Source organism: Grampus griseus, assembly GCF_964374135.1.
Source record: "Grampus griseus genome assembly, chromosome: 16".
In the NCBI taxonomy this organism is placed as follows: domain Eukaryota; kingdom Metazoa; phylum Chordata; class Mammalia; order Artiodactyla; family Delphinidae; genus Grampus; species Grampus griseus.
This window is the reverse complement of record NC_139010.1, coordinates 86087019-86223480: the sequence shown is the minus strand read 5'-3', so window position 1 is coordinate 86223480 and position 136462 is coordinate 86087019. Positions and strand designations below refer to the sequence as shown.

At 60.7% G+C, this 136462-nt stretch overlaps 6 protein-coding genes and 1 pseudogene across 11 annotated transcripts; 5 read left to right on the top strand and 2 right to left on the bottom strand.

Moving 5' to 3' along the window:
- Window positions 1-9101: 9101 nt before the first annotated feature.
- CALY (calcyon neuron specific vesicular protein) lies at window positions 9102-12801 on the top strand (the record flags this gene model as incomplete). The annotated part of the gene is made up of 5 exons (XM_082673074.1): window positions 9102-9224; window positions 10150-10266; window positions 10899-11012; window positions 12011-12376; window positions 12744-12801. The coding sequence occupies 4 exons, from the start codon at window positions 9102-9104 to the stop codon at window positions 12341-12343; spliced, it is 687 nt and encodes a 228-aa protein (XP_082529200.1). The 3' UTR covers window positions 12344-12376; window positions 12744-12801.
- Window positions 12802-47234: 34433 nt separating this feature from the next.
- Window positions 47235-48489, top strand: VENTX (VENT homeobox; the record flags this gene model as incomplete). Its single annotated transcript, XM_082673075.1, has 2 exons — window positions 47235-47448; window positions 48077-48489. The coding sequence occupies 2 exons, from the start codon at window positions 47235-47237 to the stop codon at window positions 48487-48489; spliced, it is 627 nt and encodes a 208-aa protein (XP_082529201.1).
- A 13083-nt stretch (window positions 48490-61572) lies between these two features.
- ZNF511 (zinc finger protein 511) lies at window positions 61573-65240 on the bottom strand. 3 transcript variants are annotated; one of them, XM_082673071.1, is made up of 7 exons: window positions 65049-65240; window positions 64740-64813; window positions 64244-64445; window positions 63968-64092; window positions 62695-62844; window positions 62246-62304; window positions 61573-61904 (listed from the first exon to the last, which is right to left on the bottom strand). In XM_082673071.1, the coding sequence occupies exons 1-7, from the start codon at window positions 65199-65201 to the stop codon at window positions 61720-61722; spliced, it is 948 nt and encodes a 315-aa protein (XP_082529197.1). In that variant the 5' UTR covers window positions 65202-65240; the 3' UTR covers window positions 61573-61719. The 3 variants fall into 3 exon arrangements, with proteins under 3 accessions (XP_082529197.1, XP_082529199.1, XP_082529198.1); XM_082673073.1 differs by lacking the exon at window positions 62246-62304 and having other exon boundaries at window positions 65049-65239; XM_082673072.1 differs by lacking the exon at window positions 62246-62304 and having other exon boundaries at window positions 61719-61875.
- Window positions 65241-65299: 59 nt separating this feature from the next.
- On the top strand, window positions 65300-84785 carry TUBGCP2 (tubulin gamma complex component 2). 3 transcript variants are annotated; one of them, XM_082673784.1, is made up of 18 exons: window positions 65300-65361; window positions 67941-68110; window positions 69050-69145; window positions 69836-69982; window positions 70859-71018; window positions 74338-74545; window positions 74727-74926; window positions 75177-75366; window positions 75944-76089; window positions 77534-77714; window positions 78101-78281; window positions 80506-80678; window positions 80828-80956; window positions 81229-81349; window positions 81861-82004; window positions 82124-82252; window positions 82912-83075; window positions 84539-84785. In XM_082673784.1, the coding sequence occupies exons 2-18, from the start codon at window positions 67961-67963 to the stop codon at window positions 84672-84674; spliced, it is 2655 nt and encodes an 884-aa protein (XP_082529910.1). In that variant the 5' UTR covers window positions 65300-65361; window positions 67941-67960; the 3' UTR covers window positions 84675-84785. The 3 variants fall into 3 exon arrangements, with proteins under 3 accessions (XP_082529910.1, XP_082529908.1, XP_082529909.1); XM_082673782.1 differs by having other exon boundaries at window positions 69017-69145; XM_082673783.1 differs by lacking the exon at window positions 65300-65361 and adding an exon at window positions 65696-65772 and having other exon boundaries at window positions 69017-69145.
- Window positions 84786-85414: 629 nt separating this feature from the next.
- Window positions 85415-99326, top strand: ADAM8 (ADAM metallopeptidase domain 8; the record flags this gene model as incomplete). Its single annotated transcript, XM_082673582.1, has 26 exons — window positions 85415-85710; window positions 86634-86699; window positions 87399-87493; window positions 88649-88752; window positions 89612-89688; window positions 89847-89925; window positions 90022-90098; window positions 90263-90446; window positions 90756-90818; window positions 90897-90965; window positions 91265-91434; window positions 91531-91612; window positions 91919-92067; window positions 92179-92356; window positions 92614-92703; window positions 92791-92980; window positions 93076-93157; window positions 93464-93626; window positions 94062-94139; window positions 94764-94848; window positions 95427-95643; window positions 96167-96353; window positions 96814-96879; window positions 97059-97112; window positions 98395-98472; window positions 98821-99326. 26 exons carry the CDS (start codon window positions 85415-85417, stop codon window positions 98869-98871), a joined length of 3030 nt encoding a protein of 1009 aa, XP_082529708.1. The 3' UTR covers window positions 98872-99326.
- A 258-nt stretch (window positions 99327-99584) lies between these two features.
- Window positions 99585-104467, top strand: LOC309834326 (sperm flagellar protein 1-like; annotated as a pseudogene). Its single transcript has 5 exons — window positions 99585-99723; window positions 100341-100457; window positions 101412-101525; window positions 102319-102470; window positions 104378-104467. The product of its transcript is annotated as a sperm flagellar protein 1-like (transcript).
- A 26719-nt stretch (window positions 104468-131186) lies between these two features.
- Window positions 131187-132342, bottom strand: UTF1 (undifferentiated embryonic cell transcription factor 1; the record flags this gene model as incomplete). Its single annotated transcript, XM_082673481.1, has 2 exons — window positions 131187-131674; window positions 131787-132342. The coding sequence occupies 2 exons, from the start codon at window positions 132340-132342 to the stop codon at window positions 131187-131189; spliced, it is 1044 nt and encodes a 347-aa protein (XP_082529607.1).
- Between the last annotated feature and the right edge of the window lie 4120 nt (window positions 132343-136462).

The window sequence follows — 136462 nt, the reverse complement described above, 5'->3', positions numbered from 1 at the left end:
GTGCCTAGAGCCCATGCTCCGCAGCGAAGAGTAGCCCCCGCTCGCTGCAACTAGAGAAAGCCCGCGCGCAGCAACAAAGACCCAATGCAGCCAATAATTAATTATTTATTTATTTTTTAAAGGCTTAAAAAAAAAAGGAAAAGGAGATTAGGACACAGATACACGCAGAGGAAAGGCCATCTGAAGACACAGGGAGAAGCGGGCCTCTATAAGGCAAGGAGAGAGGCCCAGAGGAAACCAACCCTGACGACACCTTGATGTCTGATTTCCAACCTCCAGAATCATAAGGAAATAATTCCTGTTGTTTAAGCCACCCGGTCTGTGGTACTTAGTTACGGCAGCCCTCGCGAGCGAATACAGACGGCTGCAGCAAAAAGGAGAGATGGTAACACGCGTCCGGGGTGGGGGTGAAGCCAAGCCCCTCTGCGCCGCTGATGGGAATATGAAATGCTGCAGCCACTTTGGAAAAAAGTTAAAACATTTTCTTTAAAAACTACATGTAAACTACCATACGACCCAGCAATTCCACTCCTAAGTACCTGCCCAAGAGAAATGAAAGCCCTGTGTCCACACAAACACTAGTCCAAGAACGCTGGCGGCAACGCTGTCAACAGTAGACACACCCGGGACGAACAGTCCAGAGCCTGGCGACTGAATAGATAAGACGGGACACATCCGCAACACGGGGCACTAGTCAACAGCAAAAAGGCATGACACAGCCGCGCCATCGCTCCTCGGCCAGCTGTGAGCCCAGGTGTGGAGCCCCGACCCTGCTGGGCTGAGCCCCGGGGTCCTGAGACCACGGCCCCCGCTCACCTGCTCACTCGGACAACGCGCCTGCGCGGCGGCTGCTCTATGCCTGGCGCTGTGCAGGCTCTGGGCCACAGCGGCTACCAGGAGCCACAGGCTTGCCCTCCGAAAGCGGACAGTCGGGGCTTTGGACGCCGAGCCGTGAGGAGGAGGCCCTCTGGGCCGGTGGGGGCCCAACCCAGCTGTGCCTGAACCAAGCGGACCAAAGGGGGCAAGACTGCGCGCCCGACAAAGTGGTGCCTGGGAGCCTGGACATCCCCAGGGTAGGATGCTGGCCAGGGTGTCTGTCCCCTCCCCGCCCCCCCTGCAGTGCGGTGGTGTGAGTGTGTGAGGTGTATGTATATGTGTGTGCAGCGTGTGAATGGTGTGTGTGTGAGATGTGTGCCGTGGGTGGATGCGGTGTGCGTGTCTAAGCCAGTGACAGGTTGGGGGGGCGTCACAGCTCCTACGGGCACGCGTGGGAGGGGGCGGCGCAGCTCCTACGGGCACGCGTGGGAGGCGGGGCGGCGGCGGCAGACGCACTGCTCGCCTCCTCCAGCCTGCATCTCCCTGGCAACAACGGCAGCCTCGGTCTGGGGCTCGGCCCCTCCCCCGCCGCGCCCCAGCTGAGAAGCGTCTGGAACCGCATCCTTCCTCCGCATCCTTGTCCTGCGACTGCATCCTGCTGCAGCTGCCCGTTGGAGCCGCCTGTGAGCCATTTGCACATTTGTCCTTGTGGAGCGGAGCTGGGGGGCGGGTGGGGGGCCGAGTGTGCTCACGAGTGTTGGGTGTGCGGGGGTCGCAGGTATACTGGTGTGTGTGCACGGATGTGCGAGGGGCGTGTGCAGGGGTGAGAGAGTGGCGGGGGGGGGGGGGGAACTGCGGCTGACCCGTTGGCAGCCGGCCGGGCAGGGGTCGGCCCAAGCGCAGGAGGTTGTCCTCAGGCCCCCCCGAGGATCCGGGGCCTCCGCGGGAAGAGTCCCTGCCTGGATGTTCCAGAAGGGCCGTGGGTGTCCAGCCTTGCGCAGACCCGACGTGCCTCCCAGATTCCCGTCCGCGGTAGAGCGGGGCAGCTCGGGTGGGGGTAGGACTGCTGGACATCAGCTCCCCCTGTCCCATGGAGACTGCAGCCCCCTCCCCGCGAGCCAGCTCCACCTCTGCAGGTCTGAGAGAGCCAGTGGGAGATGGGCGTCCCGAGGTGGAGAAGGGGTGCCAGTTCCAGCTCTACCTGAGGTTCAGCTCTACCTGAGGGGGTGGGGGAGGCAGAAGGGGCTTCCGACGGACCAGATCACGAAGCGCTGCCGGCAACGGCACGGTGGTGGCGGAGGTGAGGGAGGCTGCGTGGCAGGCGGGACGTGGCCAAGAAGCGGAGAGAGGGCGTTTGTCCAGAACCGCCTGCCGCGGGCGCTCGGTGCGGAGCCACAGGTGGCTGGTACTTGGGACGCTGAAGCCGGGGGCAGACCTGCACCTCCCCCCACCTGCCCCGCTCGCCTGGGCCTCTCAGGGCTGGGCTGGCGCCTGCAGTCCACCTGCCCTTGAACCGGCAGTCAAACCCACCATCGGCCTGCAGGGCAACGGGTGGGAGCGCACCTGGGTGGGCGTTGTGGCTGGGCCTGGAAGGGGCGGCGCGGGGGCGGGGGCCTTGCGGGTTCGGCAAAGCGCGCAGGCCCCCCGCGCTCCGTTGTCACACGCACGCCCAATGCACACAGGACGCTCGTGCCCGCCCGCACATGCAGGCGCCGGTGCATACCTCCGAGTGACGCAGCATCCCAGGGTGGCGTATGTGTGAAAGCGAGTCTGTGACGTGACCTGCAGCCAAGCTTCCTGAGGGCTTTCGGCTGAGGGTCCGTGCCCTCCCGTCCAGCCACCCATCGCAGCCTCAGCACAACCTCACTGCTCAACCTGTGCCCCCTCCCCAAGCCTCGTAGAGGAGACGTACACCGCCCCACATCCCAGCCCAGCAGCCTACGGCGAGCGGGGAGCAGCTGATCCGCTGTCGAAGGCACAATTACAGCGCAGCGTGGAGGGAGGGGGCCGGTGGGAGGAGTAGGGAAGACCCCTCCCATTCCACGGAGCTAAGTGTCTGTCGTGTGAATGAGCCCAGCCAGCCTGCCCAGAGGGTCTGCATGACTCAGGCAGGGAAAGGAATTTTGCGGGGGGGGTGCTTCCCAGATGCAGCCCAGCCCCTACCCCAGCATTCTGCCTGGAACAAGGCGCCTAGAGTCAGACGCAGAGGGTCCGTTGGGCCCCCAAGTCTTTTCTTCAAGAAGACGTGTCATTGCCTGCCTGTCTCTATTGCCATGGAAACCCAAGATGATGTAACGTGGACGTCATGCAGAGGCAGAGGAGTTGGAGCTTACGTTTGGCTTAAAGGGAACCCAGAGGCGGAGCTCCTATGGATAGGGGCCTCCTGAGGGAGAGGAGGGGGAGACCTCGGCCTTCCGCCTTCCAGGGGGCGTGGCCACCAAGCTGAGATTGACAGGTTTGCGGGGGTGGGGGCTGTGCCCCCTCTGCCCCTCCCGGCTCCTGTCTGTAAACCGCAGGTTGGGTTTGAGAGTCGCGGGGCGTCTGCTGCGTGAAGGCCCCCAGCCCCCTCCCCCTAGAGGGCACCCTCCCCAGCCCCTCGCCAAGCTCCCCTAAAGGCCGGGGCGCTTGCTGTCCCCACCTCGCACAGCCCTCCCCTGCAGTGCCCGGTCGTTCCCCCCCGCCCTCCTCCGCGGCCCCCTTTCGGCGGTTTTCATCTCTATTTCCTTCTTCGCACGGATCGCCCGACCTTCTTTTATTTATATGTTGATGGCTCCTTGTCCGTCTCTGCCTCGTGGAGCGTGGACGTCATATACGCGCGGTACGAGCGAAGAAGGACAGATGTCCCGCCCGCCTGGGGCAGGTGCCCAGGTGCCCGGACGTCATCCACAGGCCGAGGCCCGGCCAGGCCTCGACCCACCTCAGGAAGAGCACACCGCCTCAGCCTGGGGGGGGTGGGGAGTGGGGACGCTTTGCCGGTCTGTACGGCCCGGGCAAGGCGCGCACATCCGGGGAAGGGCGCCGGCTCAAGACCCTAAGAGAAGCCTCCTCCGCGGGCGCCTGGGGAGTGAGTCCACGATGCGGCGGCCCCTCTCCCAGCCTGGGCCGGGGGCTTCCTGCCCTCCCCACAGTGACCGCCCCGAGCCTCCCTGCCCAGTGCCTCCCACACGTCCTGCAGGTCTGTCTGACTCTGCCGCTGGCAGGGGCTCCCCCTCTGCGTTCCCACCTGGCCTGCCCGCACCGGCACCCACAGCAGGGCCTGGCTGCTGGGGTTTGAGTGAGGGCCTGGCAGGCACCTGCGGTGGTGGAGCTGATGCCCAGGAGGGTCGCTCAGGACAGAAGTTTGGGGGTTGCAGGGTGGATGCAGGCAGTGGCGAGGGAGGGGCCACATTCGGAGGCCAGGGCGGAAAGCTCAGCCCGAGGTCCTCGTTAGGAAGGGGACAGCCAGGGCACAGTTGTCAAAAGGCTGTTCAGTCCTGGGAGAGGGCGTGGCCTGGCTGTGCCTCTGCTACCTGCCCGCTGTCGTTTGGTTTTGTTTGTTTTTAACCTTTTTTGTTGTGAAATATAACGAACTCAGAAGAGGACACGAAGCAAACGTGCAGCCTAATGATTCGTCATAAGTGAACCCCAGGCGTCCAGCATCCAAGAGAAGACCGGAAACGCCCGCCCCGCCCCGAAGCCGCTCCCCTCCCCCAAGGGCACCACCGGGGACTCTGCAGACGCAGGAGCACTGGCCGCACCTCCGAGCTCCTGAACGCGGGATGGGGTGCTAAACAAGGCTGTTGTGTTTCTTTATTCTCGACCCTTCATGTGTGCCTGGCTTCTTCTGGCCGACGCTGGCTTTGTGATTCAGGGCTGTTCTTGCAGGTAGCGTGGTCCCTTCCCTTCCCTGCTCTGACGACCTCGCAGAAACGCCTCTATTCATGTGCTTGTTCCACTGTGGAGATGCCCCGTGGTGCGCGCGTCTGTGGGCAGTGCTGCTGTGCACGTGGGTGCACACCTGCCTTCCTGCGGGGTGTCTGGCCAGGAGTGAGTGAGGCCGTCACAGGTTCAACACCCTAGATAAAGCGGCCCCACCCCACCCTGTGGCGGCCTGTGTTCCTGCTCTCCCTGTCCTGGTGTTCGGCTTCCCCCCGCCCCGCTCCCCCACCACCACCCCCGCAATTTGTCTCTTCAAGGATAATGGAGTGAGCAGCATTTCAGTATTCATGGCCATTGGAAATCCTCTTCTGTCCATTTTTCTCTTGGGTGATCTGCCTGTCTTTCTTGGCCAGCTCGAGACGCTCTGTTTATACGGTAGATGGCTGACGCATCTTGGCTTCCACCATAGCTGGGTGGCCCCAGACAGCAGACGTTCGTTCTTGCGCAGCTCTGGAGGCAAGAGGCGGGACATCAAGGTGTTGCAAGGGCCGAGCTCCCCTGAGGCTCCAGGGGAGGCTCCTTCCTTCCTCTTCAGCTTCGGGGGCCCCAGGAGTCCCTTGGCTTGTGGCCACCTCCCTCTAGTATCCACCTCCATCTTCAACATGGCTTCCTTCCTGTGTGTGTCTGTGTCCAAATTTCTCCCTTCTTATAAGGACACCAGTCATTGGATCAGGGTCCACCCTAATCCAGTATGAGCTCATCTTAACTTGATTAGATCTGCAGAGACCCTATTCCCAAATAAGATCACGTTCACAGGTGCCCAGGTTAGGGCTTGGGCTCGTCTTGTTGTTGAACCCACAACAAGTCCTTTCTCATTTGCAGGTTGCAAATATTTTCTCCCAGTCTTGGTTTCTGTTTCCATTCTTTGAAGGCTATGTTTTGATGGGCAGAAGCTCTTAATTTTTTAATTGAACTGTAGTTAATTTACAGTGTTGTGTTAGTTTCAGGTGTACAGCAAAGTGATTCAGTTATACATATATAGCTATTCCTTTTTGGATTCTTTTCCATTATAGGTTAGTACAAGATACTGATTATAGTTCCCTGTGGTACACAGTAGGCTCTTGTTGTTTACCTATTTTATATATAATAGTGTGTATATGTTAATCCCAAACTCCTAATTTATCTCTCCCTACCCCTGCTATCCCCCTTGGTAACCATACGTTTGTTATAAGAAGCTGTTAATTTTAATGTAGTTCTTTTATCAATATTTTTTGTGGTAGCGCTTATTTGTGATACTGAAAAACTCTTCCCCTCCCTGAGACCAGGAAAATATTCTCCTGTATTATCTCCACGACGCTTTTCTATCTTGGCTTATCCACCGGGAGTAGATTTTTGTGTGGGGTGTGAGGTGGGGATTGGGTCCACTGTTTGCCATGTGGACGTTGGGTGGCCATCCCCAAGGTTTGCAGTGACATCTCCGTGGTCCGTGTGTATAGGGTGTGTCACATGGGTCTTTGTACATCACGCAGTGATACCACACGGCTATGTGACAAGCTAGACGCCTGGCAGACAAGTGCCCCCCTCGGTCTTTTCCAAGATGTTATGAGTATCCTTGTCCCTCTGCCTTCCATATAAAATTACAAAGCTTATCAAATTCACACAAAAAGGACTTCCCTGGTAGCGCAGTGGTTGGGAATCCGCCTGCCAATTCAGGGGACACGGGTTCGAGCCCTGGTCTGGGAAGATCACACATGCCACGGAGCAACTAAGCCCATGTGCCACAACTACTGAGTCCATGCGCCACAACTACTGAAGCCCGCGTGCCTAGAGCCTGTACTCCACAACAAGAGAAGCCACCGCAACGGGAAGCCCATGCACTGCAATGAGAGTAGCCCCCGCTCGCTGCAACTAGAGAAAGCCCACGCACAGCAACGAAGACCCAACACAGCCAAAAATAAATTAAATAAATTTATTTTAAAAATACATAACTATTGATATATTTTTTAAAAATTTCACCTTGGAATTTTGATTGGGATTTATTGATTCTATAGCTACACTTTGAGGGGAAATGATGTTTTTAAACATGGTAACTTCCAAAATCCATGACCATATATTTCCCCATTTATTTAAGGAATTTAGGAGTTATTTGGTCTCAGTCAATAATGTCTTTTTTAGGGGCTTCCCTGGTGGCGCAGTGGTTGAGAGTCCACCTGCCGATATAGGGGACACGGGTTTGTGCCCCGGTCTGGGTAGATCCCACATGCCGTGGAGCGGCTGAGCCCGTGAGCCATGGCCACTGAGCCTGCGCATCCGGAGCCTGTGCTCCGCAACGGGAGAGGCCACAACAGTGAGAGGCCCGCGTACCGCAAAAAATAAATTAATAATAATAATGTCTTTTTTTAAAAAAAAATTTATTTAGGCTGCACAGGGTCTTAGTTGTGGCATGCAGGCTTCTTATTTGTGGCAGACATGCAGGATCTAGTTCCCTAGCCAGGGATCGAACCTGGGCCCCCTGCATTGGGAGCATGGAGTCTTACCCACGGGACCACCTGGGAAGTCCCAGTCAATAGTGTCTTGACAGAGGTTTCTTCTGGTTTTCCACAGGGAGGTCCTTCTAATCTCTTGTTAGACCTGCTCCTGAGCATTCGATATCTCTGATACTGTTTAAGTGGAATCTTTCAACAAATTATGTTTTAATTTTTTGTCACTGATACACAGAAACAGAACTGATTTCTGAATACCTTAAGCCCATCAACTCTGCTGAACTCACTTTCCAACCTGTATAATTTATACGCAGATTCTTTTAGATTTTCTACACACAGAAGATGCTTTCTCTGTGAATAATGAGAGTCTTACCTAATCTCATCCAGGCTTTGTACCTCTTATTTCTTTTTCCTGCCATATGGCTTGGCTAGGACCTCTATAAATCACCATCATTTATAGAACTGATAATAAAGGGCCTTGTATCTCCCTTTCTTTTTTTTTTTTTTGGCTGTGCCGCGCAGCTTGTGGGATCTTAGTTCCCAGACCAGGGACTGAACTGGGCCCTCGACAGTGAAAGCATGAAGTCCTAACCACTGGACCACCAGGGAATTCCAATAGATTTTTTAAAATAGTAAACAAATGTTGAACCTTACCAGATACTTTTTCAGCTACTATTGAAATTGATGAGATCATTTTTCTTCTTTATTCTGTTCATATGGTGAAAATAATGATTGCTTTCAGATGTGAAATTTCCGGAATACACCCAGCCTTTTAATATCTTGCTGGATTCCACATGCTTGCATTTTATCTGGGGCCTTGGCACTGGTGTTGGTGGGTAGCATGGCCTGCGAGGTCTTCTGTCTCGTTGTCCTTGCCGAGTTCTGAGATAGAGGTCGTGCTGGCTTCACAAGCTGGGGTGTGCTCCCGTGTTCTTCCCTCTGGATGAGTTTTGTATGAAATTTGCATGATTTCCTCCTTAAATGATTGGTAGAATCCAGGGGTGATGCTGCCTGGGCCTGGAGTTCTTTGTTGGAAGATTTTAACAAGAGATTTAATTTCTTAGTGGACATGGGACCATTTCTTTCTCCTTTTGATTGACTGAGTATATTTTGTGTTTCTGTTTTTTCAGTTTCAAGTCATTTGCTGTGTTCCTTTTCTCTTATCAGTCAGCCTAGAAGTGAAACCATCTTGACCTCCCCCAGGAAGCTTTGTGCTCCTCCAAGCCATGCAGGTCCCTCCCACCTCCTGCCTGCCCCCCACTCCTGTTCTTGTCAGGGCGTTCCAGCTCCCCAGATGGTCCAGTCCATGTACACCATTACTGCCACGCTCTGTGCAGTTAGCTCTTGGATTCATTCACCAGCATCCTCTTTCTGTAGCTCTTTGTTACTTCCTGCATCTCCAGTAGGGTTGCCAGATAAAACATAGGACACCCAGTTAAATTTGAATTTCAGATAGACAATACTTTTTAGTATAAATATGTTCCTGTATTGCATATTACATGGATATATCATAAAAAGCAAAAGCACCCGTTGCTTATCTGAAAGTCAGATTTAACCTGGCGTACCGTACTGGCCACCCTACTCTCCAGGCTTCTATCTGGGATTGTTTTCTGTTGGTTGCTGCCCTTAGAATATCTCCTGGAGCAGGTGGGCCAGTGGAAGACTCTGCCAGGCAGTCACCAGTCAGAGGCACTCTCGCCTGCACGGCTGTGGGGGCCAAAGGGAGTCCAGGGGGCAGGAAGGGACTAGAATCCTGCGGCTGGACTCACCCGGCTTGTCCTGGGGAGGTTGGCCTGGCCACCCATGGCCCAACCCACCTCTGGCGTGAGGAGCATAAGGGCCAGCCTGGGGCCCTCTCACTCCAGAGCCAGCTGGTGTGGACATCTGTTATGTGGCCAGTGACCCTGTGTCTGCCTCTGGACAGGACGAGGACTGCCATCCACCATGGTGAAGCTGAACTGCAGCTTCTCGAGGAAGACAGGCTCCGGGGACGGGGCTACCATGGACAGCGTCCCTCTGATCAGTCCCCTGGATGTCAGCCAGCTACAGCCTGCGTTCTCCGACCAGGTGAGGGGCCTGGGCCAGCGTGGAGGCCTGTGTCATCCTGCCCTGGAAACACACGGGCGTTAGCAAGGTGGCTTTAGGTGTGGCCTCCTCTAAGGGGCAGCTGAGCAAGTGGAGGAAGGGCCAGGCTGAGCCTGCTGTGTGCCCCGATCAGCTCCCCCCGCCACCCAGAACTGCCCTTTCCTCATCTGCAAACCAGGGTAAACTGGCCACAGGTGGTGGTGAGGATTCACATGCTCTCACAGACAGCGCCCAGCTTGCCTGCGGTCCAGCAGGGGCTCAGCAGCAAAAACTCCCCCCGTCCTCTGCTGGGCGTGCTCCTTCTTGGATTGCAGCCTGAGATGAGGTCCTTGGGCAAGGGGTGGGTGGAGGGGGAGCTCTCAGAAGGGACCTGTAAGAAGCAGAGCTCAGCTCAGGCACAGCTCTCCCTGACCCCACCGGAGCTCTGGAGAGTGAATGGCACGCAGAGTTGTCCCAGCCTGAGGCCCCCGTCAGCCATTGGCGAGGGCAGGGGGCACGTCCCAGCATTGCTCCCATGAGCCGAGGGCATTTCTCCAGCGATCTGTGTGGGCTTCGACCATGCCTGCTACCGTTCTGGACCTGGTTCCCAAAGGGAAGGCTCAGTGGTGGGCTTCCTGGAGGAGGGGACCAAGCTGTGGTACCCTGGAAGAGGAAGCTTCTGGCAGGGACAGCTAGCGTCCTCAGAGCCGAAGGCAGCCAGCAGACGTAGGGGCTCTTTCCATCATCTGGCCAGGCCCTGGGCTGCCACGGCCCTGGCCGACTTCCAGTGTCCCCCTCCCTTGGTGTCAGCTGGTAGCCACTAGAGCCCTGCCACTAGCACCCACACCACTGCGGGCAGCTGCCCCCTGCCCCCTTTCCCTCCCAGCCCCCCTAGTTCAGGGTCCTCCTGCATCATTTCTTCCCACAGGTTGTCATTAAGACACAGACGGAATACCAGCTGTCCTCCGGGGACCAGCCGACAAAGTTCTCCGACCTAGAGGCCCAGAAGCTGGGCGGCGGCCACCCAGAGGATGCACGTAGCAGGGTAACCCAACCCTCCCCGCCAATTCCATGGGGAGTCAGGGCAGGGGAGGTGGAGAGGCAGCTGCAAGGTGTGGGAACCCAGGCTCTGGACTGGGTGGGCTGGGGGCCCTTGGTCGGGGCCCTGCTCTCAGTAGAGCTGGACAGGGAATCACCCCATCAGAGGTAGGGGTCGGGCCTGGGCAGCAGCAGGCTCTGCTGGCCTCCCTGCTGCTGTAACATGGGGTGCGGGCAGCCGCCGCCCTCGGAGGAGCCCCTGGCAGGAGACGCAGTGCCTGCTTGCGCCCTGCACCCTTTCCCAAGGGGGTCGTTTGTCTCTTCCTCGGTGACTCGCGGATTTCCCGTAGACGATGGAGACTCACTTTTCCTGCCGTGTCTCTGGCAAATGTGTTTTCCTTTCCTTTTCTAGCTCTTCAGCTTACTAATGGTGGCTTTTTTATAACTTTTAGGGTACCATTTCTAAAGCCTTTCATTTCTCAGTAGTAACTCTGCCCCTTTCCCCTTTCCCCATCCTTTCTGAGAGGCCGGTGAGCCCTGGGCTGTGTGCGCGATGGGCGCCGGCCCTGAGGTTTGCGGCCCGGGCCCTGCACAGCCTCACCACCCCACCTCTCCTCTCCGCACCTGCCCACCCCCCAGATGCCCACAGGGCGGATGATCGCCTTCACCATGGCGCTCATGGGCTGCCTCCTGATCATGTATAAGGCCATCTGGTATGACCAGTTCAGCTGCCCCGACGGCTTCCTGCTTCGGGTAAGGCCGGTGGACAGGGCACCGGGGCTGGGAAGGGCAGTCGCGCCCTGCAGGCAGAGTGCCAGGGAGGGTCCCAGGGGGGTGTCCTGTGGAAGGACGGGGTGCCTCCCCTCCTCTCCCCCAAGCTACCCCCAGGAGGGCTGGTCTGGGGTGTTCCCAGCTCTATGGGAACGTGGCCTGCAAAGGCCCTCAAGCCGCGTCACCTTCCAGGTATATTCAAGTCCTATCTTTAGAAAAACTAAAAGAAAAGGTGTTTTAGCGGGAGGTTTTCTCTTCTTGTAATTTAAAAAGTAAAGCATAAGGAGGGAGGTCCAGGTGGAGGGAAGCCTCCCTCACTTGTATGTGGTGTGTTTCTATGTCACAGGATGTTGACGTTTTCTGTATGCTTGGAAAGTGTTCCCCCATCCTTGTTTCTTTTCTCTCAGCTTTGCTTATGGTGACTTTTACCATTTTCAGTGTATTTTTTCAAGACTCTAAGTTTTCAGTAGATAAATCGTCCCCCTTTCCCCGTGATTTCCCAGAGGGGAGCGCTCCCCCCACAGAGGCCACGAGCCCCCACTGTACTTCCAGGGGTGCACCGGGCTGCTAACGGCCCTCACTCACTGGGATTCCCTCGGGGGCCCGCGGGGTGGGGGCGGGCCGCGGGGCACTCGCCGAGCCCCCTCCCCTTCACTCAGGAGGAGGCCATGGCCACCGGCCACCGGTGCGTTCGGAGAAGGGCTGGCTCTCTGCGGAGCCTCCAGGTCTGAATTGCAGGCCTACCGCTGATGGCTTGAAATTACGGCAGAAATCAGTGTATTTAGGGGCACTGTCTACAGTATGACCGAACTGCTCAAAAGCAGAGGTGACCGCCCGCCCGCGGGTGGCCCACGGACGTGGCTCCCGCATCGCGGCTGATGCCACTGAGAAAAAATGCACCCCGTTTTGCACACCCGAGCCCAGGGGCGCGGCCGCCACACCTCCCCCCACCCCCGCCCCTGACCGGCCCCCTTCCGCAGCACAAGATCTGCACCCCGCTGACCCTGGAGATGTACTACACCGAGCTGGACCCTGAGCACCACCGCAGCCTCCTGGCGGCCATCGGGGCCTACCCAGTGGGCCGCAAGCACGGCACGGAGACCCCGTGGTTGTCCGCGAGCTACCACGCCTTCAAGGAGGCGCCCAAGGCGCACAAGGCGCCCGCCCGCGCGGCCATGGCGGCGGTCACCGAGCCCTCGAGGAAACCCTCGGGGAAGCCCTTGGGGAAGCCCTCGGGGGAGGCCTCGGCGCCAGGAGAGAAGGAGGCGGCGCAGAAGGTGGAGGGGAGCGCGCCGCCCCCAGCCCCCCAGTGATGGCCTCTGGCCTCCGGGTCGCAGCCCGTCCGGGTAGGTGGGACCCTCCTCCCTATCCGCCCCACCACCCCCGGGAGGGGCAGGGCGCCGGCCCGGTCGGCCGGAGGCTCATTCAGGGGTGCTGTCCGCCCTGGCGACCCCTGTGACCGCGTGAGGGTCTCGGGCAGGGAGCAGGCACGAGGGCGTGGGCAGGGCAGGATGGGGGATGGGGGGCGTGGGCAAGGCGCGGGGGTCGGGGACCGGAGTGTGGGGGGGCGGGGTCAGTGGGGGGGCGGGATCAGGCGAACTGGAGGCGGGAGGGCGGAGTTCAGCCTCATTTCTTCGCACGCAGGTGGGCGGTGTGGTCGTGCGCCCGCCCCAACTTGCCGGGCCTCACCCCTCCTCCTCTCTGTCTTCGCAGCGTCCCACGCCGGCACCTGTGACCGCCCTCGCCCGACGCTCGCCGCTCTGTGGTCGCTGTGGTCGCCGTGGTCGTGCCCCTGCTCCCAGGCCCCCTCGCTGACGCCCCCCGCCCCGTGAGCCTCTAGCTCTGTCGCTTTTCTCTGAGTAAAGATTCACCTCCACCTGGATCTCGCGCTTCTCCTGAGCATCCTCGGCTCTCCGGCCTTTTTCCTGACCCCCCAACCCCGTTCGGGCGAGGGCCCGAATTCTGTCCCCCGTTGCCCAGCTTTTCTCAAGCTTTAAAGCTCAATTTAAAAGCATTTATTAACCTAGTAACCTTTGTATATGTCTTCACTTATTCTTTAATTAATACGCCATTAATTTATACATTTAATCTCTCTAAACTGTTAAAGACATTTCCCAGAAGTGACAACTTCATTAATTAGATTCCCTGTGGCTCTCATACCCCAGGAGCCCTCTGAGCATCTAACAGCGCGGACCCCACCCGCCTGACACCGCGAGGTCGGAGTCAGATCTTAAACTGAAATTCTCTCACCTCCTGGAACTAAAACCCAGGATTGCTGAGATGAAATTTAAGCCATTTCAAATTAAAACGAGTTGCCTGTGCCGCATCCTCTTAAGACTTCCCCTGGTTTTCAGTAGCGAACAGCAGGAACTGATGCTGCTGGTACCACTTCTGGGCGAACCTAAGCCTAGACGGGCAGTAGGAGCAGGGCTCCACCCTCCCCGCGCCGTGTGCGGGGTCCCGCGGACCACCTCGCCGCACCAGGACAGGCTCCTGGGACGGACCCAGGCCAAGAGGGCCGTGGCTTCTGGCCAGTGTCAGGGTGTGGGCTGGGGCTCGGCTCTGGGTGGCCTGCCCGGCCCCCTGCGGTAGCCCCGGCCCCGCAGCGTGACCCACAGTGCAGACCCTGCAGTAGAACACGCGAGCAAAGACTCTTTCCCCCGCCCTGCGGCCTGCGATGTGGTGACCCTTCCAGGGTTCCCTCTGCACACAGGTGCACACACGTGCACACATACGGTCGTGCCTCGGTACCACGGGGATTGGTTCCAGGACACCCCACAGATATCCAAGTCTGTGGATACCAAAATCCAGGGGTGCTCGAGTCCCTTATATAAAATGGTGTAATATTTGCACATAACCTACGTACATCCTCCCGTGTACGATAAATCATCTCTAGATTACTTAGAATACCTAATACCATGTAAATGCTGTGTAAAAAGTTTCTGGCTTGGCAAATTCAACTTTTGCTCTTTGGAAAGTTCTGGAATTTTTTTTTTTAATATTTCTGATTGGCAATTGGTTGAATCCTCGTATGCGGAGCCTGAGGGTACACAGTCACGTGTACACAGGCACACACACACATGCCAACACACGCGTGCACACATACTCCCACCACCCCCCTCCCAGGTGTCTGGTGATGCAGCCCCCTCCCCACACACGCGTGCACACACATGTTCTTCTGGGGTGAAGACCCTTCCCCAGCTGGGGCGGTGGGCAGAGGCCCGCAGAGGTAGCGGCTGTCCTGGGGTGTTGGACTGGGATGGGGACTCCTGGCTTGTGTTTTGAGTGGACTCCCCTCAGAAGCGGCCTCCACCCGCCTGGCTGTGGCTGTGTCCCCAGATGGGACGCCCCGCCTCAGGGTTCCTGCCATTCACCTAGGAGCTGGGAATCGGAGGGCGGGGGACCTAGGCCAGAGAAGAGAGTCAGCCGCGGTCCTACCACGGGGGGCTGCGCAGTCTCTTGGGACCAGACCCCTGAAAACTCAGTTTCCTCGTCTGTAAAATGGGGACCCAGGCAAGCTGGCGCCTGTGGGGTTGCTGGGACAGGGCCGCTCTCACGAATGTGGGTTCCCTCGCTCCGGAACAAGGCTCTCTGTGCCCCTGGGGTCACCCAGGCTCCGCTGGGCAGCGCCAACATCAACCCGCTCCCAGGGTGCCTTCTGCAACCCGCCCCACCAAGGGCATCCTGCTGAGGGACCCCTCACCCCACTGCTGCCACCTTCATGGCAACCCCGTCACCTGCGTGGGCCCCTTACAGCAACACGCAGCTCCGCCGTCTCCTTGGCCAAAGAGACTCTCAACTACACTGGACCCCAAGACCTCTGGAGATGCTTCTCAGCAAGGCGGTTGGGACCTGCCCTCACACTCCGTCCCAGCTGGGCCTGGTGCCCCCCGGCTCCGCCCACGTCTCCCCTCTAGGGAGGACCTCTGGGGAGAGCGCCTGGCTCATGGCCTCGACCCAGTGCTCAGGACGCCCAGCGCAGGTACAGGACGGCCCTCTGCTGACCTGGGCGCTGCACCCCCACCCTGTCCCCTTGGGGGAGGATCCTGGAGAGGGCAGCTCTGGCCCAGCCCCACCGTCCATGGTAAGGCTCACCTGACCCGCAGGGCAGAGCCCAGCCAGGTGGAGGGTCAGTGGAGGGGCCTAGGAAGTCCTGGGGATGTCGGGGGGTCCTAAAAGGCCCTGGAGGGTCGTATGGGGCCCTGGGGACAGTCCATTCAGAGCTTCAGGTCACCCCTGCTGAATCCAGGCCTGAGCTGGGACGGGGGTCACCAGGGTGTGGCAGCCTCATCCTGGAGGCCTTCCTCTCCTGTCTCATGGGAAACTGCGGGGCTGAAATGGGGGCTGCTGCAGAGGCCCCGTGGGGTGGCTACCAGCGGGTGGCGCGCCAGGATGCAGGGTCGGCCTCGGACAGCTGACGGAGCATCTGGTGACCAGCAGCCTTGTGAGGGGCTCTCAGCACTGGTTAGAGCCTCAGCCCCTCCCTGGGGTTCACAGGCCCCAGCCTGCCTGAGGCCACCCCACTGAGAACCAGTCCAGGACCCAGCAGAGGAGCTTCCTGGGGCGTCTACAGGGCGTGGAGCTCCCAGGTCCACGGAGCCTGCACCTGCATCCTCAGCTGTCCGGGGTGGTGAGTTGGGGTTCTGTCCTGGGGCAGACAGCGGAGGTTGCGCACTCAGGGGCCTCTCCTCCTGCCCCCGCCGTGAAAGCCCTGGGTGCCTCCCAACCACCGACCACTGGAGCGGGTGGCAAGGCTGAGGGGTCAGAGCAAGCAGTGTGACCCTGGGCAGCCCTGAGTCCAGGCTGCGGGGAGGTGGGCAGGCGTCCTGGCATTCTGGAGCGGCAGGCCTGGGTCCCACGGCCCTGGAGTGGGTGCTGGGGGCTGGCCAGCCTGGGGCGCCCCAGACCCTGGTCCCCGGCGGGCACTCTGGGGAGACCACTTCTCCAGGTCTAGCGCCGCCACTGCCTGGAGCTGCCCGGCCCCAGCGGGGGGATCTGTGCCGTACTGGGGGTGGCCGGGCCCCGAGAACTGGAGCAGGGCTGTCTGAGGCAGGGCCTGCCTGCCGCGGGCACAGTGCAAAAGAGCCGTGGATTTCCCACAGCCTACGCTACAGATAACGGTCCCGTAGAAAGGCTCGTTTAAACGTCTCCCCTTTCTCGTTGCACAAATGTGCTATTTCATGACAAAAAGTCCAGCCTTTTGAAGTGACAGACTGCCCTTCTTTTTGTCCCTCTCCCCATCTCTCGGCTGCACGGCTCGGTGCTACTGGGCAGGAATGCCAACGTCATCAGCGGTGTGCCCGAGCCAAGGGGCCGTGCGTGTGCATGTGTGTGGATGTGTGTGTGCGTGTGGATACGTGTGGGTGTGTGCATACGTGTGGGCGCGTGCTGATACATGTGGGTGTGTGTGGGCCTACATGTGGGCGTGTGCAGGTTACATGTGGGTACGTGTGCATACGTGTGGGCATGTGCGGATACATGTGAGTGCGTGCACACAGGTAGGCCTCTGCCCCCGGACCCAGGCACTGCCTCCCAGGGCTCCCTGTGCTGCCCCCAGGAGTCTGATCCCTAAAGGCTGACCAGTGCCCAGCTCTGTGCCCAGGGCTCCTGTGCTCTCTGGCACAGATGCATTCTGGGCACTGAGTGGACCCTCGGCCTGGACAGGCGTGGCCAGTGTGGCCTGGGGTCGGCCTCTCTGTAACTGTGGTACCACCTGTGCGGTCCGAGAGGCAGTTTTGGCCTGGAGCAGGGGTGGGTGGACCCATGCTGAGACTCTGCTGGGGATGGAGGACCCAGTGAGGTCTGAGAGGGGGGCCGCTGGAAGGCAGCAGGAGCCCCCACTGTTCCGAGGCTCCTTCTCCATGTGAGACCCAGATGGTGCCCTTCCTTGGGCATCTCAGAGGCCAGGTGCTGGGACCCTCGGGTGGCTCTTGCTGCTAAGCACTGTGCCCTAAAACGTTCCGGCGCCCAAGCCACCCAGCAGGCTTTGGGGCTCACAGGACACTTCCCCCTTTGGCTGTGCCCGTCACCACGTCCTGGCCATGCTGCTTCCCCATCAGCCCCCAACCCTTAAATTTGCAGGGGGCCCGGCCCCACGGGCATGGAGAGGCTGTGTCAGGGCCCGTCTCTGGGGCCCCCGAGGTCCGGGGCCTGCCTGGCGCCTTTGCTCACGCTGCGCCCTACCCAGAGCCTCCTCTTCTCTGTCTCTCACTCTGCAGGTCAGTCTCCTCTGGAGGGGGAGCCTCTCTGTGCGATCCTGGCCCCAGGGCGGAGGCGACCAGTACAGCCTCTGTGCCAGCCTCCAGCAAGACACTCGTGTTATGATTTCGTTCAATTAACCCTTGTTAAGCGGAGCACAGGGTGCTGGATGGTGAGCCGGGTTCAACAACAGACCACAAGAGCCAATGAAACAGGCGAGTTTATTACTCGCAGGGGAGGTCAGGCCGGCAGGCAGCGCGAGCTTGCATCGGGGCCCACGGGGGCAGTGCTTTGGGGCCCCTGGGCTGGGCCGGATTGGTCAATTCAAACCACAAGAGTGGGGTTTCGGTCCACCCTGGGGGTCTCATCTCAGGGGCACCAGGGGAAGGCAGGCCAGGGAGGGAGGGCGCTGTGGCTCACTGGGCTGCTGGGAAGGCCCCTCAGGAGGCTGCACCGGCCTGTGACTCTGGGGCTGCTGTCCGCGGCCTGCACTTGCTGACTGCAAGGCTGCCGGCCAAATGAAGTGTCTGCGGGGCCACTATACCACACAGGGGCTTAGCTAAGCTCTCGCCAGCACAGCACCTGGCCGCGGGCCGGGGGCTCCCCGAGGAGGGCCAGGAACTTCTGCCAGCTGCTCATCTACAGATCGGTAAACTGAGGCCCAGGACAGAGCCCCTGTGCACCTCCAACGTCCTGCCCTGGTGCGTAGGGACCTCTGGGGACACCGGCCAGAGTCCTGCTCCCCTGGGGGCACAGAGCGATGGGAGCCACACCGCTCAGCCAGGACTCTCAGGTGGCCCGGCTATCCCCGCACCCAGAACCAGTTCGCGCTCCAAGGCTGCTCTCTTGGGGATGAACAGTGTCAGCAGAAGCGGAGCCAGCTTTCAGGGGCAGCGCTGGTGGATGGACCCCACCTGCTCCAGGGAGCGTCGCTGCAGCCCCAGGCACGCCCTCCGCCCGAAGGGGAAGGAGAAGCCACCAGGTCTGCAGTTCAGGAGCTGGGGCGGAGCCGGAGGGGAGGCCACGAGCAGAAAGGGCACCTGGTCTGCAGTCAGTCCTGCTCTGGCCTGGCAGGACGCAGGGGCCTGAGGCCGCCACGCTCAGCACAGGGAACCAAGGGGAGAGGCCTGTGCACACCAGCCAGGGCTCAGCGCAGCCCCGTCCGCAGGGCCCGCCCAGGGGTGACTGGACATGCAGCAAGAGGCCCGGCCCCTGCCCTCCAGCCGTCACACGGGTTTAACCCCGAGCCCCCCGACTCTCTTCAGCTACAGAGAGATGAACTGGCAGAAGCACAGGCCCAGCTCCACGTGGCCCGGGGCCCCCGCGGCATCCTCGCGGTGGGGGCGGCATGCGTGGGCCAGGCAGCAGGTGTAACCGGACGAGAACTGCAGTGGGGCCTCCTGCAACAGGGCCTCGCCCTCGGGGGCACCCAGGAGGGCACGCCTGCAGTCCCCAAGCAGCGCATACACAAAGCAGAGTCTGTTTCTGGTCTCCTAGCCCATCAGCGCCGAATGCGGCGCCAGCAGCAGGCTGGCCTCCCCAGCTCTGCTGACCAGCTCCCGCATCTTCCTCTTAGAAAACTTTCGGAACCAGCACAGGGTGTTAGCACTTAAGACCATGAGGAAGGGGCCGGAAAATGCATTGGCGGTGATCAGGAGGAACCGCTGAGCTGGGTGGTGTTCCCTGAGCCCTAAAAGCAAGGGGAGGAACAGTGATGCCAAGGAGAGAAGAGTCAGGACGATGCCAAGTGTGATCCTGCAGCCCCAGTACCGCAGGCAGGACCCGGGCGACGGAGCACCGTTCACGATGCCCACGGCACGCTTGTACACCTCGGGGTCCTCCAGCACCCAGGGTGCTGAAGGTGCCCACCTTCCACGAGGGCAGGTTGCCCCTGTTGACGCAGTCCAGGGTCAGCAGGGTCTCCCCGCTGTAGAGGGTGGGGGCCGAGCGCAGGGCCGGGGCGCGCCACACAGTGGCTGGGGAGGCACTGGAGCTGCGCCACCTTCGGGTAGAAGCGGCTGTCTGCAGCCTCCAGGTAGGTCAGGCCGACGTGCAGCGGGACCCGGCAGGCCCTCAGTAGGACCGGGATGACCGGCTTCCCCTCCAGGCAGGAGCCCAAGAGGGACAGTCGGCCTCCAGCAGCCACCGCCGGCTTTGCACGAAGCCCCGGCTCTGCTGGATGCAGTCTGCCACGTTCTCCAGCGCGTTCCTGCCCGGTGTGAAGTCCCGCTCGTGCAGGCAGACCCTCAGCCCCGCGTGGTCCGCCTCCAAGGGACTGAAGAGCCCGTGGGTCCACGTGGCGTCCACACCGCTGTAACTCACAAACAGGTGGGACTTCTCGCTTGGCCTCAGTGGGGGTATGGCCAGGGCCACGCCTTCCTCCCTGGGACTGGAACCCACAGGCGCTGCCCTGAATCTGCCTCTGGTCCCTGTGGAGAAAACTGCCCTTAGGCTGAAAGAGATGAAGACAGACAGGCTGACTGTGCAGATGGACTACGGCCAACCATCTATAGAGGTGGAGCCGCAGTCACGACCAGCTGCTACCAGCCCCGGAAGCCGCAAACCACCCAAACCCACCAGGACGCGGCCAACGACTGTCACTCTTCCCCCTTCCAACTCGGGACCCACCAGAGAGAGTCACAACGCTCCCCTAACTAACCTCCAGGACCCAGCCTCCCGGGGGGCAGCCTGAGCCCCCTTCCCACTAGGAAGCCTCCTACTGCCCGGCCTGCCAAACCCCAGTGACCTGGACCCCACTCCAGCGCGCCCTGGGCAACCAGCCTCTGCTGTGCCCACCCGGGGGTCTCCGGTGACGTCCACAGGACATCTAGCTCCAAAAGGGTTGGGGCTTACAGTGGCCACACCTTCTAGTCACCTGTGGCTCATGTGTCAGTGGTCATGGGAGGTTGAATGTCTATGTCCCCCCCAGACTTCTTGTGTTGAGATCCTAACCCCCAAGGTGATGGTCTAAGGAGGCGGGGCCTTTGGGAAGTGACGAGGTCACCAGGTGGAACCCCCATGATGGGGTCAGTGTCCTTATAAAAAAGACCCCAGAGAGCTCCCCCAGCCCACGTGAGGACCCAGTGTCCAGGAGCCAGCAAGCGGGCCTCAGGGAACCACACCACGCAGCCCCTGGTCTGCGGGGCCTCCAGCCTCTGGAGCGGTGGGACGTGACCGTGTGTTGTGTAAGCACCTCCTGCGGTGTGGTGCGGTGCAGCTGAGTGGACCGGGCCGGGTCCCACCCCACAGCATGCCCAGGAAGGGCAGCCACGCTGTCCAGGGCACTAGACCTCCTCTGCTCTGCACACACCCTCCCATCGAGATGCCGCTGCTCCAATTCAGTGAGCGGAGGGCTGAGCTTGAACTGCCTTTACTTGGGTCTGTCTGCTTGTCTCTAAGAGCGCCACCTCCCCAAGGCTCAATCGTGGGAGCTTTCTCACGTGCCCACGGCCAGCCATGGTGACCCCAGCAAGCGGCCCTCCCGCTGGAGCCCTGCAAACCCGCAGGCGCGAGGTGGGTTGTGACCTCCCTGCAGCCGGGGGCCCCCAGCTGAGACCCCTTCCCACTTGGGTGGGCAGGGTGGGGTCACGAGGGCTAGGCCAGCCCTGCAAGGCCTGTGCGGTCTAGCCAGCAGCTCCGGGAAACTGTCTCCCCACTCTCCCCTTCCACAGGGACCCCTGACACCGCCTGCCCTGCGGCAGGAAGACACCACACCTTCCTGGCTAGCAAGCCCTTGTGCCGCAGCCGTCCCCTCCTGGAGGTGGCAGCTGAGCGTCAGGGCAGGAGGCTCTGAGGGACACGGTGGGAGAGCCTGGCGCTCAGGGTCGTGTCCCCCGCCCGCCCCCCGGATCCTCTCACCTGCACTTCCAAGCGGGGAAGGGCGCTCCTTCCATAGCGTCCAGGCGTCCAGGAGGCGGAGGCCACTGCTGTGCTGTCCTGGGCACCAGCGGTCTGAATATTGCACTCACGCTGCCCACTTCCTCACCTCAGTCCTCCGAGGAGGCCTGGGGGCAGTCGGGGATGCTCCCCCAGACAGAAGGAAGTCTTCAGCCAACACTTTCTGAAGGCATCTCTGCTAAAACTAACAAACAGCGAGAAAATGAAAGAAGGAAGCAGGTTGAGGAAGGAGGGGTTGAGGCGCTGGGAAAAGGCATGGGCTGGACCCCGGACGGCGGGGAGGCAGGATGGCCAGGGTGCTCTCGAAATCCGTCTGATGGTGGTGCCAGGTGACCAGGGCGCCCTGGCGGAGCCCCGTGCTTTCCCGGGGCTTGGTCAGCCCCTCCGGCTGGAAGCAGCGACATGAAGGGCTGGGGTGACCGGTTTCAGAGGGGCAGGCCTGGAGGGGTTCAGGGCTGGGAGTGCACCCTCGGTGCCCTGGGGCTGACTGCTCCTCCAAGGGAAGATCCCAGCTGCTGGGTGACCCTCCGCAAACAGCCACACTCTCCTCCAGTAACTTCCCCGGCCCCTGGGGCCCAGGGGAGGGGGCAGCCGCACCCTCCTGTGGCTTCCGGAAGCCCACCTGGCCCCTTAGCAGTTCTGCTAAGTAACCCGGGGAGTGGCCATTGCTGTCACTTGGGGCCCTGCCCCTTGATGATTCCTTCCCACCTGGGGAAGGTGGCCCTCAAAGGCTCCCATCAGGCCCATGTGATCACTTAAAAAATAGCTATTCAACCTCATACCTGACGAAGAAACACGTTAAATCAGTGTGGTACTCACTCTTTTATTCCCATAAAACCGCCAAACCCAGAACTGATGAAGTAGCCCAGCGCCGGTCAGCTGCGGTGGCCAGACTTGTCCCTTCTGGTTTGGAACAGAACCGGTACTGTGATCCCGGAGGCCTGGAAAGAGGGCTCTGCCTTTTGAAGGCCAAATCCTGCAGGTGCTGTAACTGCGGCTGACTCGACTCTGTGCCTGGACTATGGGATCTCAAGGGACCTACGTTTCCAGCGTCGCCACCTTTCGAAGGATGAAAACGACTTTCACTACTCGTCCCTTCCTGGGGGTCCTGCTCCGTCCGCCGACTCAGGTGGACTCTTCCAGAGCAAGCGGGACAGGCCACCTGAGGCACCTGCACCCAAGGCGGGGAGGGGTCAGTTTCCTCGTCAGCTGGCTAGCAGGCCAGAAGGAGAGGGCAGCGGTGGGGACTCAGCCGCTCTGTTACCTGTGCAGAGGGTGGGGTCCCCGGGGCAGAACTCCCAGGCGCCCGGGGCGGGGGCAGTGTCATTGGCCGGGGCAGTCCTCCAGGAAAGGTTGTGTGGGAGCCCCCTGATGCCCCAACACCCACAGCTTTGGGGGCACCCAAGCCCCGGGGTCTGCGTGGGTCAATCCGCCAACCAGAGCCCTCCTGGCTGCACAGCCCCACCAGGCTCTGGGTTGAAGCACGTGGGAACCCCAGCTTCCTCCAGCCCCCCACCCCTGTATACCTCCCCACCTCCCCAAACCTCCCACATCTCTGTCCGGCTTTCACACTCACCAGGTCCACGGGGGTGGGGGTAGGGGTGAAGGATAGAGTGAGGGTTGGGGAGTGGGGACGGGGTGAGCAGAGCGGGGCCGGAAGCTGACCGCCGCCCCCCCCCTTGTCTTAACTCTGCTTGGCAGGTCACTGACCTCCGACTTCCAGTTTGGGGCTGGGTGGGGAGCATGGTCAGAGTACGGTGTAACCTGAAAAGAAACATCCACGCGACAGTTAAGGCCTGTAACAGCGAGGTCACCCTGTGGCGGCCCCAGGGTTTGGGAGCCAGGCCGCTTGTCCCTGGCGCCCTCGTCCACCTGGGACTGGCTCTGGAATCCGGGGGGCTCGCCTGGAACTCACAGCAGCATCCTAAGCCCAGCGCCCTCAGCCCACTCACAGCGCCCCCAGCCCGACAGGCCTCCCGTGGCCACCCAGGAAGTGTCCGGTGGTCCTCAGGAGCTTCCTGGTGGGACTCTGTGCTCCCCCAGCGCCCGCTTTGCCTCCGGCCTTTGGTGGGTTCCCTCAGGGGCCCAGGAGGGGCAACACCTCTGGGCCCCATGATGCAGGGGGTGGGGCTGGAGCTCCGGGGTCCCCAGGCTCTCCCCAGCTCAGGTGCCCCCACCTCCGTGGCTCATTTTTAACTGTGTTCGTTGAAAACCTGCCTCTCAATAGCTTCAGTGCCACGAATACAAATTTTGTTTTCTTTTAAAAAACAGCTGCATGTGGGTCTCAGGGCCCATGTCCCACTGGAGACACGTCCAACTGCTAATGGCCTTGGAGAGAAGACCCCCTCCCCAACAGTGCAGCGGAAGGTTCCAGGGAGGGAGGAAACCCACAGGCCTGGGAGGTGCCTGGAGTGGAAGTAAGGCAAAATTCATCGTGTACTCACGGCCGAAACCGGCACCAGGCTCGGTCACAGGAGAAAAGGCCTCCAGGACCCAGAGCTGCCCGCTGGGCTTACTGGTTGGCTGGACTTAGGCCTGGGCGGCCGCCTCGGGCTCTTTTTCCCTGAGAAGAGCAGAAGGCGCTTCAGAGGAAGAGAAAGGAAGTGGCCCAGGGGGCCCATCTGCTCTGAATGAAGGCGAGGGTCCAGGGCTGGGTGGGGGCTGGTGGGACACGGCGGGTGGGGGGGAACATGCGCCCACCCTGTCCAAGTCAGCCCCCCCCCGCCCCCGACAGCTGCACCTGCCTGCCGGCCCGCTCTCACCCAGAGGGAGGGCACCCCACTCTCTGCCCCTCCCCGCCTCTGGGGCCCCGCCTCTGGCGCTTTCTTGCTGCAGGGCATTAGCAAGCACTGCTCAGCTGGCTGGAAGGCCTCCTTCCAGGCGGCACAGGGGCAGGCCGTTCAGGGCCTCTTGCCCTCCCAGCCAGGCCTGGCTCTGGGCCTCCCAAGAGGACTCCCAGGGCCACCAGCTTTGTGTGCCCTGACCCCTGTGCCATCCCTTTGGGGCCGCAGCCTCTCCCAGCCGGGCAGGTGGTCAGGCCCAGTGCCCAGCTGTGGACTGCTTCTCAGCAAGGCCCAGGGCTGCAGGTGAGACAAGCTGGGACCTGGGACCGTTTGCAGCAGTGCTGCAGCGCCTGCACCTGGACACACATCTCCTGGAGCAACAAAATACAAAAAAACTGTGTGGGACTAAAAAGAACTGCGTGCATGGCAGTTGGGACAAATTCTGGACAAAAGATACAGAGAAACCAAAAAACCCAACTGCCACTTTTGAAGAGCCTGGAGCAAAAGCTGAGTACTGCACATGCCCCCTGCACACACCACCACCTAGGGGTGGGCAAACCACCTAAGCCACACCTCCGGCCCCACCCCTGGACACGCCCCTACCCTCACCCCATATAAGGAGGGAGCTCGCCCCCTCTCTTCCCCGCCCCCGCCAGGGAGCAAGCAAGCAAGAGAGCCTGTTGTTTGTTCTCACTGCCCCCTGCTGCAGCAGGGGCCCCAGTACAGCCTTGCCTGAATTTCTTTTTTTTTTTAAATTATTTCTATTTCTTTTAATTGATTTATTTTATTTATTTGTTTTTGGGTGCATTGAGTCTTCGTGGACACGGCAGGCATCTCTGTGTCCAGGCTGCCAGGCAGCAGACGTATTTGGGAAGAGAGGGAGGGAGGGAGGGAGAACCGAGCTCCACCCATGTCACTCCACACATGACGGGCCCCTCTGCCATGGGTCAGCTGTGTCCACACCTGGACCACGCCCACCCCCAGGTGCAGCTCCAGGCTCAGGGATCGCCCCTGGCCAGGGCCTGCCCCACGACCCCAGAAGGGGTTCTGGGCTTCAAAGGCCTCGAGGTGGGACGGCAGGCTTTCTCTAGTTGTGGCGAGCGGGGGTTACTTTTCGTTACGGTGCGTGGGCTTCTCATTGCTGTGGCTTCTCTTGTCGCAGAGCACGGGCTCTGGGTGTGTGGGCTTCAGTAGTTGTGGCACACGGGCTCAGTAGTTGTGGCTCGCGGGCTGTAGAACGCAGGCTCAGTAGTTGTGGTACATGGGCTTAGTTGCTCTGCGGCATGTGGGATTTTCCCAGACCAGGGCTCAAACCTGTGTCCCCTGCATTGGCAGGCGGATTCTTAACCACTGCGCCACCAGGGAAGCCCCGGCAGGCAGATTCTTAACCACTGTTCCAGAATTAGATCATTGTAATGGCTGCATAACTTTGTGAATACAATGAAAACCACTAAAGTGTATACTTTAAAATGGAAGACTTTGTGGTATGTGTATTATATCTCCATTTAAAAAACCAAGATGGCATATGGGCAAGATAGAGTTAAAGGAAGCTCACTGGTAACCAGAGCACTCAGAACACAGGAACGGGGCCTGCAAGCTCTGGACTCCCTTGGACGGCCCCAGCGGCAGTTCCACGTGACCACGGCTGTGACAAAAAGATGCTGACCATGCAGGGAGGAGCTGCTTCCTGCCGGAGCCCAGTGCGCTGGTGCCTGTGGGGCTTGGCGTGTTTCCTTAGAGCAGAGCCCAGAGGGCTCCCGCCTCAACTGGGCTGGGTTCATTTTCTGCTGTTACCCCAAGCCCTTGATGTGGAAAAACAGGGAGTGAGCTGACACCCCCATCCCCACTCCTGCTCTATCCTGTCCTCGCGCCCTGCTTGACCACACCCCCTGAGGCTGGTCTTTGCTCTCCTGGGACGCGGGAGGGCTGCCCGCCTCTTCCCTCGCATCAAGGCTGGACTGGATGACCTCGGCCCGCTGCTGTCTGAGCCTCTGAACGGTGTCTGGAGAGCCATGGGTACTGCCTGGGGGGAGTGGGGCCTGCTGGCCTACGGGGTCCCCAGATCTGCTGTCCCCGAGCTCCCTTGGCCCCTTACCCTCCAAGCCCCTCAGTCCTAGCGCTCCGGCCACACCAAGCCTCCGTCCCCTCTGCCAGTCACGCCTTCCCTCTTTGCTTCCAGACCTCAGGTGGCACCTCTGAGTCAGGCCCCCACGGACTCGCACCCCTCCCCAGCAGCCCCCAGCACAGGCGCTGCGTCTGGACTCACTGGTCCTGCCTGGCAGGGCTCCATGAGGTGGACACGGCGGGCATCTCTGTGTCCGGGCTGCCAGGCAGCAGACGTATTGGGGAAGGGAGGGAGGGAGGGAGGGAGGGAGAACCGAGCTCCACCCATGTCACTCCACACATGACGGGCCCCTCTGCCACGGGTCAGCTGTGTCCACACCTGGACCACGCCCAGCCCCAGGTGCAGCTCCAGGCTCAGGGACAGCCCCCGGCCAGGGCCTGCCCCACGACCCCAGAAGGGGTTCTGGGCTTCAAAGTCCTTGAGGTAGGATGGCAGGAGAGCCCTGGGCCCTGCGAAGCCCACGCCAGGCGAGGGCAGGTGGAGAGGGGCCCCTGACCAGGGTCGGAGATGGTGCTGGGGGCCCGGCTTCCTGCTGAGCTGTGCCTGGAGCGCAGGCCGGGCCCCTCCCAGACCCCAGAGGCAGGGAAGGCCCCCAACTGCGCACAGCAGGCTGCAGGGGGGCACGTGCCCCCACAGGAGGAGCCCTACTCCCACGTTCCAGACCCTGAGAGCCCTCGCTGCGGGCAGGCGGGCAGCCAGGGACTCACTTCTTCTCTGTTTTCAAGGCCACAGCAGGACGCTGGCCTAACCCCTCACCCATCTAGCATTTCCTATTGGGCAGCCAGTGGCCACTTCTCATGGTGTCAGCTTTCTACCAAGGCGGTGTGCTGAGGTCCTTTGGCACCTCGGGCGGGTGACCGGGCAGGAACACCACAGGTCAAGTGGAGTCTGAATGCGATTTTAGAAAAGCCAAAGACAAAGGGCTAAGGACCCGGTAGCCCTGTCTGGACCGAGCTGCTGGGGGCCGCAGCTCCTCTTGGGCAGAGCAGTTACACGGAGGTGTCCACTGCAGACAGACTGTGAGGCCCAGTGTCCACTGCCCTGTGGTGGACCTGCCCTTCCCCAACGCCACCCACAGGGGACACATCCACTTTCTACGCAGCTGAACTCAGCCTGAGGCAGCACCGCCTTCCCCGGGACAGAACCCCTCAGGGACAGCGCCCCCCCCAGGGACAGTCCCCTCCAGGAACAGCCCCCCTCAGGACAGCCCCCCTCAGGGACAGCCCCCCCAGGGACAGACCCCCCCAGGGACAGCACCCCCCAGGGACAACACCCCTCAGGGACAGCATGCCCTCAAGGACAGCCCCCCACAGGGACAGCACCCCCAGGGACAGCCCCCCCACAGGGACAGCTCCCCTCAGGGACAGCCTCCCCAGGGACAGACCCCCCCCAGGGACAGCACCCCCCAGGGACAACACCCCTCAGGGACAGCACCCCCTCAGGGACAGCCTCCCTCAGGGACAACACTCCCCCCAGGGACAACAGCCCCCAGAGACAGCCTCCCCCCAGGGACAACACCCCCAGGGACAGCACTCCCCAGGGACAGCCACCCCCTCAGGGACAGCACTCCCCAGGGACAGCCCCCCCCCCCAGGGACAGCCCTCCCCAGGGACAGCACTCTCCAGGGACAGCCCCCCCCAGGGACAGTACTCCCCAGGGACAGCACCCCCTCAGGGACAGCACCCCCAGGGACAGCACCCCCAGGGACAGCCTCCTCAACTCCTCAACCACCCTGCAGAGTTCCACCACACCAGGCCACTGCCTGGCACCCCAGCCCATGTCTGGTCTGACCCCCACCATGTACCTCACTGTAAAGGTTGGGGCAACTCTGAACTCTGGGGAAGCTGGGCCCTATCCCCACTCTGACTCAGCTGGCCGGCCATGTCCCCACAGGTCAGTGTCCCCAGAAGGGGGCGAGACCCCCAACTCCTGACCTGCAGCAAGACTGAGACCCCCCAGCTGCGTGCCCGCCGTCCCGGCAAGAAAGGGACTGAGCGCGGTGGCCCCTGGACAGCCCAGAGCCGGAGGACCTGCCCCCGGCAGCAGGGTGTGTGGCCTTCCGACGGGGGCAGGATTTGCAGGGGCGCGTCTGTGCACAGACAGGGCTGACCCCAAGCCTGGGGTGGACTCCGAGAGTCCAGCCACGCTGTGCTGTAGGCACTCAGCATTGTAAGCCTCGCGGCCTTTGTAACGTTATTAATGTAACAGGCTATTGCCACAGATATTTTAAATAGATGTGCAGTAAATTGACTCTCACTTGAGCGAACGTGGACATTACAGGGTTGTCCACGTGGGCCGGTTGAGGCTGCGTCTACAGGGACATCTGGTAGCACTGGAGTGACCACCAGGCGTTGGGTGATGCCCCCACCCCCAGGCAGGCTCTGCTAGACAGGCATCACTGCACCTTCAGCCCCTCCCAGCACGCTCTGGAGCCTGGGAGGCTCCCCTAAAATAGCATGTCCAGTCTCTGAGCAGGGCAGGTCTCAGGGCCTGGGCAAGGCACCACAGAGCCCCCAGACCAGCCCTTCCAGGGGCCACTGCCAGCAGAGCCCCCAGTGGGGGAGCGACCTGACCCAGGACCCCAGGAGCCCCTGAGCCCTCCCCGTCTGAGGTCATGAGGCCTCAGTGATGGTCTGCTGCACTCCAGACCCTGGGCCTGGTGGGAGCAGGCCAGGCCTGGTCACAAAGCCCCCCCCACCCCACTGCTGCCCGGCCCTAACCTGGGGGAGGGGAGACTCCATGGAAGGAAGGGCCTCATGGGGTGGGTCCGGCGGCCGTCAGCGTCAGGAGCATATGGTGAGAAGCCGCCGGGGTGGCCAGGCAGCTGCCACGTGGCCCCCGAGGGAGGACAGAAGAGGGGTGGCGGGGTTGGCCCCCCACCGTACCCATGAGCACCCACGGAGACAGCTGTCAACCGCCCACCAGCCCAGTGACCACCACAGCGGGCTGGGAGGGGCACGGGGTGTGAAGGGGCTCGGAGCAGGCCACCCCAAAATACGCCAAGGTGGCATATTGACTATTTTGAATTAAAGTTACTTGAGAAACAGTCAGTACGCAAAGGACATTCTGACTCTCCTTTGTCTCCCTGAAAGCAGGAAACAAACTCCCACGAGAAGCATCCCCACAGGCAGGGGGATGGAGGGCATCCTCTGGGCCGGAGGCAGGGAACTCAAGGCCAAGTTGCTGCATAATCAAACTTTGTTACTCCTTCATTCATTTGCCACCCCAAGCAAAATCCCTTTGTTGTGTCAAATCTTCACGAAGAATTGATTCTTTGTCTAAAAAGATATACAAACAGTCTGTTTTGATCACAGACTTAGGCCCACATGGAGCCTCGCACGTACAAAATCAGATTTGTTTGTTTTCTCCTGTTTGTCTGCCTTATGCCTGTTTGATCAGTAGACCAGCCAGAAGAACCGAGAAGGGCAGAGGAACGCTCCTCTGCCCCAACAGGGGGCAGTGCCCGGGCAGCCACCACCTCCAAGAGCGGCTGGGGCGGGGGTGTCCCTGGGGACGGGCACCTGCGTCCTCTACCCCGTGGCTTCCCAGGGGTCTGGACGGGGAGCCCGCACCCAAGCCCAGCCTGCTCTGGGCGCCCTCGGCCTACAACAAATTCCACAAATTCGTTCACCAACAGATGTTCACGGAGCACTTTCCAGATCCATGTACAGGACTCCCGCTGAGCACAGGAATGTCCCCTGTGGTAGGGCGGTGCGGAAAAGGAGAGGCATCATACCACGAGTGGTCTTACGGGCTGGGAAGGGCGGGTGTGGCCACCAGGGCTGGTGGTCCGGGGAGGCCTCGCTGGGAAGGGGACATGGGGCAGGCCGTGCCCATGACAGGGCCCAGGAGGTATTGTGAGGGCTGTAGGGGACAGGAGAGCCCCTGCTTCTGGGTGTGGGCCTGGCATGTGAGGCAGAGGTGGTCCTGCTTCCCAGGGGTGCTGCCACGGAGGTGGGGGAGCCGGGAACCTGAGAACCACCGTCCCAGCTGAGGGGGGCAAGCACCCGTGGGGGGCAAGGGGGACGGTCGGCACTCGGTCTGGCCACGGCTGTCCCGCGCCTTCATCTGGTCAGCCTGAGGTTCAGCCACGGAGGCCTGTGGCCAGATAATGTCTCTGCATTCATGGTCCCAGATTTAGAAGAAGCCCCTCCTGGTCCGGTGCCCGGGACCCCTCACAAGGTAGAGGCTGCCACGCGACCCAAGGGCCACATCCTGAGAGGCACCTCCTGGGAGTCCTGTATGGGGGCCATCAGGCTGAGAGCTCCTACCCTGCACTGCAGGGTCCTTGGGCTCTGGGAGCTGCAGGTGTGCGGGGGGCTCTATATGTATCTGTGCGTGTGTTTCTCTGTGTGCACGAGGTGTGTGGAGGGGAAGCCATGCCCAAGAGGCCTCCCAGTGACCTGAAACGGTGTCCTGTGACGCTCGGCTGAAGGAGAGGGAGAAGAAGTAGCAAGGCCCGGGGCAGACGGGAGGTGGGAGATGGCGCTCCTGCAGGAGGGGACCGAGGCTTGTGTGTGGGCACCATGGCAGGCGCCAGGACGGGGAGAGGGCTCCACCCTGCAGGGCACCTCAGAAGCCCCCCGCCCCCTGCCCAGCTCTGGGAGGAAGGAGCAGGGGTAGCTTGGCCCGGGGCTCAGAGGCTGCAGGGAGGAGAGCAGGAAAGTGGGCAGGGGCGAGGCAGGCAGGGATTCTGGCTGGCCTGGGGGCACCCTCATTCTCTGAGCTGACAACAGGTGGCCATCCCCTGGCCACCCCCCGCAGGGCCACACAGCCTGGATGTGCTCCTGGGCAAGGGACCTGGCCAGCAAGGACAGCATCCCCTGTGCCTCTCTGTGGTCGCCCTGCCCAGGGGAAGGGGAGCAAGGTGGCAGGTGAGGATGGGGCCTCACTAGGCTGAGGCCTGAGTCTGACCCTACCATCCTCTTCTCGCAGCCACACCTGTTAAGTCCTGCCCCACACCTGGGAGCCTCCAGGGACAGCCAGACCAGGCCTGCAGCCATCTCTGCCGGCGGCAGTTCCCACCCCTCCCCTACCTTGAGCCACCAGCCGGCTCCTGTGACAAGCAGGACCCTTGCTCCCTGAGGCCTCAGGGCAGCGGGACCCCTCAGGGTCACCTCCCATCTTGACCCATCTCCTCCCTGCAGGGAAGCCAAACTTCCAGAGTATGAACAAATACGTTTATCTTTACATGCAACCTTCGCAGGTGTGGGGTGTAGGGGAATCCAGGGAACCCTCTAAAACACCTTTGCAATATCCTGTGTATCTAAAACTACCCCCCAAATAAACGGTTTGTAGAAACATCACACTTTGCAGTTTACCAACAAACCAGTGCCACGTTTTGCCTGATGCGGGAAGCTCAGGGGATGCACTTCAGACAAGGGGCCGCTGGGCTTCGCCTGCCTTCTGAACCGCCCACTCAGGCCTCGACCCGGGCCCGGAGGTGTCCAGTCCCGGGACAGTGGCGCCCGACCTCCAAGAGCCCCCGGGAACTAACTCCCAATCCCACACCCCAAGGCCTGAAAACCCCGTATGCAGTCTGGGGCTGGGGGCGTGGCCTACGCTGGGGTCAGGGCCCCAAAGGGGTCTTCTCCAGAGTCACTTCCTGCTTCCCAAGGGCCAAGGACGAGTCGGTCCCTCCCAGGGCTGCATTCCAGGGCCCGGCCACACCCGGCAGAAGCCCCGCTGGTGTTTGTTCAGTGAACGGATGAGTGAATAAATGCAGTGATATTACACCACACGTTCTGCGCCCCTGCATGAAGAGCTGATCTGTTCTAGGCGGAGCACAGACTTCCCAGGAACGCGCACAAACAACAGGCGCCCCCCTCCAAGTCCCCACCCCCCATGTCTGCTGGCCAGGCCCTCACCCCTGAGGGCAGAGCTGGGGCTGGGGGGAACAGGGGCTGAACCCCAAGGACACCGCCTCCCAGCTCGAGCTCCCAGGGGCAGGACCGATGGGGTCCTTCGCACCCACCCGCTCCAGGTAGGCCCAGCACAGTCTCTGAGGCCTGAGGTCCCATGCAGGACGATTGGGGTGGGGGGCTTGGCGGCACTGTGCCCAAAATTCTCCGAATTTTCTCTCCTTCCCCGTCTCATTCTTTCAAACAACACTAAAAGCAAAACAACCAGGAGGACCAGAGTCCTGGGAGAGTCCCTGGTCACCTTGGGGCCCCAGGACGGCTGGCCACGCAAGGCCCGGCAGAAGCAAGCTGGGCCCCGCCCCGACGCGCTGGCCCCGAGAGGCGGGGCGGGGTTCCCCCACCCCACCCCACCCCCGAGAGCGTAGGCCCCGCCCCCCGCGGCCACGGCCCCGCCCCCACGCGCCGGCCGCCCCGCTGGTTTTAATAAAGTTGAAAAGGAAAGGATGAAAAGAAGCTGAAACCTAGCGGCCGGACGGCAGCTCCGCGCGCGGGGTGGGAGCGCTCAGGGCGCCGCGACGCCGGCGGGGGCTTCAAAGGAGCAATTACCCCGGGCTGGCGGCGGGAAGCCGGGTAGGGGGAGGCGGGGAGGGGGGAAGAGAGGCCGGAGGCGGGGAGGATGGAGCCCCGAGAGGCTGGGCGGCGAGATGGGGAGGGGGCACAGAGCGTGGAGGGGAGGCCAGCGGGAAAACGGGGAGTCTGGGAAGGGGGCGGGAAGGGGGAGAGCGCCGGAGGACTGGGGGCCCGGCGCCCTCCACCCGGGACTGCCCGGCCTCCCCACGGAAGCGCACGGGCGGGGCGCGCTGAGTGGCGCGGCCTTTGTGCGGGCGCTGCGAGCGCGACCCGCCCCGAGCCCGCTCCGCGGTGACGTCTCAAAGAGCCTTTGACGGGAGCCCCTGGCAGGAGGGCTCACCTGCAGAGACGCTCTATAGCGCCTTTGAAAGCGCAGCAGCTGCCGGGGGCTGTCGGCCGGGCACCTAGGGGGACAAAGAATGGCGGACCGGGCCCTTTGAATGGGAGGCCACTGGGAAACAGCAGGCATGTGCCAAGCCCGCAGACTGGGAAACAAAGTGCTCTTCATCGGTGACTCCGTGTTGATGGGGACCCTTACTCAGCCTCGGCACCCTCATGTGCATGACAAAGGGGCCGCGGGCCGCGAGGCCGACTGTCCCTGAGGGCGGCGCGCACTCGAGTGTGGCTGGTCCGACCCGGCCCCGACTCCTGGGCGCTTCTGCCGGGAAGCCAGGGGTCGTGGTTCCAGCCCTCCCTTTGGAAACCTGCCACCGACCAGTCCCCTGCCCGGTGCCTGCCCTGGGCTCACCACCCCGGTGTTTGCCGAAGCCAGAACTGCCTGTTCCGGAGTCAGGAAGGAGAATTTGAGGCGGGGGTGCCCTCGTGGCCACAGCATCCCTGAGTCAGGGAGCCTGGTTTTCCTTGGCCACTGCAGGAACCAGGGACGAGCAGCCAACCCCAGAGGCCAAAGGGAAGAATTCCCGCTGGTCTGCAACCTGGGGATCCGAGAGGGGCCCCGGGTCACTGCCTCCTCCTCCGGCAAGCTGACAGACTCAGGCGCAGGACCTTCGAGGACCTCCTCCGTCTGACGACAGCTCAGCGCTGGGTCCCTCCAGCCCCCATCTGGTGCAGGAGGAGCAGGACTGCTGTGGGGGGCCCTCTGGGGAGAGGCAGGGCGGTGAAAATGCTTCTCGCCACAGCGCCCTCACTGGGGATACCGGAGAGCGCCTCGGGCAGGAGCACGAGCGCCTCGGGCAGGAGCACAAGCTCCACACCCAGGGACCTGGGAGCCAGCCTCGGCGGGCTGCCTGAGCCTGGCTCTGCCCCTCCTGGTCTGGTGGGCGCTCTTCAGGGTCCTGCGGACGTGGTGGTGCAGAAGGCGTGGCTGCCTGCTTACTGGGGCTCAGCCCACCTCACCGCCAAGAACCTGGGAAGCATTATCCTTCCTTGGGTCATGGGTGCGCACAGGCTGCCCAGCCCTGACCTGGCAGGGTGAGGAGGGCATGCTCGTCTTGGGTGACTGAGGGTCGCATGGCAGCGAGGGCCTGGGCCCTACGAGCCTTCAGGCCTGGGACATCCCGCAGCTTTGCCTCAGCCCCTTCTGAGCCCCGGCTGAGGGTCCTGCTGCTGCTCCAGACCCCCAGCAAGTCTCCCCACCCCTCAGAGCACAGGGAGCCCTCAGCCCTGCACGGCTCCCCGGCGACCTGGGCTCCTTGCTGCCGGCTCTGGGCTGGGCGAGCGCCTCCAGGATTTCACACGTGCCCCAGAGAAGGTCCAGTGCAGGGCTGAGGGGTGACAGCTTAATAGGCGCACACAGGATGGGAACCGCGCTCGGGCTTCGCAACCAAGGGAGTAAAGAACCATCCAGGTGCTAGTTCCGGTTAAGGCCCCGTCCTCGGCTGGCCCGACACACAGGCCCCGCGACAGCCAGGCACAAGTTGCGTGCAGGTCACACGTGTGAGTCGGGGTCTGAGACCAGGATGGCGGCCTGGGGCCTGGGGCCTGCGCCATCCCAGGGAAGGTGCTGCCCTTCATGCCAGCCTGGCAGTAGAGTGAGCTTCCCCCACAGTGAGCCTGTCATCTGTCCCATCTGGAGTCTGGGAGCACCACGGTGTGCCCGACCCTCATTCCCCCCTGACTGAAGCCCAGGGCCTCGACAGCCGCAGTCCTCCAGAGCCCGGCAGTCAGACCCACTGCCGAAGGGGTCACTCAGCTGCTCAGTCTTACATGAGCTTTCAGAGCAGGATTAAATTAGATACGCGATTGTTATTTACCCTCTATAGGCTGTTTTCAAACATAACAAGCCTCGGGCCATGAATCCTCCGCAAATGCACACAGTTCACACTGCCAGCCCTCTCTGATCAGGAGGAGGAATTCCACTGGCTCCCGTCAGGCCCTCATTGCCTGCCCACCCACCCTGCTGGAGGAATCTGTTAGGCGGGAATAGAGAGCTGCTGTGGCCCCTCTGACCTGAGCCTCTGAAGCTTCATGCCTGCCCCTGCCCCCTACCACCATGTTGAGAACCAAACCCGGAGTCCCCACCACAGGTTTGACGACCCAGGGTCCTCGTTCCCTCTCCCGCAGTGCGGGCTCTCGGCCTCGCCTCTGTCCCCACGGCGCTCCTGGCCTGAGTCTCCTCTCAGATCTCACTCTGGGTTTCCTTGACCAGGCCACCTAATCGTCCCTCTCCTGTGTCATGTGGCATCGTGGCTGTAGGGCTGTAGGAGGACGCATTAAGAGTGCCCTGTGTGACCTCCCGGCCCTTCGCTGCCCCTTATTCCCTCCGTCTCCCTGGAGAGGTCCAGGCGCTGCCCAGTGGCCACTGGAGGGTGGACAGGGCCCAAGTGGTCTGAGGCCCCCCTTCCCCTTGAGCGGGCACAGCTGGGGCAGTGGGGGGCATGCTGGGGGGATGCCCTTTCTGGGGCTGGCCCCTTTGGTCCTCACCACAAGTTGGCCTCCAACTTGGCCATTTTCAGGAATGGAGGCCATCAGCTCAGAGAAGACTTGCCAAGGCATGTACTTCCCGAGCCAGGGTCCACGTTCAGTGCGAACAAAAACGCCAGAGCACCCTTAAAGGTCCCCAGTAGCTCCCATCCAAGGTGCTGGGGAGGCCCCGGCTCTGGTTTACTTTGGCCCTGGACCTGGACCGGGCTAGTTGCCTCTGCCTTCTGTGCGTGGCCTCGCCCAGGCCGAGGGGAGGCCACAGAGAGGCAGGCGAGGCCGGCACCTCCGCCTTTCAGCTTCTAACCTGTGCACACAGGTCCTGGACCCAGAACCCGAGGGGAGGGTCTCAGGGCCGGAGGGGGCCACTCCCCCAGCCTGTCCCCAGGACCAGGATCTGCCGAGGCCACTGTGTGTGGCCTTCCTTCTGCCCGCAGGGATCTGAAGCAGGATTAGGTGGGATTACAACCCCAGAAGCCTCCCGCGGAGGCTCAGAGGATGAGCGGCCCACCCATCCTGGTTGGGAGTGGTCCCTGCTGCACGGGGGTTGGGGAGGGCGGAGGGCATTTTGTCAGGACCCCCACTTCAGTGGACAGCCAGGGGCACCCTCCCACCTCAAGGCCCCGGGCATCTGGAGCGGGCCCCATCAGCCCTGAGGGCCCAGGACAGGACGGCCCCCCTTCCCTCCCCTGAGCAGCAGAACTCAGTAGCCCCTGCTTCTTCCGAAGGACCTGCTGCCCTCTGTTGCTGGTGACCTGCCCTTCCCCAGTGCCTCTGTGCCTGGCTGACCAGAGGGGCTATAAGGGCAGTGGGTAGGGGCTTTGATGACCATGACTGAGGGAATTCTTTGTAAGTCTGCTTCAGCATATGTGGGGGAGACCGAACAGGAAACTGAGGCCCAGAGAGGTTAAGACACCAGGTCAGTGGCACGGCCCTTCAGCAGAGCCAAGACTAGAACCGGGCATGCGACTCCCAGCGCCCCTTCACCTCCCCGACCCCCCTTCCCACCCCCTGCAAGGCCCACCTGTAACTGGCACTCAGTACACGCCCCTTGTCCTCTGCCATGAGTGCCAGGAGCGTGGGGTGACCGGTGACGGCGCAGCACGGGGCCTGCAGGGTGGAGCTCAGGATGGGTAGGGGTCTGAGATGTGGGCACTGTCTCCAACTCACGCCCACAGGCCTTGGCAGCTAGAACATTCCACCTAGCCCAAGTGCAAGGGGCTCGGCAGGCAGGTGGGTGGGTGGGCAGCTCTGAGCAGGGCCCCCAGGCCCCGTCCCCAACTCCAGGCTTCTTGCCGCATGTGACAACACTGCTATCGCTCATTACTGGAGACAAAGGAGAACTTCCCTTGCTATGGAGGGAGAAGGAAACAGAAACCCTCTAAGGAAAGGAAACGTGCCCAAGTTAGGGCTGCTCTTGTCTTGGAACCACCTGGTTTTGGAAGCCCACGTACGAGCAGGAGACGTCTCAGTCCCGGGCTGAGGGGTTTCTTTTCTCCCCATTTTGAGGGGTTGCACTCTGGTCCACGTGTCTCACTACACAGGCCCACCCTGCTGACACCGGCGCCCCTCAACACCCCTCACTGTCCTGAGACAGCCCCTCCCCCCGGGATTTGCAGGCCTTCCTCAAACCACTTCCAGCTTCTCTGGGCTTCTGGAAACCACGGAATCAGGGTCTTGGCTCTGAATTCCAGGCCCAAGTAGAAAATGACCCACAGGTCCTCGACCCGCGTGAAGATCCGAGTCGACTGCTCTTGGTGGCCCGTCTGTGGCGTGGCCCAGCGTCTGGTCGCCCTGCAGCAGAGGGAGGGGTACCCCTGAGCACAGCCCGCCACCCACCAGGGCTCAGCCCGGCCCCCCGAGGCCTGCAGCCCCACCCGCGTCATGAGGATAGAACATGGTCTTTCAAGGCGTCCACAGAAGCTGGCCTTCAACAACTTCATAAAGATCTAAAGCTGAACACTGGGTCAGCCTGAAAGACGGGAGAAAACGTCACAAAACGTCGGGCGCTCTCGGCAGAGGCTCAGAAATCGGTTACACGTTCGTGACCCTGCATCTCAGAGATGATTCAGATCTTCCCTGCAGTGCCCCCCGACATGCCCGCTGTGCCTGGACGTTCAGCCGTGAACGCAGAGCTGGCCAAGAGACAGGCAGCGTCGAGAGTGATCACGGGGGGCCTCTCGGGCAGGGCTGGCCCTGCTGACCTCCTCTGGAAGGAGTGGGGGTGGGGTGGTGTCCGGAGCCCAGTCCCAAGCCCCCAGCATCGTCCTCCTGGCGTGGCGCCCGCTGTGGGGAGGGGTCTGGTACTCAGTCCAAAAGCAGGGGAGGGCTCTGGAAATTGGGGGAGACAGGAGAAAGGCGTCTGCTGTTTTGTTTTTCAAGCCTTCTCATTCCTGGGGTCCCCAGCTGTATTCAGAGCCCCTCTGAGGCCTGGGCTGCTTGGGGTCTTCTCGGGAGGAGGCCCAGACCCGGCCCGTGGCCTCTGCCGGGATGCACTGGGCCCTCCTGACAAAGGAAATCAGTTCTGGGTTCTCCCAGCAGTAAGTTGACTCCGCCGCCCCTGAAGCGATTTTCACAGCCGGGGAGGTGCAACTGTGTTTTCCAGCTCATTAACCCGCGGTGGCTATGGCACAAAGCACGCCGGCTGCACAGAGCAGAGCGCGGCAGCCGGAGGATTCCACAGGTCCCTGCCGCCTGGAGACTGGAGACCAAGCCGCCCGTTGTCCCCCAAATGCCCCACCTGTTTACTCAGGCCCTTTGAACACTCTTCCGCCTGGGGAGAGCCCAGCCTGGCTGGACGGTGCCAGGCCGTGATTAAAGGGGCCTGGCCAGGCGTTCAGGGCCGGGCAGGGAGAAGGCCTTTGGGAGGGGAGCACGTGGCCCAGCTGAACAGGACCCTCTCTAACTTCCCGGGGGTGGGGCCGGGCCCAGGAGGATCCCTCTGTCTCTCCCTAGGATGGGGTTCGGGTTGGCGGCCTTCCCCACCCATGCTACGAGCTGGCGCCCCTCACCAGCACTTCTGTCCACAGTGCCCACGGCTCGTGAGAGGCCCCTTCCACAGTGGGATGGCTCATGGCGGGAAGAGCAAAAGGCTGCCTAGGGTGGGCCTGGGCAGCCCCCCACCCACCCGCATCACTCCATCCCCACCCAGACCCGGGACCACCTGTCACCCGGGAGAGCAGCGTACGGAGGGGAGGGGCCCCGAGCCAGTTCTTCCTGCAGCACCAAGAAAAGTAGTGAGGCCTCAAACCGGCAGGGCTCGCCGTTTGCTTCCCTCCCCTTCCCAGGGGTGGGGGCTGCCTTGGGGGTTCCAGGCTGTCACCATCCCTCGGCCCAGGTGCCACATGAACTTTTCCGTGGACTTCCCAGAGTCCTCGCAGTAGGCGGGCAGGTGACACAGAGACGACATGGGCCCCAGGGTGCCCGTCCCTCCATGCTTCCCGAGTAGGGCCCTGACCCCAGCCACACCCCAGCCCCAGAACCTGCCCTCTCGTCCCAGCGCCCACTTTCCCCTTACTCCCTGCACTCGAGCCACACAGGGCCTCCAGCTGCTCAGGGGCCTTTGCCTTTCCACCAGCCCCTCCTCGGTCAGAGGGTCCTGACAAAGGGTTCTCCCCCCAGAGACTCTGGGTGGGCCGTTTAACTCCCAGGAGAAGCAGTTGCAGACCCACTGCGGTTTCACTGCTCTGAACCCTGGGGCGCCTCCCTCATGAGTCCCACGGCCTCTCAGGCCCCATGGGTCCTGGAGCCCCTCCTCTGAGCGCTGTGGCCCTGGCCTCTGCCCCCAATGTCTCTCTCTGTTCCAGCTTCCCCTTCCCTCCTCCCAAGTCAAGGCCTGTACAAGGCTGCCCACGATGCTTGACCCCCCAGGATGGACCCTCCGCCTGCACACAGGTGGGAGGGAGCATGTGCCTGGCTGGCCTCTGAGTGGTGCAGGTGAGAGCCAGATGCGGTCCCACCCAAGGAACTCAGCGCACGCACCCCAGGGTGGAGTTTCCCATGACCTCCAGTGACTCTGCGAAGCGGAGATGTTTGTAATAAATCCTTGTACCAAAAACATGACACACCAATCAAAACAAACATGAAATTACATCAAGGCCCGTTATAGCCAAATTGCTCAAAACCAATGATAAAGGCAATGTCTTCTTTCAGAGAGAGAAGACATCTTGGGTGCACAGGAGCAAAGATGAGGACGATAGCAGAGCTCTCGTTGGGAACAGTGCACATGAGAAGACAGAGGAGCAATGTCTTCAAATACTAAAACCTGCTAACTTATAGTTGCACTATAAGAAATATTTTTAAAAGTCCTTACACAGTAGGAAAGTGATACCAGATGGAAATATGAATGTACCAAAAAAATGAAGAGCACCAATAACAGTAACTACATGGAGGAATAGAAAAGGCTTTTTCTTATTATTTAAATCTCCTTAAAAGGTAACTGACCATTTAATCAGAATGTAGTGTGAGGCTTATAACACGTAGTGGTAAAACGTATGACAACCATAGCATAAGAGTCAGAAGGGAGAAATGGAGATACCAGACACTACTGTAAAGTTCTTATACTGTACACAAAGCAGGATGATATCACTAGAGGTACGTTGCGGTAAACTGAAGATGTATACTGTCAACCCTAGAGTAGCAAAAAAAATAATAATAATAATAAAAGTTATAGCTAGGGCTTCCCTGGTGGCACAGTGGTTGAGAGTCCACCTGCCGATGCAGGGGACACGGGTCCGTGCCCCAGTCCGGAAAGATACCACATGCCGCGGAGCGGCTGGGCCCGTGAGCCGTGGCCGCTGGGCCTGCGCATCCGGAGCCTGTGCTCCGCAACAGGAGAGGCCACAACAGTGAGAGGCCTGTGTACTGCAAAAAAAAAAAAAAGTTATAGCTAATAAGCCAACAAAGGAGATATGCTGGAATACTTTTTAAAATATTCAATTGATCAAAAAAAGAAACAGAACAAAGAACAGATGGGAAGTTATAAAATAATTAGTAAGATAATAGATTTAAACCTAACCTACCAGGACTTCCCTGGTGGTGCAGTGGTTAAGAATACGCCTGACAATGCAGGGGACATGCGTTCAATCCTTAGTCTGGGAAGATCCCACATGCCGTGGACCAACTAACCCTGCGTGCCACAGCTACTGAGCCTGCGCTCTAGAGCCCGCGAGCCACAACTACTGAGCCTATGTGCTGCAGCTACTGAAGCCCATGTGCCTAGAACCCATGCTCCGCAACAGGAGAAGCTACCGTGATGAGAAGCCCACGCACCACAACAAAGAGTATCCCGTGCTCGCCACAACTAGAGAAAAGCCCGCATGCAGCAATGAAGACCCAAAACAGCCCCCCCACAAAAATGTAATTAAGCTATAAAAAAAATTAAAAATAAACCTAACCTATCAATAAGTACACCAAATGTAATTGGTCTAAATATCAAATTAAGAGTCAGAGGCTGTCAATGTGGATAAAAGAGCCAGACCCACATGCACAGAGCCTACACAAAGCACTCTTTAAAGATAAATACACAACTATGTTGAAAGTAAAAGCATGGAAAAGTGAAAAACATGCTAACACTAGTCAAAATAAACCTGGAGTCTCCACGCTAACATTAGACAAAGTTGACTTTAGAGCCAAGAAATTACAGAAATGAAGATCATTTCAAATTGATAAAAGCATCAATTTGTCAAAGGCATGTAACAATCTTAAACATTTGTGGACCTAACAAGACAGCTTCAAAATAGGTGAAAACTGATAGAATCACAAAGAGAAATAGACAAACTCACAATTACCATTGAAGTTTTCGATATCCCTTTCTCTATAATTGACCAAACAAGTAGGCAGAAAATGAGCCTATAACCCTACAGTACCAAACAATAAGTACAGTCGGTAGGTGCTTATCAACCAATTGACTCAATTGATATTTACTGACCACCCCACCCAGCAACAGAAGAATTCATATTCTTTTCAGGGACAACAGAAAATATTGACCAAGATAGACCATATTTGGGGCTGTAACACAAGTCTCAATAAATATAGAAGGACACATGTCAAAGTGTGTTCTACCACACGAATGTAAAATGAAACCAATACAGAAACATCCCTAAAAAATCCTGAAATACTTGGAAACTCAGTAACACGCTGAGTGACCCTGGGTCAAAGAAGAAATCAAAAGGGAATTATTATTTTGAACTAAGATTGAAAACATATCAAAATTGCAGGATGCACCAAAGCAGTACTTAGAGGAAAATTCATAGCACTGAGGGCTATATTAGAAAAGAAGAAAGGTTTAAAAAAATCAATGACAGCTTCTACATTAAGAAACCTGAAAAAGTAGACCAAAGACAACCCAAACTAAGTAGAAGAAAGGAAACAATGAAGATCACAGTAGAAATCAATGAAATAGAAACCAGGAAACAATAAAGGCAATGAATCTGAGAGCTGGTTGCTAGATATCAGGGGCAGTGGTAAGCCTCAGGCTGCCCAAAGAGCTGGCACCAGGGGACTCTTGTGGGCTTCTTAGTTCACTTCCGAGCCATGGTCCTACCCTGTCCAGCCTGCCCTAGAGCAGAGGCCAGAAGCCCTGGGTCTAATTACTGTCCCGTCTGGGGCCTTGTAGCTGAGGGGCGTGAAGCTTGGAGTGGCTGCTTGGTTCCTCCTGTTTCTAAAACCATCCTACACTCATTCCCGTCTTCTCCTGCATGGTGTCGTTTCTCCCCCCATCCCCCGCCTGTTTTTCAAGCATCTCCAAAGAAAAGTTGTTAACCCTCAAAATAAAACAAATATTTACAACTCAATAATTCCAAAATAGCATCATCTCTGCGGAGCTTCATGGATTCTTCCAGCTGTCCTACACTCGGGCCCGCACCTGGGGCTGCACGGTGAGCCCTTCCTTAGGGCCCCACTGTTTCTGCACACGGTGGCTTCACTGGCCCACTGCTGTCCTGTGCCCACCGAGGCCCCCAGCTCTGCCTGTTCTCTGCAGTCAGATGCCCAACGGCCAGTTCCCCCAGGAGAGAGCGACACCCCCACCGCACACAGGCAGTCTGACTCTCAGCTCTGCCAGCAGAGGCGACTTGAGCACATCCCACCTGGGGGCTTGGAGATGGGCTGGGCAGGCAGAGCGAGGGAGGCAGCAAGGAGGCTTTAGGATGTGCCGGAGGGCCTGGGCTCTGGGAGAGCTGGTGCCAGAGCAAAGGTCCCAGGTGCCATGGAGCCCTGGCTCCCTGCTGCCTCTGACCCATGGAGAGCGCTAGGCCCACCACCCTAGGCAGAGCACGGACTTGAGAGTCACTCAGGGCTGGGTCCACCCTGCCTGACCCCCACTGCCAAGTCGTCTGTCTCTCTGAGCCTATTTCCTCTCCCACCAAAGCTGGGGTGATAAGAGGTGCCTCAGAGGGGAGACCAGCTCCCTACTGTTGCCGTAACAACTGACTGTACACAGCCCAGATTTACTGCTGCACAGTTCTGGGGCCAGAAGCCCAAGTGGGTCTCCCTGGGCCAAATCAAGTGTCAGCGGCCTGGGCTGGTCCTGCTGGAGGCTCTGGGGGACCCCAGGCCTTAGAGGCCGCCCACCAAAGCCAGCTATGGCTAGCTCATTCCTTCCCACGCTGCCATGTCTCTGGGCCCTCGAGGACCCCGGTGATTAGATTGGGTCTACCTGGATGCGCCAGGATGGTCCATCCCAAGGGCAGTTGATGAACAATCTCAATCCTGCCTTTGCCACGTACACATTGCCAGGTCCCAGGGACTAGGCTGCAGACGTCCTGGGGGGGTGGGTCATTCTGTACCGGACAAAACTACATGCACCTATTGCTCTGGACAGAGAGGTCACTCAGTAAAGATGGGCTTCTCCTCTGATTTCCCCCATCAGGAGGTTTGGCAAAGTTTCAAAGCCCTGGATGTAAAGAGTAAATGTGAAAGTAAATTGGCAGAGAAGATAGAGGTGAACAGGAGAAAAGAAGTGATGTGGGGAGGGACTTCCCTGGCTGTCCAGTGGTTAAGACTCCACACTTCCACTGCAGGTGGCACGGGTTCAATCCCTTGTCAGGGAAATAAGATCCCACATGCTGCGAGGTACGGCCAAAAAAAAGATGTGGGGAGACACTATGAAGTGATGGGGTCGCAGGATGAGTCCCAGGGCCTTCTCTCCTCAGCTCCCACTTTCATCTGAGCCTTCCCCATCTCATGGGCCTCATCTGACTGGGAGCAGGTCCTCTCCTGAGCGACGCCAAAGCATCCACCTGGGGAGGTAGACCTCACGTCCCACCTGGGGGACCTCACGTCCCACCTGGGGGACCTCACGTCCCACCTGCCTCTCTTTTAGCACACCCACTAGCTGCTGGAGCTCATGTCACCTAGTCCCCCTCTGGCCAGAGTCATGGGTAAAGTACCACTTGTGTTTGGAGCAATTTTCCAATAAGTTGAGAAGGAAAATTTCAAAGGCTCCAACACAGATGCCTTTGAGGAGGGGAGTGGCCCCAGCCTTTCAGGATGAATAGGAGGCTCTCTGGGGCCTCAGCAATGACAGCAATGACATAGAGGATGAGGCATAAGTCGATGGTTTCTAACATGGTTCCCCTGGAGATTACACTGTCTGGGAAGTGCGGCCCTTTGGAAGGAGCCCTGAGGAGTGGGTGGTCCCGCCCTGGAGCAAGACCCAGGAGATGGGCCCGTCATGGTCCCTGGTGTGCAAACTGTGCTACCGCCCTGTAAACGGCATCCAGGACGGGATGCCCACCATCCCCATACAAAAGGGGACCATCGCTTTCTTCAGTCACTAACGTGGTATCACCTTCAATCCTGCGGCACCGTCTGGCGTGAGCTCTACGTGACCTCTCCGCCGCAGCATCAAACCCTCCCCTCCACCAGGTTTTAAGAGGAGGGAGAGCACTTCTGTTTGAGTCCTGCCCAGTACCAAACTTGCCCGGATAAATCCCACAAAACAAAATCCATTCTCAAGAATCATCTCGCTACACTGACTCCACTGAGGAGGCCCCTCAGGGCTTCCAATCCCCCCGTGTCTGTACTCGTCACTCATTTCTGGAAGCTAAGGATGTGTTCATTCCCCATGAATTCAGCACCAAAAAGAGGCACAGGAACTGTACTCGGCACTCATTTCTGGAAGCTAAGGATGTGTTCATTCCCCATGAATTCAGCACCAAAAGGAGGCAGAGAAACACAGGAAATGAAAGTGTCTGGGCCTTCGCTTGACCTCCTGTCCCCACACAGCTCAGAGCAAAGTGCAGGGACAATGCCACTCGAACTGGGGGGACAGTGTCTGCCCCAGGGTGGATTGAGTGGGGCATTCTTTGGGGCTTTGCCGTCATTTCAGGGGCTCACCTGGGATGGGAAGGGTGCTCCTGTCCACACAACATGCCTGGCTGGCCTGCTCCTGGGCCGCTGGGAAGCCGGGTCCCTGCAGGTGTCTTCATCCCTCCTGGTGGCCAGAGACGGTGCCCAGGCTCCCCTACACACGGGGTCCAGGGTTCTGCACCCAAAGCCCCCACGTTGACAGAAGTGGGATCCCTTCCTTCTCACCGCCACCATCCCCTGCCCCATCTCCCATCCCAGGGCCCAGCGGGGCTGGAGCTGACACTGTGCTGGAGGCCTGGTTGTGCTCAGTGTTGGGGTCTGGGTTTTGATATCCAAGCCCAGGGGCTCTCCCCCAGCCCCACATCCTCCCTCCCTCCTTCCTCTATGCCCCTGCTGGAGCCAGTGCCAGTCAGGGGCCTGGTCAGCACTGGCCCAGCCTTGCTGGGAACTAGAGACACCAGTCCAACACCCTCAGGGAGCCGGTCCTGAAGGTCGGCCCCTGCGCCTGGCCCCATGGCCCCATCCCACCCCCGGGCTAGCCAGGCCGCAGCCAGGCCCCCACGTCATCCACCCAGAGGCCACCTCCGGAGTGTCCTGAGTGGACATGGGGCAGGCGGAGGCAGCTGGCTGTCATCCTCATTAAAATTCTTTTTCAAACGCTCCTGTGAGTGGCCTGCTAAAGATAAGCTATCAGGAGAGAGGCCTTCAAAGAAAGTGCTCTAATGGTACAATTATCTTCAATCAACTCAGAACATCTTTATTACATTAGAAAGGGGCAATCCATCTTGGAACGCAGAAAGAACTGATCTAGCCACAGATGCAGGCCTGGCCTGGAGGGGTCTGAGGGCCCCTTTCAGTCATGCTTCTAAGTTTGCATGAAGAGAAACTTTCTAATTGAATTTTTCTAGCTGAACTGGATAAAGTGTCACCCAAAGCTAGATTTCATTAAACAACTTTGAGGGTTTCCCTGGTGGCGCAGTGGTTGAGAGTCCGCCTGCCGATGTAGGGGACGTGGGTTCGTGTCCCGGTCCAAGAAGATCCCACATGCCGTGGAGCGGCTGGGCCCGTGAGCCATGGCCGCTGAGCCTGCGCGTCCGGAGCCTGTGCTCCGCAACGGGAGAGGCCACAGCAGTGAGAGGCCTGAGTACCGCAAAAAAAAAAAAAAAAAACACTTTGGTTTTTCAAAAATAAACATGTACGGATTTAGGTTGCTGTTTCCGTGTTCTGGGATATTAATCGGACATAAAGGTGTTACCTGCAAAATAATCTCATGATTTATTCTAAAACACAGTCGGGGTTTCTTTCGTTCCGCGAGAGGCTGCAGAGCGGTGCCTCGTCTGCAGCACCCCAGAAGGTTTTTAAACCAAAGATTGGTTCAGTTTTGGAAAAATAATCCGAGTGAAGCGTAAATCTCTGTCGGGCCTTGGCTCCACCTTCTACGAGCCGTGTCGGGGATCCCTCTCCGCCTGATCCGCGGGGTCCCCGTTGACAGCCCGGCCCCGTCTGGCCGGGTCAGTCGGAGGCCCGCGCCGCGGGGCTTTTCCCAGGTCCCAGGTCCCGCGACTCCGGACGATTCGGCCAAGCAAGTGAGGAGCGGGAGAGGCTGACGGTGAATCCAACACCCAGCGACTGACCTCGCGCCCCAGCGGCCCGAGGCGCCCTGCCTGTGCCCCAAGCCCTGCGTCGCAGGCGGATGAGAGGTCGGCCCCTCGGCCTTCTCCGCGGCTCCGGGCCCTGCCCGGGGACCTTCGACGTGCCCCGCCGGCCGTTCCTGGAGCCAGGCCGTGGGACGCCACGGAGAGCGTTCGGCAGCTACGGGTGCCTAAAAAGCCATTCAGGGTCAGGGCACCTGAGGCCCGACTACAAGGCGACAGAAGCAGGGTCCTCGGTCCGGGCGCAGGTTCAGTCAAAAGCAGCCCCCAGGGTTCGGAGGGAACGCCTGGGCCACAGCAGGCACGCGCCGAAGGCTCAGGCTCCGGACTGGGCGCAGCGGGAAGAGCAGCCGGCGAGCGACAGAGGGACAACACTACGGGAGGCGCCGGCGCCGCCTCTCTGACGGCGCCGAGCTCTCCGCGTCTCAGGATCCGCGCGCGGTCCCGACCTGTGCCCGGACCGCGGCTCAACCAGGTCGCGCCCACTGTGGGCTCCTGCGCGTGGGGAGGCTGGGGCCAGCGCCTCGTGCTCCCCGGGTGTACCAGCCACCTCCCAGCCGGGCCGCAGCGCTCCGGGAGAGGACAGCCAGGCTCTGGGAAGTCCACAGGGGTGCGCCAGGCAGGCCGGGGCTGGGGCGCTAGAGTCCCAGTCGGCCGTCCCGCCCTCCCGGGTCAGCGAAACCAATGGACGCCTGGGTCCACGCGGCAGCGACAGCGGCGATTGGAGAGCTGGGCATGAAAGGGGCGCCGCCTTTTTATAGGGCTCTGAGGGCGGGGGCGCAGTGGAGCCCCCGGCAGTGTCGCGGCGCGCTGGCCCCACGTCGCGCCTGCTGAGCCCCGCCAGCCCCGCGCCCGCCGGCCAGCGCATGGCCCCGGCGTCGCTCGGCATGAACCCTGTTGGGCTCAGGACGTGCAGCAGGGACCGTGCGGGGTCCGGCCCGTTGCCCTTCAGCGTCAAGTCGCTGCTGCAGGCAGAGCACTGGCTGGGCGCGGAGCCCGCGGAGCCCCGGGAGGAGAGGCCGCGGGGCGCCGCGGAACCCCGGGCCTGGGTCCCGGCGGCCGCCCCCTTGTCCTCCCCACGTAAGTGCCCTGTCGCACGGTTCTGGGCTGCGAGAGGAGCCCGCCCGGCCCGGGCTCGGAGGACTAGGGCGGGAAGGACGCTGTCTCTCGTAACTTTGGAAAGTAACCAGCCACTAACGCGCCGGCCCGGGCGCAGAGAAAGAAACCAGCCCACGCGAGCCCACGCGACCACTCCCGCGCGCGCGCGAACCCCACGGCGGCTCCCCGGCCCCACGCCAAACAGGCTTCTGCTCTACCCTGGGGCGGAGCCCGCAACCCAAGACCCGGGGCTTCTTGTCTCGGAGTCTCTCTGGCCGAGCACCCCTTTTGCTGCCGTCACTCCCCGCGATGGTTGACTTCTGCTTGGCCTCTGCGCTTCCCGCCCAAGTTTTTCGCTTTTCCAAGTGGGCAGAGTTCCCCTCCTCCCGAGGGACGCAAGGCCACCGATCTGGGGAGCAGAACCCGAGTCCACAACGGCCCCCCTCTCCGCGCGCCGTCTCCCCGGTGCCTCGCTTCTATTACCCCGGAGGTTTGGGGGTATCTTGTCTCAACTGAGGTCCGCGGTCTCGGCCGGGACACGCATCCGGAACCGTCCTTGGCGCGCACTGCTGGCGTTTGAGCGTCCGCTTTGTGCTCTCTTTCCCCCTAGGCGCCCCCAGCCCTCCACCCTGCACCCTCAGGAAACACAAGAACAACCGCAAGCCGCGGACGCCCTTCACCACCGCGCAGCTGCTGGCGCTGGAGGGCAAGTTCCGCCAGAAGCAGTACCTGTCCATCGCGGAGCGCGCCGAGTTCTCCAGCAGCCTGAGCCTCTCCGAGACGCAGGTCAAGATCTGGTTTCAGAACCGCCGGGCCAAGGCCAAGCGACTGCAGGAGGCCGAGCTGGAGAAGCTGAAGCTGGCGGCCAAGCCGCTGCTGCCCTCGTTCGCCCTGCCCTTCCCGCTGGGCGTCCACCTTCACGGCTCCCCGGCCGTGTACGGCAGCGCGGCGGGCTCCCTGCCGCAGGTGCCGGGACTCCTCGCCGCGCCCGTGGCCGCCTACGGCATGTATTACCTGTCCTAGGGCTGCAAGGCCGTGGGCCCTGGGGGCCCGCTGGGGAGGAAGGGCACGCGCGCAGGGGGTGTAGGGGGCGGGGTGTTGTCTTCCGCCACCGGGGCCACCCCTTCCCAGGTCCGGAGACGGGTCCCCGCGGGCGAGCGGCGCCCCGGCCGGTTCCTTGCTCCTGGTGCGCAGCGGGCGTCTCGGAGTTCTCTTCTTGTCTCGTTTTTCAGGTTTTTGTTTTTGTTGTTGTTAATACTGTGTTAAACTGGATGCCGCAAGACTATCTGTGGGTATCTTACGGTTATTTTAAAAAAATGTTTTTATAAAGTTATGTTAGTGCAAACTTTCCTGAAAGGCAGTGAACATAGTTTTATATTGTCCTCGAAATGGACAAAATAGGACTTTCCAATGTATACAAAGCAGCCAATAAAGTATTCTGAGGTTTCCTCTGTGGACCTGTCTCGGTAACCGCGGCGGCTCGGAAGAACTTAGTAGATTGTTTCTGGCTGCAGCGGCAGGAAACTGATTCGGAACAAAGAAACGACAGGAACAGTTTGGTGCCGGAATTGCTAAAGAGAAACTTACCAACTACTTTCGCTAACTAGGTTTCTCAGCGTTGTGTGCGAGTGGAGACTTTCACGCTTGTTTTAGGAATTTTTCCCGCGTTCATTTATGTATTTATGTATTTTACTAGAGAACGTCCGGGAGCCTGAGGCGAAGTGCTGTCTCTGTGGGATCATGTGCGTGAGGGTGCGTGCGGTGAGTGTGCGCGGGGCATCCACGCGTGGGCCCGGCGGCCTCGGAACCTCGGACTCGTGGAGCGCGGACCGCACCGCGGGCTGGCGCGGTCGCTTGGCTTCCGCGGGGACGGAGCTGGAGCGGGACAGCGGTCGGCGTTGTCCGGCGGAAAGAGAAGGAATGGCCGCGCGCCCGCAGCGGGACCGGCGGCGCCAGCGGCCAGCTGCGTCCTGCCGACTCGCCAGGGTGGCCGGTGGCCGGGGACCTGCTGCGCATCCTTCTGCTGCCTCTTGACAACATGCTGACATAACTTAGGAACCGGGCGCCCAGGCGCCAAGCAAGAGGACGGTCCGACCCTCTCCCCTGTCCGAGCGTCTGCCCTGCCGCCCCCAATGCTCCGACTCAGGGCTGGGGCCGTGGCGGGCGATCTTGGGGTTAGCTCACCTCCCCTCCCTCACCCGCCGGGCCGGAGGGGGCACCTGGGCGGCAGACCGCCTCTGCCGCGTGGGCGTAGGGACACGCAGTGACCACGCGAGAGGCCAATTCCAGGCCCGTCTCTCCCTGTAATGACTGCAGGGCTGGGGTCCTGCCGCCTGCGAAGGCGAAGCACTGACTTTTACTGGGCAGGCAGCGGAGGTGCCGCTCCACGGGAAGCAAGGATAATACTGCATTAATTTACATGTCGTAGCCATCATTCTCCCTCGGTTTCCTGGAAAAATGCAAACTCAGGATGAATTTGAAAGAGAAACTAACGCAGTTCTTGAAGTGCAGCTGCTAAGAATGAAGGCCTGGTGATGGGAAGGGGGAGGAGGCCAGATGCGTCCAGTCCCTCCTGGGGTGTGGGCCAGCGAGTCCTGAACCTGTGCTGCTTAAGCTCAGAACCCAGCTCCAGTCACGATTTGCGAGGGGCCAGACCCGTCCGTGGTCTGGAAAGTGCCAGAGAAGGCAGGTGGGGGCCGCTGCACCAAGGGAGCTGGACGAGGGGCCCAGGGGCCCTGAGAGCGACCACCCGCCTTCTGTGTGCCCAGGCACCTGCAGGACCACATCTGCGGCTTTTTAAGGCCCGTCAATACTTTGATCCTCTTCTCCACACCCCAGAGCGCTGGGCAGCCCGGGGCTGGCAGAGGGATCGGCTGCATCAATTTGCTACGGGTCTGCATGACCGGTTCTGACCAAGACACCTCCCCAGGGAGCCTCTCCTCTCAGGACCCCACGGAGCAGCTCGACCATCCTTTGTCTGACTCAGGGCTTGGCACCCAGACCACTGGAGGGTGAGCGAGGCTCTGTGGAGGCCCAGAGCCCACCAGCTGGGTGCCCTTGCTGGGAAAGGCTGAAGCAAACTTATCAAGACCAAGACTTTCCCATTGTTTTAGACCAGGCTCCCGCCCAGGGCAGAGCACTGTGGACTTCTACTGCCTGTCCACCGTCTCATGGACAACTCGGGCCCCTGAATGCCCTGGGCCAGGTCCTGGGGCCAGGGGACACTGCCGGCCATCTCCTCAGCCACTGTGTCTCCAAGGCCTTGAGGCTGCCCAGCTGGCCGGAGCCAACGCGGGAGGACTCACCCATCAGGACCCTGCACGGAGGGGTCCGAGCTCCAGAGTCCGGCTTCCCCCCCAGCCCCGCTGGTTCCCAGTCACCTGCCTCATGCCCGGCTGCTGGATTTGGAGACAGCAGCCCTGCCCTTGGGAGACCACCTGGACAGGGGGACAGGAGAGCAGTTCAGGGCAGAGCACGCCTCTCTGGAGGTGCAGGGGCCACCTGATCTGGGGACAAGGAGTGGGCCAAGTTATGCAAAGGTGTGGACTGCGGTGACCCCGGTAGTGCCAGAGTGGGGAAGATGGGACCAGGGAGGACGCTAAACAGTGACCCACCCAGCATGCCTGGGTCTCAGGGTCTCAGGAAGACTGCCCTGAGGCTCCCACGTCAGGGTCGCCTCTGGTTCCTGGGTGGGGACCAGGGTCCCTTCCTGGCATCCAGTCAGCTCTATGGTCCCTGCTGGCCCCCGAGCCAACCTGGCCTACTCTGTGCCAGGCGTGGACCCCAGGCCGCAGGTCTTGCGCCTGTGGACCACTCAGAGGGTTGGGCCAGGTCAGTTCTGCTTCAGCACTTCTGGGGGAGGGACTCCCGCAATCTGACCATAGGTCTTGAACGATCATAAAGAAGCAGTGCCGGGAGGGTAGAGGCCCTCTCATGGGACTCCTAAAAGTAAACACTGGGTACTTCTTAAGCTGGGTTGTGGGGCTGTGGTATCTACTGTCCTTGCCAGGACGTGTGATTTTATTTTTTATTTTTATAAATGTATGTATTTATTTATTTATTATTTTTGGCTGCATTGGGTCCTCGTTGCTGCGCGTGGCTGTCTCTAGTTGTGGCGAGCAGGGGCTACTCTTCGTTGCAGTGCGCAGGCTTCTCATTGCGGTGGCTTCTCTTGTTGTGGAGCACGGGCTCTAGGCGCGCAGGCTTCAGTAGTTGTGGCTCGCGGGCTCAGTAGCTGTGGCTTGCGGGCTCTAGAGCACAGGCTCTGTAGTTGTGGCGCACGGGCTTGGTTGCTCCGCGGCATGTGGGATCTTCCCGGACCAGGGCTCGAACCCGTGTCCCCTGCATTGGCAGGCGGATTCTTAACCACTGCGCCACCAGGGAAGCCCAGACGTGTGATTTTACATTTGCTTTTGTGCGTTTAAAACATTTCATAACAAGAAAACACTACTTAGGCAGTACTTCCTCCCAACAGACTGTAAAGACCTTGCCATGATTGGCATGTTAAGAAAAATGCCATTTCTGCATCGCCAGAGATGCCATGCTTCATGGACACAGCCAGGGGCAGGCAAAGGGCAGGGTTCTCTGCTGGCCTCGCTGGTCCCAAATCTGTGCACGCCCTCAGGAAGTATTTCTGAATCACTGTACTTCACCGTGTCCCTGGTGTGATAACGCATAACGCTATCCAGATGGCCTAAAGCTCTGGTACTTTCATTTGACTTTTAAAAAAGTGTTGCCTCATTAGCTAAACATACACAGTTCTTGCTATTTCTGATATTCCATACATTACGCTGTGTTTCCATTGATTAGACCATTAAGAAAAATACCCATATAGCAAATTAACCAACATGGCCATGATGATAAGATGCTAAATTTCAGAGGCAGTAAAATGTGGGCAGGAAATGTCTCAGCATGTTAAGAAGCACGTGTTTTTAAAAACCACGCCAAACAGCTGCATTGTCCTGTGCGCAGCCAAGGGGTGTTACCGTTCTTCCAGGTTGACTTTGAAAATCTGCAGAACGAGGAACCATGTGCTCACCCCTACCCTCGGCGAGCCCGTTTCCACAACTTGGCGTGGTGAGCGCTGCGCTCAGAGGCCCAGAGGCAGCGCCCCTGGACCCTGCAGGAGGCTGGGGAGGCCTCAGGGGCCAGAGAGGATTGCGTTCCTACCCGTGTAAGCAATTGTTTGGGTTTTCTGTTAAATGGAACTGAAACAAAGCACAGTGGTACCCATCTCTTACCTCTTTCTCCTGTCTTACTGGGCCGGCTAGAGCCTGCAGTGTGAGTGTGGCTAGAAGTTTCCAGAAGGGGCATTTTGTCTTATTCTTGCTTTTTAAAGGAAATACTTTTAACATTTCACCATAAGCATGATATGTGCAGGGGGGGTTTCAAAATACCTTTTCCAGGTGACCTACATTTCCTTCTGCAACTAGTTAATAGGACGTTTTATCATCAGTGAGTGTTGTACTTTATCAAATGCTTTTGCTGCGTATATTGAGATGATCAGTTGATTCCCCCATTCAATCTGTTAATGTGGTAAATTATAGTGGAAAGTTCGATTTCTCCATATTCTTTCCAACACTTGCTATTATCTGGTATTTTGATTCCAGCCAGCCTAGTGGGTGTGAAGTCTCAGGCTTTAATCTGTGTTTCCCCGATGGCTAGAGATACTGACTGTCTTCTCATGTGCTCATTGGCTATTTATGTATCTTCTTCAGAGAAACATCTATTTAAGTCCTTTGCCCATTTTTTAGCTGGGTTGTCTTTTGTGTTGAGTTGTAGGAGTTCTTTATACATTCAGGATATTAAATCCTCATCAGATACAGGATTTGCAAATATTTTCTTCCATTATGTGGGTTGTCTTTCCACTTTCTTGATTGTGTCATTTGAAGCACAAACTATTTTAATTTTGATGAAATACAATTTATCTATTTTCAATTTTGTCGCTCATGCTTTTGGTGTCATACCTAAGAACCCTTTGCCAAATTCAAGATCATTAAGATTCACTCTGTGCTTTTTTCCGAAGTGTTTTATAGTTTCGTCTCGTACATTTAGGTCTTTGATGCATTTTGAGATAATTTTTGAATATTTTGTGAGGTAAGGGTCCAACTTGATTCTTCCCCGCGTGGTTATCCAGTTATCCCACACCATTTGTTGAAAAGACTACTCTCTCCCCATTGGATGGTCTTCGTGTGCTGTCAAATATCACTCGACCATAGGGGTATGGGTTTATTTCTGGGCCCTCAGTTCTATTCCATTGGTCAATATATCTATCCTCCTGCCAGTACCACAGTGTCTTGACTACTGTTGCTTTGTAGTAAGTTTTGAAACCTTCTTTTGTTCTTCTTTCAAGAATGTTTTGGCTCTTCTGGGTTCCTTGCAGTTCCATATTAGAATTAGGTTGTCAGTTTCCACAAAGACGTCCACTGGGATTCTGACAGAGATTTTGCATCGAATCTGTAGATTAGGGACTGTTTCGGGAAATATTGACATTTTAACAATGTTAAGTCTTCCAGTCACGAGCGTGAGATGTTTTTCCAATTATTTAGATCCTCTTTAATTTCTTTGAACAATGTTCTGTAGCTTTCAGGGTATAAGTTTTGCATTTTTTTGGTTAAATTTATTCCTAAGCATTTTATTCTTTTTGATACTATTGCAGTTGGAATTGTTTTCTTAAGTGTATTTTTGGATTGTTCATTGCAAGGGTATAGAGAGATAACTGATTTTGTACACTGATCTTCTATCCTGCCACCCTGCTGAGTTCTTTTATCCGTTCTCATCATTTTTCAGTGAGCTCCTTAGGATTGTCTACATACAACATCATGTCATCTGTGAACAGAACTAGTTTTACTTCTTCCTTTACAATCTGGATGCTCTTCCTTTCTTTCTTTCTTTCCTTTCTTTCATTCTTTTCTTTTTCTTTTTTGCCTAATTGCTCTGGCCAGAACCTCCAGTACAATGTTGGATAGAAGTGACCAGACAGGTATCCTTGCCTTGTTCCTGAAAGCATCCAGTCTTTCACCATTGAGTATGATGTGAGCTGTGGGGTTACCGTAGATGCCATTATCAGATTAAAGAAGTTCCCTTTTATCCTTAGTTGGATTTTGTCAAATGACTTTTCTGCATCAATTGAGATGATCGTGTGGTTTTTGTTTTTGCGGTACGCGGGCCTCTCACTGCCGTGGCCTCTCCCGCCGCGGAGCACAGGCTCCGGACGCGTAGGCTCAGCGGCCACGGCTAACGGACGCAGCCGCTCCGCGGCACGTGGGATCCTCCCGGACCGGGGCACGAACCCGTGCCCCCCGCATCGGCAGGCAGACCCCCAACCACTGTGCCACCAGGGAAGCCCTGTTTTTTATTCCATTGATATGATGTATTACACTAAATGTTTTTCTGATGTTAAACCAACCTAGCATTCCTGGGATAAATCCCACTTAGTCATGGTGTATAATTCTTTTCTTTTTTTAATATTTATTTATTTATTTGGTTGCACCGGGTCTTAGTTGCAGCAGGTGGGCTCCTCTTAGTTGCGGCTCACAGGCTCCTTAGTTTCGGCAAGTGGGCTCCTTAGTTGTGGCATGTGAACTCTTAGTTGCGGCATGTGGGATCTAGTTCCCTGACCAGGGATCGAACCTGGGCTCCTGCATTGGGAGCATGGAGTCTTAACCACTGCACCACCAGGGAAGTCCCATGGTGTATAATTCTTTTTATATGTTGCTGGATTTGGTTTGTTAAAGTTTGTTGAGGATTTTTGCATCATAGTCACAAGAGATATTGGACTATGCCCTCCTTGTGATGTCTTTGGTTCTGGTAACATACTAATCCTGGACTATAAAAGGAGTTGGAAAGTGTTCCCTCCTCTTCTGTTTTTAGGAAGTTTTTGAAAATTTTGTATTAATTCTTCTTTAACTATTTGGTAGAACTCGTGAACCTATCTGGTCCTAAACTTTTCTTTAGGGGTAGTTTTGTGTGTGTGTGTATGTGCGTGTGTGTGTGTGTGTTTTAACTAATTTAATGTTTTCAGCTGTTATAGGTCTATTCAGATTGTCTGTTTCTTCTCGAGTCAGTTTTATGACTCTGTGTCTTTCTAGAAATGTGCCCATTTCATCTAAGTTATCTAATTTGTTGGGATACAATTGTTTCATAATATTGCTTCATAGTCTTTTTTATATCTGTATGGTACGTGGTGATGCCTCCACTTTCATTCTGATTACTGGATGTAGGATTCTTGACAATTTTTTTTTTTTGGCTGCGCCTCAAGGCACGTGGGACCTTAGTTCCCCCACCAGGGGTGACCCATGCTCCCTGCATTGGAAGTGTGGAGTCTTAACCACAGAACTGCCAGGGAAGTCCCCTTGACAGTTTTTTAATAGCATAAGAGCACTTTGAATATGTTATCTCACTTCTTTCTGGCGTTTGTTATTTCTGATGAGAAGTCAGCTGCTACTTTTATTGTCTCTGGACTCCCTTTGCATTTATCCTACTTGGAATTCATTGAGATTCCTGGATGTATAGGTTATTTGTTTTTCAATAAATTTGGGAAGCTTTCAGCCATTATTTCTTCAAGTTTTTTTGCTCTTTTCTCTGTCTTCTCCCCCTGGTACTCCCATCACATGCATGTTGGTGTTCTTAATGGTATCTCAAGTTTCACTGAGGCTCTCTTCATTATTTTTTCTCGATGTTTTTTGGCTTACATAATCTCAATCAATCTTCAAGCTCATTATTCTTTCTTCTGCTAGTTCAGCTCTACTGTTGGGTTCCTCTAGTGAGTTTTTAGAATTTTTCAGTGTTTGTACTTTTCAACTCCAGAATTTCCATTTTGTTCTCTTTAAAAAAATAATTTCTATCTCTTTATCGATAGTCTCTATTAGATGAGACATTGTCATCGACCCTTCTTTTCATTCTTTAATCATAGTTTCCTTTAGTCCTGTGAACATGTTTATAACATGCTTATAATGGCTACCTTGGAGTCTTTTCTGGTAGATCTGACATCCTGTAATGCTCACAGGCAGTCTCTGTTGCTTTGCTTTTGCAGATATAAGGGTTATACATTCCTGTTTCTTTGCATGCCTCATAATTTTTTGTTGGAGATTGGACATTATAGATAGTATGTTGTAGCAACTCTGGGTACTGGTCCCTCTCCTCTGGGGCTTATTATTATTTGCTTGTGCATTGTTTTTGTGACCGGCTGGGTTATTTCCGTGAAGAGTATCTGCTGCCCCACGCCCACACCGAGTGTTAAGCCTCTGATGCCCTGAGGGAGATGCGCCTCTGGGTACATGCACAGTCACCTGGGACCACACCCAGCTGTTAAACTCCAGTAATTGCCTGATGATTGCTCTACAGTTTTCAACGAGCCCGTGGGCATAAATTCCTCGACAAAGTAATCCAGTCAAGGTCTCTGACACGGTCTTTTCCAAGTCGGGCCTTTCCTGTTTGTTTCCACCCCAGTTTTCTTATCACTTGCTTCCCTCCTGTGAACCAGCTTCCAACTTAGCCTGTACTCGACACTCCTCCTGAGTGCCCCCCACCACCTCACTGTTCCTGAGAACTTGGGCTTCAACTTCTCCACAGTCTGTTGCAAACAGAGTCAGCTCCTTTGGGAAGAAATTAGGAGAGATCTGTTTTCCCGACTTGCTCATCACCCCCCCCATCCCCCCAATCTCTGAGCCATGGCTCTGGAACTGGGGTGACGACAAGGGCAGACTTCTCTCTGTGTGACGCCCCTGCTCCAGGAGCTCCACGGGAGGGGCACTAGCCTGGTGTCCTCTCAGCCGCCTCTCCTGGTGAGAACCACTGCCCCACAGCCAGGGAAGGTGCCCAGGGCCTCAGCACCACTCAGTGGTGCCAAGGTAGAGCCTCCACTCCAAGAGCTGGGCTGGGCAGGAGGGAGGCCCTGCTCTCAACCAGCCTCACCCACACTTGCCTCAGCAGCAGGCACTGGGCAGGTACGAACACCTAGGCCTGCAGCTCAGGGAAGGAAGCCCTTCCACGCGGAGCCGGGGGACAGGAAGTCTTCTGTTCTCAACTGCAGCCTCTGGCGCAGGGTCCCTGCGTCCCCGAGCTGAGTGGGGAGGAGGGAGTGGTCTTGGGTCAGATACCCCACTCTCCTTTCTTACCAAATTTTCATAGATTTTCTTGGATGGATGCTTCTCTATTTGCTGCTTGCCTGCAGGACCATTCCCAGAGGTTGTAGGTATTGTTGTCTTTTTGTTTTTGCTGTTATAGTTCTCACCAGTTTCACTGGGAATGGGTTGTGGAGCGCCTCACACTGCCTTCATGTAAGTTACCCCGCAGGTAGTCTTGGTTTGGTTTTTTCAGTTTATTTGAACCTGGATCTCACTAAGGTCCACACACTGCCGTTGATTGCTGTGTGTCTTAGGGATTTGGTGTCTGGGTCTTGCTCCCTGCGTCCTGGGTGTGGTTCACGTGTTCTGTGTCTGGAAGCTTGACCAGGGCCCCGGTGCCTCTGTGCCCGCCTCACATCTCTCAGGCTACCTGAGAAATGAGCAACAACTCCTCCCGAGATGCCTGGGCCTGCCGGCAGCATCTCCCACCGGCCGCTCCGAGGCTCCCCGCCCTGCGGCTTCTCTGACCACACTGACCCTTCACACCGCAGACTTGGAAGCGTGAGGGAGTGAGTTCATGCCCGTGGGGACGCCGGTGGACAAATCCTCTGCTCTCGGGTCTCCAGTGGGACGGAGCCTCAATTGCCCACAGTGGGGACCACTCCAATAACGCCCCCCTAGGGTGGGCTTTCCCTCTTCCCTTGTTTCACGCTCCCAGCCCCCCACTCCTGTCCCTTAGGATCATCTCTCAAAATAAACCACCTCCATGCAACCCCTTACCTCAGGCTCTGCCTTGATGTTTTGGCAAGACTATGTAATAGGTTGTGTGGTGAACGTCTATCAGGAAACAGCCAGTGTCTGGTTCACCCTTTTTGTCATGTCTGCAGACGCTGACATCAACACCTCGTTACCCAGAGGTGTAGTTCTTTCAGGAAAGGTAGGAGAAGTCCTTGACTTCCCCTTGATTTACCAGTTTTCAGAAGATGTCAATTACTGACATCCTCCCAACGTAGTCAATGAGGTTTTATTTTTAAAGAATGCTATGAGCTCATGGATTTAAGTGTATTTCATGCACTTCCTTCAATTGTAGTTCTTGTTCTCGGAGCCACTCAAGCGGTCCTGTTCTTGGCCAGCAGGACCTTCTTGAGGTGGCTCGTGACTCCCAGCTTGGCATTCCTCAGTAACTTCCTTGATTTCAAAAAACTAGTCCAGGCTTTCAGTAAAGTTATTGATTTAATAAATATGGTATGTACATTATGGGTTTATAGCAATACTTCTAATTCAAATTCAGGACTATGGGGTTTTAATTAACTTCAGTGATCCTAAACCTGTATCTTCTTTTTCCCAAGCCAAAAATTTTCAGTTCTCAACACTACTCAGATCATTTGGTACTTGGGACATTTGAGCTGTTCTCAGTAATTGGCTATTAAAAATTTCACTGAATAGTGAAATACCGTTAGGGTATTTTGAATTTTTGCCAATGTGAGTTCAGGATATATCCCCAGAAGTAGGACTGCTAGGTCAAAGGGTAACTGCAGAAGTGATCTTGTTAGGCATTGGTAAACTCCACTTCGTAGGTGGCTGCAGCGTTCAGCACCCCACTTATAACGTGTGAGAGCGTAAGCTGCGTGTCCCCCACCCCCTGCAACAGGCTGTGCCGTCAAACCTTTGGGCTTTTGTCAACTGCACGTGTAAGAAAGGGTCTGTGCATTTTTTTTTTTTTTTTTTTTTTTTGCGGTACGCGGGCCTCTCACTGTTGTGGCCTCTCCTGTTGCGGAGCACAGGCTCCGGACGCGCAGGCTCAGCGGCCATGGCTCACGGGCCCAGCCGCTCCGCGGCATGTGGGATCTTCCCGGACCGGGACACGAACCTGTGTCCCCTGCATCGGCAGACGGACTCTCAACCACTGCGCCACCAGGGAAGCCGGGTCTGTGTATATTTATTTCTACTTCTCTGGCTATAAGTGAAATGAGGGGTCTGTTTCTGTTACTCAGATGTTCTGCTTTGGCTAAGGTTGTGTCAAGGCAACACAGAAAAGGCATTTGCAGAAAAGTGAACTGGGGGTGAAAACTCATACCTAATAATTTTTTATTTTTATAAATTTATTTTATTTACTTATTTTTGGCTGCATTGGGTCTTCATTGTTGTGCGTGGGTTTCCTCTAGTTGCAGCGAGTGGGGGCTACTGTGTGTTGCGGTGCGCGGGCTTCTCATTGCGGTGGCTTCTCTTGTTGCGGAGCACGGGCTCTAGGCATGTGGGCTTCAGTAGTTGTGGCACACGGGCTCAGTAGCTGTGGCTCCCGGGCTCTAGAGCGCAGGCTCAGTAGTTGTGGCGCATGGGCTTAGCTGCACCGTGGCATGTGGGATCTTCCCAGGCCAGGGCTTGAACCCGTGTCTCCTGCATTGGCAGGCAGATTCTTAACCACTGTGCCACCAGGGAAGCCCATTTTTTGATTTTAAATTTTATTTTATTTTTTGGCTGTGTCGGGTCTTAGCTGCGGCATTTGGGGTCTTCACTGAGGCACGTGGGACCTTTCCGTTGAGGTGCAGAGGCTCTTCGTTGTGATGCGCAGGCTTTTCTCTGGTTGTAGTGTGGGGGTTGTTTTTCCTCTCTACTTAAGGCACATGGGCTCCAGGGCGTGTGGGCTCCGTGGTTTGTGGTGCACAAGCTCAGTAGTTGTGGCATGTGGGCTTAGTTGCCCCGCAGCATGTGGGATCCTAGTTCCCCGACCAGGGATTGAACCCACATCCCCTGCATTGGAAGGCGGATTCTTTACCACTGGACCACTAGGGAAGTCCCTCTTTTTTTCCTAATAATTTATTTTAAAGTTAAAGTGGTCCTAGATCATAGCTCCCCAGTCACATGACAGAAGCAAATACTAATTTTTTCAGGAAGAACCCAGACATGTTATAGAAACTCCAGAGGTAAAATTCCAAGAAATACAAACTCACAGCCAAAAATCACAGAATTCATCAGGAAACAAGGCACCATGAGTGAGTCAACAGAAAAAATTGACAGAAAAATCAGACCCACAGAGTCTTCAAACATTGATATTAGCAATCAGAGAACGTACAATAAGTTTAACATGTTAAAAAAGAAAAGAATGAGTTGAAAACGTGATAAACAGAAGTTATAAAGTCCAGCAAATTAGAAAAACAACATAGAACTTAAAGAATTGAAAATTGTAACTATGGAAATTAAACACTGAATGAGTTCAACAGCACATTTGATACAGCTGATCAGAAAATTAGTGAACTGAAAAGTGGATCTTAAGAAATTATCCAGAATGTAGCAAAGACAGATAAGGAACGGGAAATACGGAAGGGCTGTTAGAAGACGGAGGGCGTCTGACGTACATTTGGTTGGGGTTTTAGAAGGAGAAGGGACAGAGATTGGAGTAAAGACAATATTGGAAAGATAAAATCCAGATTCAAAACATTCAACAATGAGCAGTAGGGCGATGAGTACCTTCCCCTGACATCTTAGTGGAACCACAACAGACAAAGAGGAGACAAATAATCTTCCAAAGAACAACTTCGTACTGACACCCACCAGCCCCGACCCGTGTCTGCAGAGCTGTGCGCAGGGCTTGGCGGGGGCGGTCGCAGGCCGGCAACCGCTGCCGCCACCAGACTGGAGCCCAGAGTGGGAGCAGCCGGGCGAGATGGGCCGAGCGGGGCCTCGGGCGGGCACGGCAGCACCGGGCACCGCAGGGGGACAGCTGGCTGGTGCGTCCCCACTCCCCAGGTCCAGCCCGGGGGGCCCTGATGTCATCAAATCGGAGCTAAGCCAGCTGCCGGCCTAGGTCTGCGCTCCGCCCTCCCCGGCCCGGGTCCCTCCCAGCTCCCCAGCCCCACCCGAGGCTTCTGCTCACCTTGCCAAGCGCGGGAGCGAGGACCACAGGCGTCTCCCTTGAAGCCCTGATGAGCTGCGCAAGCCAGTCACCCCCTCTGAGAAGCGGCCGCTGGAAACAAAGTCCTCACCAGTAACTGCTGCTATCTCCCTCCCCCCAAAACAGAACGTCGACCAGAGACCGTTAATGATAACCATTTACTCCACGTGTTTCACAAGGACGTTGGGGGGCGGGGGCTGCTCCCCACACCCCAGTCACCGCACGAGGGGGCCCTTCCCGGAATCCGCGGCTCCCCCACAGCTTCCCACATAGCCACCGGCCTCGTTCAGTCGGTCACAGGCCCGCGACATGGAGGGTGGCACGGGCCAGGGTCCTGGGGCCCCCGTGGCGGGGAGGAAAAGTCCGGCAACACCGCCACAGGGCCGCAGAGGAACCGCCGTTACTGGTGCTTATTTCTCTTCTTGGCCCTTTTAAATCCTCGTGAGGCACCTTGACCAAAACAGATGGTAGATGGTATCCTGAAATGAAAGACACCTTCACGCTAAACTGCTACGCTTTTGCTCACAAACAACCCAATTCATGCTGGCAGTCTCATGGGCTCGCGGGGGTCTGATTCTTGCTCTGGACACTCCCTCTTCCCCCGTGAACCGTGCAGGGTGTCCGCTGGCTCTCACCCGGACTCTCCCCTCCCCGGCTGCAGCAGGCCAGCTGCTCCAAACCTGCTTCCGGTGGGAGACGCTCCCCGCCACTGACTACCTGCCGCCGACCACCTACTGCCAACCACCCACCCCGGAGAATGTGTCCGGGCTCCAGCTCAGGCTCCCTGTGACCCGCCCTCCAGGTGGCACCTGGGACTCACTCTCAGGCCAAATTCTGGGCAACTGTGCGAGGGCAGCTGAAGGACACGAGTTCATCTCCCTGTCGGTTTGAATTTATGGGCGATTTCTTCCATTTCTCCAACATTTACCCCCAAATTAGATTTGAAATCAACTTTATCCCCTACAAAAGCACAGTTAACACTAGAAACACAGCCTCGTAGGTTGTAACTCGAGCAATTACACCCTGGGTCTCTCCATCCCAGCTTAGGCCGTGGTCAAAGGGGCCAGTGCTTTGCAGTCCTGTGCTGCTGGGGCCCCAGGTCGTCCGAGGGCAGCAGGATGGTTGGCTTTCACCTCCCGCTGAAGCCAACGCTCCAACCCAGGGGCGGTTTCTCTCAGCGGGAACTGGGCCGGCCCAGAGTCAAACCCAGAATTCTCCAGGAGAAGCACAGATTCAGAACCTGCTTCAGAAAGGTGCCCGGGTACCGACCTGTGGCTGTAGGCCCGCCTCTCTCCCGCGGGTGCTGGTGGGGGCTCCACGTGTTCAGAGCAGACTTCCATGGCGTCGCCTTCCGACGGCACCCCGTCATCCCCCAGGTCTTCTGCCAACACCTGCTCAGCGGCACCGGGCATGACTGGGCTGGGGAAGACAGGTGGTGAGGACGCTCCCGGGTGTCAGTGCCTGCAGCCCCCGCTTCCCCCAGGACTGAATTCGCAAAGCTATTTTATGACTGTTTTATCAGAGAGTAATTTTCAGGCTACCAGAATGTGGAGAAGTGAATGTTCATATGACGTAAGCCATATTCTATGAATTTAGGGATGATGGTCACACTCCGTCTTTTAAAAATAGTATTTTTATGGTGTCACACGGTAAATGACTACCAACGGTACCAAACGTCTCTCCATTACAATTACTGAGAAATTTACTAAAAGCAACCATACAATACTGAGCGTCTCCTTCTTAACACCAGTGTCTCAATCCAGCATCGTAGGGTTTTTCTCCTTCAAACGATTCCTTGGAAAGGAAGGAGCTACCTTATACTCAAGGCCTTATAAAAATCTCCCATATTGAAGTCAGTTCTCCAGATTATTCTACTGTCAAAAGTAAAGTTCTGTCTGGGGACAACAATTTAGTCTGAAACGACTTCAATCAATGCAACTTTTAGATGGTGATGAAGCTTCACCTGAGGAAATCAGTTAATGAAAAGGCAAAGTAACGTAACACGCACTTACGGGCTACTCCCAGAGGTACTTCCCACAGTGCATTCTGAACAGTCACATGTAACACGTGGCTGTGCCGTCAAGTTTGTAAACACATACTGACGGGAAAAGGGAAAAACCGACGGCCCCACGTGAGGTGAGGGGCTCACGGCCTGGGACAAATTCCCCAAGGCCCACATGAGGCTGGAAGGGAGGTGATGAGCGGTGTGGAGATGAAACGTGAATGTAGAGGGGCGTGGTGGTGTTCGTGCACGCCCGGCAGACCCCAAGATGGTACCCCAGCCACTCCCAGCACAGGCCCGGGGAAGGCAGGCTCTCCCCTTCCCGTCCTCCCTGCAGCCGGCGGGGCCACACACAGAACCACCCCATCTGCTTAACCCCTCTCGGTTAAGGACTCCCGATTTGTCAGGGCTTCTGTAACCTGCAGCTAAATGTAACGTTAGCGGCAGGGATGCTGAACGAGGGCATCTGCACCCTCAAAGTCTATGCACGCAAAGGCTTTCTAGGTTCGGGAGGCGGCTCCGCGGCGCACCGCCACGCACCCTCTGCTTTTCCTTGGTTTATCGAAGCGGAAGTCCGCAGGGTAGAGATGACGCATCACCAGGTGCTCCTTCCGGTCTCTGCTGGTTCTGAACTTCTCTGTGCAGCCCTCCACCAGGCACTGATACTGAAATGGAAACAGCATCACCCCACCCTGACCCCAGGGCTGCCCATCTCACCGCACTCTGACCCCAGGCTCTGGCACCACGAGGCACACGGCTCAGGGACGAGCCCCCGTGATGCCTGCCCTTGGCCTCAGCGGGCGAGCCGTCACCCACCATGTCCTGCCGCTCGGCCAGAATCTGGAAGAGGGAGTCGTGCCACTCCAAGATGTGGGTGTCCAGCAGGTGTCCAGAAGGGAAGGCCCGCTTGCAGAAGGAGCAGACGTTTCTGTGCAGAGTGTGGTAGTGGTGCTCGTAATCCTCCAGGGCGTCGAACACCTGGCAGCAGCCGGCCACCTGACACGTGAACTCGGGTACCCTGGCAGAGGAACGCCTGGTGGGGATGCCATTCCACAGCGGACAGAACGTCGGGCTCCCTGTCACCACTCCCCTTTAAGTGGACTGATAAAGCTTCGGATTTTCTCTTGCAAGCCCAAATCCTACTTTCACAACAATTACATTTTTACAGACAAGCTAGGCGGTGGTGAGGCCAGACACGCAGGCTTCCGTGGTGGTACAGGCAGAGTAGCGGGGCGGGCACCAGGGGCGGGGCGGGCAGAGGGAGGGGCCCGGAGAGGGCAAGAAGGGCCCCTTGCTGGGCCACAGCACTAACCTGGGCCTCTCGGGCGCCCCGCCCACCTGCGTGAGCACATCCTGGAGGTAGAGGTGCCGCTGCACGTCCCCTTCCTGCGGGAGACAGCGTCCTGGGTTCTGACCCGGCTCCACCCCGGGCCCCGCCCCTAGGACCCCGGCCCCACCCAGAGCCTCAGCCCCGCCCACCGGGAGTCTGCCCCCGCCCCACCCAGGCCCGGCCCACCCAGGCCCCGCCCCAAGCATTTCCCCCGCCCCATCCAAGCCCTGCCCCCAGGGCGCCGGCTCCGCCCCCACCCACAACCGCTCTCTCCTTCCTCGGGTCACGCACCTCAAAGAAGTCGTGCTCCCGTGGGAAGCGCACCGGGCGCGGCGCGAAGCGGAAGGGCGCGGTCCTGGCCGCGGGGTCCCGCTCCACGGGTAGAGGCTCGGCCGACCCGGGTGCCCCCGCCAGGCGTGCGTGCAGCGCGGGTGGCAGCTGCATCGCCCTGAGCGCCGGCGGCGCCACGGCCTGTCGGCCACCGTCCGCCAGCCGGCCGGCCGGGGCGGGGCCGGACGTGACGTAGAGCGCCACTTCCGCCGCCGGCGGGGCTGCCCTGCGGGCTTGACGGGCTTGGCGGGCTCGGGCCGGGCGCGCCCCTGCGGTGAGTCCCGGGGCGGCTTCTATGCGGAGCTGGCCTCGCGCGTCCAGCCGATGGTTCGGGTCCCTTTCCCGGCCCCGAGCAGCACAGGCTCCTGGCTGTAGAGGCTCCCTCCCTCCCTCCTCCCTCCCGTCCTCGTTGCGATCACCCTCGGCCCCCCTCCCACACCCCCCCGCCTTGTCTCCCACCTGAAGGGCTACCGCGGCCTCTGGACCATCCTTGTCTCCAGACCAGTCCGCAGACTGGAGCCCGAGTGGTCTTTGGGAAATTCGCGATTTGTTTTGCCGGTCCCGCGGCCCCACGGCAGCTCACCCTCAATCACCGGGGTCTGTGGGCCCGTTGGTGGCGACCAGTAGGGTGAAGCCCAAGGGAGCATTAAAAAGATCAGCTGAGCTGGGGAGGTGCTACCTGCAGGTGAGAGCCACAGATCTTGCAGGAATGGTTCCCCACATCCGCGTGGAACAGCAGGCTCCTTGTAGTATTAATACTTGTGATGTGGAATGTCTGCACTTGTTTCTACCACAGATGTCAAGGTTCACGAAGATAGTTTCTAAATAAGCATTTACTTAAGTGATCCTTCTGAAGAGCCCTGTCCACCCACTTGTGACTGGTGGAGAGATGGCAAATGCAGTGTCCATGCCGCCTAGGTGGCCAAAGTGGTCCTCAGTCCAGCTGTTAGAGAACACCCCGCGGTCCTTGGAAACCTCGTAGAATGTGGGGAAAAGCAGTTGCCCTTGGAATGGAAGAGGCCATCAGTGGGAGAGCTCCGTGCTGTCTTTTCTGTTTGTAGTTCGCAGTGCCTCATTCAGCCGCTCTGTGACTAATTAGAAGGTGATAGTTGAGGATGCTGGCAGTGGTTCAGTTCCAGTTTTCCATTTCTCGGGTAACAGCGGGTGTTTCCAGGTGGTTGGCCACGTGTAGCAATAGCAAAGTTTGTTTCTGCTTTTCTGATAACAGTGCAGGCCCTTAGGTGCTATATTTAATCTCCACAACAGCTTCGTGGGCAGGGTCTAGTACTCGCCCCTTTTCAGAGAAAGCTTACAGAGGACAGGCTCCTTGTCCAGGGCCCTACAGCCTGGAAGCACCAAGTCAGGGCTCAGGCTGCCTGGGATCCCGCAGCCCAGGCCCCGTGCCCATGACTGTGGTCACCGTGAGCGCCTCCTGGTGTAAAATGTGTGCATGCTGGCGAGTTCCACACCAGCTCACACTTAACTGTTCTGCTTTCGTGTTTGGAGACACCCTGCCTCTGGCCGCTATTTAACGTTTACGTAGGTGACTGTGATATTTGTATGTGGGGAACTTGTTTTCCATCACTCAGGATTAGAGTCTCTGGATGTAGAGGTACAAATTAATATCCACGTTGTGGGCGTGTGTGTCGAGCCTTCCCCACCTGCTGTTAACTCATGGCTTGTCTTCACTGGAGCTGTTGACACAGCCGTTCTAACCTTTTTAGGGTCACAGCCTTTGAGAATCTGTTGAAAGACCCTTTCCTCAGAAAAATCACATACAGAAATGACTTTGCCTGTAATTTCCAAGTCTTTTGTTGTTCATGATCCCAAATTATGAACCCTGCGTAGCCGCATTGAAACGTTTATGTGAAGCGTGTAAAGTTTGCTCGTGTTTATTTGTTGAATCTATGCCTAATTGCCCATGTTTGTCTGTCTTACTCTTAATAATAATGGCTAATTGGACCAGTCATCAGTGGGAGAACAGAAGTCCCCCTGCAGGCCACTACTGTCCCTTTGGGGACATCTGCATAGAGGTCCCCTTGCAGGCTACCACTGTCTTCTTGATGGGATCTCATTTATGGTTTTGACCATAAATGAGATCCAGTGGGGAGACCCTAGAACATCTGATGGACAGGGCAGATTGAGCTGAAGGGGAAGCCCACCCAGCTCAAGTACATAGGAGATGTGTAGCAGTCTTAGCAAAGCCCAGCCTGGGCGAGAAAAGGCAGCATCCTGGTTACCAGAGTGCACAGAGAACACACAGCTGGAGGCAGCTGGAGCTGTAGGTGTGGACCTCACAGGGGGAGCCGCGAGGGGCGGTGGCTTAGGCCTGTGCAGAGCTCCCCGTATAGATCGGGGTCCCTGGAGGGCTGGGATCACTGTATCTGCACAGCTGGGACTAGAAAGTGCTGTCCGCCACCTGAGGGGAGCAGCTCCCTGCTGGCCCAGGGCCACGTGTGGTTGGGGTCACCCAGGAGGAATGGGGGCCCGGGCCTTAGGGCCACGTCCACTCTGTGTGCACGTGCCAGCCCCCCTGAGCTGAGGAGTGAGCCTGGAACCTGGCTGGAGCTGCTGGGGCTCAGCACTGATTCCCATGGGAGCTGCCCACTGAGACAGCGCCCAGTGAGAATGACAGACCCCAGCAGCGGGCGAGGAGGGCGAGTCTCCCCAGGAAGGGGCCCCACATGCTGGTCGGAGCAGGCTGTGGTGGTGTCTTCATGGGGAACCTTCAGGCCAGGATGGGCTCTGTGACAATTTGGCTTCTCAAAGACCTGACATTGGCCAATTCAATTGCTTTAAAACTTTTTAACTTATAGCCTCTTGATTTATAAATGGCTCTCCTCTTACCTTTAGGAGAACACAGAGCCAAAATCATGAGTGAATTTCGAATTCACCACGACGTCAATGAGCTGCTCAGCCTGCTGCGAGTGCACGGAGGGGACGGGGCCGAGGTCTACATCGACCTGCTGCAGAAGAATAGGACCCCGTATGTCACAACCACTGTGTCTGCACACAGCGCCAAAGTGAGTGCCTGTCCCCGGTGCTGCACTGGGCACAAAGTTCACCTTCTGACGAGCAGCCACAGCGGTGCCGGTACGCTGGCAGACAACACTGTCAAATGCTTTTCATGGGCCACGTTCTCTGCTCCGCTCTGCTTCCGTTGGTTTCTCCCCATCACCCGTTGCACAGATGAGTAAATGAAGGCTCGGGGAGAGTGTTGGACTGGCAGCCTGACCTGGGAACCCAGACTCCCAGCCACGCCCTCCCTGTGCCCCATAAGGAGGGAGGCCCAGATGGTCCTGATTTCTGTTCACATCGTGACACAGATTCTCCTATGGGTGAAAAAGGAAGCTCCTGGCATTAGCCACAGTGAAATCCCTTCAAAGTGGATTTTTAAAAATTCAAATAATGTAAAATTCAAAGTTATAGGTTTTCAGTAAAAAACAATTTAGCAGTCTATTTTAAAAACACATTATGAGGCTTCATTTATTTTAACAGCTTAATGGTGGCACAAGGATAATTCAGAAAACTTACTGAGCAGAATAGAGAGTTTAGGATACGTAGTTATGTCCAATTTATTTTAAGGGGAGCATTTTAATCAGTGAGAAAACGTAGCCCCTGAACGTGTGTGTAATAATGATTCCAGAGGAAAAAGAGTTAAGTGCATGGAAAGAATGCATATACACTATTAGGAAAAACATAGGTGGTTATGGTCTGACCTAAGGCTTAGGAAGTATAACGTGGAAGAAACCACAGAAGAGAATATGGGTGAGTTTAACAAAGCATCCTGATGAGTTTTCTTCGTTTTAGGTTAGAGACACGTGACTATTCCATCTGCCTAACTTCACTCTTCTTTTGGGTTTAGTTTTTGCAAGGCTTTTTAAAGTTCCTAGTTATCGTCTCTAAATCATTCTGTCTGTGGTTTTGAGGTTAAAATAGCAGAATTTTCTCGTACTCCTGAGGACTTTCTGAAGAAATATGATGAGCTGAAATCTAAGAACACGAGGAACCTTGACCCCCTGGTGTACCTGCTGTCGAAGCTCACAGAGGACAGGGAGGTGGGTGCCGGGCTCGGGGGTGGCTGTGTGAGGAGGAGAGCCTCTCTGCGTCTGCGGGGATGATGGACGGCTGTCCCGCCTGGCGGCCCCCCGTTAACCGCCCCGGCCTCACACCTGTAGCACTGAGGTGCGCGCCCCCGAACGGAAGCAACGTGGTGGAGATGAGCACAGCGCTAGCAGCGGCCTCTGGGGCAGAGGGCCTTTGACCTTCGTTGTCCAGGCCGTGCTCTTGTCTGTGCTAAACTGAGCCTGTGTTACCTGTGATACTGAGGGAAGTGCGTGCCATCTGAGGAGCCCCGGCCCAGGGCATCCAGGGCTGGTTGGCGCTTCCTTTCGCATCACGAGGCCCAGGGTCCGTTCAGCAGGGAAGCATGTGGCCGGGCGCGTGGTGGCCACCGCGCCGGGACAGATAAAGGGGCGTGGTCTCGAGCAGCAAGGGAGGCCGGTCTCGTGGAGAAAAGCCTGAGCCACTGGGAACAGGGTCTGGGATCCCGACCTGCCGTGATCTGGGGGCATGGCGCCTCGTGGCGGGCAGCGTCGGGAGAGCAGGCTGCCGCTCCAGGACGAGCGGGGCCCCTGCTCTCGGCCTCCGCGTGGAGGCTGCAGCTGGGGTCAGTGGGGCGGGGCGGCAGTGCCCGGCGGAGGGCCCGAGCGTGAGGCCCGCGTGACGCCGGGGCCGTGTGCTTCCAGACCCTGCAGTATTTACAGCAGAACGCCAAGGACAGAGCGGAGCTCGTGGCCGGCGCCCCCGCCGCAGCCTCCAGGATCTCTGTGCAGGAGCTGGAGGAGCTGAGGAAGCAGCTGGGCAGCGTGGCCACGGGCCCCACGTGGCAGCAGGTACCGTGTGGCAGAGGCGTCTGGGTGTGGATTCTGGCCCGGCAGGGGCCTGGCTCTGGGACACGAGCTCCGGGCCCTGGGCGGGGGGTTCTGACTCACCGGGGGTCAGCTCGTGCTGCCCGCCCATTCTGTAGGCTTGGCCGGTGCAGGTCCCGGCTCCCCTCATCGACGCCGGGCAATTGGTTTGAGGTGATGCTTTATCTCCCTCACCTGCCGCTCTTCTTGCCTTTGACTTTGTGTCCAGCCCTGGTCTCCTGCCGTCCTTTTGTGTTCCCACGGTCTTGCCTCTGGCTCTCGAGCCACTCAGAGCTGCCTCCTGAGGTCTGAGCTGCAGGCCGGTGTGGGTTGGGCATGTCCTGTGTCCCCACCTCATGTGGTCCTCCCACCACTGCCCCCTCCTCGACGCCCCCTCGCCCCCTGCCAGTGCTCTGAAAGCTGGGCACCCGTGGGGACCACGGCTCCCTGCCCGAGCCAGAGTGGCCATCTCCCTCTGTCCCTCAGCCCCGAGGGGCTCGGGTAGGGGCGCCCCTTATCCGGCCAACTCTCACTGGGCCTTCCTTTCACCTGGCAGCTCGGGCCTAGACCTCGTGCCACCGGGAAAAGCGGTGAGCTGTGCCCGGAGGTCCCGGGAGTGGGCCTGCTCCGTGCGAGAGCGCCAGCTTTACCTGTGGGCCCCGTGCAGTCCAGACCCTGATGAGGGGCTGGGCCCCGTCTGCCTTGTCCCCGGCCCCTTGCACTGCGATGGGCTCAGACACGTGTGTTTCCGTTCACACGTGTGCTCAGGGATCTGCTTTTTCGTACCGCGGATGTGTCGGTTTTAAGTGTTTGTACTGAAGGCGTATCTTTCTTTTCTGTTTCTAAAAACCTCCCCACCAGTCTCTGGAACTCACGAGAAAGATGCTTCGAGACAAGCAGAACAAAAAAAACTTGGGCCAGCGCCTCCCTGTCTTCCCAGCGTGGGTGTATGAGAGGCCCATGCTGCTCGGGGACTTCCTGACGGGCTCAGGCGCGAGCATGGACGCGGCTGTGCCCATCGGTAGGTGACGCACCGACTTCTGACCGCAGGGGCCTCGCCGCGGCAGGGAGGGCTGAGCCCTGTGGAGACGGCGGGCCGGTGTTGTGCCATCACCCGGGCCCTCTGCTGCCCTTGGCCACGCGGCAAGGAGCAGTGCCCGCCGGACACCGTCCTTCATGTTCCCACCCCCGGTCAGCAGTGGGTGGTGGTGTGCCAATGTCTGGGCTGGCTCTTGCCCGGCTTTCAGGAGCGCCTGCGTCCCGGGGCTCGGGCAGCCCTGGGACGGCAGGATCACCGGGTCGGCCTTCCCAACAGTGAGTCATGCCGCTGTAGATTCTGCTACACGGGTGACACGGCCTTGGCCACACCGGCCTATGTGTGTCGCATTCAGATGGACTGTGGGGCATCTGGGGACGTGGGTTTGACCACCGTCTTGCCTTCTGGCTCCCGGGGCACACGGGAAGCAGGGGCAGCAGGGAACACTCGGTGCTCACAGAGAGGCACCCGCAGAGCCCGCCTGGGGAGGGGAGTGTGGCCGCGCCCGCTCTGTGGCCATCAGAGGAGCTTGGGCCCCGGGGCCACGTCCAAGGGCGAGAAGCAGGGCAGGCGGGGGCCCCGGTGCTGCAGGCCTGGGGCCTGGCATTCCCAGGGTCTGGCTGGGCAGGCAGATGAGACGCCTTGGGCTCCGCTGCACATGCGGCAGAATCTGGAGGACTTTGGAGTCTGTTCCCCGCGGTCGTGGCGTCTCCGTGTTGCGCGTGCAGGCTTGGACCAGTTAGAAGCCACGGAGGCTCCAGGCCCGCATGAGGCGCCTTCGGGAGAGGCTCGGCCAGAGCGGAGGCGGCCAGGCGCTGGCTCTCCAGGGCAGGACGCGCTTACGGTTTGGACGTGCAAGGTTTCCCGTGTAGGTTTCCTGTGTGGCTGCTCGCACACAGCAGCCACGGCGGGCGGGCCTCGCATGGGGGTGGCTCCGAGGCTGCCTTGAGTGACACCATTCCCGGGGAGAACTCTGTACGGATGGGCAGCCTGGCCCATGTCCCTTCTGCAGCCGCACCCCGTGGGCTCCGGAGGCGGGATTGACGCCCATCCCACAGGCCTCTTGTCACCCTACTGCCCTCTGTCACCCCCTGGCCCAGTGCCTCAGGCCCTGATGCAGCCTCCACGGCCCCCTGGCCCCGTCTATGCTCAGGTGCCTTGGCCTCCCCCTGGCAGAGCCTCACCCAGGAGGGACCTGCCTCCTCAGGTGATGTGCAGCGGCCCTGTGGGACACCCCCACCACCCGTGCGGTGTCCCCCCCACCAGCCGTCCCTAGTCGTCTTGCCGTCTGAGTCCCTGTTGAGGCAGGTCCCCCTCAACCCACTTGCCCGCCACCCACCCACAGCCGGGCTGACCCTCCTCGCGCCGGCCTGCAGCTCCGTGTGCGTGGCGCCTCCCGCCCTCACGGGTCCTGCCCTGACCCAGGGCCTCGTCCCCAAGGTCACGAGCGCGGGCGTCTTCTAACCGCGCGTGCAGCTCCCGTGCACCAGCCTCTGATGGGGCCCCGAGCCTCGGGCTCAGGTCTTGCGGACGCAGTCGCTTTTCTGGACGTTTGGGCAGCACAGGTGCTGTCCTGCGCCACAGACCCCCGGCCCCCAGGGACCCCTCCCCCCACCTCGTCTCGCATCCTCAGGCCGTGCTCCTGGCTCTCGCCAAATGTCCCCTTCCCGGGTGACCACATCAGTTTGAAAGAATCCGGCGTCCCCAGTGTGACCCCAGCTCTGTCCCTGGCGCCGCTCTCCTGAAGTCCGGGACAATCTGTGTGTTGAGCGTGTCTACAACGGGCTCCAACCTTCCCCAGCGTCTCTTGCTCGCTGTGTGGTGTTTGCGTCCCTCCCGCTGCGCCAGCCTGGCCCCAGCCCCACCTCCACCTGCCCTTTCAGCCCGAGGGCATTTGTCCATTCCCAACAGCTGGGGTCTCAGCACGTCCCACAGAACTTTCTGTCTCGTCCAGTGCATATACCGGCCACATGCAGCTGGTGGGCATTGGATGGCTGGCGTGGCTGAGAATTGAATTTTTGGTTTTCTTTAACTTGACCTTGGTGGCTAGTGGCCCTACACGAGGGTACAGACCTGAGCCCTGCCCTGCCCGGCCCCAGTGCTCGTCTCCGTGGTCCCAGAGCCGGCTTCGCGTGTCCGGCCTGTGCCCTGCACCCCAGTGAGTTGCGGAGACCCTGGCGGCTTGTGCGGCCTCCCATCCCAGCCCCTGCACTGTGTCCCTCAGAGCTAGGCCTCAAGCTGGCCGTGCCTCCCGAAGGTCCTGTACATAGTCTCTTGGTCCGGCTCACAATAACGCAGCCTGCGACACTCTGCTCTACCCGCTGGCGGGGAGAGGGGTTGGGGCCTGGGTGGCGTCTGGCCCCGGGGCCTGCAGCCCGAGAGCCTCAGCCGGGCCTTGGCCAGGGAGATGCCAAGGTTGGCGGTAAGCAGTGCAGAGGTCAGCAGCCCTGCACTTGGGGGTCAGGCAGCCGGACCTGCCTCCCTCAGGGGTCCTGAGGTCGTAGTCGGACCTGCCAGAGCCGTGGAGGAAAACCACCTGAAGTTCAGGGGCGGCTCTGAGTCCAGAGTGATCCGTGTGCCTGGACAGGGGGCCACTGGCTCAGACCCATCCTGCTTCCACCGGCAGGTGTGCACCCGCGGATGTGCAAGGCCAGCGGGGCTTCTGTAAGCGTGGGCGTGTGGTGCGCCCCATCCCAAGCTTCCAGGCCCCGGTTCTGGGTGCCCTGGGGCTGACACAGGCGCCCAGAGGGCGCCAGCGGTCTCTTGGACGCCTCTTTCCCGGTTCTGCCTCTGGCCTAGCAGTGTCGGGAGGGTGCCGAGGGCCATCTGGGCTGAGAACCAAGAAGTGGGGAGCCGCTGGGGCTGTGAGGCATTTGGGGGGCAGCCCTGGTCCGTGGCCTGTGACTGTCCTGAGCCCATCGGGGTCAAAGGGAACCATCTCTCACTGTGAGAGAGAAATCTTCAGCGTTTTAGAGCTTCAGAGGAAACCTTTTTCTCCCTGAGTGATGCAGGCTCACCCGGCTGTAGTGAGTGTCACGAGCGCGACACGTGTCAGAAGCTCTGTCGTTCCCGACTTCATCCTTTTGAGTGCACGCGGGTTATTTCCGTGTGGAGGGTTTTACTTGCTTTAAGGCTCCAATAGGCCCGTCCGGGCTGTGTAATCTCAGCCTGTGGTGCCCCGACGGGATCAGCTAAGCCGAGGGATCACCTTGGCTTTCAGGTCCACCAGCGCTGGAGGGAGTCACCCAGGGGCGGCGGAGGGGGGTCTGGGGGAGGCGAGGCCAGCTGGCGTCTGTGCCCACAGGCACACTGCCCCTGGCCGCCCAGGAGGCAGCCGTCGTGGAGGACCTGCTGTACGTGCTGGTGGGTGTGGACGGCAGGTACGTCACCGCCCAGCCCCTCACGGGGAGGCAGAGCCGCACCTTCCTCGTGGACCCCAGCCTGGACCTGTCCATCCGGGAGCTGGTGAGCAGGGTCCTCCCGGCAGCCTCCAGCTACTCCACCGTGACCAGGTAGGCACCCAGCAAAGCGCACTCAGCCCCTTGCGGGGACAGTTGCAGCCTCACTCCTGGGCCTGGAAGAGGGAGGGAGGCGTTGCCCACGGTGCCCTCTGGGGTTGGGGAAGAGGCTCCGACCATCCCTTCTGAGACACAGCTCTCACCCGCCCGGTGCTCTGGGCTGCTTTCCTTGCAGGTTCGTCGAGGAAAAGTCCTCCTTCGAGTACGGGCAGGTGAACCACGCCTTGGCGGCCGCCATGAGAACACTGGTAAAAGAGTACCTGATCCTGGTCACGCAGCTGGAGCAGCTGCAGAGGCAGGGCCTCCTGTCCCTGCAGAAGCTCTGGTTCCACATCCAGCCGGCCATGCGTACCGTGGACATCCTGGCTTCCCTGGGTGCGCGGGCCTGGCGGGAGGGACACCCTGGGCCAGGGCACTCGTCCTCCGATTCTTACTTTGTGAGGCGAAAGCCGCGCAGCTTTGTGTTTTATTAGTTTGTGGGAGGAAGACTCCGGGAGCTTCCAAAAACCACAGCTTTATAGTTGGAGTTTATCCCAAAAGGAAGGCCTGTCCCCTGAGGAGGGGCTCTAGCCTGTGGTGGCCCAGTGGCCCTCTCAGCACTGAGCGCCGTCCTCTCCCCCGGCAGCCACCTCGGTGGACAAAGGCGAGTGTGTCGGGGGGTCGACCCTGAGCCTCCTGCACGACCGCAGCTTCAGCTACACGGGCGACAGCCAGGCTCAGGAGCTGTGTCTGTACCTCACCACGGCCGCCAGCGTGCCCTACTTCGAGATCCTGGAGAAGTGGATCTACAGGGGCATCATCGACGACCCATACAGGTAGGGGCCGCGGAGGCAGCGGGGTGAGGTGGGGGCCTGCGGGCCCTTCTCAGCTGGCGCCACGCTCAGCGCACAACGTGAAGCGCGTCAGCTCACGGAGGGTTCTATGCTGACGTGTATCTGTTGTACACGTCGGAACATTAAAAAAACGAGCCTGTTGTCTAGACATAATTTACTAACGACCCAGATGACAAAATCTAGCATGAGGGCCTGGCAAGGAAGCCCTTCCACGGTAAGCGTAGGTGGCGTCAGGGTGTCTGGCTCTGCTGGTGACAGGAACATGGGCCCCGATGGGAGTGTCGTCTTGTTGCCTGCGTTCGAGATGAAAGAACACGCGAGGTTCCCATGGGGGGGGCGGGTGGAGTAAAGTGGAGTCAGCGTCCTGTCCAACTCTGCAGACCTCAGTCCCCTCTGCGCCCGGTAATGAGCACCTCGCCCCATGGGCGTCGGTGGGTGTATCTTCACTCGCGGCTGAGAATGAAGGGCGGCGAGGCTGTCCGTGGCCCCCGTGGACTCCCGTTGTTTGCGGCGGCCTGTGTGGCGAGATCTGCCCGTCACCGGCGCCCATGCCTTTCAGCGAGTTCATGGTGGAGGAGCGAGAGCTGCGCAAGGAGAAGATCCAGGAGGACTACAACGACAGGTACTGGGAGCAGCGCTACACCGTGGTGCAGCGGCAGATCCCGTCCTTCCTGCAGAAGATGGCGGGCAAGGTGCTCAGCACAGGTGACCGTGGGGGCGGGGCCTGGCGGGCTGTCTCGTGTCCCCACCTGCCCAGGTTAGGCGCCCGCAGTGCCGGCGGCGCCCGGTGGACTCACTCTGTCCCCCACCCGAGCTGGACTTGCCGTCCTTTTGTGATTCTTAAAGCTCTGTGGCCACTGAAAGGAAGACTGTTTTCTGCTCCCAGCACTTCTGACTGCACGTGTGCGGGTTTCCGCACAACAGCCAGTTCTCCGCTCCCTGTGGACACCAGCTGGGTGTTCCCCCACTTAACTCAGTTCTGGCACTATGTGCCATGGTCAGTGCAGGCCCCACAGGGTCAGGGCTCCGTCCCTCGAGGCTGCCCCCACCAGGCGCCGGTCACAAGTGTCGGGTCCCCAGGCCACTGCACTCCATGCAGTGTGGCCATGAATCGGGTTCCCACCACCCCCTCCTCAGGTTCGATGTTTGCCGTGACAGCTCCCAGACTCAGGAAAACGCTTGACTTAACTAGATCGCTGGTCTGTTACAGAGGATGTTGTAAAGGATGCAGATGAGCAGCCCGATGAGGGGGTCCATGGGGCAGGTGTGGAAGGGTCCCGAGCACGGGAGAGTCTGTCCCCGTGGAGCTGGGGTGTGCCGGGCACCACCCTCCTGGCAGGTGGACACGTTCACCAGCCCAGAAGCTCTCCAAACCCCTTCCCGCAGGGTTTCCCTGCAGGTTCTGGGACAGGGCACGGCTGATCGGCTCGCGGGCTGTTGGGAATTAACTCAGCCTCCAGCCCCTCCCCCCGCCCCAGATGTCAGGACGGGGCTGAGGGTTTCACTCTCCCATCATGTGGTTGGTTCCTCCGACCGCCAGCCCCCATCCTGAAGCTCTGTAGGGATGGCCAGGAGTCACCTTGCGAGTAAAACTCAGGTGTGGGTGAAAGGGGCTTGTGAACCACCAAATCCCAAGGGTTGTAGGAGCTCAGTGCCAGGAACCAAGAACAAAGACCAGAGGTATGTGTCTTATTTCTCAGTATCACAGGCTAGCACAGGAAAAGCAGTAAAGGACACGTGCCCCGCTGGGCTGGCAGGGTTTTTAGTCATCTCCTTGCGGTCAGGAACGTGACTGAGAGACACATGTGGGATGAGTTACCTGGAGACATGCTCCAGCCAGGGCCTCACACTTTGGTTCTGAGATCGGGGCTGGGAGGTGGTGCAGCGTCTGGTTCCCGTGAGGCTCTCTGAGGTTATTCCTGTGCCCTTGATGAGGCAAGTGCAGGTATGAAGTCACAGGAGGTTGCAGCCCTTTGTGGCGACAGCTGTGCTGCTCTGCTCTGGGCGAGGGGGTAGGGACTGTGCTCAGCTGGTTGGTTCTCTTGCCTGCCTCTGGCCGGCACTGGGGCTGCGATGTCTGGGGTTCAGGCCTGTGAGTTATCACGTATACAGCAAGCATGGTAATCTGACGGTTTCCATCCCTTTCCAGGAAAATATCTGAATGTGGTCAGAGAATGTGGCCGTGACGTCACCTGCCCTGTGGCCAAAGAGGTCATCTACACGCTGAAGGAGCGCGCGTACGTGGAGCAGATCGAGAAGGCCTTCAGCTACGCCAGCAAGGTGCTGCTGGACTTCCTCACGGAGGAGAAGGAGCTCGTGGCCCGCCTGAGGTGCGCCCGCCCCCAGGGGCCGACAGAGGGCCGTGTGTGCCCATGTCCCCCCGTCTGCAGTGGCGCAGCTCCCTCCTTGCGGCCGCCAGCCCCCCTCCTTGGCCCCCTGCCCTCCCAGGGACCTGTCTGCAGTCCCCAGTGCCTTTCTGGCAGCATGTCCTGCACAGTGCTGTGACCCCACTGTTCATTTCAGCACATTTGGAGATGACCCCTGCTCCCCCCGTAAATGTATTTCTTGGCGTGGGCACCCGTGGACTCGGGGCACCTGTGGGCGTGGGAACCTCCTCCCAGTCTCCGCCCAGCTCCCCCCATCACCCCTCGTAGGGAGCACTCTGCGGGTCTGGGCCATCCTCGTGTCCACGGCCTCTCACCTCTCCTGCCCGCAGGTCCATCAAGCGCTACTTCCTGATGGACCAGGGCGACTTTTTCGTGCACTTCATGGACCTCACGGAGGAGGAGCTGAAGAAGCCAGTGGACGACATCACGCCCACCCGTCTGGAGGCGCTGCTGGAACTGGCCCTGCGCATGAGCACCGCCAACACCGACCCCTTCAAAGACGACCTCAAGGTGAGCAGGCACCCCCCAGGGACCTTGGAGAGAGAAACAGCAGAAGCCAGCCCTTGAGGAGTGCTTTTCCTGCCTCGGTTGAAATGCTCACAGGGTTTTCCTTGGCTCTGTTAGGGACACGTCTCGGGGTCGTGGTATGTGAGCCTCTCCATGGGCTGCTGAACTGGGGGGTCGGGGTCTCTGGGGGACTCTGCATCCGTTTCTGGCAGGGATGTTGGCTTTAGTCTTCTGTAGCATCTCTGGCCTCGTACACTGATCTGGAAGGGTTCCCTCTTCCGGATTTCTGGAAGAGTTTCGAGAGGGTTGGTATCAGCTCTTCCTGGAGTGTTTGGTAGAATTCACCAGTGAAGCTTTCTTTGTTGTGAAGGTTCGTTGTTTCTTCCATCTCCTCTCCGGTTACAGGTCTGTTCCAATTTTCTGTTTCTTCTTGAGTCAGTTTTGGTAGTTTGTGTGTGCTTAGGAATTTGTGTAGGAATTAGTTCTCATAATCCTGTTTATTTCTGTAAGGTTGACGGTAACGTCCCCACTTCCATTTCTGATTTTAGTAATATGAGTCTCCTCTCTTTTTTTTAGTTAAACATAACTAAAAGCTTATCAAGTTTGCTGATCTTTCAGAGAGCTAACTTGGTTTCATCCGTTTTCTCTGTTGTTTCTCTGTTCTGTGTTTTGTTTATTTCTTCTCTAATCTTCATTATCTTCCTCTTTCTGCTGACTTCGGGTTTAGTTTTCTGTTTTTCTAGTTTCTTAAGTTGTAAAGTTAGGTTGTTGACTTGAGATTGTTCTTTTTTTTTTGCGGTGCGCGGGCCTCCCACTGCTGCGGCCTCTCCCGTTGCAGAGCACAGGCTCCGGACGCGCAGGCTCAGCGGCCACGGCTCACGGGCCCAGCCGCTCCGCAGCATGTGGGATCTTCCCAGACCGGGGCACGAACCCGTGTCCCCTGCCTCGGCAGGCGGACTCTCAACCACTGCGCCACCAGGGAAGCCCTAGATTGTTCTTTTTTAACGTGGGCATCTGCTGCTGTGAGTTTCTCTCTGAGCTCTGCTTTTACTGCATCCCATCAGTTTTGGTTATAGTGTTTTCATTTCCCTTGGTATCAAGATGTTTTTGAATTTCTCTTGTGATTCTTCCTTGACCCATTTGTTTTTAAGAGCATATTTTATTTTCACTATTTGTGAATTTTCTCACTTTATCCTCTTACTGATTTCTAACTTCATCCTGTTGTAATCAGAGGGCGTGGCATGATATCAGTGTTGTTAACCTTACTAAGTCTTGCTTTGTGGCCTCACATGTGGTCTGTCCTGGGGAGTGTTCTGTGTGCACTAGCTGCTTGGGGCCGTGTCCCATGGGGGGCAGTCAGCTCACTGTGCTCACGTCCAGTCTCTGACCTGCCTGGTTGTCTCTGTTGCTGACAGCAGGGTGTCAGGCCTCCCACTGTCATCGTAGACCCTTCTCAGTTCTGGCAGCTCGCTCTTCGTGTGTTTTGGGGTCTCTTGTGAGGTATAGGAGTGTTCTTGTAGGATAAGATCCGGGAAGTCAGATTCTTGGGTCAAAGCACACGGCCAGCGCTCCACTGGACTGACATCTCTGATGCTCAGTCCCCGGGCCTGGGCTGCCCGCTGAGTCGGCCGCGGCCCTGGTGGGAGGGAGCACAGCCATTCAGGGTCCACTTCTGCAGCAGGTGACGTGAGTTCTCATCTGTGGATTCCTGTTCATTCCTTCATCCTTCCTTGTTTGTCTTTCATTGTGGTTCTGTCATTCTCTATCCTCCCAGTTTCTTATCAGTTTACAGGAATTGTCCCACGTCTCTGGCACATAGGTGGCACCGTGTAAGGGTGTGAATGAGGCAGTGTGTGGACCACATTCCCTGCCCAGAACCGCTGTGCCGTCCTCACCATGTGCTCCCTCCGCCTGGCCTGTGCAGGTGGTGGAGAAGGGCTGAGTCTCGCGGGATTCAGGGTTTCTCACTTGCCCTTGTTTCTCCTTGATACCATCAGGGATGCTTTTAAAGTAATTTCTCTGTACCCTTCTTTTTCTGTTTTGACTCAAAGCAGTTTTGTTTTTTAATTAAGGTGTATCAGTAGATGTTTGGTGTTTTAAGCCAGCCTCCCAGACTTAGAATCCATGTCTGGAGGAGATTCCTCGGCCCTGGACTCGCTTTTCCATTTCGTGATGTAGGGGCGGGGTGGGGTTGGGACCTGATGCTTTTTTGTTTCTCTTTCCCCAGATCGACCTGATGCCTCACGACCTCATCACCCAGCTTCTGCGTGTCCTCGCCATCGAGACCAAGCAGGAGAAGGCGATGGTCCACGCTGACCCCACCGAACTCACGCTGAGCGGCCTGGAGGCCTTCTCCTTCGACTACGTGGTGAAGTGGCCCCTGTCTCTGATCATTAACAGGTAAGCATCAGGCTCTCGCGCCTGCTTAGGCCACTGGGGGTTACTGGCTGCTCAGGTCACGCTCCACCCCGTGAGCCTCGCCTTTGACGTCTGGTGCCGGCAACAACCCCCAGGCGTCCGTCGGAATCCGCTTTGTTCCTTCTTCGCAGGAAAGCCCTGACCCGCTATCAGATGCTCTTCAGACACATGTTCTACTGCAAGCACGTGGAACGGCAGCTCTGCAACGTCTGGATCAGCAACAAGACTGCCAAGCAGTACTCCCTGCACTCGGCCAAGTGGTACGTCCTCCGGGGCTCCTGTGCAGCAGGGTGGTTCCTCTCCACACCCCGAAAACGGAGACCCAGGAGCTGGCCTGTGCAGCCTCCACGTCTCTGATGTTCCATGCTACCGTTAGACTGTGGGATGGTGGGGCGTGTCTGAGCCAGAGCCCTTCCTGGACCTCCGGCTCCTCCAGGGTTGGGAGCGCCTGCAGGCCCAGGGGTGCTCAGCACTTCGCGAGTGCTGGGGGCCCGCGGGCGCCCTGTGTATCTGACGCCTTCGCCTGGCGCAGGTTCGCAGGCGCTTTCACCCTGCGGCAGCGGATGCTCAACTTCGTCCAGAACATCCAGTACTACATGATGTTTGAGGTGCTGGAGCCGACCTGGCACGTCCTGGAGAAGAGCCTGAGATCTGTGAGTTTAGCCCGGCTGGTCACGACGCCTGGTCAGAGGTCAGGGAGGCGGAGGTGGGGCACGGACCCAACAGCTCCCCCGATGGCTCCCCCGACGCCGCCAGAGCCGTGTTAGCAGTGGAGGGCAGGGCACGCAGGACCGCGTGGCCCAGGCTCAGGCTGCCAGAAGAGTGTGCAGTTCCTGCGGAGCCTCTGCTCTGGGTCAGCGCCCCATCCAGGCCCATCCCAGGGCCCCTGGGGGCCGTCAGCCAAAAAGTTCATGTCACCAAATTCCAGGAGCAGAAAGTGCAAGCGGGCAGTGTTTCCTCCTTGTTTTCTGTCTTTAAAAACGAAAACCTTGGACCTTTTGGGGCACATTCAGTGTGTCCTTTTAGCGATATTTTGAAGTTTTCCCCCAAAAGACCACAGGATTGTTTAAAACATGGAAACAACACAGAGCGTACAAAGCAGCCCAGTCAGGGCCTCGGTGCGGTCGTCTCAGCAGAGCGGCTCTGACAGTGTCTCCCGCCCAGGCCTCCAACATCGATGACGTGCTGGCACACCACACCAGCTTCCTGGACAGCTGCCTGAAGGACTGCATGCTGACCAACCCCGAACTGCTGCGTGTCTTCTCCAAGCTCATGTCCGTGTGCGTCATGTTCACCAACTGCATGCAGGTGCGCCCCGGGGCTGTGGGCGGCGGGCGCCAGCCCTGCAGACCGCCCCAGCCCCGCGGGGCTGCGCTCCCTCGGGTGGGGCTGCTCGCGGCTGATGCGCATTTCCCCCCGACCCCCAGAGGTTCACGCAGAGCATGAAGCTGGATAGCGAGCTGGGCCACCTGACACTGGAGCACGGCACGATGCGGGGGCCGCCCACGGAGGCCGAGCGGGCCGAGGAGCGTGCCCGCAAGGAGCTTGCCCGCAAGGTGGGTGGGTGGCCAAGCGGGCGTCCCCGAGGCCCTCCTCTGTCCCGCTGGGATTGGACACAGCATTAGGGTCACAGCGCTGCTACAGCCCGCCATTCCTGTCTTCCCTTTGGTTGACAAAAAGGCTCTTAAATGTATGTTCCAAATACAAGCCGCGGAGAATCTCCCTTCCCGACTTCCCACAGTGAGGCTGCGTCGTTCAGGGGGGGTGTGGTAAGCCCGAGCCATGGGGATACCCCGCAGGGGCCTGCGGTCACTGCGATTATTTCTGTCCGTAACCGGAAGGGCAGGTGGTTCGGCGGGTGCAGGTGTGTGTCCTGTAGGGTGGGGTGCGGCGGGGCAGGGTGAGCCCGGGCAGGCACTCCCAGGCCCCCCACTTGCTGAGCGGCGGTCAAGAGAAAACAGTGTCAGCTGGAAGATCTGAGCCACACGCGGAAACCCTGAGGTTCACGTCCTTCCTGGCTCCGTGTGGTGGGGCCGCAGGGCCGGCTGCCTGGAGCGTCTCTAGGTCCTGCCATCTCAGGGGTTTTCACAGTGCCTGACGTTTTACCTTTCTTCACATGAAGAATTGCCGAGACACATTTTTCTATTTAAAAAAGAAGAGAGAAGGGGGTTGAGCTGCTGGCGGGCGGCCGAGTCACTACAGCCCTGTCTTGCAGTGCCTGGCCGAGCACGTGGACGCTCCGCAGCTGGCCTCCAGCTTCGAGGCCACCATCAGTAAGTTCGATAAGAATTTCTCAGCCCACCTGCTCGACCTCCTGGCCCGGCTGAGCATCTACAGCACCAGCGACTGCGAGCATGGCATGGCCAGCGTCATCTCCAGGTGGGTGCACCGGCCCCCGCCGGCGCCCTGCCCCGCCACGCCCTCCCACCTGCGCACGCGCCCTCCCGCCACTCGGCGCAGATGTGACTGAGGCCGCGTGTGTTCAGCCGAGGCTCCCTTGGCCTCCGTGTGCCGCCGCTGGCCGCTTGCTGGAGGAGTGGCCTCTGGGCGTTCACGTGTGCGGGTGTTCGTGTGCATGCTCACCTGCGTGCCCGTGTTGACTGGTATACGTCAGGCCGCCCCATCAGCCCTCTCCCCGTTTCTCTGTGTTCCGAGGGCCAGGCCTGGGTCAGCTGCACTGGCCGCTGTGCCCCAAGCCAGGACCCAGGACACTGGAAGGGCCCTTTGGCCCCAGCCGCGGGCCGTCGCACTGTCTCCAGGTGAGCAGTGAGGAGGCGCTGCCTTCCCGCTGGCGGCTGGTCAGGAGACCCCGGGGAACGCATGGAAGGTCAGGGCCGCGCTCGCCCAGCCTGCCGCGCCTCGAGGGCCACGTTGGTGCCCCCCTGGGGTCCACCTCCCGTGACCCCGGGAGCGGCGAGCGTGCAGGGCTGACGCGAGCAGGAGTCCGCGGAATCTGGGGGGCCGTGGGGAGGACCGTGCAGCGGCGAGGACGGGCGCGCGGGGCCCAAGGGCCGGTCGGTGGGGCCTGCGGACCTGGGGCTGGCGGTTTCCTGCTCCTCAGAGGGGGCGTGGTGGGCCTGCTCCCTTTGGGGGCGGGTTCAGGTGAGGAGGGGGCTGTCCCTGCCCTGGGAAGCCTCCTGTTGGGTAGCCTCTGGCTCAGCCAAACATTGGGCTGCCCTGTTCTGCCCACAGGCATTCCAACGTCCTGGGCTCCGGGGTTCGGAGACCCCCAGTGTCCAGGGGCTGGAGACGTTTGTCTCACTTCACCCGTGTCTTTTTTTTTTTTTGTGGCTGCGTTGGGTCCTCGTTGCTGCGTGCGGGCTTTTTCTAGTTGCGGCGAGCAGGGGCTACTCTTCATTGTGGTGCGCGGGCTTCTCATCGCGGTGGCTTCTCTTGTTGTGGAGCACGGGCTCTAGGCACGCGGGCTTCAGTAGTTGTGGCACACGGGCTTCAGTAGCTGTGGCTCGCGGGCTCTAGACCGCAGGCTCAGTAGTTGTGGTGCACGGGCTCAGTAGTTGTGGCTCGCGGGCTCTAGAGCACAGGCTCAGTAGTTGTGGCACACGGGCTTAGTTGCTCCACAGCATGTGGGATCTTCCCAGGCCAGGGCTCAAACCCATGTCCCCTGCATTGGCAGGCAGATTCTTAACCACTGTGCCACCAGGGAAGCCCTCACCTGTGTCTTTAAGCTCTATTCTCAGTATCGCCTGGGTCCTGTATGTGTGTCCGAGTGCGCGTGTGCTGGAGACTTGAGTGCCTCCCATGCCCTTCACCGTGGGGTGGTAAGGGGATCGCCAGTGTGGCCACGGAGGCATCTGCAGGGACCCTGCCCACTTCCCTTGCAGGCTCGACTTCAACGGCTTCTACACAGAGCGGCTGGAGCGCCTGTCTGCAGAGAGGAGCCAGAAGGCGGCCCCCCCAGTGCCCAACCCGCGGGGGCCCCCAGCTCCAGCGCCCAGGGTCGCTGTCACTGCGCAGTGAGGCCAGCCGCTCCTGCCCCAGCTGAAGCCTCAGGTGGATGAGTTCAGAGGTTTCTCACCACATGTTTCCAGAACGCTTGTGCTGTGTGTGTCCTGTTTAAACATAAAGTTGAATTGTCTGCACTCAGCTCCTCTCGTTTCTTGGGACTCGTGCACTCAGACCAGAGAGGGTCTGCTTGTCTGCGCGCTTTCCTGAAGCGAGCAGAGTCCCTTTAAAGAGTTTTTTGGTTTCAAGTCAGACAAAGTGAGAACACATGGCCTCTGAACAACATCAGGACAGTCACCAAGGTGCCAGGTGGGGGCAAGGTCTGGGCCTGATGTCCACACCTGTCCCTGTGAAGTGGGGCTGGGCTCCCTGGGGTCAGCAGGAACCCCTCACGGCAGGCAGGGCGTTGCTCCAGGCAGCAGGGGGCAGCACAGCCCCTTGTCCCGAGGCTGGAGCAGCTTGTGGGGTGAGTCACCGACACGCCCACTGAGGATGGAAGAGCTGCCTGGGGCGGCGGCTGAGGCTGTGGCCTCTGTCCTGTTAGGCCCAGCCTTGTCCGGCCCCTCCCGATGGGCAGTGGGTGGCACGGCCAGCCCCAGGTGTGGCCTGCGGTGAATACCTTTGTGCTGCTCTGCCCCCCTCCCAGCCACCCTACCCTTTCCCTGCAGAATTCCACGTGGGTCGTTTTCAAAATTCAGTTCGGACCGCCTGCTCCAGGTGTTCCCCGCCCACCCACCCCCACCCCGCTCTGGCAGATGAGGAACGACAGGGTTCCCCTAGGGGCAGGGGTCGGGCAGCTCCCAACCCCGCTGTTGCCCTGTGGAGGGGGCACCCTGAGCTGGGGGCCTGGACTCAAGCCACAAACTGCTTCCTCTTCTAAGCTGCAGTGCGTGCGGGTGCACCCAAAATGCCACAGTCCGGGGTTCTGCAGCACAGGCTCTGAGCAGAGGCGCCCACTGGCCCTCCCACCTGGCCCGAGGCCCAGAAGCCCTGCGTCCCTGTCCTGGGCTCTGGGCTCGGCATTGGGCTTTCCTGAAGGAGACACCTCCGGGTTGCAGGCGTTGACAGCGGGAGGGGAGCGCCCTGTGGGCTTGGGGAGGGGTTCTCTGTGGTGGGGGGGCTCTGCGGGCCCACGTTGGTCCTGTAGGTGGGGTGGGGGAGGGGTTCTCTGTGATAGGGGGGCTCTGCGGCCCACATTGATCCTGTAGGTAGGGTTGGGGAGGGGTTCTCTGTGGCGGGGGGGCTCTGCGGGCCCACGTTGGCCCTGTAGGTGGGGTGGGGGAGGGGTTCTCTGTGGCGGGGGGGCTCTGCGGGCCCACGTTGGTCCTGTAGGTGGGGTGGGGGAGGGGTTCTTTGTGGCGGGGGGGCTCTGCGGGCCCACGTTGGTCCTGTAGGTGGGGGGGAGGGGTTCTCTGGGGTAGGGGGCTCTGCGGGCCCACGTTGGTCCTGTAGGTGGGGGGGAGGGGTTCTCTGGGGTAGGGGACTCTGCGGGCCCACGTTGGTCCTGTAGGTGGGGTGGGGGTGCCGGTGCTGAGCCCCTGCTGCCGAGTTCCCTGTTGAGGTCTGGGCAGCAGAGCGTGTAGTCCCAGCAGCTGGGGTTTTTGCCCAAATAGGGACACGTAGCCTTTGAACTTCTGCTATCAGATAACACGCAATATCAAAAAAGAGAAGTAAAATGGTCAGGAGGATTTGGGGTGGTTCACACGCATCGTTGTGTGAAACACGGTCACGTATGGGCTCAGGGACACAAGCTGCCTGTGCCCCTTGCTCACTGTGGCCCTGGGGGCTTCTGTCACCCACGCCCGAGATACCCCAAAGTGTGTGCAAAGCCCTCCTGCCTTGTTTTCCTTTTTCTGCTGTTCACTTTGGGGGAAATCATGGGCCTTTGAACTTTGACCTCTGGTCTGGACCCACTGAGGGCACCACACCCTTTCACCTGAGACCTTGACACGCTCTGATGTCCTGCCTTCCCAGGGGCACGTTCAGAGTGAGGCTGGGGTGCCACCGGCCAGCTCAGCTGCAAGAAGCCTGGATCCCCAGGTACCAGGCCAGAGTGGAGTGGTCCCAGCCTGCAGGGCAGGGCAGGGCGGGCAGAAACTGGGGGCTGGGGGCAGCAGCGGGCAGGCAGCTGCAGACTTTGGCCCATAGCGACCGCATCCCAGGGCTGTCCACTGGGCCTCCACATCCGCCCTCTCCACAGAGCAGGGTCTGCTCCCTGAGCCAGGTGGCTGCCCGGCACCTGGCCAGCGGCCCCACCTGTGTGCTCCCCTTGCCCAGTCTCCCCAGTGAGGCCTCAGGAGCCTGGGAGCAGGGCTGCTGGAGCTTGCGCACGCCTCACACGCAGCAGGGCCTCCGCTCCCACCCCCACCCCCGGCGGGGCCCCCCCGGGCAGCCCCAGCCTGTTTCCTCACCTGCATGGGGGATGCAATTGCAGGAGTGGCCCAGGTTAGTCTGTCCACCTGCCCTGCTTAATTCAGTCCACGTTGACAAAACTGTGTGCTGAACACTGGATACAGGACACTGTCCAGGAGCCCCAGGGGACCAGAAGGAGACCGGGGAGGCGGGGTGGGGGCGGGACCGCGCCCTCAGGTGCCCAGGCCCGGCCCTTCCCGGCCCCGAGGGGCTGATTGGCCGCGGGCAGGGGGCTGGTCGCTGGGGCAGGGCGGGGCGCGAGGGCAAGAGCCTCAGAGGCGAGGGCAGGACCAGAGCCAGCCTGAGCACGGAGCACCTTCTCCCCAGCCCCCCGGAACCGTGGGTTCGGATCCGGACCCCGCCCGCACCGCCCACCATGCACGGCCTCGGGCTCCTGCTGCTTGCTGCGCTGTGGCTACAGGGTGAGTGCTGGGCGTCTGGCTCTGGCTGGTCCGGTCGCCTGGCCCCCTGCTCCCTGCGCGGGGCTCTGGGCTGGTCTCTGGGATTCGGCGGCGCACAGGTGGCCAGTCGGTGGGGAGGCCCTGGGCGGTGCACACACGGAAACTTCAAAAGGGAAGTGCGTGGGGAAACGGCCACCTGGGCGTTTTCTGCGTTGGAGGTGGGGACCGGCTGGGACAGAACAGGGTGGAGGACCTGGCTGCTTCGGCCCCATTCCGGGGCTTCGGGAGGATTGCCCACCTCCACGGGGAGCCCCCAGCTTGGCGGGGAGGGGAGGACCGAGGAGCAGTGGCCTGGAGCCGAGGGGTTGGGGGCACCCCAGGGGGTTGTTTTGCCACATGGGGGCCTGCCTCTCCTCTGGGGGAGCTGACTGTGCTGCTGGCCTTGGCCCCCACCCTAGCTCCTGAGAGCCTCCTGGGGTTCGGGGGGGAGGGCACTTACGGGGCAGGCCCTCTGCACGGCCTTCACTCCGGGAGGTTTGCCAGATAGCCATTATGGAGACACAACCATTAACACCTTGAAAGAAGGAGAAAAGAGTCACCTGGGGAGTAGGTCTCCATCTCTGGGCCTGGGCTGGGTCCCTGCTGTCTGTTGCTGGATACGGGGCAGCTTCTAGATCTGGGCTGGGTGAACCCTGCGGAACAGGGCTGCCAGTTCCCTGTTAGATGCGGTCACGTGATTAGTTGGGATGAAAAATGTCAGCTCTAAGCGCTGGACGGGCAGACCGGCACCCCCCCCCGCACCCTCCACCCCTCCCCCCGCGTCCCCCACCCCTCCCCCTGCCCAGGGCCTGTGTGTGTCCTCGTTCTGAGGGGGAGGGGGCATCCGGGTCACCCCAGGGTCTGGGAGGCAGCCTGGTGGGCTCCTGGAAGGGCAGGCGCTGGGTGGGGTCTCCATGCACTGCCAGGCGCAAGTCTGCCCGACCCCACCCAGGGCAGGGGTCCTGCAGCCTCTTTCACGCAGAACCCCACTTGGGCTGGGCAGCCAGGGCTCAGAGTCTGCGGTCCCCACGCTGTCGGGCGATTCCCCAAGAGGAGGTGCCGGCGCACAGCAGGCTGGGAAGGGACCCCCAGGGCGGGAGGGTGCCCTGTGCGCCTGCTGACCCCCCTCTCCTGCAGAGGTTGCCCCCAGGGCCACCCTGCCCCACGTGGAGCAGTACGAGGTGGTGAGGCCCCAGCGCCTGCCAGCACCCCGCACCCGCCGAGCCCTGCCCTTCCACTTGGTAAGCCTGGGCGGGAGGCTGGCCTGGGGGTCCCTCCCTGGCCCCTCAGAGCCCGTTTCTGTCTGTGAGCAGGGTGATAGCTCCCCGTGTGCCCAGCGAGCTGTGAGGGGCCGCCTTCCTCCCTCCCCGCCCCCCCCCCCGGGCCTCACCTTCTTCTTCCATCCTGCCCACCCTTGGGCAGGGCCACAGCCGCCCCGCCTCGGGGTGGGGGGTGCCAGCCGGGCCGCCCTGTCTTCCTTTCAGGAGCTCCGCCGGCCGCGGCCACTCCCCAGTTTCACTCCAGCGATTAGTCAGACTCCTCCAAGACTGAGGGGATGGCTCAGCAGGGCGCTAGCTTACGCCTCTCGGGCATTTGGGGCTGGGCTGGGACTCCCCGGGGCGCCTGGGGGCACTCCTGAGACCTGAAGCGTGTGCGCCTGCAGGTGCCCAAGTGTGTGTTGAGGACAGCCCCGTCCTGACCTCAGGGTGCGGGCACAGCGCACGGTGTCCTAGGGGTCAGCTGCGGCTGGGGGCGCCCCGCCAGTCGGGCCCTGGGCTGGAAGGGGCGGGGCCTCGCAGGGGCGGGTCACCTCTGCTGCCTGGGTTCTAAGGCTGCCTGTCAGGGGCTGTGTCCCCCCCTCCCCTTGTTTCCCGGTAAGGGGCATTCTTCTTCTCCCCGTGTGGACTTGTGAGGAAACCACCAAGGCCTGAGGCACCCGAGGCGGTTCTGGGTGGAGCTCCCCACCTGCCCACTGCCTCCGGTTCGACCCGAGGCCCCACCTCCCCCTACTGGCCCTGTGCTACCCACCCCCAGGTTTGAGGTGGGCGTGGCTGGGGCAGGGCCCCTCTCTCTGGACCCCTCCCTTTTCTCCCGGCTCAGGGCCTGTACCCGGAGAGTGTGAGCTACGTCCTGGGGGCCCGAGGGCACACCTTCACCCTGCACCTTCGGAAGAACAGGTGAGCAGGGGCCTAAGCCTGCAGCCTGCTCCCATCCCTGCCCCCGACACACCTGTGTCCTGGGCATACAGCTCCCTGGCCCAGCCTCTCCTCCACACCAAAGGTGGCTTCTGGGGCAGGCAGGCGGGGCCCAGAGCATCACGGGGGCTCTTTTCCAGGGACCTGGTGGGCTCGGGCTACGTGGAGACCTACACGGCCGCCGATGGCTCCCAGGTGACAGAGCGGCTACTGAGGCAGGTGTGGCCCCCGAGTGACCCCCACCCCCAAGGCTGGCCGTGGCGGTGTGGGGAGCGCGGGCACTGGCGGCGGAGCCCTCACACCCTCCTCCCACAGGACCACTGCTTCTACCAGGGCAACGTGGAGGGGCACCAGGGATCCGCTGCCAGCCTCAGCACCTGTGCCGGCCTCAGGTGGGTGCTGCCGACCAGGCGGGGTGCATCAGGACATCAGGGCCCAGCACTGTCTCACTCTCCAGCGAAGTGAACTGAGGCCAAGAAGGGAGGGATGGGCCGGGGGCACCTGCTGCCCTGGGGTCCCTCGCTAACTCAGAGCCATGGGCTTCCCTCTGCCTCAGGGGCTTCTTCCAGGCCGGCTCCACCATCCACCTGATCGAGCCCCTGGATGGGGGCGGGGAAGAGGGGCAACACGCACTGTACCAGGCACAGCACCTGCAGCAGAAGGCCGGCACCTGCGGGGTCAACGACAGCAGCCTGGAGACCATCCTGGGGCCGCGGGTCTCGGCGGCCCTCAGGCCCCGGGTGAGGGGAGGCCCTGCCCGCTGCTTCCGCGTCCGCTTGGCCCCATGCATCCCCAGACTCCTGAATGCCCTGCGAAGCGGGGGTGCTGCCTGCCGCCCCCGTGGCTGGGGTGGGCCTGGGCCTGGCTGCGCGCTGGCCGCAGAGCCAGCTCCTTAGTCTGTGCCAGAGCCCCCCCCCAGCTCCCACCAAGGCTCCCCCAGCGCTGTGGGGCCAGCTCCGGGGCCTGGAGATGCTCCGTGTGCGCAGACGGGCTGAGGACAGGCGGACTGTGGCTGGGTGGTTGACCGGCTTCTTGTCCCTACTCCTCAGAACTGGCCAGTGCCCCGAGAGACCCGCTACGTGGAGCTGTTCGTGGTCACGGACAGCACAGAGGTGCCGGGGGCGGGGGCGGGGGTTGGGGTGGGTGCAGGTGGGCCGACAGGCTGCAGCTGAGGGTCTACTGTCCTCCAGTTCCAGCGGTTGGGGAGCAGAGAGGCTGTGCGCCAGCGGATGCTGGAGGTGGTCAACCACGTGGACAAGGTGGGGGCCGCTTCGCTCTGGGGGCTTCCTCTCAGCAGGGGCTGCTGGGACCCCGCGGCAGCACACACCCAGCCCAACAGAAACCCTGGTTGTAGAGGCCTGTTGGGGCACCTGGAGAGGAGGAGAGGGCTGGCCATGGGGGGCGCCCGGCTGCCAGTAGAACCATCTGCCAGGTGATGGGGGGGCTAGGACTCTGCCCTCGTGACCTGTCCCATCGCAGCGGACGCTGGGGGGACCTCTGGCCCTTGGCTGGCCTCACCGTTGGAACCTGACCCTCGGGGCTCCCTGCCCTCTGGCAGCTTTATCAGGAGCTCAATTTCCGCGTGGTGCTTGTGGGCCTGGAGATGTGGAACGGTGGGGACAAGATTCACGTCAGCACCCAGGCCGACACCACACTGAACAACTTCCTGTCCTGGCGGGTGCGAGACCTGGCGGGGCGGCACCTGCACGACAACGCGCAGCTCATCACGTGAGTGGGCGGAGGGCCACCTGTCGCCAGGACGAGGGAGCCCCCAGGGGAGGCGGGTTCCGAGTGTCCACGTGCAGACACTGCTCTCTTTCCCAGCGGGGTCGACTTCGCAGGGACCACCGTGGGACTGGCCAGGGTGTCCTCCATGTGCTCCCAGGGCTCGGGGGCTGTGAACCAGGTGCGGGGGATCCAGCTGGGTTTGCTGGACAGAGGCTGGAGCTGGCCACTGGGGGTGGGGGGGAAGGGAGTGGGGATCAGAGCTTGAGCTGGGGCCTGCGAGGGGGGGCCTCAGGACTCAGGTCCACCTGCTGGTCCCTACGCTGCCCCGGACACCTGAGCAGCTGCCTCTTCCGAAGGATGCACTGACGCTTTAGGTTTGAAGAAGTGATGCTGGCAGGAGGCACCGCCGAGCCCCTCAGCCTGCTGGGGGCGGGCGGGGGACTGGCCACCAGAGTGACCCCAGCCAGCATGGCCCCTCCTGTAGGACCACAGCCCGAACCCCGTCGGCGTGGCGAGCACCATGGCCCACGAGATGGGCCACAACCTGGGCATGGACCACGACGAGAACATCCAGGACTGCTACTGCGCAGTGCCACGGAACGGCGGCGGCTGCGTGATGGCGGCCAGCATCGGGTGAGGCTTGGCCCCAGCCAGCCCGCCCGAGGGCCTCCCGCCCAGCAGGGGTGTCCCAGGGCACGGGCGGCTGCCCCCCCCTTCTGATGACAGGGACTCCCCTCCCCGCAGCTCCAGCTTCCCCAGAAAGTTCAGCCACTGCAGCCGGGCTGACCTGGAGACGTTCGTGGAGAAGCCCCAGACGGCCTGCCTGGTAGACGCCCCGGACCCCGACCGGCTGGTGGGCGGCCCCGTGTGTGGGAACCGGTTCCTGGAGCGTGGGGAGCAGTGCGACTGCGGCGCCCCCCAGGTACAGGGCCGGGCCCCGCCACCACCCTCTGCTTTCTGCCCGCTGCCCACATGGGGGGCCGGTCCCCATCCACAGGCTGGGGCGACCGTTCCTGACCCCCAGGCGCCCTGCGCACGCACAGCGACACCTCCTGTCCTCTGGTACCAAAACGACTGGCAGGGCTCGTGGCGGGGAGTGACCAGACCACCCGAGGGAAGGGCCTGGGGCCAGCCCAGCGTGCAGCCCGCTCAGACCTTCGCTGTTGCCCCCGCCCCCAGGACTGTCAGAACCGCTGCTGCAATGCCAGCACCTGCCTGCTGGCCAAGGGGGCTGAGTGTGCCCACGGCAGCTGCTGCCACGAGTGCAGGGTGAGCCTGGGGTTCTGGGGCACAGCAGCAGGCGTGGGTGTTCGGGCGCCTCCTGTTCCCTGGGTGAGCTCGGCTCTGCTGAACCAGGTGAAGCCGGCCGGAGAGCCGTGCCGCCCTGCAAAGGACCAGTGTGACCTCGGGGAGTACTGCGACGGCCGGCAGCCCATGTGTCCCGAGGACGCCTTCTGGGAGAACGGCACGCCCTGCCCGGGGGGCTACTGCTACAACGGGGCCTGCCCCACGGTGGCCCAGAGGTGCCGGGACTTGTGGGGGCCAGGTGAGGCGGGCATGGGCCCTGGTCATGGGCCCCTCAGGACTGCCAGGGTGGCTGCTGGTCCTGAGTCGGAGCGCTGACCTGCTCCTGCCCCGCAGGCGCTCGGGTTGCCACGGAGACGTGCTACAGCTACAGCATCTCCACAGGATGCAAGGGCAGTATCCCCCTGGACTTTGGCAGGTGAGCGTCCTCCCGTGGCCCGACTTCCCTGGGTCCAGGGCACGGAATGTTTCCACCAAGAGAGTCCTCTGCACAAAGGAGTCCGGGAGCTGAGTCAGGAGCCTCTCCGGGGGCCTACCTGGCCCTGCAGGACCCCCAGGCCAGAGCATGCTGCCTTTTGGGAGAGTGGGTCACTGTGGCTGGGCCGTGGACCCCTGCGGGTGGACCCAGGGCCTCACCCACAGCTCCTGGTGCGCTGAGCACGGTTGTGAGCACCGCGCAGGGGTCCCCGCGGAGCTGGCTCCACGCACGTCCCTCTGTCCTCAGGGTCAACAGGTGTGGCACTCTGTTCTGTGAGGGGGGGCAGAAGCCCCCGGAGCGGAGTTCCTGCACCCTCACCTCCTCCTCGGGTGCTTGCCAGGCTCTCGTCCAGGACAGCAGCAGCGCGTACGAGCCAGTGCCGGAAGGCACCAAGTGTGGTGAGGAGCAGGTGGGCCGGACGCGCCTCGGTTGGGCTGCTGGACCCCAGGGCGAGCTGCTGGGGCCCAGAGCAGGGCGGTGGCGGCTGGAGGAGGGCTCTGTTCTGGGGAGAAACTCGGAAGGCGCATGGGGGGTGCGGGAGAAGACCCTTCTCAGTTAATGGGTTTGAAGACTATTTGTCCTGCAAGCCCTCTGGGGATGGGCGGGACCAGTCCTCTGTGGCCCTGGTGGCAGCAGAAGGCTGGCCGGGCAGTGCCTCTCCCCGTGGCCAAGGCCGGCCAGTAGATGGGCTGCGGGCGAGGCCACCGGGGGTGTGAAGGCTGTGGCCTGCCTCTCCGAAGCCCAGACACAGGTTTTGGGTCCGCTCTGGTTGATGGTGGAGAGCTGGGGTGCTTCAAGCAGGGGTCTAGACTGGCTGCCTACGGAGACCCCCACTGCCCTCCAGGTTTGCTGGAAAGGCTTCTGCCAGGACCTCCATGTCTACAGATCCAGAAACTGCTCTGCCCGGTGTAGCAACCATGGGGTACGTGGGTCCAGGGGATGGCCTGCCACCAGCCCTTTGGGCTTGAAAGACGCTCAGGCTGTGCTGAGGTTAGCCCAGACAAACAGAGGGCAGAGGCTGGTGCCCTGGGGCTGTGCCAGGAGCCTGCTGAGGCCTCCTGAGGCTGGAACTGACAGGGATCTGGGCGTCCCGTGTAGACACGGAAGCCCAGGTTAGTCACAGTGCTGGTGGACACGTGGGCCAGGCCGGTCTGATGTGAAGTGTCCTATTCTGAGCTCTTAGTAACCTGTGCTATGACGCTGGGGAGGTCAGAGCTCTGAGGGCTTGAAACCGGGGGGCCTGGGGCAGTGCCCTCCCGTGTCCCCGTCTCAGGAGGACAGCCTGCCCCAAAGTTGTCCTGCCCGTCCTGCGGCGATGCCTGCTTTGCTCAGAAAGTCCGCAGCGTCCCGTCAGAGCCATCCTCCCTCACCCGGGGAGGGGCTGCTGCCGTCAGCACATCTGACGAAACCTGGGTGGTGGCAGTCCCGGACCCCTAGCTTGTCCTCTGTCAGTAGGGGCCCCAGCAGAGCAGACGGCGCCTCAGTGGGCACTGGGCGGTGCGGCAGGTGGGGGTCTGGAGACCCTGATGCCTTGGTCGTCCCCCAGGTGTGCAACCACAAGGACCAGTGCCACTGCCACCCGGGCTGGGCCCCGCCCTACTGCGCAGAGCTGCTGTCCACCGTGCGCACAGGTAGGCAGGGCCTGCCCCGCCCTGCGCCTTCACACACCTTCGCAAGCCCAGGGGATCTGGCTGCGGGTCCTGCCTTTTCTCAGGCCACCTGGGAGGGGCCGAGAAGGAGGCTGTGTGCCCCTAAACCGTGAGGGGCATGTTGAAGATGTGGCCTTGCAGCCCCCGGCATCTGGACCCCAGGATCCCGAGTCCCCACCTCAGCCCTACAGGAGAAGGGGGGCCCGTCCCAGAGGGAGGGCTGCAGGGGCAACGAGGGACAGCACCAGCTCCTTGCTGGGTGCTCAGCCCCGTCCTGGGCCCGGGAACCTCGGGGCCTCCCACCCCCACAAGTGTCTTCCTCCCCAGCGGTCAGGCCTACAGGGCCGGGCCTGGCCGCACCCACATCACTGAGGGCCTGGGGCTGCCCACCACCAAGCCCTCCAGCTGGTCCCCTGAGAGCCCAGAGTGCTGGCGTCATGTACCGGTTCTCAGGGCCAAGGATCCTCAGGTGGCCCTGGCCTTCGCAGGGGGCCCAGGGCTCAGGGCTGTTGCCGTGGCCAAGGAGGGGGCGCCTTCCTCAGGCCCCTCCTTGGCCCCAGGCTGGCCTGGACATGCGCTAAGCTGCCCGCGGGCCCTCCCAGCCCCTGCTGCCTCGAGGCACATCTGGCCCTGGTGGCACCTGGCCTCCTGTGTCCCCACAGCGTCCCGGAGACGCCTGGTGGGCGTGCTGGTGCCTGTGGCGCTCCTGGTGCCTGTGGCGCTGACCCTGGCAGGCGTGGTCATCTACCGCAAAGCCTGGCGCCCCGTCCGAAGGAGGTGAGTGAGCTCTGGGCTTGCAGGGCGTCAGCGTGTGTGCACAGAGCGAGTCGCCTGCTCGCACTGCTGGAGGGGGAGAACGCGCTCTGGGCCCCCTGCCTTCGCTGACACGGGAGCAGGTGTGGGTCATGGTGACAGGTTGGTGATATGGAAACTCAGAGAGGACCCCATCTCCCCCTTGCACCCCACCGCCCTCGGTGGACAGTGCGCTCTGAGTCTGCCCTGGGCTCTGGGTGTCCCCGGTGCCCACTCTGGGGGGACCTCGACCCCCACGCTGGCCGCAGCAGGACACACTTGCCCAGTGGCCTCCAAGTACCTCCTGCGGGCCCACCTGGACCCCAGAGTCAATGGGGACACGTGAGGCTGCCTCTCCCTCTGCGCGCAGCTGTCACTGGCGCACCCCGACGGGCAGCTGCAGCTGAGTGGGCCTCTGGCCAGGCCAGGGTTCCCACGCCCAGGAGCCCCAAGTCCCTGGGCTGAATCCTGAGGCCAGGAAGCACGGACCCATCTTATTTCTCCCCAGGAATGTGGCGCCCAAGACGGCCATGGGGCTCTCCAACCCCCTGTTCCACGAGGGGCACAGGACACCAGTGAAGGGCAGGGCCCCGGCTCCCGCCAGGGGGCCCCCAGAGCCGGGCCCTTCCTCCCACCCCAGCCAGCCACCCAAACCCACGGCTTCCGCAGTGACCCCTAAGTGGCCACCTCCTGCTGTAAGCACTAGGCATCCCCAACGGGTTCCCCAGGCCACCCCCAAAGCTCAGGCCAGGATGCAGTACCCAGTGGCTTAGAGTGGCCACCACGCCCGCCATTTAGAGGCAGAACGAGGCTTTAGGACGCGTGGTCTGAGGACCCGCAGGAGCTGGTGACAGAATTGAATCTGAGGCTCGAGGCCTCTGCAAAGTCCACCTCGGGGCGGTTTTCAGGCCCAGACGCCCTTGCTGCCATGCAGCACCTCTGTGCGTCCCCAGGGCTGTGGGAAGGGAGCATAACTCAGGGCCCTGCCCAGTGGTGGGGCAGGATGGCGCCCCCTGTGCACACACGGGCCTGTGTTCTTCCCACTCTGGGAGGGGCCGGAACCTTGGGTCCTCATCTGGGTGGGGGCAGCTCCGAAGCCAGGGCTCCCTGGAGGTGGCTGCCCTGAGACCCAGGCTCACGGCCGGCTTCCTGCAGCCTCCAGCCGCTATGTCCAGCCCACCGTCCCCAGTTCCTGTGTATACCCAGCAGGTCCCAGGCCAGGTGAGTGGGGGGCTGGCAGAGGGGCCGTCGAGGTGGCATAGAGCAGATCCTGGGAGGTGGAGGGTCTGGGGCTGGCTTTGGTGGGCCAGGGACCCTCGGGTGGTGGCCACTGCACCCTCAGGGGCCGACATGAACTGAACCCAGGGGAACTGGGGTCCTGACCTCTCCTCCCCTCCCAGCAGCTCACACCTGCTCCTCCCACCAAGCCCCTCCCGGGGCTGAAGGCCAAGCAGGTGAGAGGACCCCCGGGGGAGGGGCACAGGGGTGTGTGGGGCTGTGGGCTCCATCGTTGTGCTCCCTTTGGTTTGAGGCTTCAGGGGTTTGGGAAGGGTCTCTCCCAAATGTGAGTCACTGCCGCCCCAGCAAGCCCCCTGCCTTTGGGCTCACTCGGGAGGCCCTCCTGCCTGTCCTGAGGTCTGGCCCTGGTGGGTCCCGTTCTTTGCTGGGAGCCCCGTGGGTACTGCCGAGGGTCCTGCGCACCTCTGGACAGGCACACGCACCGCCCGGCAGGCGGGGAGGTCACCTGCTCTGGCGAATTGTGAGGCAGGGAGACCCAGGCTCCTCTGTCCGCCCACCAGGAGCCTGGGGGGCCCGAGGCAGCCTGTCCGCCGCCGGTGTGGAGTCATCACTGGGTTGCATGGTGTCCGCAGGGCTCTGAATCTCAGTAGGGCCCGTCTTCCCTTAGCGGTTAATGTCGTGGGGGTGCTTGGAGCAACGCCCGGCTGGTTACTTCCTAAACTGACCCGCGGTGCCTCTGTGGGTGGATCTCACCTACCACAGCCATTACTGTGGCATTTGCTTAACGGAGATCCTCTACTTTTTGCTTTTTATTTTGAATTAATTTTAGAGTTACAACGAAGTTACAAAAATAGTCCGTAAAAAAGTCTTAGGAGGGGTTTTGACAGGCCAGACAGGGAAGGGGGTGGGCAGAGAGATTTCTGGCCACGGAACTGGTGGCAGCCAGGGAATTGTGCTGGGGGAGAAGAGGGCAGGCGACTTCTGCCCCTCTGCTCAGCAGGGACCTTCTCGGTGTGCTGGGCCCACCCTGTCCCTCTGGCGCTGGAATGAGCTGCCTGGGCTGAGCAGGGCCTCTGCTGGAGGCCTTCCGTCTCCACTCCAGCCCTGGCCCCGGGAAAGCTGAGATGCAAACAAATGCAAATTCTAGTAGTGGATCCTTTGCTTTAGAGCTTCCGAAGACCCCCACTCTGGCAATTTAAGAGCTTTTCCTGGGTCATGTTGGGGGAGGGGGGAGGGGGGAGTTGAGGGAAGAGGGCAGGGCAGTGAGATAAGCCGATGGGCCCAGGAATGGGGGCCTGCCACATCTGGGTTTCATTCGGGGCAGTGGCAGCTGTGGGTGGGGAGGGGGTTGGGGGCACTTTTCTGTAGAGAGCTCAGCGAAGAGAAACATGCAGGCCGGTCTGGAGCAGAGCAGAGCACCCAGGGAACTTTCTAGAAGGAGCTGGGAAGCTGGCGCCCTGGCCCAGCTGGCTATCAGCTGTGTCTGCCTCCTTCCAGGTCGTCAAGCCAACCTGCACTCCACCGATGCCACCCATCAAGCCCAGGGCCGGAGGGGCCCAGCCTGGACCCACTAAGGTGAGGCCCTCACACACAGGGCAGTGCCCAGCTGGCTGCCTGGGGCACAGCCCTGAGAGGGTGTAACATCCGCCCTCTACTCTGTCAGAGGACTTTTCAGTGCTTGCCGCTTCTTCCAGCTGTTACTGTGTCTTTTTCTCCACTAGTGTTAAGTACAGAAGTCTATTCTTGATAAAGCATCAGCTGTTAATACCCAGGCTGTCTCCACTCGGCTCTGAGCTCTGAGCACAGTCATATCGTTGGATGAACTGAGGATCCAAATTTTAAGAAAAGTAAATGGAAATTAGATTCAGTTGTGCTCTTCGTAGCAGATGGTTTTTAATGTCAGTTCTTTCTTCCTTTTCCAAGGGAGTTGTTGCCCCAAAGGTTGCTCTGAAACCCCCCGTCCAGAGGAGGTGATGGGGCCCGAGCTCAAAGCACCCTGGGGGGCATCTGTGCACCTGTCTGGACGTTACCTGTGATCATGTGACCTCGCCACCAGCACCGACAGACCAGCTGCCTGGCCCCAGGCCCTCCGTCCCCCTCCCTGAGGGCTGGGTCCACTGTGAAAAGTCCTAGCGGAAGAGCCAACTCCTCATGGCTAAGGTCACTCTTCAGCACCCCACGGTCACAGCCCAGGCCCTCTCCGCCCAGGACTCCGTGGTCGGGCCCTCGGCTGCTGTCCTGACCTCAGGAACGGGGGCCAGGCCAGTGCCTCCTCACCCACGTGTGTCTCCCTACTGCCCCTGGTGTCTTGTCTGGGTCTCTGGAAACCTCAGATGCACATTCAGTAGGGCTGAAAACTTTAATGAAGTTTTTGTGTTCTACGATTAAATTATTGATCAAATTCTAAATGACGGGAGATGGGTGGAAAATGTTGCATGCGAAACAATGTGGAATTTATAAGATTTAAGAGTCCAATGCTTGTTAAAATAAAACTTTCCCCTTCTTTTCTTCTGAGACTTTATCGTAAGCCCTCTTCTGCTTAAACTAAGCAGCTCGGTCCGCCCGCGCGGAGCGGGCCGCCAGCACCCAAGGTGGCCGGCGCCCCTCCCCTTCCGACCCCGCTCCGGTCTCCCGGCAGCGGCCCCGCCCTTCCGCCGCCGTCTCCTGGCTCCACGGTGGGCACCGGCATGCTGGGCGCCGCCAGGCCGAGCCACCCCGGCCGCCGCTGCTGCCCGGCGCCCTCCGTGGCCTCAGAGACGCCTGGCTGGACGCACTGCCGCTCAGCCGCCGCAAAGCGCCACCTGGCCCGGGACTTCAGCGACGGCGGTGAGGGCGGGGCGGCGGCCACGACGGGGCCGGGGGCCGGGGTGACCGCCGGTTGTCCAGGCCGCAGGGCCGCCGCCCGTCAGGCGGTTCCTGGCGCTCTCTGCTCAGGGGAAGAGCGCAGCGGTCATCCCTCCCGGCCAGCAGGAGCCCCGAAGGAGATGTGCCGCTAGTCGGGACGGCCAGGCAAGGGCCTCGGCCCCGGAAGGGTCCCCGCTCTCCGGACTCCCTGCAAAATGCAGACGACCCCAGGGGCAGGGCGTGAGGGACCTCTGGAAGGAGTGGGCAGGACGTGGGAGGGGCGTTGCCTCGATGGCCCCAGAAGGAGGAGGAATGCGGCAAAGCGAGCGGCCAGTTCTGTGTTCAACCTGGCCACGGGAATTCTTCCTGTCCCCGGACCCCGCGTTCCCTGGGGGAGGATGCAGCAGACTGGGGTCCTCCTAGCAGCTCCTCTGACACCACGGGCTCTCACAGCCCCCTCCCCTGGGGCGCCCACACCCTGCGGGTGCTCCCCGGAACTTCTCTCCGTCCTCATCCACCTCGGAGGCCCTGGATGACTGATGATTTAAGGAATCCAAGGGCTCTTAGCTCACCTCGCGCCCCTGCCCGCTCCACCCCAGTGATGCTGGCCGAGATTGTGAAGCTCTTCCACCCCCGGCTTGTGGACCTGCACAACTATATCCCCACCTGCAACGCGAACCAGGAGCTCGGCAGCTGGAGCATTCTCAACAGGCGGGCCTTCGCGGCAGGATTTCCGCCCCCGCCTTCTCTGCTGGGGCCCCACTCCTCACTCTCCAAGGCCGTCCTGGACGGCAGCCTCCCCACAGCCCCTCCCAGCCCCTGGGACAACTTTTCAGGCTGTGTCCCTGCTGTGGGTCTCCCTGACACTGTCCAGTCCAACCGGGGGCTCCTGGGGGCCCCCCGCCAAGAGGACAGCACTGGTCAGCTCGACACCCGCTTACGGGGCACCAGCCTTGCCCTCTGACTGCGTGACCACAGCTCTCGCTCAGCCGCCCGCCCGCCAACAGTTCTGGGTGACAGGCTCTGCTCAGGCCCAGCAGACACAGCAGTACGTGGGCCCCTGCCTTCGTGGGGCTGTACGTCTGTGGGGAAGACAGATAAATGAAGAGATGGGACCAGTGTCAGCTGTGACAAGTCACATGAGGGACAACAAGGCAGAACCCATGAGGCAGTGACAGTGAACAGAGTGGGGCTGCAGTGGGGAGGGGATGTCACCAAGGGTCCTCGGAGCACACTGCCTGTGGGGGGGGACTTATTCTGAGGAGAGAGGGGACTTTGCGGGAGGGGGAGGAGGGGTGGGCTGCCCCCACCCCCAGAGGCGAGAGGACGGCAGCTGCAGGCGGACGTGGGGAGAGGCCAGGCTCTGAGCACTTTGGAGGTGAGCTAGGAGGACTTCTGCCCAGAACAGAGGAGACTCAGGCAAGAGGATGCGTCCTCCGCAGAGTCTCTGGGACACTTATCGGGGAGGTGGTGGCCCAGGCTGGGACTCACCTGGCCTGAAGGCACAGGGCACCATGTGTCCTGTGACCCCTGATGGGGTGGCCGGGAACGAGACGGCCACGGGTCTCTGTGGGTCCCGGGCCCTCTGCACGGAGGCGAGCCAGCCCTGCCGCCCGGCTCTGCAGGGCGGTCTGCTCTGAGGGCTGTACCCTGCTTCCTCTGTGGGAAAGTCCTCCACAAGCTGGGTTTCTGTGTCTTGGAGGAGGAGATCCGCAAGGTGGTGGCCACCACGCCTGGGGCCATCGAGCCAGTCTTGTGTGCAGTGAGGGGTAAGGTGGAGGCGGGTGAGGACCCGCCCGGCAGGGCTGGACGTGTGGGTGCCGTCGTACAGCCTTGGAACTGGCTGAGAGTAAAACCAGGAAATAGGTGGGGATGAAGCCGCGGGTCCCCACGGCCCCGGGGCCCAGGCTGCAGTGAAGTCTGGGTCCCCACGGCCCCTTCCAGCCTGACCTGTCTGCTTCCCTTTTCAGAAGCGCTCAGGCCCAGCGTCCCCCAGTGAGCCCCTCCCTGCTCCCTGTCTGTGACTGGGAGACCCAGGCAGGCCTCTTGTCGGCGACAGGAGCAGAGTCAGCCCCTCCTGCCGGTCTCCCTGCACAACGTTTGAACCCTCTGCCAGGGTTCAAACCCTTGGACCCAGGAGCCTCCAGTGGCGACACTGACAGACCACGGGTGGGGCTCACCGCCTCTGCACACGCTGGTAATGGCCAACCGCCCCCCCCCCAACAAGTGGGCACCCCCGGGCCCTGTCCACTGGCCGTGCGGGGTGGCCGTCGTTCAATGGTCACCTCTCCAAACGGGGAAGCCATTCAGAGGCACCGAGGGCTGCGCCTGGGCACCACGTTAGGCCTGACTGTGCCCCCGTGGCGCTGTGTGGGCTGAGCCCACCACCCCACCACGCCCCTGTGTGCCCCTCTCCCAGCCGGAGGCCCTGAGCTGGCGGTCGGCTTATCTCGCAGGCCTGCCGAGCCCCTCAGCGCCCTCCGGGGCGGAGACCCTTGGGAGTCAGAGGGCTCCAGAGGAGATGGGCTGCTGGGCACACAGAGGGTGGGCCCCATCTCGAGCCCTCTGTGCCCCCAGCCCCACCTCCGCTGGCCCGCGGGCCGAAGGCCCCGGGTTTGCCTTTCAGTCGGGGCCCAGCTGGCGAGCCCTGGCAGCTCCTGGACCCTGGGCTGCAGCAGCTGCTGGAGGAGGAGCAGCAGGTGCTGGGCGTGCTGCAGGAGGCAGTCAAGGTACAGGCCTGGGCGCCCCCAAGCAGCCCGGACTGGTGTGCGGCGAGGTGGCGGGGGGCAGGCGGGGCCCCTGACTGGGACCCACGTTTAGGTGGGTTATTTAAATACAGGACGTTCCGAAGATACCTAGAAGCTCCCATCCCCACGGACTGACCACCCAGCTTCACCAGTTATCAAAGCCTGGGGCCCACGAGCCAGGGGCTGCAGACTCACAGGCGATGCCACCGGATGTGCTGGACAGCAGCCCAGGGGCCATGGGGCCAGGTCAGGGAGCAGAGGCACATCCCTAAGGTGCACACCTGGTTCTGGGACGCAGCCTGGCTCTGGGGGCGCAGCCTCTTCCCCTCTCTCTCACCAAGGGTCTCCAGCATTCCTGGGTTCAGGAGGTGCTCAGGTCCCTTCACTGCCGCACAGCGACCACTGCGTGCTCCCCCAGCACCCTGGGAGCACAGGCTGCATCTTTGGACCCAAGACAGTGGGGGGGTGGGGTGGCTGTGCAGGCTGAACATGTCGGGCCTCAGGGTCCGAGGGGTTGTCAGGAATTGTGATGACAGCACGGTTCCCGAGGGCTGCGCGGATCTCCACTCAGTTTTCTTAAGGAAGCAGGAAAGTGGTGTCATCGCGTGGTTTGCGTGTGTTGGAGAGCAGAGAGGAAGCCATGGTAGGGACGAAGCTGCTCTCTCGCGCCCATGGCCGTGGCTCTGGCCCCTGGGCTAACACAGGGGGCCCTGGCCTCCGTGGGCCCTTGAATAACATGGGTTTGAATGGCGTGTGTGTTTTTCAGTAGATATGCACCACGGCGCTGCGCTGTGTGTGCTGCAGACCCAGGGTGCGGGACTGAACGTAAAGCTGTAGGCGGGTTATTGGCTGTGCGGGGGGGTGCTGTTTGGCACCTCTAACATCCCGCTGCCACTCCTCGCCGCGTTGTTCAGCTGCCAACTGTGTTTTATTTTATGAAACCCAGAGGGGAAAACAGTTCACCTGCCACTTAAGATAGTGACACAGTTAAGTGCCCTTCCCGTGACTGTCACTGATGTAAGACAAAGCAGGTGGGGGGAGGGCCGTGGAGGGGCCTGGATGTGCCAGGCCGGAGCCTCCCGCGTGGACTGAAATTAGAACTGGACACGCTCAATCGGCATGCTGCCTCGGGACGCCCCTGGCCTTCACAGCTTGTCACTGGGGAGAGGTGTGGCCAGGCCGCATGGGGCGGGGGCACGCTGGGCCTGCTGGTGCACCCTGTCCAGGGTCCTCGGAGGGGTCTGTCTGCTAAGAGGCCGACGCCCTGCCTCGGCCAGCTGGAGCCATCTGTCCTTGGACACAGCATCTAGGGGGCAGATGAGCTTTTCGAAACATTCTCTTTTTCACCTGCTTGAGAGAGGCGGGCTCTGTGTTCCCAGCAAGGGAGGCTTGCGCCGTGGCCTCCCTTGGAAGGAGGCTCAGCAGGGCCAGCGGCTGCACTGGAGGCAGGACCGCTGAGCAGGGGCGCTGAGTAGGGGCGACCGTCGGTCTTCACGGGAGCGTCTTCTTGGCTGTTTCCCTTCAGAAGTGAGCCCTGCACATGGCGCTGCACCATCAGCAGGCGTGCTCCAAGGACCTGCCCGGGGCCGGGCAGGGGCTGCAGAGCGGATAGGCCGGGAGGCTCCCAGTCTCAGCCCGTGGCTGGCAGGACCCAGGAGTAGGCTGGACGGGATGGGGGAGGGAAGCCAGCCCGTCCCTCTCGTGTCCTGCCCTCCATCACCCTGGGTCCCTCAGGCTCATTTCGGGGACCCACATCGTCTCCGTCCAGGGTGCCCCACTCGAGGGCCTTTGGTCTGACCACTGGCTGTGTGGCCTTGTAGCCCAGGGCTGAAGCTGCCCAGCTCCAGAGGGTGGACACGTGTCCCTCAGGGACGTGTGTTTTCCTGCAGGTCCTGCAGATGAAGGCGGCCAGACTGGAGCACCTGCTGAAGCTGAAGGACCAGCGAATTGGAGCTCGTGCAAGAGACCAGCCCCGGTGACAGAGGGACTCCCAGGGCCAGAGGGGCCACGCTCCCCGTCCACCAGACTCGGACTTTGAACCCACACGGAATCCCCCCAGACCAGGTGCTTCCGGGTGTGGCCGCACACCGTCCAGCAGGCTCAGAGCGCCGCGGGGGCCCGAGCGAATGTGTCCACAAGCATGAGGCCTGGACCCGTCCCGGCTGCGCGTCTCAGGGCTCCCGGCCGGTGTGGCTCCCCTGCGCCCAAGACTGGTTTGGACGTGAAGACTTGGGTCCGATTCCCCGGAGGCCCTAAGCTGTCCCGTCATCACTGTGTCTGTGAATGTGGAGGGTCTGCGGTGTGCTGTGTGCCGTGGGGGCCCGGGGGCGGCAGCGTTGCTTGTCAGCTCACCTGAAGTCCCCGAGGACCCCGGAGGAAAAGCTCGCTGGGAGGTCGTGTGCCCTGAAGAGAGCCTGTGGGGACCGGCAGAGCCTCGTGGTAATCGCCACGTCTGCTCTGGAGGCCGGGGGGTCAGAGCGGAGCCAGGACCTGTGCGACGGGCCTCACCCAGGCCACGTGGGGCCCCTGGCCCTGGACGGGGACTTCAGGGCGGTGGGTGGGTGTGGCTGGGGGGGGGTTGGGGGTGGGGACAGGGGCTGCATCCTGCTGGCTTCCGTGTCCTGGCATCCAGGCTGGGGGCTGGGGGGCACCCCAGGGCCTTGCTTCTGCTTCCCGCCCACTGACTCACATCCTGGGCCCCTGCAGGGTTTCAGGAAGTGGCGTCAGAGCTGAAAACCTCTGTCAGGGTTTCAGGGCTGCTTCCAGCTCTGAGTCAGCCTGCATCCTCCCTGAGTCAGACTGCGCGGCCGCGGCCCCATGGCCCAGGTCAGGGCCGTGGCGCTCCGAGGGCGGGCTCCGAGGCCCTTGCGGGGAGAATCAGGGCTTGAGCTCCCTAGAAGCACAGCTGAGGCCGAGGACCTGCTCCCTCCGGGAGGGGCCCTGCCTCCGGGAGAGCCTGGACGGGGCCATCTCTGAGGGTTGCCCTGGACACAGCCTCAGGGGGCAGCACGTTGCGGTGGGGGTAGCAGCCCTGCCTGTGGAGCCAGGACCGCAGGATCCGTGTGCTGGGTCTTCCAGACTGCCAGCCGCGGGGTTCCGGGCCACAAGCAGCCCCTACTGATTCCTAGTGTCAGGAGCTGGCAGGCCGACGGAGATGAGCTCCCGCAGCCCGGAGCTCACAGTGTCTTGCCAGCTGGGCAGGAGTCTGGGTGTGGTGCGGGCTCCCGCAGCCTCCCTCCACCTCAGGGTACAGCAAGGGGCTGCCACTGTGTTCCAGGGCCAGACACCCAGACGCGCACACGCAGGAGGCTGGCTGGCCCTTTGTTGAAGCAGGAGCCTGCAGTGGGCATCGCACATGTGCCTGTGTCAGGGAGTGCCCATGTGCTCGCTCACCAGCGGAGGTGGCCATGGGGCTGGCCCGGAGGCTGGGCTTTGGAGACAGAGGGTGGAGCTTGGGAAACATAGCCCAGGGCACAGGGCTGCCCTGACAGGGACCCTGGGAGCAGATGCTGAGCTGCAGGGGCCAGAGGTGGGCCCCGGATCGCTGGCCTGCAGACGAGCCCACAGGTGGCCCCTGCAGGGGTCCCAGCCAGAGCCCCCGCCCTACTCCAGCTTCGAGGGGCCTTAAGCCCAGGGCTGGGGCTGGGAGCAGGCAGGGGACTCACCGTGGGGCACGAGGCGGGGAGAGCTCAGAAGGGGCTGGGCCACCAGCAGGGGCAGGAATGCAGAGGAGCAGCCCAAGTAGGGTCGGGCTCGGGGCGCATCGGCAGGGCCTGATTCGGGGGCCCTGGAGGGAGGCCCCTGACCTGGCTGGTGGGCCTGGGGGACGTGTGACGGGCAGTGGATCTGAGTCCTGCTGGGTCACAGGCAGAGCTGGCTCAGGCCTGGGTCCCGGGGGAGAAGCAGAGGCGGGGCTCTCTCTGGAAGAACACGAGAAGGCCGCCCGCTGGTCTATCCCTTGGGCGCCGCCGTTGTGCTCTCACCGTTGCTGGCTGTGGACTCAAGGCAGCTCTCTGGTTCGGTCACTCCAGCTTTCTCCGGCTGTGAACTGTGCGGCGCAGAGACTGCCGGGCAGTTAGCAGGGAGGTAAGGCCAGGCTGCCCTCCCCCAGCCCAGGAAGCAGACCCCAAGCCCTGGTAAGTGTCTCCGTGGCGCAAGGTGGACGCTTGGGCACTTGGTGCGTCGTCTGACAGAGCTTTCTGCACGTGTTAAGTACTTCATAATTTAAAAAGCATTTTTAAGGGGAAAACCTTAGGAGGCACAGAGGTGTAAATGAGGTCCTGAGGGCCCAGCAGTGACACTATCCGCCCAGGGTGGGTCGAGGTCAGTGGGCAGCCCGGGCTTCCCCAACCTTTGTGAAATGGGAAAGTGGAGGTGCCCGGGGCAGCCGCGCCCACACTGCCCAGGAGCAGCGCCGGGCTGGCCCGAGGGCGACTCCGCGTGGCCGGGACAGAAATTGCGCCTTCCCGACCCTCCTTCAAAAGCGGTAACACGCCGAGTCCTGCAAGGAACCACCACCCTCTCCTGTGCGCGCTGTCTAGCGGCCGAGAGCCAGAGAGCGGGATGGAGCAGGGAAATGTGAGGCCTGGGGTGGGGGCGGGGTGCGCCCCCCAGAAATAGAGCCGGGTGGGGAGATGAAAACAGAGCCTGACGTGCGGGAGCGGGGGCCACGGAAGCCCACCACACCTGACTCCCGAGTAAAGGCGTGAAGAAAATGAGGGGCTGGCGGCTCAGGCAGAGGAGCAGCCAGTACAAGGGCATCTCGAGCAGGGCTCCGTGCTGGGGAGGGCAGAGGGCCTGAGGCTGAGAGGCGGAGGCTGGCGCTGTTCAGGCAGGGCCACCGTGGCAACCGGGCAGCAGGAGGCACCTGACAGCCCTGGGGGGCAAAGCCCTGAGAAGTCAGGTTCCGGGGGGAGCCTGGGAGGCAGAGCTGGTGGGCCCGACGTCGCAGGCATCACTAACGCGGCACGTTTAGAGAGTTCCAGAAGACGGGAGGGCGGGTGCTCAACCAAAGGGCCCCGGAGCCATCACGCGGGGTTGGTGGGGGCCGAACCCCGGGCTCTCGGCTCCCCCGGGGCATCAAGGCTGAGCGAGCTCGCCAGGCTGTGTTTCCGAGCTGTGAGGTAGGGCAGCCGGCCTGACGTTGCGCGTGCATTAAACATGCTGTGACGCCTAGAAAACACCTTTCAGGGAAAAACACCCTAGACACGCAAAACGTACGAGAACTGAACCGGTGACGGGGAGCTTCCAGAAAACTGACTTAGAGGTTCAGCCAGACACGGTTTGTTTAGCTCAAGGTTGTGATTGAATTCAGGTAGTAAATTAAGCAGAGTGGAGTGCAATCGACTGAGATTAGAAATGAAGGCACGGAGAAGACGCAGGAAAGGACGCGTGAGCATGTTGGGACAATGGCTGCTGCCCCGAGGGCCACGAGGCCCTCAGCACCCACAGGCCTGGGGCTCCAGGCCCCTCTGGCGGCCCCGCCGCTGCCACGGGATTGCGGGGGGAGGTGGGGGAAGCTGCCCTGGAAGGGACGTGGCTCACGCGTAGAAAGTGATAAAAAGATGCCCAGAGAACAGGCTGGCAGAAACCCGCACGATTCACAGCGATGGCCCCCGGGGGGCAGAATGGTCGCTTCTGTATTGTCGACAGTCATAGCAACATGTTGTTCTGTAATGGGAAAAAAATGAGAATAATGGCTCTAACAAGCTCGCCTGAGAGAGACAGGCCTGCTGCTGAGCCCCACGTACGCTTGACATCCATCCCCTCATAAACCCTGAAAAGGACACACTTGTTAAGAGAGAGAAGCTCCCTCAGAACCAGCCAGCGGGGTGGCCGAGGGCCTGGTCCGTCTCTTGGCCTTCAGCCCTGCTGGGCCTCACCCACCAGCGAAAATGGGACCGTCCAGGAGAGGGTTGTTGGGAGTCCAGGGGCCAGAGCAGCCCTGGCCTCACCCCAGGGGAGGCGTGAGGACCCCGGGCTCTGATCCCACCGCCGCCCCCCAGGTGTTCTGGGGGGGTGTCTTTGTTCCCGCAGTGTAACAGGCCACATGGTGCGATGAAATGGTACCTGCCCTCTGTGACCCCCACTCCACCCGTCAAGTCAGCTGAGTGGCCATCCAGGCAGAGGGCATGCCCACAGGGCAAGGAGGGTGGGCAGGGGCCGTGCAGGGCTGGGTGGGGGTGTGGCATGTCTGGACACCTTTACTGCCAGTCACCTGGGCTGCTACCGCCCCCCCCCCAGACCCCTGGCCCCGGATGACAGCATGCCGCCGACCCTGCTCGCTGGGTGCAGCCACACACGGGCAGCTGGCCGGTGGGTGTCGAGCCCTCTCTGGGCTCCCAGAGGAAAGCCCAGCCTCACAGGCCAGGCCCTGGGAGAGACCAAGCATTCCTCGCCGGCCCCCGCAGCCCCTTCACCACTGCGAGGTCACAGCCCCAAACCCACAGGCCCTCACACACATGCTCACACATATGTGCGTGCACACTCAGCCCCCGGGGCTCCCCCTCTATTCCCACCGCCTGTGGCCCTGGCTCTGACCTTCCGGGCTGGGCGCTCCTCTGTGACCCACGGCTGCCTGAAGCAGGGGGTCTCGGGACGCCCCCCCAAGTGTGGCCCTTAGCCTGGCAGCTAGGATAGGTCAGCCCCAGCCCAGCCCCCTCCCAGGTCAGGGGCAGCGAGTCCACGGGGGCGGCTCAGCTGGGGGCTCCCACCCGCCCGGCCCAGCCCAGCAGCTTCTCCATCCAGGATTGTGGGAAGGGGCCCCTGGGAGGCGCCTGGAGCCGAGAGGATGTTGGTTCCAGCTTAGGCTGCCCTTGTCCTTGGGAAGCGAGGCTCCCCCGCTGGTCTGGGCCTCGGTTTCCTCCTCAGCCGCGGGGGCCAGCGCTGAGGGAAGCAGGAGGTGCCCAGTCTCAGGCTGTGCCCTCACCCGCAGCGCTCCCCACCCCTCACTGACCCCCAGGCCTCTACTAAGGGGCCCTCGGTACCTGCGGGGACCCAGAGGGGCCTTGGGTCAGGGACGCTGAGCTGGCCTGAGGAGCGCTGTCTGCCTGTGGGTCAGCCAGCTGGGGGCCCAGGAGACTGCCACGGGCAGCAGCCGCCACTGAAGGTGACAGGTCCCTCCCCAAACCTGGAGCCCAGCCCCGTGAGAAAGAGACCCCCGGCCCCTGCTCCCTGGGTCATGGACAGCAGTGACCGTGCGGGGGCCGGGGGCTGGGGACCTGGGCCGAGCCTGGGGTCCAGGCCCAGGGCCGGTGGGCAGGGCTGAGTGTGCGTGCGAGCCTGTGTGACAAGCCCAGCGGCCCAGGCTCTGGGCCGGTGGCCGGGGGTGGGGCTGTCAGGTCAGCAGTCTGGAAAAGGCAGCCCCAGTCCTCCCTCGGGTTGGGGGTCCTGGGAAGGCCAAGGGTGCCCTGGGAAGGGCCGTCTATGCCGCGGCCTTGAAGGGCGGAGGGCAGTTCCCATGGCCGGGCAAGTGTTCCGGATCCGCCCCGGAGAGGGGAGAGAAAATAACCAGAAGCCGAGATTATCTCCCCAGCAAGGGAGCTGCTCAGACACAACCTTGAAACCCCGACAGGAGGCTGGGGGGGGCCCGGGTCCAGGCTTAACTCCTTGTCTTCCGTCCCGGCCCTTCCTCAGAGCCTCCAGGCCCAGCCTGGCCCACGCATGGGTCCCGCCTGGGGACCCAGCGCCCACAGGGGCTTCCCACAGGTGCCCAGGGCCACTGGGGCCTCTGACCGCGGTCATGCTGGCTGCACGGCCCTCCCAACCGGGCCGGGCTCAGGCTCTCGGCGCCAGAAGCCCCGAGCCCAGGAGGCCCCAGAAGCCACAGGAGTCTCGGCCCGGACCTGGTTTCCCGTCCCCCCACCTCTCCAGGCCCACGTCCTCTCCACAAACAGGGTGTAGGGACACCAGATTGAGCAAATAAAAATCCAGGGCACCCAGTTAAAGTCCAGTTTCAGACCAAAAACGCGTAATTCTCCCCGTGGCCACACTCCCCATGTTACCACATGTTCTCCACCACGAGGACCTCAGGCCGCCGGGATTTGCACCCCCTGCTCTTCGAGGGGCCTTGGAGAGGTTTCCAGTCTGAGGACACTGCCGTTCCAGTCCGTCTGGGGCAGTCCCTCTTGGGTGGACAGACACCGGGGAGTGGAATTGCCACGTCACAGGGCGGACACCGCTTCAACCTGCTGTCTCCGGACGGGTTGGCCATTTTCAGAGCCTCCTTTGATGGGTGGGGAAACTGAGGCCAGGAGAGGCGGCCTGCACAGCACGTGTGAGCTGCCACCAGGCCTCAGCCGCGCCCTGGGGAGGGGCTGCTGACCTTGCCTTGCCTGCCCCTTGGGGTGGGGAGCGCCAGTGGATAATAACCCAGGGAATGCAGGTCAGGTTGGGGCACAGGGCAGGATAGGGGTGCAGGACAGCTTGGGGTACAGGGCAGAGGCCGAGGTCTCTCTGTTCCACAGGCCACCCTCTCTGGGAACCCACCAAGGGTTAATGTAGGCTACCTCCTGGTGGCTGGAAACTTTGGCTTGAGCTAGCGGACAGCTGTGGGGACCCCCCCCCCAGGAATGGAGCAACGGGAGGGAGTGAGCAGTCCTGAAGGACACCCCTTATCACCAGTCAATTCCATGCCAAGCACGTCCTCCAGGGCCGGCAAGGATACTTTCTGTCTTGTGGGCAAACGGCGGGCCGGGCCCAGCATGTTTTGTGTTCCAGGGGCCGCTTGTGGTGCCTCTGCACCCAGGGTTTGGCTGGACCCAGCAGGGGGCCCTGCCCCAGGTGACAGGGACCACGACGCAGCGCCCGGGGTTGTGTGGACGCCAGAGCGGGCAAACAGGAAGGCTTCCCGCAGTGGGGTCCGGCCAGCAGCTGCAGAAGTGAGGGGCAGGACCCTGTGTCCCTTGTCCAGCCGCCCTGGAATCCAGCTGCTGTGTCTGTCCAGGGGGGACCGTCCTCACCACTTAGGGAGGGGGCTGGACCTGGCAGGCATTGCTCCACTCGGCTCCTACAAAAATCTGACGTGGGCGGGGGGGGTGGTCCCTGGACGGGTCTGCGGCCAGAGCGCAGGAAGGGGCAGCCCGGTGGCCTGGGTTCCTGCTCTGGGCTCGGGTCCCACTGAAAGCCCTGAGGGGCCGCACAGCGCCTTGAGGCAGGGCGAGCACTTGGGATGCACCCGCTGGGCAGCGAGCCGGCCTCAGCGCCCTCTGGCTGGGGCCTTCCTGCCCTCGGCCGTGCAGGAAGCTGGCCCTGAGTCCCCTCCTTCACCTTCAGAAGCCACAGAGCAAGCCCTCCAGGGGCTGAGACCCCAAGGGTCTGGGCCCTCCAGGGGTCCAGGTGGGCTGGATGGGACTGAAACCTGCCGTGGAAGGCAGGCCCAGCCCCTCAGCCGCCCCCTCCCTGTGCCTAGCTCTACGTGGCAGCCTGAGGGGGGCTCCTGGACACACAGTCTACTCCCTGCCACCCTTGGGGAAACACAGACAGTGGGTCCAGCCCCCTCACCCCAGCTGGCCTCCCACCCGAGCCCCCCAGGCTCCCGCTGGTAGAGGGGCAGCTACCCCCACTGCCGGAGAGAAAGTGGAAGTAGGGGCCTAAGGGGGTGACGGGAGCAGGGCCAGCGGCACAGCGGCAGACGGCTCGGGGTCCACACACCGGAGACGCTGGGCAGGGGCCACAAGACTCAGGCTGCTGTCCCCGCCCCGCTTCTCTTTGCCTTTGTGGATGCAAACAATGGTTTGTAATTAGCAGGCACTGATTTTATAATCAGGACCCTAAGATTAAGACAAGGGAAGGCCTCCGAGGTGCTTCAGAGCAGCAGGGCCTCCCGCACCCATCCCTCCTCCAACTCCCTGTCTCTGTCTCTATCAATCTGCCTCTCACTTCCTCTCCTGCAGGCCCATCGCCCACCCACCTGAGGAGCCCAAGGTCAAGGGTGCAAGTGTTTCCCAAGAGCCGAGGGAGGCAGCTTCGAGGGGGGAGGGTCAAGGGCGATGGAGGCTCCGGACGGAGGAGGCCCCGGGGTGGGGGAGCAGGACCCCAAGTGGTTCTGCAGAGAACAGGGGCCTGAGCAGATGGTCCCAGAGCCACCACTCGAGGTGGGGCTTCACCCATCAGCCTGAGACTCAGCAGACGGCCCCCATCGGGCCTCTGAGCTCCTGGAGCCGGGGGGGGGGGAGGGGGGTCTTCCTCTACCAAGGGCCCCTCCCCTGCCCAGCAGAGGTCGGGGTCTGACACCCACTTTGTGGCCCCATACAGCCCAGAGGTCGGCCCGGCCCCTCCCGCCCGCCCAGGAGAGCCGTGAGCAACTGCTCACTGGCGTCTTCTGACCCTGCGCCCACTGGCAGGCTGCACGGCCCCCAGAGGCCCTGGACTGCGGACAGTCTCCCAGCAGCGGTACCCGCCGCTTCCACGCAGCCCAGGGTCTGCAGATTCTCAGCCACACTGCTCGGCCAGGACGGGTCCAGGCCACGGTGGGCATGTGTCAGGAGGGACTGGCACGTCCACGGGCGTGGGTGGCTGCTCTCCCACCTGGCTCCCCTCACACGCCCACCTGTGCCCTCCGCCTGCCTGTGCCACCCAGGAGCCCCTCAGCTGGGGTCTGGTGCAACAGTCCCGAGGCTCCACTGGTCGGCTGAGAACCCGAGGGGCTGCTGCACACACACCACACATGCATGCAGACACACACACACCACACATGCATGCAGACACACACACACCACACATGCATGCAGACACAGACACACCAGAGCTGGTCTGGGGCAAAGTGAGGGCAGGGGGGGTCCTGTCTGGACCCTTAGGCAGGGAGGGGGACTGTCCCTGGTCCTGGAGGCGCGGACCACCCCAGGGGCGGAGGGGGAGTAGAGGCTGGGTGCTGCAAAGGAGGGGCCCCTGGGACCCAGGGGACAGGTGGGGGACGTGATGGCCAATCAGTTTCAGACTCAGGCCACCACTTCTGCTGTTCCCCGCAGGTCAGGAATGTTCGTGAGCAGAGTGGGGACACTTGCCCGTGTGGAGCCAGCTGCCCCCCGCCGCAGGTACTGACTGCGCCCGCGCCCACACACAGTGGGAGGCTGAGCTGCCCTCCTGGGGCCCCTGGGCCTGGGAAAGGGGTGGCGCACCTGTGTGTGTCTCTGGGTGAGAAGCCCTGGATCTTCAATCAGCTGTCCCCTGGGTGCCGCTCCCTCGCCTGTCCCTACAGTGTCCCCCCAAGACTGCAGAGCCCCTGCCCTTTTCCAGACAGCCTGGGGCCCTGGGGCAGAGCTGAGCACACGGCGGGCAGGTGTGCGGCCAGGCAGAGCTCCCCCACCGGATCCTCTGGACTCCGGGCAGCCCCAGTCCCAGGCAGCCTCCTGAGGCAGGGGTCCTGGGGCTCCGTGGCCAGGGCAGGAGGCTGGGAGGCCGGGAGGGGAGGGGAGAGGTGCCACCTCCCTGGAGGCTCTCTCTCCCCTGTGTGTTCTGGGCCGTGACGCAAGCAGAGGCTCGTGGGGAGATAAGGTCCGGAGGAGGCTGCCGGCCAGGGCTGGCCCGGTCCCAGGTCCTGGCCAGCAGCCCCCGGCTCCGTGGGCCTCACCGCCCGCATGCCGAGGCTGGGCGCTCTGCTCAGAGCGGGTCTTTGTGCCCCAATCTCGCAGGTGCGGGGGCGGGCGGGGTCCTTGGCACAGAGCAGCCCGTGACCGCACGTGATGGCCGCTGCTCCGGGTGCTGCCCGCCAAGGTCTCCGCCTCGCATAAAGGGGCGCCCGGCGGCCGCAGTGGTAGAGCCCGCAATCAGCAAGCGGCTCTCCTCCTCGCTCCCGGCCCCGCTCGCCCGCAGAGACCGCGGACCCGAGGCTGACCAGGTAAGGCCCAGCCGGCCTCCCTGCCTCCGCCTCAGCCCACCAGCCCATCCCGCTCACTCGCACCCACAGGACGCCTGCAGCCGCCCAACCGAGCCCGCAGCTCGTCCCCGCGCCTCACCTGACCCAGGTCGGACCCTCCTGGACCTGCGTCCGTGCCGGCCACGCTGCTCGCTGTTCCTTTTTCCTATGCATATACTTCTTTGAGGGTCTGGCCTAAAGAGGTGTAGGGCATGGGAAAATGGGGCGCCGAGGTCCTGCCGCGCTGCAGAGCCCATTCCCTGCCACGCACCTGCCTCTGGACCTGCTTCCACGTCCTGCACGCTGGATCAGGGATGGCTCCGGATGACCGGGCCAGGGGGTCCTTGCCCTCCTCCATCAGGACGATGTATGGGGGGTGGTGGGGGCAGGGAGAGGGAGGGGTCGCCCGTCCTAGGACAAGAAGATCGGGTAATCTTCGCTTCTGTGCGTGCCCTAGAGCTGCGGACGGCGTGGTCCAGGCCCTGCCCCTGCAGGCGCGTGGGAGAGGGGCTGAGCAGCCCCCTGCTCCACGGTGACTGTCACTGGGGCTGCCCTGAAAAGTTATAGAAGGTGCCGGAACAGGAGCGGGGGCAGCCCGTTTGGGACCACTGCGGGGTCTGGGTCTGGGACCAGGGGGCTCGGATGTGCAGAGAAGCGGGGCGGGGGGAGGGCGTCAGCAGGGGCTGCCGCAGGGATGCTGTCTCCACCTTCATCACACTTGTAACGAGTGTATTTTCCCTTCGGAAATGTCAATAAAGGTGACTTCTTGTAAAGTTCAGTGTGGAAAAGCTTTGATCGTTGAAGCGCTGAAAGCAAAGCTCCCTCCGTCGTGTTTCTTCTCGTCCATGCTGGTGGGGGCAGGGGGGCACATCAGTAAGAATGAGTGGTCTTGAGGGAACCTGATAAAAAAATACGTCAACATGAGGGAATGAAACGACTCCCAGACACATCAGCTGGGGGGGGGGCAGTGGGGTGGGGGGCTTTCTGATAACCAGGGTCACGGGGGCAGGACACTCCCCGGGCCTGGAGGCACCAGGTGGGCGGGCCAGGGCTCCCAGGGATGGAGTGTGCACAGCCTGCCCCCCAGCACTGCCTGGGGCGCCGGCTCGCTGGTCCAGGTGGGAACTCCCTGGCTCTGGAGCCTGTTGGTCTTAACATCCTGCGGCAGGAAAAGGGACAGAGGGAGCCCAGTGAACTGAGAGCTTCAACAGTGACGCTCAGGCTTATCTTATCGGCTGATCAGCCCAGCGAACGGAGCTCCCTGCCCCCACAGTGCCACTCTCCATCTGGCCCATCGTCACCAGGGGGCTGGGGGCTGGCTCTGCTGGTGAGGCTCCCCCTGGACCACTGAGAGTATCGAAGGGAAGCAGGTATATACAATACCCTGAGTGCACGAGGAACAGTGGCCGGATCCAGACACCTGTTTCCTGTGATGGGGAGAGAGGTGGGTTGCAGGCACGGCTGGATCCAGGCAGCCAGTGGCTCTGCCTTGCTCTCTACCATTATCCTCCTGTCAGCAGCTGCAGGGTATGGCTCCTGGGCCCAGGGAGGGAAACCCTTCAGAGTCACTGCAGCTGGCCGCGCATACCCTCCCCTTGGGCCCTGACTTGCCCCAGCCGCAGGGTGGGGTCCCTTGTGGGCGGCTCCCTCGGCAGGGAGATGGGCCAGGAGTCCCCACCAGGAGGTCGAGCAGAGCAGGCCAGTGTGTCCTGTATCAGCTCTGGTTCAGCTGGGGAGCACAGAGAACAGCCTGGGGCCAGGCAGCCCTCGGAAAAGCCAGGTGACGCCCCTACAGGCCGCCAGTCGCAGGGGCCCCTGCCCCGTAAATGGTGGGGTGGGGCTCACAGAGGCACTGGGTGAATGATCCTACCCCACAAAGCTCAGCATGGCTTCCCTGGGGAGGGGTTTGCCTCCACCTGTCCCCTTGTCTCTTGCAATCACCACCACAGCTGGGAATGAGGATCTTACCGGCCTGGGAAGGGGGCAACACGGAGCCCTCCAGCTGCAGAGGCCTAGCTGGTCCTGCCGCCCCGCCATGCGGCCCGGGTGGTCCTGAACCCTGGACAGCAATGGTCTCGGATGTGGCAGGTCCTCTGCCACCAGGGGCCACTGAAGCGGGAGGAGGACCGAGAATCTGTGTGGTCATGGGGGGGAGATGCTCCCACACCCTTAAGGGGGCTTGGCAGTGCCGCGTCTGTTCTGCAAGCCCCTCTGCTATGGGGCCTGTGCGGGTGGCCTGGCTGAGAGGACCCATTCTTGATCCACAACCAGGCGTCACTGCCTGGGCGCCAAGAACTGGGTGGCTCAGAACTGGGTGGGGGAGGGCGGAGGGATGTGCCTGGCCCTAGGAAGGGGAGGGGCCGACACCCAAGCAGCCCCGCCCAGCACCTCCTATGACAACCGCAGACAGAAAAGTTTAGAGCAAGACAGACAGCCCGTGGACCCCGCCAGCTGGTTCCGCTCTATGTACCTTATCGTGTGGGTTTGGCACCTTCTGTATGTAAGTTTCAGGCATGAGGCCCTGCAGACTGTCACCAGGTCTGGCTCCCAAACCAGAGGAGGTGGACCTGGCAGAGCCGTGGGCTCTCCCGTTTCCACCCGGTTCCTGCTCAAGGCCGGCTGCCCCCGCCAGTGTCCACTGCAAAGTCCCCGTTTCCCTAAACTGGGATTTAGACTGTTCTGCCCAGTCCCTGCCAGCGGGTGAGGCTCTAACGCGCCTGTCTGAGCAGCAGGACGGAAGCAGGGCTTGGGAAGCCTGGTCCCACCAGTCACTGCTGGTCATGACAACCGTGGGTTAGAGAGCACCAGGTAAGGGGGCACCGCTGCCCAGAAGTGGGTGGAGGTTGCAGACAAGTGACACCCAAAGCCCTGGGAGCGGGGGCGACAGCACTCAGGCAAAAGACACACAGACACAGGGACATACGCAGACACAGAGACACACACACATCACGGGACACACACACAGAGGCGCACACACACACATCACGGGACACAGACGTTGAGGATCGCTCAGCTTCCCCTGAACCACTGGGTAGCTTGGAAGGAACGAGACAAGCTAGACTCTGGCTAAGATTTTAGGGTCGAGAGAGAATCCAGGCAGAGGCTTAGGCTCTTCTGAACCAAAGGTTAGAACAGCTGAAACCACACGGACCTGTACCTGTTTAAGCGAATCCCGACCCACAGGAAACCCTGAACAAGCGGCTCCACACAGCTGTAAAAGGCCCACCTCTGGAAAGAAAGCCACAACCGCAGTGCGGTACCAGGGCCCACACCGCGCTACTGCGGAACTCGGCCAAATCCCAAAGGCTCCAAGCGGCCTTCGGCAGCCGCCCCCACACTGGCCCGGCTCTATCCTCCGACACCCAGGCTTCTGCTTCTCGCACGGCGGCTTTCTGCTCGGAACCCACCCTCCACAGCGAGCAGGAGGTCTCAGGGTATCTGCCCCTCGTTGCCTTCCTGCCTGGCAGGCCCCAGGGCGCACCTTCACCCACCCAGCTGTGCCCCGCTGCCCTTCCCCGATCACCTGCCTCTTCCTCAATCCCTCCTACTCTCCCCCAAAGCACTCCTGTAATGAATACGAAGTGATCCTGTACTGAATACCCAGGCCCTCTCTGAACTGGCCCTTCACTGCGGTATCCGGGCATCACCCCCACGCCCCGGCTCGCCCACTGTCACCCATGCGGCGCAGACACCCTTTGAGTGCCGTGTCAGAACCCTCCGGAAAGTTTGCACCCCCGGCTCTTTCCTCCAGTGGTGAGGCGGCTTCCAGGCGCGCCTTGGGCAGGGAGGGGCCCTCTCTCTCCTGCTGCGGGGCACAGCCCTGCAGGCGAGGACAGAGGACAGCTCGGGGGGCGCAGGCCAGACGCTGCGTGGGTCCTTCCTCAGCAAAGGGAGGCGCAGGGCAGCGCAGGGGGCAGCCCCTGGCTCACACGCGCTCACCGTCAGTTCCTTTCCTGTTTCCAGCTTTGGGGTCGTGGTTAACGTGGAATTCAAACGCCAAAAGGTGAGAATCACGTTCACTTCCTCCCAATCCTGCCGGTTTCCATTTTCATGCACAAAGTCTGGAAGCACATAGCATAAGAATTCGACTTCATTTACCCTAACTGGAAACCTTCTATTGAATAAGTTACCCTCAACGAAGGGTAACGTTACCCCCGTGTGTGAGGGCGTAAGAGCCCGGCGCAACACAGTCCACTTTGGCCTTTGACTGTTTGCTGACCCATCACTTCCTAGACCAACCCTTTGGCAACTTTCAGGTATGAAGTGGCTCTGAAACGCCTTCGACTGTAAACCCTCCACAGTCCTAAGGCCGGAAGGTTCCAGGTGCCACCGGTCTCAGGCCCACACAGGGGATCACCGCGTCTCTGCAGGTAGATGCCAGACACAGCTCTGCACGGAGGCCCAGTGTCTGACAGGCCTCAGCTGCGGGCTTCTGGGCAGCCACACATCCTTAAAAGACATCCCGGGTCTCCGGCAGGGCGCACACGTGCCAGGCTCCCCAGGGCAAAGCTGGGCTCAGCGTGTGCACCGGGCTCCCGGCGTCTGGGGGGCTGCCTGCCACACGAGGCCCAGGCGGAAGCCAGGGAGGCTGGTTCCGCTCGGCAGGGACCCCAGAAGGAGCCCAGAGGCTGGGCCAGAGCTGGGGGCCCAGGCAAGGATGCCCATGGGCACAGCAGTTGCAGGCCGCACACAGCCCAGGGCAGAGGGTGGGGGGGTCAGAGCGCCAGGTGCGCACGGAGTGCTGTGGGGAAGGGCGCGCTCAGCTGCGAGTCCTGCAGATGGCGTTTGTGTTTCACGCGGCGATTCTAAAACCGGGTGAGCAGGGCAACGACGGGCCACCCCCCTCACCTGCACTTCGGAGAGCTGCATCTCCCGGGCCAGCAGTGGGCCCCGGTAGCGGCGGTGCCGGAAGGAGCACACCAGGGCGCTGACCTGCTCCGCTGTGGAGGCTGTGCGCACACGGGGAGTCCGAGCGCCCTCTGCCTCCTGGCTCAGCCCTGAGGGAGGACGGGAGGGCACCCAGTCCGTGTGGCTGAAAGTGCTGCCTGGGGGGGACAGGGCCCCCCACCCCGGGAGGTGCCACCAGCTGTGACCGCAGACGGTGCCGGCGGCGGGGCCTCAGGAGAGCAGCCCGCCCTCCAGCCTCCCGCTGGGCCAAGGCGACACCCCTCCTCGCCTTCAGCTCGAGTGTGGAGGGGGTCCAGAGGCGTGGATGTCGAAGAGGACGATAGAGTGGACAGCAATCCTGACACCGGCCCCTCACCGCTGCCCAATGCTCCCTTCCAGAAACCAGTTTCTTTCACCCGCAGACAAGGAACTCTGACTCACGGGGCGGGGGGTGCAATGGGGGCTGGCGGAGCCCACCCTCGGCAAAGGCCTGCGGTCTGGGGAAGCCCTCCCGTGGACTCCCCGTGTACCCAGGCTCTGTCTCCTGCACGTCTGTTCTCTGATTTCTAATTATGAGATAGGGCAGCACTAAGAACCCCCATGAGGTGAAGATGTGTCCATGGTCATTATTAAAACTTTTTAAAAAATGCAAACTTACAGATAATACCAGCCCCACTTTTGGCCACGTAGGACTTGACACCTAAGAGCAGTGATTAAGTCACAAAGACTAAAAGACAGACGAAGAAAGCCCCCTCCGCCAACGACAAAGCGTTCCGTCAAGTCTGGAAACCACAGGAAGCTCACAAGGACAGAAGCACGGTGGGCTCCGGGCCGTGCTGTCCCTAAGCAGCCCTGCAGGACTCCAGGTGGCCGGCGAACAGGCTGCAGTCCGGATGCCGAACGAAGGCACCCGGCTTCGCAGGAGGAGCCATGGTGGGCCCTCCGAAATGAGCAGTTTCGTGACCTGCGAGACGCACTCACCTGTGACCCTCTTGCAGAAGTGGGCCCCAGGGACTTAGAGCTTGAAGGCCATGTGTACCGAGTGTAAGGTGGGCATCCTGGCTCAGAGAGGGTGGGGGCAGCCCCTCCAGGGCGGGGGGGGGGGGGAAGAGAAGTTCCAAGGGGTCTGAGCAGGGAAGACCGCCACTGTGGTTTCTGCTTCCGAGAAGGGTTCACCGGCTGGAGGGGTCCGGCACAACCCGCAAGCCCCAGCCCTGCAAAGAATGCCCCACTGTGGCCGGAGTACACAGATGTGTGACCCTGCTCCAGAAACCTCCCCGGCTCCCTTCCCAGCCTGGGAAGGGAGGCCCCCCAATCCCCACACCTACCAGGTGTGGGCGTCCCTGGCGCACACTCCTGAGGACTTCACCTCCTCCTTGCCCACGGTCTGGGGGTGGTCCCCTCTGCTGCACACCTGGGCTGGGACAGACAGGCTCCCCTGGGAGACTTTGGCGGGCCTGGCGGTGTGCGCTGGCCCTGCACAGCTTCTCTGGGAGACCCGGTCCCCTGAGCCAAAGCTGGAGGCTGGCTCGCAGGCACCAGGAAAGGCGGAGGAGGGAGGCTTTGTTGGGTGGTGCGGCCACACTCAGGATCCGCCTCTGGACAGATGGTGGGGGCTGGGACCGGGGTGCCCCGGCCGCGCAGGAGGGCCAGGAGGAGCACAGGGTCCGCCTCAGTCTTGGCAGGGCTGGGCTGCACTTATAAGCTCAGGAGGAGCGGGGTGGGTGGGAGGTGGGTTTGCAAAGAGGACCCAAATGCCCCCCACAGATAAGTAGCACCTAATTGCCTTCAATTCAGAGGCACAAAGGAGGCCATTCACACCTCCCCCGGCTTCAAGATGTCTGGGGGAGGGGCGGGTCTGTGTCCCCGGTGAAGGGAGAGGTGGTAACTGAGGACCTGTTACAGCCTTTCATCTCCCCCCCCACCCCACCCGGCTGGCCTGGGCTGCCGGAAGGCGAGGACGGCCCCTTCCCACCCAGCACCCCGGCTGGGAGCCTGTCCTGTGGAGTGCCGAGCTATCTCCTCTGTCCAACTTGCCCCCAAGGGTCTGCAGTGCCAGAGGTGACAGGTGTGCACACCGAGGGGGTCAGGGGTCCACATCACTACTCCCAGCAACAGGGTGGGCTTGGACAGGGTGTCTGCTGCAGCCTGCTGTCCTGCTTGGTAGGAATGTGGGCGGGCAACTAGCCAGACAGGGTGGGGAGGGGCTGGTCAGAGAGGGTCCCTCGGGCTCCGCTGGCCCTTCTCTCTCTCCACCCCCCAGCCCCTGCCCAGACCCTCTGCTGGGTTTCACTCTGGTGCCACAGGAGCTGTCTCCAGATTCGGGTGACAGGAAGAAAGGGAGTCTGCTGGCTCAGGATGTGGACGACTCCACGTCTGGCTCCCACGAGGAACCGAGCAGGAAGGACAGGCGAGCCACCGTGCTCCGCTGTGGGTCCCCGACCGCTTCGGGCTCCGCTGTGCTGCTGCCTGGCTCCACCCCGTGGTGGCCAGGAGGGCGCAGGGTTCCTGCGGACTGAGAAGCCCAGGCCGCACGGGCTAGCCTAGGGACAGTCACCCTGTCCGAGTCCCCTGTGCCGCCAGCGCCTCACTACTCACTGGCCCCGTCCGTGCCCCTGGCCCCAAGCTGGCCTCGGGGAAGGGGGCGGCGAGTTCTGGGGCGCCCGTGCTCCGTGGGGTGGCGGCGGGGTCAGCGGGACCTCTCCTCTAACCTTGGCCGGACCGCATCTGTCTCCTTCACGCCACCAGGCAGACGAACACGTGGCGCGCTGTAGACGACCGCAGGGCGCTGCTGCGGGGACCCGCCGGCGGGAGCTGCGCCCCCCGGAGCGCGGGCTCTGAGTCGGCGCGGCGCCCCCGGCGGCCGAACTCGGCCCCCAGCCCGCCGCAGGGCTTCAGAGCGGTCGGGTCGAGCCCGCAGCCTGGACTCCCAGGGGCGCCGGCGCCAGTTTGGGTGGGGCATCGAGGCCGCCCCCGAGCCCGCCCCGCGGACATCAAAGGCCCCACGGGCTTCGCCTTGGGATTAACACCCCAACCCCGCCCTCGAGCCCCTCCGTCTGGGGAGGGGTCGGTGAGGTGTGAGCCGGGCACACCGGGGAGGAGCCGGGGTCGCGGACCCCGCGTCTTCCTCCCGCCCCCGGGCCAGCCCAGTTCGGTCACCGGACCCTGAGGGGTGAGGCTGGGGATTTAACTCACTCGCCGTGTGTCGCGCGGGGTGTCTTGTGAGATTACTGCACGGTGTCCTGGAAATCGCGCGTCCCCAGGGCTGCTCCAAGGACGCCCGGGGGCAGGCTTCTAAGTGCCGCCGCGACAGTGTCTGCTCCGCTACCAGCGACAGCGGCCAAGCTGGGGGGGCTGGGGGGCGGGTACGCGGAGCCCCTCCGGGTGGAGGCGGGGCGGTGCCTCCCCAGCGCGGCAAAGAGAAGAAAACCCCCGCCCCACGACTGCTGCAGCTGCACAGAACGCGCGGGACAGGCGCCCTCTAGGTAACAGGGAACACTTGTTGGGAATTACTGCATTTTGTGCTCAAAAGCGGTGATTTATGAAATGTCAGGCATTAACAGGTACCACGCCTTTTAAACCCCAGTTTTAGCATCTCTTCCTTTCTAATCTTTCAGGGCCGGCCCCTCGGTCTTTTGTCCCCACACGAGCACCATCCTCCGCGCCCACCACCCAGTTCTGCTGGGCGACCCCCTCCCTAATCCGGGACCCTCCTCTAATGGCCCTGCCACCTCGACTTTCCCAGCCCCTACCTGAAGCTCCCCTTCCTGAGTCCTAAGGTGACCTCACCTCCGCAGGTCAGACGGCCCCCCGCCCCGAGTCCCCCGCCAGCTCCCGGCTACTGCCTGGGGTGGGCCCTCTCTTCCTTCAGCACTGCCGCGGGCACAGGCCCGCTCTCTCCCGACCTGGCTGCCTCGTGTCCCCTGGGGTCTCCCCTCCCTCTAACCCTGGCTGCTCCAGTGACAGCTGTGTCACCCACGTCTGGCCTCAGCTTCCTCCCTTGGCTTGGGAGCAGCGTCCGGGGGTGCTAGGCCCTGCCCCTCTCCTGGCTCTGGGACCCACCTCCCGGGTTTGCTGCCCCTCTGCAACCCCGCTGCTGCCTTCTTCGGAGACCCGGTGATTAGGCGGAGGCGTGGCCTTGGCTCCAGGCAGCCGGCCTCACACCTAATCCCGCGCATGCGCGCCACGGAGAGTCGCGTCCCTGCTGCGCCAGGTAGTGCGGGCTGGTGGAGGCGAGCGGTGAGCGGCGGCCCAACGTTCTCGAGTCCCGTCTACACTCGGAGGCCCTGCGGCCCGACCCAACCCGCGACCAAAGTCAACTCCCCCCTTGCAAACGGGCTCTTCCAGCAGCCCTAGCCCTGCGTCCTGGCACCTGGTCCTGGGGGTTCAGTTGCCTAAATCCTTAGACCCGCCGAGTTCTCGCCATCACGGCCTCGACTAGTCCAGGCCACCACCACCGACAGCGGGGACGACCACGCCGAGGGAGGCCCCGCCCCTCCCAAGACCCCTTGTCCACGCCCACCCCCACCAAGAGGTGAGGCTGGTTCTGTGTGACCGCATCACTGCTCCTCTGTCCCATCTCTCTCCAACGCCCCCTGGTCTCGCGAGGATCTCAGAGAGCCAGGGCCTCGGCTGTCCCCCCTCCCCCTCCCTCGCAGGTCGGCCCCTCCCCTGTCGCCACGCCCCTCCCCTAACCTCCCTCGTTGAAGCCCAGAGGGCGAGTTTGTGCTTCCGGTGGCGGTGGCGAGAACAGAGGTGTGAGTGTGGGGACGTGGTGGGCATGACCCTACCCCAGCTGGACGGTAGTCTGGGAGAGCACCCGGTGGGTGGGTGGTATCCGATCCCCAGGTTGCAGGTGTGATGGGGTAGAGCTCCACACGCCCTCCCCTAGTTTGGGAAGGGGCTGCTCATGGGACCCCATCACATCTGTCTGGGTCTCCCTGTCGGGCGGGTGGGCGCCTCCCCTATGCCCCTTCCTTCCTAGGGGGCCAGGTAGGAGAGCTTCCTGCTGCTGCCCAAGGAACCTCAGCCCTGGACCTTGCCTCCCCCTGCCCCCCTCCATCCTGCCCTCAGAGGCTGCAGCAGGGCAGGCCGAGTGGACAGGCAGAGGCAGGGTGCACCTCCCACCCCCCAGCCCTCACCTCCCGTCCTCAAAACCACCGCCCTGAGGCTGGTGCTGTAGAGAGCATGGGGGCTGCAGCCCCCTCTGCTCACACCCTCCCCTCTGCAGCCCCCTCTGCTCACCGCCCCCCACCCCTTGCCAGGCCTCACCTTCCCTGCCCTGATCAGCTGCCTCAGAAGCGATCCCAGCACCGGCTGATTCCCATCATGTCTCCCTTGGCAGGTGGGGGCTCCGCCATCCTCTGGTCCCGGGAAGGCCTCTGGCAGGAGGCGCTGGGCCACGCTGGGGTGTGGCCTCGTGCGGGCAAGGTCCTCCGAAAGAAGACAGACTGAATGTCACTGCCCGCAGCCAGGCCCTGTGGTCTTGCATCTGTCCCCCAGAGACACGGGTCCGAGTGGTAAGGGGGCGGGTTCAGGCTGCATTTGGTAAGTCCGCCGTAAGTCTGAGACTCAGAAGGGGGCCTGCGGTGACCCTGTTGACTCCAGGGCTTTGTCTTTGGTGAAAGGAATGGGATTTTGCTGCTGATAAATGTAAATTTCAAGGTGAGATTCTGAAGATAGGAAGCTGAAACCAGTGGCACTAGAATAAAACAGAATTTTACATAAGGACTGAATGTGGAACTCTGAGGCATATGTGGCGACATAAATTAATTTAGATTAAAAAATTAAGTTCCAGGACTTCCCTGGTGGTCCAGTGGGTAAGACTCTGTGCTCCCAATGCAGGGGCCCGGGTTCGATCCCTGGCCGGAGAACTTGATCCCACATGCATGCTGCAACTAAGACCTGGCGCAGCCAAAATAAAGAAAAATAAATAAACACCTATTAAAAAATTCAGTTCCTCTGCTGCACTGGCCGTGTTTCAGGAGCTCAGTGACCACATGTGGCTGGTGGCTGTCGAATTGGACAGTGTTGTTCTAGAACATTCCCAGCACCCCAGAGAGTTCTTTTGCTTGGTGCTGTTATTAGAAACAGCAATGAACCAAGACAAGTCAGACAGGCACCTGCTCATACACATGACGAGGCACTGACCCCGGGGGTCTTCAGGAAAGGACCCCCTTACGGGAGATGCTGGTGACAAAGATGACAGGCATTGCAGACGGCGGCAGCCACGGTGACTAACGCCATCTGTGATGACACGAAATGGGACAGGCTGCTCCACAGAGCTGCGCGTGAGCAGGGCTGAGTCACGTGGGGTCAGGGGTCACAGACAGGATGGGGAGAAGTGGTGCAGCGCTCTAAAAGCTGTGGTGACTCCGACACGGTGGGGAGGGCAGGTGGCAGCCTGGCGAGGGACACGGGACCTTCTGCTCTGTTGACAAAGGCGGGCTTTTGGGAGAGAATGGTGTGGGTGTGGTGACAAACGTTAGTGAAACATCTGGTAGAAGACAGAACCATAAAATGCAGGCGGATTAATCATGGCCCAGTTGACACAGTGAAGAGTAAGACTTACCACCCATCAGCCAGGAATCTGACCTTTCTTGGAGGCCAGGAGGGCCCTTGAAGGAACGGATCAGAGCCAAGCACTCAGAAAATGAAGGCAGGAAGGGGATGCCCACGGGGGTCGTGAAGGGAAAGGAACTGGGTTAGACCCACGATGGGCAGAGAAACTGGACCAGAAAGGACAGTGGCTCTCACATGGAGAAATGGCCAACAGAGATGGGCCCCAGAGACTCCCCACTGACCGCTGATGGAGGCTGCGCAGGGGCTGCATCCCACTGTGAGGCCCGGGAAGAGGACCAGGACGGGTCACACACAGGGTCCATGCCGGGGACGCCGCAGGGCCTGGATCTGGGCCAGGTGAGGGGGAGGAAAGCCCCACCTGGAGTAGTCGTTGTCTGTTTAAAAACTGCAGATTGTAAGTGAGGACAGTTCTGGGAGAGGCCAACCAGCACGTGGGCAGGAGGGCTGGGCAGATTGCAGCATGTTGGAACAGACGCAGCACTGAACCCGGAATGCATGTGTGTAGACTGGCAGTGGTGTCCCGTCTGCTCTTGCTGCTGTGACAGAGCACCACAGACTGGGGGCTTCAGCAGCAAATGCTGGCTGCTTGCTTGCTGTGGCCTCGCCCGGCAGGGAGCAGGACCGAAAGCAAGCTCTCTCATTTCATTTCTTACAAAGGCACTAATTCCAACTATGAGGCCCCACCCTCATGACATAATCACCTCCCAACACCCCCACCGCGCCCCCCACCCCACCAACACCTCCACACTGGGGGTTGATTTCAACATAGGAATTTGGGGACACATTCAGTCCATAACACAGAGCAGTGTGGTTTTTGGCAGACAAATAAGTTTAGCAGCAGAACCAGGATGAGAGGGAAACATTGCTATTGTGCCTCTTGGCACAGTTGCCCAGGGGGCACAAAAGTGGGGAAGAAATCACAGACAGGGTTGATGTCCTGTAAGAGAAGGGGGTAATTAGGCAGACCAAAATCATGGAGGAGGGCTTCCCTGGTGGCACAGTGGTTGAGAGTCCGCCTGCCGATGCAGGGGACACAGGTTCGTGCCCCGGTCCAGGAAGATCCCACATGCCACGGAGCAGCTGGGCCCGTGAGCCATGGCCGCTGAGCCTGCGCGTCTGGACCCTGTGCTCCACAACGGGAGAGGCCACAATAGTGAGGCCTGCATACCGCAAAAAAAAGAAAAAAAAAAAAAAAAGCATGGAGGAAATACTAGAGGGAGCCATGCTTGTCTCACTATAAATCACAGAAACGTACATTTACCAAATCTTAGGGATTTCTTCTTTGCAAAAACAGTAGATCGATATCCTCAGGCCCCATCTGCACTGACTTGAAAAATGATGCGGATTCAGAGCCTGCCCCCGAGTCCAAGCACCCCACAGACTCCCCGGTTTGAGACTGTTCCGAATACTGAGCTCTCTGACAGTGGAGCGTTGTATAGATGGTGTGATTAGAGGAACAGGTACAGAAGAGACTAATTTGGAAGACGAACAACAAGAATCAAGAAGCCGGGCAATTCTGAAACATGAGGTTGTACAGGAAACTTACTTCAGTTAAATTTTTAGGGACAGGGCTTCCCTGGTGGCGCAGTGGTTGAGAATCTGCCTGCCAAGGGGACACGGGTTCGAGCCCTTGTCTGGGAAGATCCCACATAACGTGGAGCAACTGGGCCCGTGAGCCACAATTACTGAGCCTGCGCGTCTGCAGCCTGTGCTCCGCAACAGGAGAGGCTGCTATAGTGAGAGGCCCGCGCACCGCGATGAAGAGTGGCCCCCGCTTGCCACAGCTAGAGAAAGCCCTCGCACAGAAACGAAGACCCAACACAGCCATAAATAAATAAGTAAGTAAATAAGTAAATACATAAATAAAGTTCATTCTGCAAGTATTAAAAAAAAAAATTTAGGGACAGTCTGGACGTGGGAGGGAGCACAGGTAGCAGAACTAATTAGAGATAAAGAGTGTAGCCCTATCCGGGGGTAAAGAAGCCCCCAAGCTGACAGGGTTAAATGCCTCTTTGGGGAAAATACATCTAACATTACGTGTTCCCTTATAACCAGTGTATCGCTCATTGGAAATAGCTGCTTTTCTAGGTCCCTACAGCACTGATCCTTGACGGATGAACATGCTGTGAAAACGAATTCTCTCTGGCCCCAGCCTGGGAGGAAATGGAATTTGGGTGGAAGGACGAGGGCGCTGAATGAGGCGGGAGCTGGATTCCAGCCTACTGGCTGCCCACACGGAAACAAAACCGGCCCCAGGAACGAGCCTTGGCTACCACCCTGAGTTATGGGGGCCGACAGGATGAGGGCCCAAGGCTGGTCCTGCACACACAACAGGGCAGCACTAAGAGGACGTGAGGTAAAGGGAAAAAGCAAAGCCAGCCCCAGGGCCCTGAAGCTGTGGGGGGCAGGGCCCCATGGCAGGGAGCGGAGGACCCACGGTCACTGCTGGAGGTCATCCGAGCTAGTGGGGGCACAGGTACCCTGTTCACGGGGCTCAGTGCACTGCAGGACAGAACGGGCATGCAGTTGAATTCACGTGGTACGAACACAGGGAACAGCCGGTGGAAATACCAGCTAGATGGGTCCACCAAGCAGCTGGACAGGCGAGCATCAGCTGGTCACCTGCAGCACTGCTATGATTCCACATGCTGTGACACAGTCGCTAGGATGGCCGAGATAAAAAACAAAATCAAAACAGAGCATAAGTGTGGACGAGGATGTGGAGAAATTGGAACACTTGTGCACTGTTGGTGGGAATGTACAATGGGGCAGCGGCTGGAAAACAGCATGGAGGTTTCCCCTCAAAACTGAAGATGGAACTACCATGTGATCCATTAACTCCACTTCTGGATATAAACCCAAAAGAACTGAAAGCAGGGTCTTGAAGAGATATTTGCACACCCCTATTCATGGCAGCATTATTCACAATAGCTAAAACGTGGAAGCAACCTAAGTGTCCACCAACAGATCAATGGAGAAGCAAACTGTGGTCCATCCAGACAATGGAAGATCATTCAGTCTTAAAAAGGAAGGAAATTCTGCAACATGCTGTGACTAGAATGAACCTGGTGGACATTATTCTAGGTGAAATAAGCCAGACACAGAGAGACAAATAACGTCTGATCCCACTTACATGAGGTCCCTACAGCAGTTTAATCCACAGAGACAGAAAGTAGGTGCTGGGTGCCAGGGGCTGGGAGAGGGGGCTGCAGTTAGTGTTTAATGATTCAGTTTGGGAAGATGAAGTTCTGGAGCTGACGGTGGTGACAGCTGCACAAAAGATGTGAATGTACCTAACGCCATTGAGCAGCACTCTTGAAATGGGTAAGATGGTAAACTTAATGTTATGTGTATTCTACCACAATAAAATAAAAAGGGTGAATCTGCTGGCCAAGGGGCCACTGATGAGACGAGATGGGCACTAACCTGAGGACTGGTCCTAGGAGACCCTGCTGGGCCGCTGCCCTGCACTTGGGGTCTGGCACAAGGAAAGATGTTCTCACGGCCGGGACACCATCCCACGGGGGTGTGTCCACCGCACAAGTGCAGAGCCAAACCCAGGATGCTCGGCTTAAGACACACGTGTCACAGAGCAGGACAGGGACACACCTCGCCCCACAGGCCCACGAGAGAGCCACAGCCAAAGGGAGTCACGGCAGGGCCAGAAGAAGGGATTTGAGAATTTCCACGCATCAGGAATGGCTGAAGTTTAAAACTAAAGCCGCTAGCCAAGGAGTTGGGGTGAGACACGCTCTCTCCCCTCACCAGGCCGGAAGACGTTAGCGATGCCCGGGGTAGGGGTGTTCAGAGTCACTACTGCAACATAGAGCCCCAAGGAGAAAGCCATGGGATGTGGCGTCCGGGGCCCCAGGCAACGTGGGCAGTAAGGCAGATGGGTTCTCCTTGGTGCCCCCAAATATCTCAGACTCGGAGACTTACACGGATTTCAAGCCCCCGAACAGCCCTTCTCCAGAGCAGAGGGTCGGCTGACGTCGTCCCCACCCCTGGGGGATTGGCGTATTTGCTGGGATGTGTCCCAAGGCTCAGACCCCGCCAGCCCGTGGCTCTTGCCTTCCGGGGGCGTGTGGGGGTGGGGAGGGGTGTTTACAAGCTCGAATCAGCCCACCCCAGGTTTTTGGTGGCTTCCGGACTCACAGGGACCAGGGCACAAACAGCCTCGTGGAGCAGAGGCCAGTGTGTCTTAAATGAAGATCTGGGATTTTCACGCGGAGCCCCCAGGCCCTGCCATCAGTGCGCGGCTGAAGGATAGGCGCAGCCTTGGTCTGCCCGGGGTCCCTGCAGGCAGAGGGCCCTACTGGGGTCTCCTGGAAGACGGCTCCAGGAAAGGGCTGGGGGAGGGGCTGATGCCAGAGGGCAAGGACCGTAGGGCCCGTGGGGACACCCTTCCCTCTTTTACCTTTGTGGCCCAGAGCGATCACTTAAGTCTCTGAATGAGCCCCTAGTCGCCGAGAAGCTGCCCCGCATTCAGCCGGAGCCTGCATTGTTATGCTGGCCAGCCCCTCGGGCCACTTCCTCCTTCCCACCGGCTGTGAGCACCTCCGGCCCCGCCCTGTCCCCACTGGGTCTGATCCACCGGCCCGGGGTGGGGCCCTCAGGTACTATTTGGAAAATGCTCCTGGGGCGATTTTGATAAAGTCCTCCTGAAACTGCAGGGACCCGGGCCTCAGCCAAGGTCGAAGATCTCAGACCCCCAGCTCCAGCTGCCCCCCACCCAGTCACCTTGGCGACGAAAGGAGCGCCTTCCCTGGGCGTGCGTTAGCTCTCCTGCCCCCTCCGCCCCGCACCTCTTTCCCTGACCCAACCCAGCCAAGAGCCTCAGACGCTTCCCTGGGCGGCAGGCGGGGAGCGCTGGAGACCGATCATACCTCCCCCCACCGCCTCCGCTGAGCCCGGCCGTCGCCATTTCCCTGGACCCTCCCTCCTCCTTCTCCCCGCCCGGCCGGGCTCACCCACCATGGCTGGTCTGCCTGGTGGGAAGTCCCGGGGGCAGGGTCAGGAGACCTGGAGAAGCTGGAGTGCAGTGAGGGCCCCGACCTCGGGTTCCACGTGCCCACAGCCCCCTCCCCACTGGAGACTGGCCTGCCAGGGTAGGTAGGACCGGGCAGCATCTCAAGGGGGCCCCAGCCCACTCCAGCCCTCCTGGCCCCTCCCCGGGATCCCGAGGCCATTTTAACCTCGCCCTGACCTCCAGCCCTACATTCCTACCCAGTGCGGGGCCCGCACACACTCACTGGATTAAGTCGGAAAAAACAATCTTTTTATTTAACCCATACCTAGGTTAGGGGTGGGGGAGGGCCGCAGGAGGGGTCAGGGCCGAGGGGCGGCCCTGCAGAGAGGACCGAGGCGGCCGGGCCTCACTGGCGCGGGTCGGCCAGGACGCCTCGCTCGGCGGCGGCGCTGCCCAGGATGAAGCCCACAGCCAGGGACACGGTCTGGTCGAAGGAGCCGCGCAGCTGCTCCACGTGCTGGTTCAGGGTCAGCAGCTGGTCACGCAGCGGGCCCAGGATGGACACGATGTCGCCCAGGTGCCCCAGGGTCTGCAGAAGGGCGGCGTTCAGCGACGGCGGCGCGGGCTGCGGGGGCACGTGGTCCTCCGGGCGACCAGGCGGCGAGTCGGGATCTTCCCGGGTGGGGCCGGGGGACGACGGCGGCGGCGGCGAGGGGGGGGCGCGGAAGGGCTCGGGGTCCTCGGGGCGGCCGGGCGCGGGGGTGAATGTGGAAACGGCCGTCGGGGAGCCGGGGGCGCGGGGCGCGTCCGCAGACTTGGGCGGGGACGGGCTGAACCTGAGCGTCCAGGCGGGGTCCGCGTCGGGTTCTCGGGCGGCGGGCAGCGGTGGGGCGCCTGGAACGCAGAGCGGGTGGTCGCGTGAGGCGCGCCCGCCCCTCCCCCCGGCCCGCAGTCCACTTCCCCCGGTCCGAGGCGCCCCGCCCCTCCCCCACCCCAGCCCACCTACCCGGCTCAGCGGGCGCGGCGGGGGCTGGCCGGCGGCCGCGCGGGGGGCGCCCGGGCCCGGGGGAGCGGCGGCGGCCGCGTCTGCGCCCGCTGTCGCCCAGCAGCCCCATGAGCTGCCGGATCTGCGCGTCGAAGGGCCCGGGCGGCTGACCGTGCGCGTCGCGGACCTTGTCCTTGAGGAACTTGTAGCGGCGGCGGCACTGCGCGGGCGTGCGCCGCACCTGCTGGCGGGCCAGCGCGGCCGACACGCGGCGGTAGGTGGGCAGCGCCTGGCGGCGGTCTAGCAACAGCGCTCGCCACACGGCCGGCTGCAGCAGCGTGCCTAGCAGCAGCTCCGTCTCGCGCGCGCTCCAGGGCGTGCGCTGCGCCGAGCCCGGGGATACGGGCGACCCGGGGGATGCGGGCGACCCGGGGGGCGCGGGCGCCGCCAGCGCGCCGGGCGAGGCGGGCCTCCCGGGCGGGGTCCCGGGGACGCCCCCCGCCAGCCGCTGCTCGGAGTCCGGGCTGGCGGGGGACGGCGGGGCGGGCGGGGGCGGCCGCCGGGGCCGGAGCAGCATCCCGGGGCCGGCGGGCGCGCGGGGGTCGGGGCCGAGGCCCGGGAGAAGCCGCCCACACGCGCTCGGTGGGCCCTGCGCGTCCGCCTTCGGTAGGAGCGGGCGCCGGAGCCCAGCCGGGTCTAGGCGGCCCTCCCACCGCTCCGCCCCGCCCCGCCCCGCCTCTGCGCGCGCTAAGTTCAACTTGCCTGCTCCGGCGCCTGGGTCTCCCGGCCAGTCTTTGGGCCTCTAGGCCTTGACCGCCTGGAGCAAAGTTCTGCCCCCGCCCGCCCAGCGGGGAAGAACCTTCCCAACCGCCATTTGTACTTCTTAACCTTCTCAGTTGAGGTACAAACAAATATGGCTACGTGCATTGGGTGCGCAATGTTTGATTCGTCATTACGCATGTGCCATGACCTTTCACCACTGCGCGGATGAAGCCATGGAACATTCCAGTTCCAGAGGCTCCCTCGCACCTTCTCCTTTTTCCTCTGGTGCACCCTAGATGTTGTTTGTAACCGTAATTGTGTTCCGGGTCTGCGCCCCGCCCATCTTCCTCGTGTGCTCTTAGTCTGTGCAGGAGGTAGAGTTCATCACTGCCCGCTGGCAGCTTTCTGCTGGATCTGATAAAGAGCCAGGCCAGTGGTCAGACGTAGTGTCATAACTCACACGCACACTTCACAGAAAGAAACTTCTTTATTCTGGTAAAGAATGGCTACAGTTACCATTGTGGTTAATACAGAGCATTGAGCCTCTACCCCCCTGAGAGATTGGGAATGAGACAAGGATGCCCAACGTTATGGCTTCTGCTCAACCTTATTCTGTAAGCCCTAGCCAGAGCAATAAGACAAGAAAAAGGAGTAGGAAGTATAGAGAGAGCAAAGGAAGAAGGCAAGCAGCTGCCACTTGCAAGTGAGCTGTTTGTATATGTGGAAAGTACAAAACCTACAAGCACATTACTAGAATTGATAAATGAGCTTAGCAAGGTCATTGAATACAAAAATAAGCAAAAGTCAATTGTATTTCTGTATACTAGCTACAGTAGTTTTATAAAACTCCTTAGTTTGGGATAATTCTGTGTCCGAGTGGCACAGACAGCACAGAGTCCCTAACATCTTACTTGTCCGTGGAACTTTGGCAGAGCTAAGAAGTTAGCGTTGACGAAACCGCAGACTTACTGGGTTGTGCCAGGTTTTCTGCTGATGCCCCTTTTCTGTCCCAGGATCCCACCCCTGTGCTGAGCTGCATTTAGTCATCCTGTCCCTTCAGTCTCCCCTGGGCCGTGGCTGTTTCTAAACCTTGTTTTCCACGTCCTTGACAGTTTGAGGAGACGGGTCAGGTGTTTTGTGGTATGTCCCTCAGTTTGGGTTTGTCTGCTGTCTTCTCAGGGTTAGAGTGGGGCTCTGGGTTCTGGGACGAGACCCGAGAGGTGATGTGTCATCTTATTAGTTCGTGTTAGGATGCGTGACGTCGGCAGACTTGGGGCCACGATGCTGAGCCCCACCCGGTTAATCTGGTGCCTGCCTCTCCCCACCGTCAGGTCACCCTCTTCCTGTCCTGCCCTGCAGTGGGGGCCGGTCACCAGGTCCCCAGCCCCCTACACTCGAGGGGGTAACAAGCCTCACGTCCCGGGGCATCCACTTGTACTGTTGGGTATCTCCCAGTTCCTCCCGTTTATTTATTCATTCAGTTGTCCGTTTACTCCAGTGTGGACTCATGGACGTTTGTCCTGTTCCTGGGTCACTGCCCATCACTGTCGTACGTGGGGGCTCAGACAGCCCAGCTCTGGCTGTGGGGAGTCTTCACAGCTCTTTCCCTTTTGTCCCGTGTCCTTTTGATGTGATCTACCCTCCCACCCCCAAGCCCTGCTTTTAGCACTTCCTAGCTCCTGGCTCATCTGGTACTTTCCCCACTCAAGCCCTGGAGTCAGCCATTTCCTTTTCTCGGAGACTTGAATGTCATCTGGAAACCAAGATTTGGGCACAGGATGCAGCTGCTGCTATTGGGGCGTCACTGCTTCTGGGCCCGTGGCTCTGGGGGCAGTTTTGCTCCCCAGGGGACATTTGGCGATGTCTGGACAGTTGTTGGTTGTCACAGCTGGGGGCAGGGGGCAGTGCTGCTGGCATCTAGAGGGTAGAGATCAGAGATGCCACGAAACATCCTGCAGGCTCAGGAGAGCCCCACCGCAGAGAGCCATCCCCCGACACGTCAGCGAAGCTGCGACAGATCGTGCGGTGGCAGCTGGGAAGTGGATTGCGCGCAACCTGTCTCTCGGATCCCTGACCGCCTCGCACCTTGGGCTCCGTGAGATCCTGTCTTGGATGGTAGGAGGCCTGGTGCCCTCGTCTCCAACTGTCTACTCGCGTCCCACCCCACAGCGAGTGCGCAGAGGAGCCTCGGAAGGCTGGCCTGGTGCCTGAGAAGCTGCTCCCAACCGGGGTGCGGTCCTCACTGCAGTTCTTTTGTCTTCAGCGCAGTCTCCCTTCAGAACAGCGTTTCCCACGGTCACTGAGGTCCACCCCCTGGGGAGCGGGAGAGGCAGTGAGGAGATGCGGCTGCAGGAAAGTGGCAGCTCAAGCCGTCCCGTCCCAGGAGAAGTCCCGCCGTCCTTGCAGCGGGTGTCGGACAGCAGGCGGAAGGACACAAGCCGCAGGGAGGGGTGTGGCCGGCGCCCAGCCAGCCCCTCGGCCACTTACCCCAGCACCACCGGCCACTCCGAGCCCGTGTCCCAGGCGATAGCCTGGCTGCTGGGGTCCCACTGGCCTTCTCCGGGTGGCGGGTGCTGGTGCCGGCCCGGGGGCTGCCTCGGGCTTGATCACAGCCTGCTGGGCGTGGGGGAGTGGGACCCCGTTTGTGGAGGGGGCTTCCCCAGAGCCTGGGTGCACAGGGCTGGGCTCCATTCAGCGTAGGAGGGGCTGCATGGGGTTGGGGGTTGCTGGCTGGGGTGCTGGCTGGCAGTTCTCAGAAAAACGTGTTGATGTGATAAGAGCCGATGTAGCGAAGGGAGAGCCGGTCTTCCTGGTGCTTTAGTCGTGTCTCGGGAGGAAGAGGGACCAGGGTCTAGTGGTTCTAAGGTGGCTGAGGACACCCCGCCCCGGCCCAGACTCCAGAGCCACGTGACCACGGCAGCTCCTGTCCACAGTAACACGACCCCACCATCTCCCCGTCTTTGTTGGTGTCCACCAGCCCTCCGCTCTTCCACTGGGACCCTTCGGTGGTGACCAAGCCCTGGGAACGCCCCAGCCTGCCCCCGGTGACGATGAGCCTGCTGCTTGGCCTGTGGGCTGCGGACGAGGCCTGGGTGGCCGGACGCCAGGATGGGCAGGGCTTGTGGCAGACAGGCGCGGGCCGTGGTGCCCGGAGGCCTCGGCAGGTCAGCGACTGTGGGAGGTTGGCTGTCTCCTCCTCCAGCGGCAGGTACGTCCCGGGCAGCGGGGTGTCTGCCTGCTCACGGGCCCCGGGTGGTGGGGTTTGGCCCTCTGCGCACCATCGGAGGACATCGCGGTGGCCTGAGCCTCCTCGGTCCCTCGTCCCCTCCCGCCTTCACGAGCAGCCCTGAAGACGTCTTCGTCTGGCTCGAAGAAGCCACGCTGACCCACGAAGCAGGTAAACACCAGGAACCCGCGAAGGCCGTCTTGGTAGAAACGACTTTATTTAGAAACGTAAACCGCGCGTGAGGGCGACATGCAGACAGTCGTGCTGGAGCCGAAGCCTGGCCGCGCCCCCAGATAACCCGTTACAGTTGGAATGTTTACTTGCACTGGACGCTCACTTCATTTCAGGCTTTGTGGCGCTTTGTTGAATTCAAATCCTGAAAAGGTAGGAGCTGATCTGCAGAACCAAATTCTCATATAAAAGCCACGTTTGCAGGGCCCGGAGTGCCTCTCACGAAAGCGGGACATAGATGTTGCAAATGAATACATGTGGGAAAACGCATCTCGACAACAGTGTTTGATCACAGGTAGTGCTTTTCCTAGAAATAGCATGAGCTGGCTGCGCTGAAGAGTCACTAATTCTAAAACTGAAAAGAAGAGTCTTGGGTCTTGCAGCGATTGGCGACGTAAAAACGCTGGTGCCTAGGGTGGTGCCAGGGCTCTGGCCTCCTGCTGTGGAGGTGTGCCGTGCTGTCCTGGTCCCATGCCCC

What these genes read in the sequence shown, in the direction of transcription:
- TUBGCP2 (XM_082673782.1), top strand. Translation starts at nt 67,961, where the DNA reads ATGAGTGAATTTCGAATTCACCACGACGTCAATGAGCTGCTCAGCCTG. An exon ending in GGACATCCTGGCTTCCCTGG is followed by an intron (nt 74,927 to 75,176) that starts GTGCGCGGGCCT and finishes CTCCCCCGGCAG; the next exon opens with CCACCTCGGTGGACAAAGGC. An exon ending in GAGCTCGTGGCCCGCCTGAG is followed by an intron (nt 77,715 to 78,100) that starts GTGCGCCCGCCC and finishes TCCTGCCCGCAG; the next exon opens with GTCCATCAAGCGCTACTTCC.
- ZNF511 (XM_082673071.1), bottom strand. Translation starts at nt 65,201, where the DNA reads ATGCAGCTGCCACCCGCGCTGCACGCACGCCTGGCGGGGGCACCCGGG. An exon ending in AAACCAAGGAAAAGCAGAGG is followed by an intron (nt 62,845 to 63,967) that starts GTGCGTGGCGGT and finishes TGTCTTCCCCAG; the next exon opens with CCCAGTCATGCCCGGTGCCG. An exon ending in AGGCGGGCCTACAGCCACAG is followed by an intron (nt 62,305 to 62,694) that starts GTCGGTACCCGG and finishes TCAAACCGACAG; the next exon opens with GGAGATGAACTCGTGTCCTT.